At 39.0% G+C, this 127,281-nt stretch overlaps 1 protein-coding gene and 1 pseudogene across 5 annotated transcripts; one reads left to right on the top strand and one right to left on the bottom strand.

The window, feature by feature from the left end:
- Positions 1-44,255: 44,255 nt before the first annotated feature.
- Positions 44,256-109,587, bottom strand: ZNF235 (zinc finger protein 235). Of its 5 annotated transcripts, XM_037819377.1 has the most exons (7): positions 109,541-109,561; positions 84,248-84,311; positions 84,095-84,162; positions 65,851-65,913; positions 63,359-63,485; positions 62,527-62,622; positions 44,256-47,857 (listed from the first exon to the last, which is right to left on the bottom strand). In XM_037819377.1, the coding sequence occupies exons 4-7, from the start codon at positions 65,878-65,880 to the stop codon at positions 45,885-45,887; spliced, it is 2,226 nt and encodes a 741-aa protein (XP_037675305.1). In that variant the 5' UTR covers positions 65,881-65,913; positions 84,095-84,162; positions 84,248-84,311; positions 109,541-109,561; the 3' UTR covers positions 44,256-45,884. The 5 variants fall into 5 exon arrangements, with proteins under 5 accessions (XP_037675305.1, XP_037675306.1, XP_037675302.1 ...); XM_037819378.1 differs by lacking the exons at positions 84,095-84,162; positions 84,248-84,311 and having other exon boundaries at positions 109,541-109,587; XM_037819374.1 differs by lacking the exons at positions 84,095-84,162; positions 84,248-84,311; positions 109,541-109,561 and adding an exon at positions 67,322-67,367.
- Positions 53,825-55,414, top strand: LOC119521280 (annotated as a pseudogene).
- Positions 109,588-127,281: the final 17,694 nt, after the last annotated feature.

Genomic DNA, 127,281 nt, shown 5'->3' with positions numbered 1-127,281 from the left:
ATTTACAGCAGTAACACTGCTCAGTCATTCAAAGTCTACACATGACAAAAACTGCATGTGGTTGTAGCAATGGCTATAGTCAAAAGAGTTCAAATTGCTGTCATACCATCCATACAGGAAGGAAATTGTCACTGTGGTGAGTGTGGTAAGGACTTTGGTCACAGCCAAAGTCTTCAGATTTATTAAAGATACGGAACCTCGAGTATAGTCAGGTCAGACAAGTTGTCAGAGTGCATTCTTGTGACTGAGTTCTGACCAATGAATGAGGACAGAAGTTCTGTGTACCACCTTATAGCGTTGCCTTTAAAAATATCCCCCGTGATTCTCCACCCTCTCCAGCTGCTCCACAGTGACCTCTAACTAGGTGTATTAGTCAAGGTTCTCCGAGAAACAACCAACAGGATATATGTATGTATGTGTGACTGTGGGTGTGGGTGTTTGTATGTGTGTGTGTGATTATTATAAGGATTTGGCTCATGGAAACATGGGAGCTGGCACATCTGAACTTCATGGGCAGGCCATACCTGGGAAGCCTGGGTAAAGGTGATGCTGAAATCCTTAGTCTGCATTCTCCAGAGGAAGCTGGTTGACTGGAAATTCCAGCAAGAGCCAATGTTGATGTTGAGATAGAAGTTATTCTTCTGACCTCTGAAACATTCAGTTCTCACTTTTAATCTCTCCAACTGATTAGATGAGGAGATTACCAATATTGCTGAGAGCAATCTCTTTTGTTGATGGTTAATGCAATCAACTTCTCAGATGCAAATCCCACTTATGAAATACCTTCAGAGTAACAAGTCAGTGTTTAACCAGCAACTGGACACCATAATCTAGCCAAGCTGAAATATGAATCATCATGCCACTAGTTCCGTGTGATGTAGCTATAATGTGAATGACCACTATTGGAATTCACTTGAGCAAGAAATAAATTTTATTGCATTAAGCCACTGAGATTTCAGGGTTTGTGGTATAATCCTATTCTGATCAATACAAAGATCTTAGTAGCAGCTGGTTTTATAATTACCCAAAAAGGTAATTCCTATAGCTAGCTAGCACTCTCTGTTATTTTGAAAAAATATTGTCAAACTTACATCAAAGTTACAAGTACATTTACACAGAACTTTCTTTTCTGAAGTATTTGAGAATAAGATGCCATGATGCCCCATCATCCCTGGATCCTTTATGTGTAAAACCTACAAATAAGGTTATTCTTCTGCTAAACCATAACACAATAGTCAAAATCAGGATGGCACATCACTACCATCTAATGCACAGATTCCATTCATGTTTCACCAATAATCCCAATAATGTCCTCTATAGCAAAATGATCCAATCCAGGATCCCGTAATGCATTTAGTTGACATGTCTCATTGGTTTTATTCAGTATGAAATGATTCCTCAGACTTTCTTGACCCTGACACATTTGAGAATTCTATGCTAGTTATTTTGTATGTAGAAATATTCTCAGTTTGGGCTTGTCCAGTATTTCCTTACAATTAAACTCAGGTTATACCTCTTTGCCTGGAATATCACATAAGCGATGATACCTGTATGGATGGTATGACAGCAATTTGAACTCTTGACTATGGCCATTGCTACAACCACATTTAGTTTTTGTCATGTGTAGACTCTGAATGCCTGAGCAGTGTTACTGCTGTAAATTTAAAAATCACAGGGGATATTTTTAAAGGCAACTCCATGAGGTGGTACACATAACTTCTGTCCTCATTCATTGGTCAGAAGCGATGATATCACACACATTTTTTTTTTATCCTGTTCATGGTGATGTTAACTTTGATTACTGGACCAATGTGGTGTTTCCCAGGTCTCCCCAAAGTAAAGTTAGTCTTCTCCCCTTTATAATTAAGTAGTTTGTTGATATTGTGTAAATATCTGGTCTTCATCAAACCTTCATTTTATTTATTGGTTAATATCTAAATAGGCTCCTTGATTTTTATTTTATTCAGTGTGCTATGATCAGTTACTGTAATTATGTATTTGATTGTAGCCTCTTCAAGCTGGATTCTGTGTCCAATGACATATTCCCATCATTCTTTAAGCATTTCCTTACTTTGTGGCACAACAGAAAGAGAAAGCTTCACCTTGTGCTTTCCCTATGCCAGCCCTAGGATCGGTCATTTTTATAAGGAGTCCTTCCGTTTAGTGGAGGATGGTGATTAGAAGCCAAGCTCTGGACACTAGGTGTGCTTACTACTTCAGAGAGTCATTGCTCCCAGGTCTTATCCCAGAACTGGCTGGGGATAGAAGTATGTTTCTCTATAGGCACACACACATAAATATTTATTTCTCTCTATATTTTGAAAACAATAAGCTGATACCAAATTTCCAATTCTAATCCAGACCACAGGCACGTTCTAGTTTTCTCTCTTTCCATGTATTTAACCCTCATCTCTGTCAGTGAGAACCTTTGCTTTCATCTCAAAAATATGTATTCACTTATGTGATTGAACCCCTTGTATGTAACTAATCTCCCAATACCACCACCAGCCCCCTACACAGATGGTCTTTTAGTCCACTTCAGCTTTAACCCTATGCCAGTCTGCCCTGTCACATGGACATCCTCCTCACCTTGCTTTTTCTCTGACACTTCAAACCACCATCTTCTTCCACTCTGGCTGTGACATTCTGGTCTGGGATGCCGTCACACCCAGAGGCTCTCTCTATCATGCTCAGGCGCCAACACTTTTCACCAGGCCTCCCTTCTGCATGCACACCCTTTTTAGTTACCTTGGACTGTGACATCTTATGCCAGATGCCCCACTTGTGTGGAGACCTTTCTCACTCTGCCTGGGATTTGAATCTCCAACCTGAACAACCCCTCATTACTGCATGCATGGCTCTCTCACACTACTTTGGAAAAGCCATAGTTCTTCATGTCTCACTCCCTTCTTTCTTTTGACAGTGTTTCCTGAGATGGTGGCTATTTCTCCAAGTTCCCAACCCTGCAGGCAGCAGCTGCCTTTGAAACAACAGTTTTTACTCCTATTTTTTGGTAACAATTATAGGTTTGTTTCCCTAACTCTACTTGTGTTAGCTGCTTCCTGCAGTTATAATTTCTGGATTATGCTGCTTCACCAACCAAATTGGGAAGAGTGAGCATCTTCATAATATTTTTCTTCCCTTTCAGTAACAATGTCTTCACTAATTCAGAATTCTTAAGTGTCCCAGTCACAGAAGTATGGACCATCCCGTAATTCTGAAATGGAGTAGGGTTTTCAGGTAAAATTCAGGAAACCTAGTTAAATTTGAATTTCAGATAAACAACAATTAAAATCTTAGTGTCAGCATGTCCTAAATATTTCATGGAACATACTTATACTAAACATTATTTGTAATTTTATAATTGTATGGTGGCCTATTCGGCTGAATAGGTTCTCTGGCTGGTGTAGGAAAGCAACCACACTAGAGGATAACATGCATCATATGTGATTACTTACTCTCAATTGGACAATGTGAGTAAGGCAAAAGGATAAGCCAGTGATAAAATTTAGAAAAAAAAATACACTATCCCAGGAGTATTTTGGGATCCATAATTGGTGTAACATTTCCTAGTATACTAGACCAGTTGGGCCATAGTGGAGGTTTCATAGCAATGCAAGATACTGTTCCTGTTTGGCCAGCAGAAACTCTTGGAGCACTCATTTAGCTCATTAAATCTGAACAAAATCTCTTTAGTCACCTTGCGAAAATCCTTGCCCTCGTCATGTTGCAGAACAAAATGGAGGAGACTTCTGATCAGTCAAGAGTGTGGTGTAAGATGCTTCAGCATTCCATTCCCTGACAGAATCTTTGAAAAACTAGCAAGAATTGCAGAGCCATCTTCCTAAGAGCACAAGAAAACAATTAGAAGGTTGTAGTAACTGGGCAAGTACTGAATCAAGAAAATACAACTTAAAAGTATAGGAGAGACTTGTGATGCCTTTACCAATCTCTACCCAACCCCTCGCATGTGTGGTGTGGAGCCAGCCCACGTTCTGTTTGTGGGCCCCTGACCATGTGCTGAAGAGAGCAGAGAACCCCTATGTGCATATTGGGGTGCCTGTATGTCAGGGCCAATCTATTGGGTAGCAACCTGAAGGACTAAACTTGAACACTCACCTTTGGCTCAGCTCCCCAAATTTGCCTATCAGGCAGAAGCAGCTTATGGACATCTGTAAGACAATTAAATTTCATGTATTTAAATCATTAGTTAGTCGATAGATTCTATGGCTGATTACATCTACAATCAACAAATGAGATTGCTTTCAGCAGTGAGAAAAGTTGCCTCCAGTCAGTTGAAAGCCTTAAGGGGATAACTGATGACTTCAGTTAGAAATTGAAGACTTTCTAAGTCTTCCTCAGCCAGCCAACTTCTCCTGGGAAGAAACCTTCATTGGAATTCCCAACTTGTGGCCTGCCCTATGGAATTCAGACTTACCAATCCCATGGTCAAATGAGCCAATTACTATACTATAATAAATATATATCTCCTGTTGGTTCTGTTTCTCTGCAGAATTCTGACTAATACAAATGGTTTTAACATTTTTAAACAGTTGTACAAAAAAAAAAATGCAACTGAAATCATATGTGGCCTGCAAAGCTTCAAATATTTACTATCTGATCCTTCACTGAAAAGTTTTCAAACCACTGATCTAGAATAAATTTACTTTGAAACAAACCTGGGCTAATATGTGACTCCTGTATTAATATCTGGTAATAATAACAGAGATTATAAATAACTAAGTAACATTTATTGAATGCTTATTATAGGCCAAACAGACTTTCTAGTGCTTCTCACGTATTAGCTAACAATTTATTCCTCATAATAATTCTATTTTCCCTGAGAAAACAGAGGCCCAGAGAGGTTTATTGATTTGTAAATGTTTCCACTACTTAGCAAACCCAGTATTCTACTTCTACAGTCTGTTTCTATAGCCTAGGCTCTTGCCAAAACTCTGCTTTAGTTAGTCCGGTAGAGTAGGTTTTAGGAGTTCATAAAGGTGAAGCAAAAACCATTTGGAAGGCCTGTCACAACAAACCCTCCTCACTACAGGCCACGCTCCCGATTCCCACGCTCCCGATTCCCACGCTCAGCCAGCCACCCTCACAGCCAAGCTGGAGACTTCTGTGCTCTCGCAGGAAGGGCCTGCAACCAACTGACAGCTCGAAACAGCTACAGGAGACGGACCATTGGCCCCAATTCCCTTAGGATTAAGGGAAGCCACAACTCTCTGAGGGGGAAGTTGAGGCAGGGTTAGAATTAGGGCAGTGGCCGGCTGATTAGTAAAGGGCTGATTCCAAGAAGTGCTCAGGTCCCAGTGAGAAAGATGACTCTGAGGAGAAGAGCAGTAAACAGCACCTGAGGGCCAGCCAACCCCACCTGAGTAATCTACAATCATCCACCAACAAAGAAGGAAAAAGGGGAGGGTGGTAAAATAGATAATAAAAATTACAAAAGGAACAGAAATCTGTAAAAGCAGATTGTCCCACAGTGCTTGGGCCTCTCGCCTCTCACCTCTTTTTTCTTGTGAGAGTGCCCACATGCTCCCCTTTGCAGGTGTATTTTATAAACTTTCTGCTGTCTTACTCAGGAAAAAGAAAATTGGAAGGAATCCTGGATTAGGGGACATACGAGCTGGGGGTTAAAACCTAAGAAGGTCAGGCAAAAAGGAAAGGAGGACAGAAGGAATAGCACCTAACAAAGGTTTGGAGGATTTAGTTTGATTTATATGACTGGGAATTAGGAAAGGAAAGAGGATTTAGGGAAGAAATGAACAAGTAAGTATAGAAAGTCTTGATTTTTGGTCCTTCTAAAATGTCAATGGTATCCGGAGGCCATGGGCATGTTTTAAGCAGGAAAGGAACAGAATTTTTTGTCTTGGATGTATTTCTCTGGTGGACAAGGATTGCTGATCATATGGGTGATTCAAGATACTTGGTGGCATGGTTAAGACTCCGATTTTGGATCTATATGTCTAGATTTGACACCTGCTTCTAGCTTTGAATAGCTCGGTAAATTAAGACAGGTTATTTAACATCACTGTGCATTAGTTCCTAATTTGTAATATTGGGATATTATCTGTTCACACTTCATAGGGTTGTTAAGAAGATTGAAATAGAGAATATGTGTACAGAGCTTGGAATAGTGTTTGGCACAGAATCGTTACTTATATGTAACAGAATGAGTGTATATACAGCCCTGGAAATCTGAGACCAGTTGTTGTGGATGTATAAATGTTTTAAAGTGTTCCTGCCTATTCGTCTTCCCTTTTTCTTTGAAACCTCAACTCTGTCATACAACTGAACAAATATAAATAATCTATAAGATGTTCATTGCTTAAGTGCATAATTTAATATAAATTAATCTGTCTTTTAAAGTCACAAAGACCTTGGGATGATTAGAACCACCCCCTTTGCTTTGTGCAGAGGATCAGGAAGCCCAAAAGGGGAACCTTTTCACCTTGAGAATACACCTGCAAAGGCACACACTGTTCATTCTGGGATCTTTCGTCTTCAAGAAAACCACGGGGACATCTTATCATGGAGACAAGTGGGGACCTGGGACCTCGGAGGCTTGGGCGTCAGGCCAACTCTGCTCTAAGTGTCCTTAGGAAATTTTGTCCTTAGGAAATTTTGATTCCTTGAGAGGCCAAATAGGACAGTGGTTAATTGCAGGGTCTCAGGTGGCAAACTGCCTTGGTTTATCTCTTGGCATGGCAGTTCTCAACCCTGATTGTACAGTGCTTTCACAAAAGATAGACATCGAGGAGCCCTGTCTACAGATTCTGATTTAATTAGTTTGGGGTGGGGTCTGGGCATTGATTTTTTTTTTTTCATTTTTATTGAGATTGTTCAGATACCATACAATTATCCAAAGATCCAAAGTGTACAATTGCTTGCCCCTGGGTACCCTCATACAGCTGTGCATCCATCACCACACTTAATTTTTGTTCAATTTTTGGAAACTTTTCATTACTCCAGACAAGAAATAAAGTGAAAGATGAAAAAAGAAAAAAAGAAAAAAAGAAAAGGAAACTCGAATCCTCCCCTATCCCTAACCAACCCCCCTCAATTGTTGACTCCTAGTATTGATATAGTACATTTGTTACTGTTTATGAAAAAATGTTGAAATACTACTAACTGTAGTATATAGTTTGTAATATGTATATATTTCTTCCCTATATGCCCCTCTATTGTTAACTTCTAATTGTATTGTCATACATTTGTTCAGGTTCATGGAAGCGATTTCTAGTATTTGTACAGTTGATCATGGACATTGCCCACCATAGGATTCAGTTTTATACATTCCCATCTTTTGACCTCCAACTTTCCTTCTGGTGACATATATGACTCTGAGCTTCCCCTTTCCACCTCATTCACACACCATTCGGTGCTGTTAGTTATTCTCACATCTTGCTACCAACACCCCTGTTCATTTCCAAACATTTAAGTTCATCCTAATTGAACATTCTGCTCATACTAAGCAACCACTCCCCATTCTTAAGCCTCGTCCTATATCTTGGTACCTTATATTTCATGTCTATGAGTTTACATATTGTAATTAGTTCCTATCAGTGAGACCCTGCAATAATTGTCCTAATGTGTCTGGCTTATTTCACTTAGTATATTGCCCTCGAGGTTTTGTCATCAACCCATTTTTTAAATATGGTTTTGTTCACTCACCATACATTCCATCCCAAGTAAATAATCAATGGTTTTCTGCATGGTCATACATTTATGTGTTCACCACCTTCACCATTATCTATATAAGAGCAACTACATTTCTTCCACAAGGCAGGAGGGAGAGTCAAAGAAGGTAGAGAGGCAAAAGAAAGAGGAAAAAAAAAAAGACAGCTAGGAAGCAGCAAAAGGAAAGATAACCTTAAATCAAAGTAGAATAAAGAATCAGACAATACCACCAATGTCAAGTGTCTAACATGCCTCCCCTATCCCCCCCCTCTTATCTGCATTCACCTTGGTATATCACCTTTGTTACATTAAAGGAAGCATAATACAATGATTCTATTAGTTACAGTCTCTAGTTTATGCTGATTGCATCCCTCCCCCAATGCCTCCCCATTTTTAACACCTTGCAAGGTAGACATTTGCTTGTTCTCCCTCGTAAAAGAACATATTTGTACATTTTATCACAATTGTTGAATACTCGAGATTTCACCAAGTTACACAGTCCCAGTCGTTATCTTTCCTCCTTTCTTGTGGTGTCTCACATGCTCCCCACCTTCCTTTCTCAACCATATTCATAGTTACCTTTGTTCAGTGTACTTACATTGCTGTGCTACCATCTCCCAAAATTGTGTTCCAAACCACACACTCCTGTCTTCTATCACCCTGTAGTGCTCCCTTTAGTATTTCCTGTAGGGCAGGTGTCTTGTTCACAAAGTCTCTCATTGTCTGTCTGTCAGAAAATATTTTGAGCTCTCCCTCATATTTGAAGGACAGCTTTGCTGGATACAGGATTCTTGGTTGGTGGTTTTTCTCTTTCAGTATCTTAAATATATCACACCACTTCCTTCTTGCCTCCATGGTTCCTGCTGAGAGATCCGCACATAGTCTTAGTAAGCTTCCTTTGTATGTAATGGATCGCTTTTCTCTTGCTGCTTTCAGGATTCTCTCTTTGTCTTTGACATTTGATAATCTGATTATTAAGTGTCTTGGCGTAGGCCTATTCAGATCTCTTCTGTTTGGAGTACGCTGCGCTTCTTGGATCTGTAATTTTATGTCTTTCATAAGAGATGGGAAATTTTCATTAATTATTTCCTCTATTATTGCTTCTGCCCCCTTTCCCTTCTCTTCTCCTTCTGGGACACCAATGATACGTACATTATTGTACTTTGTTTCATCCTTGAGTTCCCGGAGACGTTGCTCATATTTTTTCATTCTTTTCTCCATCTGCTCCTTTGCGTGTAGGCTTTCAGGTGTTTTGTTCTCCAGTTCCTGAGTGTTTTCTTCTGCCTCTTGAGATCTGCCATTGTATGTTTCCATTGTGTCTTTCATCTCTTGTGTTGTGCCTTTCATTTCCGTAGATTCTACTAGTTGTTTTTTTGAACTTTTGATTTCTGCCGTATACATGTCCAGTGCTTCCTTTACAGCCTCTATCTCTTTTGCAATATCTTCTCTAAACTTTTTGAACTGATTTAGCATTAGTTGTTTAAATTCCTGTGTCTCAGTTGAAGTGTACGTTTGTTCCTTTGACTGGGCCATAACTTTGTTTTTCTTAGTGTAGGTTGTAATTTTCTGTTGTCTCGGCATGGTTTCCTTGGTTATCCAAATCAGGTTTTCCCAGACCAGAACAGGCTCAGGTCCCAGAGGGAAGAAATATTCAGTATCTGGCTTCCCTGCGGGTGTGTCTTAGAAAATTGCTCCACCCTTTGATGCCTCGAGTCACTGTGCTTTTCTGCCCAGCAGGTGACACCTGTTAGCCTATAATTCTTGACTGGTGTGAGGAGGTAGGGCCGTGTTCCCCCAGGCTCTGGGGTCTGGTTCTGAATGGAAAGGGCCCCACCCCTTTCCTCGTAGAAAAGACAGAGTCCTCAAATGGAGGTCATTAGCATTTCAGTGGTCTCGCTCTCTGCTTGTGCTGTCTCCACCCTTCCCAGAGTCACAGCCCTGGAAACTGAAAATGACTGGGGCTTTCTCCACTGAGCCAAAAAAGAAACAGATAGTCCCCTTCAGACCCAGTCCAAGGCGACCCTCCAGCTCTCCCAGGTCAGTCGTCACCCAAAGCCTCTGTCTGTTTTTTGGGGCTGCGTACCTGTAGTGAGCAGTTCACACTCGCTACTTAAAACCCCAGTTGGAGCTCAGCTGAGCTGTATTCACTTGCTGGGAGAGAGCTTCTCTCTGGCACCACGAGGCTTTGCAGCTCGGGCTATGGGGGAGGGGGTCTCACGACTTGGTTCTGCAGGTTTTACTTGCAGATTTTATGCTGTGTTCTCAGGCATTCCTCCCAATTCAGGTTGGTGTATGATAAATGGATGGTCTCGTTTGTCCCCCCGCAGTTATTCTGGATTATTTACTAGTTGTTTCTGGTTTTTTGTAGTTGTTCCAGGGGGACTACTTAGCTTCCACTCCTCTGTATGCCACCATCTTGCCCGAGTCCTCTGGGCACTGATTTTTTTAAAGCCCCTCCAACTCTCTCCCCATTCCAGAAATAGGGACCCATTTCTTGCACTCCCAGAAGGCCCTGTGCACAATTCTGTGTTGATTCTTATCTGTGTGTACCATAAATGCCAATTTCCTAATTGTTCTCCCATGCTAAGCTATGAGCAATTTGAGATGGAGGGATTTTATCTCTTTTAGTATTTTTTTCCATCAATGTTCTTGGAAATAATGAATGACAGCCTTCTCTACCATTGGCAATTTCATTACTCACCCCTTTCACTGACAATTACATAGCTAGTAACTTTGTGCATACAAAGGTCTGTAGATTCTACAGCAGGGTCTGCTCTGGGGAGAGACTCATGGGGCAGCTGCTGGAGAAGCAAAAGACTATTTTCTTCAGGTGGTGTTAAAAGGCTCTGCCTGATCCATGGCCCATGGTTAGCCCAATTCTGAGTTCTTCCCCTCTCGCAGGTTTTCTTAAATTTGCTTAAGAATAGTAGATAAAGTAAGAGACCCACAAATTGTTGTTTTCCAAATCTTTCCACCCAGAAACCTCAACTACCAACTAGTCCAATCCTTCCCTGTCTAATTGTGACATTCATTCTTCCATTCTTTGTGCATTGAGCCCTTCCTATGTGTGAGGGGCTGGGGGTATGAAGCTGAATAAGAGTTAATCACCTGTTGGGCAAGACAGGAGGTTAATTAATAACAAAATAGCCCTGGAGGGTGATGGAAGGCTTCTCAGAGGCAACATCTGAATAGGGCTTGAAGGTTCTCCAGGAAAGAAAGGCTCCTCTCCTTAAGCGGATCCTCAAAATAAGGAGACTAGGCTGAGTAAGGGCATGTGAGGACTTGAGGGGCTGAGGAAAGACCAAATCTGAAAAGTTAGATTTCAGAAAATGACCCTGCTGGATGTCATGAGCAACTCTGAGTCGGCATACCAGATCCTTATTTGGTCAACTGATATTTACCTACTAAATATCTGGAATATTCAAGTCTCTTTGAAAATCCCAGTTGATGAACAGAAGGCAGCCTGATTCTGGAGCCAAAAACAGAGAATTAGAAGTTGTGAGGGGAGTACTGCTCTAAGTAGGAAGAGCAACTAATAATAATAGGTAATATGTATGAAAAGCTCATTTCATGCCTGGCTCTGTTCTATGTGCATTATATATATTTATTGCTTGAAGCCTCACAACAATCTGTAAGGAAGCTCCTATTATTATCCCTATTATATAGATGAAGCAATGGAAGCACAGAGAGGTAGGTTGAATAATAACCCCCCAAAGATGTCCAGCTCCTAATGCCCAGACTCTGTGATTATACTGCAAAAGGGGTTTGCAGGTGTGATTAAGTTAAGGCTCTTGAGATGGGGAAATGGATTACCTAGGTGGACCCAATAAACCCATAACATCCTTAAAACAGGAAGGCGGTATCTCTAAACTTTGAAATTCTGATCCCTTAGTGTATAACCTGATTGGTCTCTGGAACAATATGTATCTCTGAGACACCTGAAACTCAGAGCTAGAGCTCAGCAGATATGAATGTCAGTATTAGTGCATACAGCACCTGTTAAAAAAAAAGCTGAAAACGAGCCCAGACTTCAATTAGTGATATGAATGAAGCAGATCTGGTTAAGACTAGAGCAAACCAGGCCAAAGGGTAAAGGTCGAAACTGACTGTGTTTTAAAACTTCAACTTCCATGTGAGACCAAGGGAAGAGATGTCTATTTGGTGCAGGATCTATATTTTCTAAACAGTATAACTCTACAGTCAGTTTGTTCAAACACCACAATTACATGGAACTTTGAATAGGAAGTGAGATACGGTAGGTTAGTATAGGTTAGAGTGAAATAGTGACACATCCCAAAGTAATTTGGGCAGAGAATAAAAAATATATTTACAGCCTCCCCCACCCCCTCACCCCAAGGAGCTGGGGGAAGGTGCAGAAGTGTTGGACTTCCTTACCTGGACTGGTGTTGATGTTGTCACAAACATTGGGACTGGCAGTTTGATGTGCTGAGCCCTCAATCATGGGACTTGCCCTTATGAAGCTTGTTACTGCAAAGGAGAGGCTAAACTTGCATATAATTGTGCCTAAGAGTCTCCCCCTGAGTACCTCTTTGTTGCTCAGATGTGGCCCTCTCTCTCTCTAACTGAGCCACTTGCCCCCTACATGGGACCCGACTCCCAGGAGTGTAAATCTCCCTGGAATTGCAGGATATGACTCCCGGGGATGAATCTGGACCTGGCATCGTGGGATTGAGAATATCTTCTTGACCAAAAGGGGGATGCAAAATGAGATGAAATAATTTCAGTGGCTGAGAGATTCCAAATGGAGTCGAGAGGTCACTCTGGTGGACATTCTTACGCACTATATACATAACACCTCTTAGGTTTTAATGTATTGGAATAGCTAGAAGTAAATACCTGAAACTACCAAACTCTACCCAGTAGTCTGGACTCCTGAAGATGATTATATAATAATGTAGATTACAAGGGGTGACAGTGTGATTGTGAAAACGTTGTGGATCACATTCCCTTTATCTAGTGTATGGATGGATGAGTAGAAAAATGGGGATAAAAACTAAATGACAAATAGGGTGGGATGGGGGGATGGTTTGGGTGTTCTTTTTTTACTTTTATTTTTTATTCTTATTCTGATTCTTTCTGATGTAAGGAAAATTGCAGAAATAGATTGTGGTGATGAATGCATAACTATATGATCGTACTGTGAACAGGTGATTGTATACTATGGATGATTGTATGGTACGTGAATATATTTCAATAAAACTGAATTTAAGAAAAAAAAAAAGAGGAAGGCGGGGGTCAGAGAGGAGAGAAGTTGGTCTTCAGCTGGCTGGAAGATGGAGGAAGGGGATGCAAGCAGCCAGCAGCCTCCTGAGCTGTAAAAAGCAAGGAATCGATTCTCTGCTGCAACTTCCAGAAAGAACCACCCCTCTTAACACCTTGATTATAGCCAAGACTCATTTTGGACCTCTGTAACTCTGAGAGAATAAATTTTTGTTGTTTTAAGTGACTAATTTGTGGAAGTTTTCTAAAACAATGGGAATAGGAAACTAATACACTTCTCAACTCTTTTTACTGATTCTGTGAGAATCCCCCTCTTGTCTGTATCTGTCATTAGGAGCATCACGGGACAAACTTAAAACCAGGCTTGGGAGTCAGAGCTGGATTCAAGTGCAGCCCCTGCCTCTTGCCAGCTCTGTGAACTGGGTCCCTTAATCTCACTAATCCTAAACCCTACAAGTACAGGTCTCTTGCTACTACCAAAGTATTGTTAGACAAAACAGAGACTCTCAAAGTTTTTGTTTAACATGAGAAATAGAGAAAAGTCGGGTTTCATTAGTCCATGAATACGACACATGCTATTGAGCATTTTCTGGATCAGGAAGAAAATTTGCCACAATTATTCCATTTTAGAAAGCAAATATTCATGTCAATCCCCTCATGACTGGGCAACAAATAAGTAAAGCTGCCAATCGGAATTTCACACTTTTCAATAGGTTAAAGTGTCTGAAGTCCAGGCGTTTTACAAGCCACATTTTCAAGGGCTGTACGAGGCAGAATAGCGTCTGCTTCTCCATAGCTGCCAGGAAACAGGGGAACCATTATACCAGCTTCCCATCTACTCACACATTTAGCCCTCACAACAACAACCCCATGAACTAGTCACTGCTGTTATCCTCAATTTGTGTATGATGGAACTGACTCACAGAGAGGCTTATCAACTTAAGCCAAAGTTATTCAACCATTTAGTAGCAGGGCTAGGATTTGAACTCAGGCATTTTGGTCCCAGGGTCCCCCTGGTGACGAATACATTCTGCGGCTTCTCCCCACTTTCCAGGATCCTCGTGACTGGCTAGGAGCTCTGAGGGACACTTCTCTTAGCACTGCTGGGTACAGCTGTGCAGCTTGTTTTCCGCTTAAGAGCAATCAGCCAAGGGGGCTTAACGGTAACTGGAATCCAGCCACAATTTGCTAAGTGGCTTGTGGCTGCGTATGCTTGGAGATACCAGATACGTCTGGGCAATCATGACCTTTTTCTCATGCCTATTTTTTCTTTCTCCAGTTCTATCTTCTCAAGATTCTGCCTTTCCCCAGAAAAAGGAGGAGAAAATGGCAAAGTTCCAGGTGAGTTGGGTTTATATATCTCATTGTGCAATAAGTGAATACATCTTTTTTTCTCTTTCTTGGGAAGAGTAAAGGTTGACAGCAAATAGTGTCTACAGTGTGCCATGCATTTGCTTTTTAATTGTTTTTTAAATTTCATTTCGTTTTTAGTGTTTGGTATATCATTTGTTTCACAAACAATAGTGTAAAAATGAACAAAAATCTAAAAAATAAAAAAGTCCTAATTAGTATCCTGCTTTCAAATCAGCTGTTTATAATGCTCTTGATAAATATGCATTTATAACTATATTTGGAATAATGGACTACATAAAATTTTGAACCATGCTTTCTTAACCTATTATTTTTTATAACAGCTTTTTGATATATAATTCATATACCATACACTACACCCTTTTAAAGTAAGTAATTCAGTGGTTTTTAGTATATTCATATATGTGCAACCATCACAGTTGATTAGACTATCGCCTCTAAAAGCAACTCCATACTCTTCAGCTCTCCATCTCCCCCCACCCTCACTTCCTCAGCCCTAAGCATCCACTTACCTACTTTATGTCTCTATAGATTTGCCTATTCTGGACATTTTGCAAAAGTGGAATCATATAATATGTGGTTCTTTTACGACTGGCTTTCTTTCACTTTGCATAATACTTTCAAGATTCACCCCTATTGTAGCATGTATCAATGCTTCATTCTTTTTTATGACTGAATAGTATTCTATTGTATGGATGTATCACATTTTGTTTATACATTCATCAGCTGATGGACATTTTAGTAATTGCTACTGTTTGGCTTAAATAATGTTGCTGTAAGCATTCATGTACACGTTTTTGCATGGACGTATGTGTTTATTTTTCTTGGGTAGGAGTAGAATTTCTGGGTTATATGGAAACTCTGTTTAGCCATTTCAAGAACTGCCAGACTGTTTTCCAAAGTGGTCATACTCTTTTATATTCCCATCAGCAATGTATGATGGTTCCAATTTTTCTATATCTGCATCAAAAGTATTATCTGACTTTTGATCCTAGCTGTCCTAGTGGGTGTGAAGTGGTTTCTCATTGTGGTTTTGATTTGCATTTCCCTAATTACTAATTTTCCCATTTTTAAACTGGGTTATTTGTCTTTTTATTATTGATTTGTAAGAGCTATTTATATATTGCAGATACATGCAACATGGTAAGTCTGTTTTCAGATATATGGTTTGTAAGTATTTTCTCCCATTCTACAGGTTCCCTTATCACTTTGTGTCTTTTGCACACAAAAAATTTTAATTTTAATGATATCCAATTTATATTTTTTCTTTTGTTTGCTCATGTTTTTGGTGTCATATCTAAGAAATCCATTGCCAAATCCAAGCTTATGTAGAGTTTAATAACCTGTATGGGTTTAGTGCTTACATTTAGGTCTTTGATCAATTTTGAGTTAATTTTGTAAATGGTATAAGGTAAGGGTCCAATTTCATTCTTTTGCATGTGGCTACCCAGTTGTCCAGCACCATGTATTGAACAGACTATTCTTTTCCCCATTGAATCTTCTTAGCACTCTTGTTGAGAATCGGTTGAACATAGATACATGGGTTTACTTCTGGGCTTTCAATTCTGTTCCATTGCCCTATTTGTCTGTGCTCATGTCAGCACCACACTGTCTGGATTACCCTTGGTTGTAGTGAGTTTTTTTTTTTTTAAATGAACAGCATATATATTATACTATTGCATTTTTTTATTAGAGAAGTTGTAGGTTCATAGAAAAATTATGCAGACAATACAAAGCCCCCTCCCATTAGTAACACATTTGTTACAATTGATGAAACAATATTATTATAACTGTACTATTAATTATAGTCCATGGTTTACAATAGGGTTTGCTGTGTTATACAGTTCAATGGATTTTTTTAAAAAAATTTTATTCTAGTAACATATATACAGCCTAAAATTTCCCCTTTAAACCACATTCATATTTAATTCAGTGCTGTTAGTTACATTCACAATGTTGTTGGATTAAAATGAAAAGAAAAGCCTGTATTGTATTTTGAAATTCATTTGGTATTAAAAGAGAATTGGGTTAGAGGCGATTACCTGTCAGTTCTGTTTGGAGGTAAGTCTTGAAAATCTCTTAGAACCACAAAGTAGAAATTACCTGGCAGCCCTGCCTCACAATTAAGGTGACGATGAAGATGACAGTTGGAGAGCCTCTCTGGATGACCTGGGGAGTGTTGTGGGTCTTATTTATCCATGTTAAGAGGACACTAACAAATACCCTCCTTGAATAAAAGACAGGCCAGTGGACTGCAGTTCATACACTTCCCATTACCAAATGGAATCCTGAATTCCTGAACCCTTTGATTCTGAATTCTTTGGTTATTGCTACTATGAAAGAGTAATGGTAGAAATGTATTCTCTTTTGTGTGTAGGGCATTTCAGATTACAAATACAGCTTCTTTTCCCTTTTTCATTCCTTGTAGTGAGTTTTGAAACCTGGAAGTGTGAGTCCTCTGACTTTGTTCTTCAGTATCGTTTTGGTTATTCTGTATCCCTTGCAATTCCATATCAATTTTAGGATCAGCTTGTCAGTTTACACAAAGTAGCCGTCTGGGAATCTGAGAGGGATTGCATTGAATCTGTAGATCAATTTGGGGACTATTGCCATCTTAACAATATTGTCTTCCCGTCTGTGAACATGGGAGGTTTTTCTGTTTATTTAGGTCTTCTTTCATTTCTTTCAACAATGTTGTGTAGTTTTCAGAGAATAGGATTTGTCATTTTGTTAAATTTATTCCTAAATATTTTATTCTTTTTGATGCTATTTTAAATGGAATTGTCTTAATTTTCTTTTCAGACTGTTCATAACATGTATATAGAAACCATTTGACTTTTGTATATTGATCTAATTCTTACAAACTTGCTGAACTTATTTATTATTTCTAACAAAATTATTGTGGATTTTCTATATACGAGATCATGTCATCTTTGAATACAGAACTTTTTTTTTTTTTTCAGGTAACCAAATGACTTTACTTTGTAATTGTTTTCTTGACTATATTATATGGTACATATGTGAGTATGCTTAATTTTAAATACATGAAATCATACATTGTACCTTGTTTTTCATTGTGATATTCTTTCATTTAGCCCTGTTGTAATGATTATAAACCAATACAAACAAAACTATTTCATGAGTTCCACAAACTGTAAAGCATTTCTTACAGCAGGCTTTTAGTACTTCAATATTAATATCAGCATTTTATCATATTTGAAACTGAAGCTCAGAGAAATAAAGTAACAAATCAGTTTAGAATCAATTTAAAGTATTTCTGAAACATGTGGCCATACGTACACGCATGCAGGACAAGTTTGGAATATATCTAGGCTTATCTCACTGTAAAGTATAGTTTGTCACATAAAATTTTCTTGGAGGTGCTTCTACTTCTTCCTTTCCAATCTGGATAGCTTTTTATTGCTTTCTCTTACCTAATTACTCTGGCTTAAACCTGTAGTACAATATTGAACAGAAGTTGTGTGAGTGGACACCTTGTCTTGTTCCTGATCTTAGGCTGAAGGTATCCGAACTTTAACCATTAAGTATTTTGTGGGTTTTTATCATGTTGAGGAGTTACCTTCTATTCCTAAATTCTGAGTGTTTTTATCATGAAGGGGTGTTGGATTTTGCCAAATACTATTTCTATGTCTTTTGAGATTGTCCTGTGGCTTTAAAAATATCTATTGATATGATGTATTACATAATTGGCTTACACTAGATGTTAAACCAACCTTATTTCCCTGGGATAAATCTCACTGGTTATGTGTATAATTCTTGCATATTGCTGGATTTGATTTGCTAGTATTTTGCTTAGGGTTTTTGCATTTATACTAATAAGGAATATTAGTATGTGGTATATTTTATTGTGATGATTTGTCTGTTTTTGGAATCAGGCTAATAGTGACCTCAAAGAATGAATTAGGATGTATTCTCCCCTCTTATGTGTTTTGGAAGAATTTGTGAAGAATTGGTGTTTATTTTTTCTTTAACATTTGGTAGAATTCACCAGTGAACTCAGCTGGGCCTGGGCTTTTCTTTGTAGCTGTTTTTTTGTTTGTTTGTTTGTTTGTTTGTTTGTTTCTTTTTCTTATGAAAACAGTTTTTTACATTTAAGTGTATGTTTAGTTTTTTCACTTACATGCATAGACTGTACTATGTTTTTTTTTTATTAGAGAAGTTGTAGGTTTACAGAAAAATAATGCAGAAAATTCAGAGTTCCCATATACCTCCCTCACCATAATTAACACCTTGCATTCATGTGGTACATTTGTTACAATTGATGAAAGAATATTATTATAATTGTACAATTAACTGTAGTCCATGGTTTGTATTAGGGTTCCCTGTTTGAGTTGTACAGTCCTATGCTTTTTAAAATTTTTTCATCTAGTAACATACATACAACTTAAAATTTCCCCTTTGAATCACTTTCAAATATATAATTCAATGCTATAATTTTTGTTCACAATGTTGTGCTACTGTCACCACCATCCATTACAAAACTTTTCCATCACCACAAACTGAAACCTTGTACAATTTTAGCATTAACTCCCCATTTCCTATCCCCACCTCGGTCTGGGGTAACCTATACTCTAGTTTCTGACTCTGCAAGTTTGCGTATTCCAATTACTGCCTATCAGTGACCTCATACAATATTTGTCCTTTCATGTCTGCCTTGTTTCACTCAACACTATATCTTCAAGGTTCATCTATGTTGTCATATGTATCAGGTCTTCATTTCTTTTTATGGCTGAATAATATTCCATTGTATGTTTATACCACATTTTGCTTATCCACTCATTGGTTGATAGACACTTGGGTTGCTTCTGTCTCTTGGCAATTGTGAATAGTGCTGCAGTGAACATCAGTGTGCAACTACCTGTTCAGGCTTGCCATTCAACTGTGGGGGGTATATACCTAGAAGTAGGATTATCATGTCATACGGTAATTCTCTACTTAACTTTCTGAGGGTCTGCCAAACTGTCTTCCACAGTGGCTGCACTATTTTGCATTCCCACAATGAATGAATATTCCTATTTCTCCACATCCTCTCCGACACTTGTAATTGTTGTTTCTTTAATAGTAGCCATTCTAGTAGGTATGAAATGTTATCTCATAATGGTTTTGATTTGAATTTCACTAATGGCTAATGATGAGCATCTTTTCATGTGCTTCTTTTCCATCTGTAAATCTTTTTTTAGTGAAGCATTGGTTCACATCTTTTGCTTACTGTTTTATTGAATTATTTTTATAGTTGAGTTTTTAAAGTTCTTTATATATTTTAGATACAAGTACTTTGCCTAATAGGTAGTTTGGAAGTGTATTCTCCCAGTCTGTGGTTTCTCTTTTTATACTTCTAACAGTATCCTTTGGAAAGCAAAAGATTTAAAGTTTGAAGTTATTTTTCCTTTATGGACCATGCTTTCAGAGTCATATTTAGAACTCTGCCTAACCTAAAGTCACAAAGGTATTCTCCTAAATATGATTCTAAGAGCTTTATAGTTTTAAGTTTTAAAATTAGGTATATGATCCATTATGAAATTTTTATGAGGTGTGAGGTTTAAGTCAATGTTCATTTTCTTGCACATGGTTCATCATCAGTTGTTGAAAAGACTTTCATTTCTTCACTGAAGTACCATTTCACACTTATCAAAAATTTGTCCATATTTGTGTAGGTCTATTTCTGGATTTTATTCTCTGGTTCATTGGTCCATGTGCATTTATCCTTTCACCAATACCACACATTCTTGAATGCTGTAGCTTTGTATTTTAAAATTGGGTAATCTGAGTCCCCCAACTTTCTTTTTTTTTGTAAAATTGTTTTGGGTACTCTAATGCCTTTGTCTTTCAAAAAAAATTATATTTAGCTTGTCTATATATACAAAGAATCTTCCTGAGATTTTCACAAGGATTCTAATAAATCTATAGATAAAATTTTAACTATATTGGCTCTTCTAATCCACAAACACAGAGTATATCTCAATTTATATAGATCTTCTTTGATCTATTTCATCAGTGTTTGTAGTTTTCCACATTCAGATCCCGAAAATATTTAGATTTCCTCCTAATCATTTCAAGTTTTTTAGCTATTATAAAAGATACTGTTGAGAGACTCCACACAGCAGAGAGAAGCAAACACATTTCCACACTTGGGGCCTCCATTCATACCTGGATTTCTGCAACACTGTAAGTGCCAGCCCTGCCTGCCCTGGATTAGGCCCTATGGCTGCAGAGAAAAGAGTCTCAGGAGAAAACTCAGGGATAAAAATGGGGGAGGTTCTGCTTCAGCCTGAAATTACTAGAAATGCCCGGGATGTAAAGGAGGAAGAAGACAATCAAGAACCAGAGAAGCCTCAGGTCAGCTAAATACTCCTTGGAGTGATGAGGAAATCAGGAGTTTCCTTCAGGAATGGGAATCCCTTGAACGTGTGATGGATCCCAGACAGAAGAAAAAGAATCACGTGCTGTCAAAATCAGCTGCCCAGGGGCTCAGGAAGAGGGGCATGAAGAAGAGCTTCATGCCCCTCTTCAACATGTTGATAAGTTTGATGGACTTATATTGGACTATACATGAGGCCAACCAGAAGCCGAGGACTGAACCCCTGCCTTGTCCTTACAGAGAGCCCTACACAGGACAATGGAGCAGAACTGGGAGGACAGCGTCTCCCCAGGTTATCCCCATGCAGACATGGCCAACCTTCTATGTCCTGAGTTCCAGCTCCAGGCCTGCACCATCCTTGTCCCCCTTGAAGAGCTGATGTGGACGTCCCCACATGTGATCTACATGGAGAACCCTCAGGTACCAGGATGGGCACCCTGGACCCCAAGCCCTCCATGGTCACCTCCATACCTGTATCCTGCCATTCTCCCAGAAGACCCCAGACCCCAGCAGCAGTGGTTGACCACCTCTGACTCTGATGCAGATTCTGGTCTTTATGACAAGTTGAACCTAGATCCCAGTTCTGTTTGAGAGATAACAGAATATCACAGATCCATGCACTCATTCCATCTTAATGATGTTTTTCTTCCAATCTATTAATATTTCTTCTAATATTCTATCATTTATTTAGGTCTTCATGAATTCTTTTAGCAATGTTTTCTTATTTTCTGTGTACAAGTCCTGTACATCTTGGTTAGGTTTATTCCTAGATACTTGATTATTTTAGTTGCTATTATGAATGAAATTTTTCCTTGATTACTTCTGATTATTCAGTGGTTTTGTATGGAAACAGTTGAGATTTTTAGCTGTTGGTCTTGTACCCTACCACTTTGCTGAATTCATTTATTAGGTCAAGTAGCATTTTTGTATTTTCTTTGTGCCTTTCTATATATAGGGTCATGTCATCTGCAAATAGTGAATGTTTTGCTTTTTCTTTTCCAATTTGCAGGCTTTTTATTTCTTTTTCTTGTCTAGCTTCTCTGACTAGAACTTCTAGAATAATGTTGAACAACAGTGGTGACAGTGGACATCCTTGTCTTGTTCCAGATTTTAGAGGGAAAGCTTCATTCTTTGACTACTCACTATGATGTTTGCTTGGGTTTGTCATTTATGCCCTTTATCAGTTGGGGGAGTGTCCTTCTATTCTCACTAAGTATTTTTATCAAGAAAAAATACTGCATTTTTTCAGAAGCATTTTCTGCATCCATTGAGAGGATCGCATTGTCTTTTCCCTTCTGTTTGATAATGTTGTGTTTTATATTCTTTGATTTTCTAATGTTGAATCATTTTGCATGCCTAGGATAAAATCCACTTGATCTTTTATTTTTTCATGCCCTGTTGGATTCAATTTGAAAGTATGTTGTTTAGGATTTTTGTACCTATATTCATAAGAGTAATTTGTGTTTAATTTTATTTTCTTGTAGTATCTTTATGTGGCTTTGGCAGTAGGGTAATGTTGTCCTTATACAACAAATTAGGTAGTGTTCCCTTTTCTTCCATTTTTTGGAATGGTTTGAACATGATTGGTATTAATTCTTCTTGGAATGAATGGTAGAATTCACCTGTGAAAACATCTGATCCTGAGCTATTTTTAGTTGGGAGATTTTTGACCACTGATTCAATCTCTTTGCCTGGAATTGATCTGTTGAGATCTTCTATTTGTTGTGTAGTCAGCATAGGTTATTTGTGTGCTACTAGTAATTTGTCCATTTCATCTAGTTTGTCTAATTTATTGGCATATCAATTTTCATAGAATCTCTTATGATCCTTTTTATTTCTGTGGTATCAGTAATATGCATAGAGGTATGACATGTTCAAGGATTATGATGTATGCAACTTACTATCAAATTTTTGAAAATAGGTATATATATAATTAGATATATAGATAGGTGAAGGATGGATAGATAGACACAGATGTAGATAGAATTATACAAAAAAGTGGCAAAATTTTAAAAGTAGACAAATAGGGTATGGGGGTATGGGAGTTCTTTGTATTACAGTATGTATTTTGTAACTGTATGTAACTTTAAAATTATTCAAAGTAAAAGTTATAAAAATGAAAAAAAAGCTAGTGTTTATTTAATTTCAGTTTCCAGTTGTTAATTGCTAGTGTAAAGTTATATGATTGATTTTTGCAAATTGATCTTGTATCCTGTGAATTGGTGAATTCATTTATTCTAGGAGCTCTCTGGTAGATTCCTTGGGATTTTCTATGTAGACAATCATGCCATCTGTGAATAGGAAGGGTTTTATTTCTTCCTTCCCAAAATGAATGCCTTCCATTTCTTTTTACATCCTTATTGCATTCCAGTCTGGTTTTGAATATCAGTAGCATGCATATAGTGCTGCTGCAAATGTGGCAAATGTTCCTAGAATATTCTGTTAGAATGTTACAGACTTTCTCTAAGAAGTGTGGCAAAGAGTGATGTTATCAACATGGTGATTTAAATAGCTACTGAAAACTTCTCTCCAGGGAGTCAATGAAAAAAGGATGATTCTGGATTGTTTGAAACTCTGGAGGAGGATATAGACTGGAGAAGGACCCTGCAAATGCTGAATTGAAGAAAGAGGGGAAATATCAGGTAGGAATCTTCCTCCTGGACCAGCTGCTCCTCTCCCCTCTCCCTCATTCAGTCTCAGTGTGGGAAAGGCACAGAATCAGCAGACAGGACCTCTCCTACAAACAAGGGACACACACCAGGTGTGTTCCTGGTGATCTTTTGCTGACAGAAATGGAGGTTTACTGCAATTCAGTTGTTGTTATCTGATGTGATTTGAATTGTACCTGGTGAAACAGTTTTCTAGCCTTCTAATACCTGCTCTATGTCTGCTAGTTGATAGGAGAGAACGAGCGTAGGTCAAATAAATTTTTTTCTTGAGCCACTCCAGGGACTGAGAAGTTCAAAAGGTCTTTGGACACAAACTTTGTTTCAGGCCACTATTTCAAAATCTTACAAGGACTTCTTTCTCAAACTTTTCTTTGTGTCTCTGAGAACTGCTTGGTTTCATTTTATCTGCCCTGGTTGGTAATTAAGGCAGATAAAATGAAACTTTGTATCTCCAGAGCTTTGACTAAGTTACACAAGCACCATCCTTAGGACTGCTAAGTTCTCCTGGGATCTTTTCAGTATAAAGCCATGCATCTTCTAGGCTATCCACATGCTTCCTTTATGTTTTCTCATTGTAATGCTACCTTGTAAACTTGCATAACTTGCATAATTTCACCAGGGATGAGTTAGAATTACAGTGGCCACTTTGGTGATCTTTTTGACATAAACAAGATTGTTCATTTGAGAAACACCTTAGAACAAAAAGAAAGGCAAAGACCTATTTGTGATGTTTTTTGTTTAAACGAAAGCTTTTTGTTTAATGTGGGAGATATCACCTCCTTCATTTCTGTACTTCAGGAATTAATAAATGCTGGCTTTTTAGTTGCATGAATTGATGAAATTATCACGGGCCCAGGTTTCCTCAAAATGGGTGATTTGTCACTATTTTTTGTTGGTTTATGTATTTATTTCTCTTTCCACATCTAAACTTTCTTGCCTCTCTTTGCAAAGGGAACATAATTAGGCTTTCAGAGGCTAATTTGTCTGAAGCTGGCTCCCTGTCATTTTTTTACTGTTCTACTTCCTCACTTTTCCCTCTTATAAAACTTTCAAAGCTGACTATTTAAAAATTCAGTTATATGCACACTCTAGGAATATCTAGTCCAGATAAATAGTCATACTATCTAAATGAAAAATTAAACTGCAAATTGTAATATGAATAATATACCAAAGATATCCAGTTAGAACTTGGGTCTTTCTCACATGAAATGACTAAGTTAATTCATGCCCAAATTAATACAAGTTCCTTTTTGTCACCAAATTATTCTGTTAAAACTCAGTTAATAGTCAACAATATTTTACAGTTCTTGGGTATAATATTTTGTATATCAATTAGATCAAGGAGATTGATAGTGTTCAGCTCTGATTTTACTGATTTGGTCTAGTTGTAAAAATTTCTGAGAGGATAAAATCTCTACCTCTGATTGTGGATTTTCCTATTTCTCCCTTTAATTTTGTACATTTTGCTTCATGTATTTTAAAACTTTGTGACTTGGCATATAAACATTAATAATTATGATGTGTTATTATGATGTGTTTAAACCCTTTTATCTTAGTGAAATGTCCCTATTTATCTCTGATAATAGTCTTTGAAGGAGTCTACTTTACATAATAATGTAACTGTTCCAGCTTTCTCATGTTTACTGTTCATATGGTCTTTTGTATCTACTTACTTTCTATTTATTTATGTCTTTATATTTAAGATAAATCTCTACATGGTTTTACTTAGGGCTACCATTTCTGCTTTCTGTCTTTTCTTCCTGTGTTTTGTTCCTGTGTTCCTCCTTTTCTGCTTTCTTTTGGATTACAGGATATCTTAAAGCATTTGATTTTAATAATCTGTTGATTTTTTGGCTGTACCTCTTTGCATAATTTAACTAATTGTTGTTTTAGTGATTATAATGTCATCCCTTAAACTTCCTTGAATTAATATTGGATCCTTTCATGTAAAATGAAAAATTAATAATTGAATATGTATTTATGAAATGTATTGCATATAAACTCATTGTATGTTATTTTTGCTTTTATTAGTCATATGTATCTTTTTTATTTTATTTTATTGAGATTGTTTGCATACCATACAATCATCCAACATGTACAATCAATTGCCCATGGTACCATCATACAGCTGTGCATCCATTATTTCAGAAAAGAAATAAAAACAAAAGACAGAACTCAAATCCTCCCATATTCCTAACTACCTCCCCCTCCATTATTGACTCATAGTGTTGGTACAGTACTTTTGTTACTGTTGATGAAAGAATGTTGAAATATTACTAACTGTAGTATATAGTTTGCAATAGGTATACTTTTTCCCTATATGCCCCCTATTATTAGCTTCTAGTTACAATGTCATACATTTGTTCTGGTTCATGAAAGAGATTTCTAATATATGTACAGTTAATCATGGACATTGCCCACCACTAGGTTCGCTGTTTTTTACATTCCCATCTTTTAAACTCCAATTTTCCTTCTGGTGACGTATGTGACCCTGAGCTTCCCCTTTCTACCCCATTCATGTACCATTCAGCACTGTTAGTTATTCTCACAATGTGCTACCGTCATCTCTGTTCATTTCCAAACACTTAAGTTCAACCCAGTTGAACTTTCTGCTCATAATAAGCAACCACTCCCCATTCTTTAGCCTTGTTCTATATCCTGGTAACTTATATTTCATATCTATGAGTTTACATATTATAACTAGTTTGTATCAGTGAGACCATGCAATATTTTTCCTTTTGTGTCTTATTTCACTCAATATAGTGCCTTCCAGGTTTCTTCATCAACCTGTTTTTAGTTGTGTGTGTGTGTGTGTTAAGATGGTTTTGTTCACCCACCATACATTTCGTCCTAAGTAAACAGTCAGTGGTTCCCTGTATAATCATGTATTTATGCATTCACCACCATTACCAGTATCTATATAAGGACATCTTCATTTCTTCTAGAGAAGGAGGAAAAGTCAAAGAAGGTAGAGAGACAAAAGAAAAAGAAAAAGAAAGGAAAAAATATGACAGGTAAAAAGCAACAAAAGGAAAGATAGAGTTAAGCTAAAGTACAATAAGAGAGTCAGAAAACATCACCAATGCCAAGAGTCCCCCTCTTATAGCCATTTAGTTTTGGTATACTGCTTTTGTTATGTTAAAGGAAGCATAATACAACGTTTCTGTTAACTATAGTCTCTAGCTTGCATTGACTATATTTTTTCCCCAATACCACCCCAATTTTAACACCTTCCAAGGTTGAAATTCATTTGTTCTCCCTCATGTAAAAACTTATTTGTAAATTTTATCACAATTGTTGAGCACTCTAGGTTTCACTGAGTTATACAGTCCCAGTCTTCATCTTTCCTCTTTCCTTCTGGTGTCCCACATGCTCCTAACCTTCCTCTTTCAACCATACTCAGTCATCTTTGTTCATTGTACTTACATTGTTGTGCTGCCATCACCCAAAATTGTGTTCCAAACCTTTCACTCCTGTCTTTTCCTGTCCTGTAGTGCTCCCTTTAGTATTCACTGTAGAGCAGGTATCTTGTTCACAAACTGTCATTGTCTGCTTGTCAGAGAATATTTTAAACTCTCCCTCATATTTGAAGGACAGTTTTGCCAGATATAGGATTCTTGGTTGGTGGTTTTTCTCTTTCAGTATCTTAAATATATCACACCACTTCCTTCTTGCCTCCATGGTTTCTACTGAGAAATCCACACATAGTCTTATCAAGATTCATTTGTATGTGATGGATCACTATTTTCTTGCTTTCAGGATTCTCTTTTTGTCTTTTGACATTTGATAATCTGATTATTAAGTGTCTTGGCATAGGTCTCTTCAGATCTATTCTGTTTGAGGTGTGCTGTGCTTCTTGGATCTGTAATTTTATGTCTTTCATAAAAGACGGGAAAATTTCATTGACTATTTCCTTTATTATTGCTTCTGCCTCTTTTCCCTTCTCTTCTCCTTCTGGGACATCCATGACACATACATTCATGCTCTTCATGTTGTCATTCAGTTTCCTGTGACGTTGCTCATATTTTTCCATTCTTTTTCCCATCTGTTCTTTTGTGTGTAGAATTTCACGTGTCTTGTTCTCCAGTCCCTGAGTGTTTTTTTCTGCCTCTTGAACTCCGCTGTTGTATGTATCCATTGTCTTTCATCTCTTGTGTCGTGCCTTTCCTTTCCATAGATTCTGCCAGATTTTCCAAACTTTCTATTTCTACCTTATGTTCACCAAGTGTTTTCTTTATATCCTTCATCTCTTTTGCCATATCTTCCCTGAACTCGTTGACTTGGTTGTTGATATGATTTAGGATATTTCTTTGAAAATCTTTTATTGATTGCTTCATTAAAGTGAAACAGTATCTCAACTCTATCTTAATTGAGGTGGAAGTTTGTTCCTTTGACTGGGCCATATCTTCATTTTTCCTAACGTAATTTGTAGTTTTCTGTTGTCTAGGCATCTGGTTTCCTTGATTACCCCAATCAGATTTTCCAAGATATGACCGGGTTCAGGTCTCAGAATGGGGCTATATTCAGTGTGAGGTTTCCCTCAGGGTGTATCATAGAAGATTGACAGACTTTCCTGTGAGGTCTCTAGCCACTGTGCTTTTTCTAACCTGCCCAGCATGTGACACCTGTCAGCCTGTCACTCCTGACTGGTGTAAGGATGTGTGGCCCCTTAATTCTTAGCTTAGTTTGTTTCCATTTTGATTGTTTTCCCCCAGGCCCTGGGGTCTGAGTTCTAAAGGGTGGGCTGGCCCTAGTGCTGGGCCCCACCTCCTTCCTTTTAGGGAAGATTCACCCCCTAGGATGTTGTCTTCTGCATTTGAATAGCTCCTTTGTTTCTCTGACTCTGTTCACTCCACCTCTGTCTGGACAGAGCTCTCAGACTGAAAATGGCTGAGGCTCTCTCCACTAAGCCACTCAGGTTGAGAGAGAGAAAAAAGGAAAGAAAGCCCCCTTTCAGAGTCAGTTCACAGACTCCCAGTTTTGCCCTTCTCTCAGATAGAGCTCCCGGTTTTCTGGGCTCCCTTTCCAGGGGTACAGGTGTTTTCTGGCTCTCTAAGGTCAGTCTCTAAAAGTCTCTGTATTTTTCTTTCTTTTTTTTAATTAATTTTTTTTTCTGTCCGCCTCACCTCCTCTCCACTGGCTGTGACCTCAGGGTACATTGCTAAGTTTGTAGCTTGTATTCTGCAGTCCACATTTGTTAAATAAAACTCCAGTTGGAGCTGGGCTGAGTTATATTCACTTGCTCCAAGAACACTGCTTTCTCCCACAGTGAAGTCCTGCAGCTCAGCCTGTCATGGGGGAAGAGGACTCCCAGCACGGTTCTGCAGTTTTTACTTACAGATTTTATGCTGCAATCTCAGCCATTCCACTCAATCTTGGTTGGTGTATGATGTGTGGACAGTCCCAGTTGTCCCCCAGCAGTTGTTTCAGATTATTTACTAATTGTTCCTGGTTGTTTATTAGTTGCTCTAGGGGACGAACTAAATTCCACACTTCTCCATGCCACCATCTTGCCCCTTCTCTTAGTCATATATATTTCAAGCAAATGTGATGTTAAGCTCATTGATCAACTTGGATAAGTTATGGTGTCCAGTTGTTTGGTCAAACGAGCCCTGTCCTGATTACTACTGTGAGGATATTTTGTGGATTTAAAAAATCAGTAAGTCAATTGCAGCTATGGCTGATTACATCTACAAACAGCTAAGAAGATTGCCTTCAACAATGAGAAAAGACTCATCCAATCAGTTGAAAACCCTTAAGGAGAACTGATGATTTCAGCAATTAGAGGGAAGAATTTTCATCTCTTCTTAAGCCAGCCATCTTCTCCTGGGGAATTCATTAAAAGCCTTCAACAGAGACCCCAGCTTGTAGCCTGCTGTATTAGTCAGGGTTCTCTAGGGAAACAGAACCAACAGAGATATCTGTAAATAACAGATTTTATAAAAGTGTCTCATGCATCTGTGGGGATACATGAGTCAAATTCTGTAGGGCAGCATGCATGAGTCCAAATTCCATAGGGTATGCTGCGAGCCAGCAACTCTGATGAAGGTCTTTGATGAACTCTCCAGGAGAGGTTGGCTGGATGGCTGAAGAATAAAAGAAAATTTTCTCTTCTCCCTTAAAATTATTCAACTGATTGGATTCTCTCATTGTGGAAGATATTCCCTTAGTTTATCGTAGATGTAATCAGCCACAGATGAAATCAATTGATGATTTAATAAACCAGTCTTCTGGTTTATTAACCAGCAATGAAATGTCCTTGCAGTAACAGGCTAGTGCTTCCTTGACCAGACAACTGGCCACCATCACCTGGTCCAGTGGACACATGAAACTAACCATCACAGTCCATCCCTTGTCAACTTGGTATCTTTACATATCAACTTAAACCGTACTGAATCTCTAAATAGAACACAATAACAGACATGTTTCACATAAAAATACTCAGCTGTCCTGTGTGAAACTGGAAACAACTAAATCTCTCCAGAATAAGGTGCAAGTCCTTGGGTAGAATTCAATCTTTTTTAAGACATATTTTTATTGTGAAATTTAATATATATATGTGTGTGTGTGTATATGTATATATATGTATACATATAGCAGTGATAACTTTCAAAGTATGATCTAACAAGTAGAGAGCAACTTTCAAAGAGTATTATGGGTTACAGTTCCACAATTTCAGTCCTTAGTGTGAAATATAAGATATATACAAAAAGTTTATATCCTTTGAAGTACAATTTAATGAGTAGCTATAGAGTAAATTTGAAAGAATGTTATGGGTTACAGTTACATCATATCAGTTATTCTCTTCTAGCTAATCTAATACCATAGCATTGAAAACTATTTATATAAAGACTCAGTATTTGTAATCCTTTGTTAAATCCTGTCTTGTCTATTGCTACCCCTTCCTCTCATTTAATCACTTTCTTGATCTTCAGGGGTGCCTAGGTAGTGACCACCCTAACTTGTTCGTATTGAAAAGGGGTGTTGACATTATGGGGAAGAGGGCTGCATCTTGTTCTTGTTCCTAACAGGTTGCTGCCTCTGGGTTTTAGGACTTGTCTGGCATAGGAACACTCTGGTGGATTTAGGTTTCTGAGAGATAACCTTAGTGAGTGAAACGTTTATAGAATCTCAGATAGGGACCTAGGTATTTGGGGACTACTGTTGGTTAGAGCTTGGCATACTGTGGCCATTTTGGATATCTAGCTGGAGAGTGCTAAGAGTAACCTCCAGGATAGCCTCTTAAGTCTATTTGAAATCTCTTAGCCACTGTAACCCAAATTTGTTACTGTTCTTTTCCCCCTTTTGGTCAAGAAGGCATTCTCAATCACTTGATGCCAGGGCCAGGCTCATTCCTGGGTGTCATGTTCCATGTTGTCAGGGAAATTCGCTTCCCTGGGAATCATGTCCCATGTAGGGAGGAGGTTAATGAATTTATTTGCTGAGTTGGGTTTAGAGAGAGCAAGGCCACATCTAAGCAACAAAAGAGGTTCTTTAGAGGTGCCTCTTAGGCATAATTACAGGAAGGCTTAGCCTCCCCTTTACAGCCCTAAGTTTCACAAGAGCAAGCTTCAAGATCAAGGGCTTGACTTATTAAGTAGGGGGTTCCTAATTTCACATAGCATATATTCTGTCCAAGATAGACAATCAGTGTCAAACATTATTTTTACTTAGTTGTACAATCATCACTCTCAATTTTAAACAATTAACATAACATAAAACATTCCAGAGCTCTTGTCAGCTGCTAAGTATTCATCCCTAGTATTAGTGTAGTGCTGTTAAGGTACTCCTATTAAATATGGTCTATAATAGGTAATGGGTAGATTTTCCATATACCACTGTGTTGTTAACTCTTTGTACAAGTGTCATACCTTAGAAGTATATCATGCTAACAATTATTTATATTTGTAGTGCTGCTCTGTGGGTTACATGCCTTTAAACAACCACTTTTGATCATGTTTGCCTTCAATGTTGTACTGATACTTATAATCCCATTAATGAACCATCATCCACTGTCAATTCCCGTACCTTTAAGTTCACCTCATTATCATGTCTGTACATATTAGGTTATCATTCCCCATTCACAAACTTCTGTCTATCCCTTGGTCCACTATATTTTAGGGGAACAAGGGATAGACATTTTACATTGTTCAGGGAATTCACATTAGTGGTAACAAACAATATCTCTCCTTTTCTGTGTGGCTTATTTCACTCAGTATTGTGTCTTCAAGGCTCATCCATGTTGTCATATGTTACACGACCTCATTCCTTCTTACTGCTGCATAGTATTCTATCATATGTATATACCACATTTTGTTTGTCCACTCATATGTTAAAGGACACTTGGGTTGTTTCCATCTTTTGGCAATTATGAACAATGCTGCTATGAACATTGGTGTGCAAATGTCTGTTCATGTTATTGCTTTCAGAACTTTCAGGTATATACCAAGAAGTGAATTTGCCAGATCATAGGGTAAGTTGATATCTAGTTTTCTGAGTAACCACCAAACTGTCTTCTATAATGGCTGTACCATTGTACAATCCCACCAGAAATAAATCAGAATTCCAATTTCTCCACATCCCCTCCAGCATTTGTAGTTTCCTGTTTGTTTAATGGCAGCCACTCTTATTGGTGTGAGATGATATCTCATTATGGTTTGACTTGCATTTCCCTAATAGCTAGTGAAGATGAACATTTTTTTTCATGTGTTTTTTTAGCCATTTGTATTTTCTCTTCAAAAAATCTTTTCATATATTTTGCCCATTTTATAATTGGACTGTTTATACTATTGTTTAGTCATGGAATTATTTATATATGCAGGATAACAGTCTCTTATCAGATATATGGTTCCCAAATATTTTCTCCCATTGCATTGGCTGCCTTTTTTTGCAAACTCCTTTGAGGTATAGAAGCTTTTGGTTTTGAGGAGTTCCCATTTATCTATTTTTTCTTTCATTGCTTGTGCTTTGCGTATAAGGTCTAAGAAGCTCCTCCTAATACTAGGTCTTGATGATGTTTCCCTACATTATCTTTCAGGAGTTTTATGGTACTGTCTTTCATATTGAGATATTTGATCCACTTTGAATTAATTTTTGTATAGGGTGTGAGATAGGGGTCCTCTTGTTCTTTTGGATATGGATATCCAGTTCTGCCAGCCCCATTTGTTGAAGAGGCTGTTCTGTCCCAGTTCACTGGATTTGGGGGCCTTATGAAAAAAGCAGTCAACCATAGATCTGAGGGTCCTTTACTGAACTCTCAATTCAATTCCATTTATCAGTAGGTCTGTCTTTACACCAGTACCATGTTGTTTTGACTACTATAGTAGGCTTCAAAGTCAGGAAGTGTAACTCTTGCCACTTTGTTGTTCTTTTCAATGGCAATTTGAGGCCCCTTTCTGTTCCAAACAAATTTGATAGCTAGTTTTTCCAAGTCTTCAAAGTAGGTTGTTGGAATTTGGATGGGAATTGCATTGAATCTGTAGATCAGTTTGAGTAGAATAGACATCTTAACCATGTTTAGCCTTCCTATCCATGAACATGGGATATCTTTACAACTATTTAGGTCCCCTTTGATTTCTTTTAGTAAAGTTATGTAATTTTCTGTGTAGAAGTCTTTTACATCTTTGAGTAAGTTTATTCTGAGGTACTTGATTTATTTGGTTGGTATTGTGAATGGAATTTTTTTCTTGAGTGTCTCTTCAGTTAGGTCATTTCTAGTGTACAGGAACATTACTAACTTTTGCACATTAATCTTGTATCCCACTGCTTTGCTGAATTTATTAACTCAAGTATCTGTGTCATTGATTTCTCAGGATTTTCCAAATATATGATCATATCATCTGCAAATAATGACAGTTTTACTTCTTCCTTTCCAATTTGGATGTCTTTTATTTCATTGTCTTGCCAGATTGCTGTGGCTAGAGCTTCTAGCCCAATATTGAATAACAGTGATAGTAGGCATCCTTGTCTTCTTCCCAATCTGAGGGGCAAGGCTTTCAGGCTCTCACCATTGAATAGTATGCTGGCTGTGGGTTTTTTCATATATGCCCTTTAACATATTGAGGAAGTTTCCTTCAATTCCTACTTTTGAAGTGATTTTATTTAAAAAAAAAAAAGGCTAAATTTTGTCGAATGCTTTTCCTGCATCTATTGAGATGATCATTTGAGTTTTCCCTTTTGATTTGTCAATATGTTGCATTACATTGATTGATTTTCTTATGTTTAATCACCCTTGCAAGTTTGAAGTGAACCCAACTTGTTGAGGATTTGATTTGCAAGTATTTTATTGAGGATTTTTTCACCTATATTGGCCCATAGTTTTCCTTTGTTGTAGCATTATTGTCTGGCTTTGATTTTAGAGTGATGTTAGCTTTATAAAATGCATTAGGTAGTGCTCCTTTTTCTTCAGATTTTTGAAAGGGTTTGGGCAGGAATGGTGTCAGTTCTTTTTGGAAAGTTTGGTAAAATTCCCCTGTAAAGTCTGGCCCTGGGCTTTTATTTGTAGGAAGCTTTTTGATGACTGATTGGCTCTCTTTCTTGTGACTGGTTCGTTGAGGTCTTCTATTTCTTCTTGGGTCATTCTAGGCTCTCCATGAGTGTTCTAGTTTGCTAATGCTGCTGTTATGCAAAATGCCAGAAATGGATTGGTTTTTACAAAGGGGGCTTGTTTGGTAACACAGTTACAGTCTTAAGGCCATAAAGTATCCAAGGTGTTGCATCAATAATCGGGTACCTTCACTGGAGGATGGCGATGGTGTCCAGAAAACTCTATTAGCTGGGAAGGTATGTGACCAGTGTCTGCTTGCTCCCAGGTTATGTTTCTCTCTAGGCTGCAGCTCCTGAAAAAATGTCACTCTTAGTTGCTCTTGGGGCATTTGTCCTCTCTTAGCTTCTCAGGAGCAAAAGACTGCTTTCAACGGCCATCTCCAAAATGTCTCTGTAAGCTTCAGCTTCTCTTTCAGCTCTGGTGTGTTCTTCAAATTGTCCCTCTTAGTTGTAACAAGCTCACTTCTTCTGTCTGAGCTTATATAGTGCTCTAGTAAAGTAATCAAGGCCCAAGCTGAATGGGTGGGGCCACAACTCCATGGAAATTATCTAATCAGAGTTATCACCTACAATTGAGTGGGTCACATCTCCATGGAAACACTCAAAGAATTACAATCTAATCAACACTAATACACCTGCCCAAACAAGAGTGCATCAAAGATAATGGCATTTTGGGGAACATAATACATGCAAACTGGCACAATGTGTTTCCAGAAAATTATCCCTTTTCTTTAAATTGTCTAGTCTGTTTGGCATAGTGTTGTTCATAGTATCCTCTTAAGATTTTTTAAATTTCTTTGGGATCCATTGTAATGTCACCCCTCTCATTTTGTTTATTTGGGTCTTCTCTCTTTTTGACTTTGTCATTTTAGTTAAGGGTTTGTCAATATTTTTGATCTCAGAGAACCAACTTTTGGTTTTATTTATTTTCTCAATTGTTTTTTTGTTCTCCAAATAATTTAATTCTGCTTTAATTCTTGTTATTTCTTTTCTTCTACTTGCTTTAGGGTTAGTTTGTTGATCATTCTCTAGCTTCATCAATTGTTCCATTAGTTCTTTGGTTTTAGCTCTTTCTTCCTTCTTAATGTATACATTCAGAGCTATAAATTTTCCCTCAGCTCCACCTTCACTACATCCCATAGGTTTTGATATATTGTGTTCTCATTTTCATTCATCTCTAGGTATTTACCTATTTCTCTTGCAATGTCTTCTTTGACCCACTGATTGTTTAGGTGTATGTTGTTTAACTTCCACATATTTGTGAATGTTCTGGTTTTTTGATGGTTTATTTTGATTTATTCTATTTGGAGTTCATTGGGCATCTTTGATTTGCATATTTATGTCATTTAGAAGGGTTGGGAAGTTTTCCCCAGCTATGTCTTCAAATACCCTTCCTAGCCCCTTATTCTTCTCTTCACCTTCTGAGACACAAATGGTTCTTATATTTGTGCACTTCATGTTGTCCATCATTTCCCTGAGCTTCATTTCAAATTTTTTTATTTTTTTCACCATTTGTTCTTTTTTGCATTTGCATTCAATTGGTCTGTCCTCTATTCACTTATTCTTTCCTCTGCCTCTTTAATTCTGCTGTTGTGTATCTCTAGTATATTTTACATTTTATCAACAATGTCTTTTATTTCCACAAGATCTGCTAATTTCAATTAGTTTCAAATTCTTTATTCTTTTCTTGAGTCTTCTTGCTGTCCTTTATGTCCTTAGCCAACTCATTGAAGTTGTTTTGGAGATTTGGGTGTACTTCTTTGATAACTGCTCCAAGTTCTCTGTCTCCTCTGGCTTTTTAATTTGGTTATTTGGGTTCTCCATGTCTTCTATGATTTTCTGTTTTTGGCCTTGTGGCATTTGCTTATCTTGATAAGGTTATTTTAGGATATACAGGATTATTTGAACATTTATATATAATTTGGCAGTGCTACAACTTGTTGGAGTGCACATTCCCTGTCCTACAAGCACATGGCACTCCTGAACCACCTCTTACTCTCAGGCCAGCTCTCCTCCCAACTTTGCTTGTGCACTAAGCACAGTCCAACCTGTGTGGAAATGAAATCAGTGCACCAGTTTTATGTGGGAGGGGCTTGGGCACTGTGCAGTTTGGCAGGGAGTTCACTCCAGAGCACAGTGGTCCCAGCAGTTCCCAGGGTTGCAAGTGGAACACTCTGGCACTGTGGAGCTGCATGTCTTACCCTCCAGCTCAAATGTACTGCAATTCTGTCCACCATTCACTGTGAGTCCCTGGGGTTGGAGAGGGGCTCCTGGTGCTTCTGTGCAGAGCCCTTGCTTCTTGGCTGTGCTCACCATGGGCTTCTGTGGAGGAAGAGTACCACAAGCCTGCCAAATCCTGAGTTCCCTCAAAGGAGGTCTCAGCCACAGGGCTGTGAAGGGTTTCCTCCCCAGCCAACTGCTGAGATAGGTGCATGCAGTGTGGAAAGCTGCTCCCTTCCATACTTGTCTGCCAGCTCCAGCTACCAGTCCCTGGCATAGGAGCTTTCAGCTGTGGAGCTGTGAGGGGTTATCTCCCCAGCCAACTGCTGAGATCAGTGCATGGGGTGTGAAAAGCTGCTCCCTGCTCCCTTCTGCACACATCAGCTGGCTCCAGCCATTCATCTCCAGTGGTGGTCTGGGTTGAACACAAGTCATCCTGTCTGTTCAAGCACAGTCTCTCTGTCTCTCCAGCTAATTCCCCAATATATGGTGTAGAAGACCCTGCCTGGCTGGTGGCACCTTGGAATTGATGTTCTGGAGGTGCTTTCTTCCCTTTATGTAGTCTTTTTCACAGAGGAGAATTTTGCTCTGCTTCTCCTAATCCACCATCTTCTCAGGGGTCCAGCATTCACTCTTAAACTTGATATCCTATTACTTAAATACTATGAAATGAACAATACAACTTATGTCATATGATAAGGGGATAAGATAGAGGAGAAAACAAAGATTTTTGCTTTATTTACAAAGACAACATACTCAAAACAAGGAGACAATATTTATACTATCACAGTACTCATTTCTGTAACTGGTCACATGGTTGTAGTTCAAATTTATCACTACCTTCTTCCACTACTCATTCCATGTTCCCTTTACCCTCAACAAGCACTTCATCTGGCCGTGGTTCTTTGCCTGGTGGGGTGAACCAAACCTTCATTCCTGAAGTCCTGCCTGGATTGGGTGGTTGCAGTTTTCCATTGACTTTAATCACAGGGCATGGTAGTACTAAGAGATGCCCTAGGGGATCTCCTGTATTCCAGGAAAACTCTTCTTTACCTCCATTGTGTAGTAGCAGTCCTATTTCACTTTAATAGTCAAGATCAATCACCCCAGCTAGCACAGCAATCCTCTTCCTTACCTGTTAGTTCAGAGGCATGAGAATTCCAAAATGGCCCAGTGGCAGTTCTAACTTCCAGTTCAATAGAAACATTATTGTGTCTCCTGGTGGGAGCACTCCTCCTTTAGGAACTACTATCTGTAGACCAGAGGAGCTTAAGGTTGCAGGGATAGGAAGCAAAAATTTTCCTAGTGTATCTCTAGGGGTGATAGTGAGTGGATCCACTCCTATTTATACCTGTGAAACCTGGCTATGGGGCAAACAGCTACTGGACCTTAGTAGAGAATAAATGCTGATTTGGAGCATATACAGCCTCCTGGAAAATGTTGCCTCAGTCCTGCAAGGTATTGCCACCTTGTTGATGCTGTAATTGAGTCTTTAAAAGGCCATTCCACAATTCTATCAACCTAGCTGCCTCTGGATGATGGGAAACATGGTAAGACCAGAGAATTCAATGAGCATGTGCCCATTTCCACACTTTACTGTGAAGTGGGTTCCTTAATCAGAAGCAATGCTGTGTGGAATGCCATATGGTGGATAAGGCATTCTGAGAGTCCACAGATGGTAGTTTTGATGGAAGCATTGCATACAGGGAAGGCAAACCCATATCCAGAGTATATGTTTATCCCAGTCAGAATAAATCACTACCCTTTCCATGATGGAAGTGGTCCAATGTAATCAACCTGCCATCCAGTGGCTGATAACCTCAGGGAATGGTACCATATTAGGGACTCAGTGTGGGTCTCTGCTGCTGTTCTATTGGGCACTCAGCAGTGGCTATAGCCAGGTTGACCTTGGTGAATAAAGTCCACATTGCTGAGCCTATGCATAAACTCCATCCCTACCACAATGGCAATTTTGTTCATGAGCCCATTGGGCCATGGCAGGCATGGATGGGGAAAGAGGTTGACTGATATCCACAGAATGATTCATCTTATCCACTTGATTATTAAAATCTTCCTCTGCTGAAGTCACCCTTTGTTTTTGCCCACTCAGAAAGGTCTCTCCACATACCTCTTCCTCAGACCTCTTGTTGCCAATTTTCCAATCATGCTTCTTCCAGGTCCCTAACCATCCAGCCAAACCATTAGCAACAGCCCATGAATCAGTATACAAATGTACCCATGACCAGTTCTTCCAAGCAAACTGAACAACCAGGTGCACTGCTCAAAGTTAGGCCCACCAGGTAGGATTTCCCTCACCACTCTCCTTCATGGACATCTGAGAAAGGGGCTTCAGTGCTGCAGCTGTCCACTTTCAGGTGGTACCTGCATATCATGCTTAACTGTCTGTAAACCAGGCCTGAGTTTTCTCTTCCCCAAATGATCATAAGGAACTCCCAAAGAAGCCTTAGCTCTGGGCTAGGAAAGAGAAGGTAATGAGGCAGGCATGCGGGCTGTGGGCATTTGACCCACTTCCTCATGTAACTTACTTGTGCCTTTAGGACCCTCTCAAGCTCTGTCTCCTATATACCATTTCCATTTTATGATGGAGTGCTGCTGTTCATGCCCAACTTTATGGCTTGGCAGGTCAGAAAACACCCAGCTTGTGATAGGCAACTCAGGTCTCATGGCAACTTGGTGGCACATGTTTAAGCATTTATTCTCTACTAAGGTCCAGTAGCAGGTCACAAGCTGTTTCTCAAAAGGAGAGTAGTTATCTGCAGGGAATGGTAAGGCTTTACTAAAAAATTCTAAGAGCCTGTGTTATGATTTTCCTATAAAACCTGCCAAAGGCTCCAAACAGCATGTCTATTTGCCACTGACTCTTCTAGAACCATTGGGTCTGCTGGATCATATGGTCCAAGTAGCAGAGAAGCTTGCACAGCAGACTGGCCCTGTCACAAAGCCTCCTCTTTTTCTGGTCCCCACTCAAAACTAGAACCTTTTCTGGTCACTCAGTAAATGGGCCAGAGTAGCATATCCAAATGAGGAATATGTTTTCTCCCAAATCCAAAGAGGCCAACTAGGTGTTGTCTCTCTTATTTTGGTTGTGGGAGGGCCAAATGCAACAGCTTATCCTTCACCTTAGAAGAGATATCTCAACATGCCCCACAAAACTGGACACCTAGAAATTTTACTGAGGTTGAAGTTCCCTGTATTTTTGTTGGATTTATCTCCCATCCTCTGACCCACAAATGTCTTATCAATAAGTCTAGAGTAATTGTTACTTGCTCACTAGGTCCAATCAACATGATATCCTCAATATAAGGGACCAGTGTGATGTCTTGTGGGAGGGAGAAATGATCAAGTTCCCTGAAGACAAAATTATGACATAGGGGTGGAGAGTTGATATACCCCTGAGGTAGCACAGTGAATATATACTGCTGGCTTTGCCAGCTGAAAGCAAACTGTATCTAGTGGTCCTTACTAAAAGCTATTGAGAAAAAAGCATTTGATAGATCAATAGCTGCATACCAGGTACCAGCGGAAGTGTTGATTTTTTCAAGAAATGATACCACATCTGGAACAGCAGCTGCAATTGGAGTCACCACCTGGTTAAGTTTTTGATAATCCACTATCATCCTCCATGATGCATCTGTTTTCTGCACAGGCCAAATAGGGGAATTGATTGGGGATGTGGTGGGAATCACCAGCCCTACATCCTTCAAGTCCTTGAGAGTGGCATTAATTTCTGCAGTCTCTTCAGGAATCTGGTATTGCTTCTGGTTTACTATTTTGCTAGGCAGGGGCAGTTCTAGTGGCTTCCACTTGGCCTTTCCTACCAAAATAGCCCTCATTTCAGGAGTCAGGGAACCAATGTGGGGATTCTGCCAGTTGTTGAGTATGTCTATTCCGATTATGCATTCCAGAACTGGGGAAATAACAACAGAATTGGTTCAGGGACACACTGGACCTACTTGAGATGGATCTTAGCTAAAATTCCATCTATCACCTGACCTCCATAAGCCCCTACTCTGACTGGTAGACCAGAGTATTGTTATGGGTCTCCTGGAATTAATGTCACTTCTGAGCCAGTGTCTAATAATCCCCCAAATATCTGATCATTTCCTTTTCCCAATGCACAGTTACCCTGGTAAAAGGCCATAACACCTTGCAGGGTTGACATTCATTTGTGATCCCTCATGTAAAAACGTATTTGTACATTTTATCACAATTGTTGAGCACTCTAGTTTCATTGAGTTATACAGTCCCACTCTTTATCTTTCTTCTTTCCTTCTGGTGTCCCACATGCTCCCAACCTTCCTCTTTCAACCATCACAGTCATCTTTGTTCAATGTACTTACATTGCTGTGCTACCATCACCCAAAACTGTGTTCCAAACCTTTCACTCCTGTCTTCCTATCTGTCTGTAGTGATCCCTTTAGTATTTCCTGTAGAGCAGGTATCTTGCTCACAAACTCTTGCCATTTCTGTTTGTCAGAGAATATTTTAAACTCTCCCTCATATTTGAAGGACAGTTGTGCTGGATATAGGTTTCTTGGTTGGTGGTTTTTCTCTTTCAGTATCTTATATCACACCACTTCCTTCTTGATAAATTCAACACATAGCCTTATCAAGCTTCCTTTGTATGTGATGGATCACTTTTCTCTTGCTGCTTTCAGGATTCTCCTGGTTTTTGACATTCGATAATCTTATTATTAAGTGTCTCAGAGTAGCCCTATTCAGAAGTATTTTGTTTGGGGTACACTATACTTCTTGGATCTGTAATTTCATGTCTTTCATAAGAGATGGGAAATTTTCATTGATTATTTCCTCTATTATTGCTTCTGCCCATTTTTCCTTCTCTTCTTCTGGAACACCCATGACACATGTATTCATACATTTCATTTTGTCATTCAATTCTCTGAGACTTTGCTCATATTTTCCCATTCTTTTCCTATCTGTTCTTTTGTGTGTAGCTTTCAGGTGTCTTGTTCTCAGTTCCTGAGTATTTTTTTCTGCCTCTTGAGATCTGCTGTTTTATGTCTCCATTGTATCTTTCATCTTTTTTGTTGTGCCTTTCATTTCCATAGATTCTGCCAGTTTTTTCAAACTTTCAATTTCTACCTTATGTTCGCCCATTGTTTTCATTATACTTTTCATCTCTTTTGCCATATCTTCCCTAAACTTGTTGAATTGATTTAACATTAATTGTTTCAATTACTGTATCTCAGTTGAAATATAAGTTTGTTCCTTTGACTGGGCCATATCTTCATTTTTCCTAGCATAGATTGTGTTTTTCTGTTGTCTAAGCATCTTGTTTCCTTGGTTACTCCAATCAGGTTTCCCCAGACCAGAATGGGCTCAGGTCTCAGAAGGGGGCAATATTCAGTATCAGGTTTCCTTGAGGGTGTGTCTTAGAAGATTGACACATCCTGTGACACCTTTAGTCGCTGTGCTTTTCCTAACCTGCCCAGCAGGTGGCACCTGTCAGCCTGTCCCAACTGGTGTTTTGGCTGTTTTCCCCCAGGCTCTGGGGTCTGGTTCTAAGTGAAAGGCTGGTAGTAGAGCTGGGCACCACCTCCTTCCTCTTAGGGAAGATATACCCCCCAGGGAGTTATCATCAGCATTTAAATAGTTTCTTTGTCTCTCTGACTCTGCTAGCTCCACCCTTATCTGGGTCACAGCACTGCAAACTGAAAATGGCTGAGGTTTTCTCCACTGATTGAGAGAGAAAGGGACAGAAAGCCCACTTTCACAGCCAGCCCATGGGCCCCCAGTTTCACCCATCGGCCAAAGGCAACACCTGGTTTTCTGGACTTCTGCTCCTGGGACAGATGGGTCTACTGGTTCTTTAAGGTCAGTTGTCACCAAAAGCCTCTATCTGCTTTTGGGGGATTTGTAGCTTGTTTTCAGCAGTCCACATTTGTTAATCAAGACCCCAGTTGGAGCTGGACTGAGGTATATTCGCTTGTTCAGACAGTGCTGGTTTCTACCACAGCAAAGTTTTGCTGTTTGGCCTGCTGTGGTGGGGAAGGGGCTCCTGGCACATTTCTGCAGGTTTTACTTACAGATTGTATGCTGCAATCTCAGGCATTCCTCCCAATCCAGGTTGGTGTATGATGTGTGGACAGTCATGGTTGTCCCCCAGTAGTTATTCCATATTATTTACTAGTTGTTCCTGGTTGTTAGTTGTTCCAGGGGGACTAACTTCCACTTCTCTCTATGCCACCATCTTGCTGCCTCCCTGACAATGTCATCACTCACTTATTTTTGAAGTTTTTCCAGATATAGAATTCTTGGTTAGCAATTTTTCCTTTCAGTACATTAAATATATCATTCCACTGCTTTCTTGCCTCCATAGATTCTGATGAGAAATCAGAAATTAATCTTTAGGTCCCCTCATACATGACACATTCCTTCTCTTGCTGCTTTCAGAAAGTATCTTTGGCCTTTGGCAGTTTTATTGTAACATGGCACAGTGTGGATCTATCCTGTTTGGATGAGCTTCTTCATTGTGTGTATCACATCTTTCATTAAATCTGGGAAGTTTTCAACCATTATTTCCTTGAATATTCTGTCCCTTTCTTTCTTTTTCTTCTGGGACTTCCTGTATGTGTATATTGGTATGCATGATGGTGTCCTGCAGGTTCCTCTGGCTCTATTCACTTTTATTTTCTGCTTCTCAAATGGAATAATTTCAATCCTCTCTTCATGTTCTCTGCTTCTTCCTTCAATGAGCTTGAATCTACTGAATCCCTCTAGGCAATTTTCTGTTACTGTTGGGTTCAGCTTTTTTGGTTCTTTTTCATTTCTATTGATATTCTTTGTGTTCTTCTGTTGTTTTCCTGATCTTTAGGTTTTTGCCCATCTTTTCCTTTAGCTCTTTGTGCATATTTAGGATCTAGTTTTTAGAAGTCTTTGTCTGGTATACCCAAGATCTGATCTTCCTCATCAGTGGTTTCTAAAGGTTTATCCTGCTCCTTTGCATGGGCCATTATTTCCTGCTTATTCATATCCTTTGTAATCTCGTTATGCCCTGGATATAATGATGTTTTCACGTGTTACCCTTACAACTTAGACCTAAGGCATCTGTTCCTTAAGTTTGTTTCCAGCTAGTGTTATGACATAATTCTTTGAATGCCAGGAGCAACTAGAAAATTAAAAACACGTTTCCTAGTCTTTGAAGACTGGCCTATTCAAGTGCTCTCCTTCAGAGCTCAGGCATCCTGAGTTTAGAGAACAGTCCAAGGTGAAAACATGGTTCTCCCTGGTATTTTCTGAACCTGCATCTTCCTGGGCATGCATGCAGAGCCCTAGGAATTTCCATTTGCACAGATCTAACTATTCCCTTTTCCCTAGGAAACTGTTTTCTCATGATTTGGGGCCATATACTGTATGTCCAACAGCCAGCCATCCTTTGCCCCAGTCCTGCAATAAGTGTACTGGTTCAGTCCTTCACTGTGCTACCAGATTGGCACAGACAAGCATATACACTAGTATATGCTCCCACCAGAACCTCAACCAGGAATTTGCAGTGGAAGCACAGGCCAACTCTGTGCCAAGTCGTTAAGAAAATGGGGAGGGAGGCAGAAATTGTATCATGAGATTTTGTTTTTAAGCTGCCTTTTCCTTGATTCAGTACTCACCCTGTTACTGAACTCTTTTGCTTCTTTCATAGAGCTCTGTAAAAGATGGTTCTAACAGTTCTTGCTTGTTGCTTAAAGCTCCCGTGGCCACCCCTGGAACAGCTCACTATGCCATCTTGGCGACATCACTCTCAATCAAAAGTTCTTGAAATCTTTTAAAAAGATTTACATGTCATCTAACTCTTTTAGAGGCAACTAGACCTTTCCTTCCCCAAGAAATATATTGTACATATATATATTAAATAAGCTCATACTAAAGCCTAAGTTCCTCCCTGCTTTTCTAAATATATAAATGGGGATTCTACCAACGTTAAGAACTTACCTTCTCTCATTTAATTCTGCATGGCATTTCACTGAGTGGGTAAGCCATGTTGTCAATCCAAGTGATGCAGTTTGCTATTACAAAACAATGCAAAAAATCTAACATCCTTTTTAATGCACATCCATAACACAGATTTATATGCCATATGAAGCTAAAATTTAACTATAAGGGTTTTCATTTATTGAGTCATTTTATTGTTTCATGGTTTTACTGTTATGGTAAAAATGATAATGGTTACTGGAAATAATTCAAGAAATTAAAGAATTCATCCAACACCTTCCCTGCCAGAAAAAAAAGTCTTAGTTTATAATTACTATCCTTTCATACATTATTTGTATGCATATGATCACATCTTTAGGTTTATACCAGAAGTTTTCTCAGGAATAATGAGAGTTCTTTTCCTCTCACTCTAGGTCTATATTTTCATTTTAAAGACTGTACAATATTGAAACATATAAAAATTTATTCAACTTTCACCAGTAGATATTTATTTCCCTATTTTTCAAATTCAGGATAAACATCCTTCCGTACGCTCTTTCTCCTAAGCAAAACTTCCCATGCTAGGATTACCAGATCAAACATGACCAACTCATCTCCCAAAGCTTGTGATCATGCCTATCAACAAAAAGTGTTGATTCAATGTTGTGTAAATGGAAACCCATCTAAATAATTAATAATAGAATGAAATTTTAATCAAACTTCAAGAGGTCCCCCCCGCCATGGTGGGGGGAAGAATGGCAATGGGTTAAGGAATTTTACAAAAACAATGTCCTTAAAATCTGCCAAAGCCTCTGCCTTAGGAGGTCTGGTGGAGGAATAACTACAGCACAGAGAAGGCAATTTGACCTAAGTCTGAATAAAAATGATGAAAGGAAACCAATTATTATCAACTCAAGTTTACTAATAAACTTCTGTCACTAGTATTACTTTTAATACTTTCAGAGTCATAGTAAAACCCCACCTTAATGAATTAGTCCAAAAAATTCATTTATGTAAATTGCAGTCACATTTTTATAAGATTAAAAAAGGTTTTTTTTTTAGTCTACAAAGTACAAACTAATGATACTAAAAATTACACTGTACATAATTAATGGCACACTGTACAAAGAATTGAGGCTGGATGTAAGGGAACAATTCACAAGTCTTTTGCCCAAATTTGTATTGTTGTGGATGGCAGTATTATATGCTTTTCTATATTTCAATTAATGTTTGTTTCCTGGAATTAATGTTAGTAAGGCTATTTGCAGGATTCCTTTTGTGTCTAATTCAATATGAATTTAGGGCAGGGAAGTGACTAAAATTTTCAAATATTTGTCTTGATTATAGGGTTTTTCTCCACTTCATTCAGTAATGTCTGGGCACCTCTTAGAAGCCAGATACTGTTCTACATGTAGAATGGTAAAAAAAAAATCTCTTCCCCATATAAGGGAATTATCCTAGTGGGTGACTGTCTGTCATTAACTTTTGTTCAAGTCTTTCCATACTCCAATTTTGAAACCTCTCTCCTGGGTAGACTCTGATGAATGTTAAGGTTCTTTTGCTGTGTTGTATTCCTGAGAATTGGGACCATTTTGAACTCTGCTATAAACACCAACCGTATTTATAAAACAAATAGGTTTTCTGTGATATATGATGTTAGTAAAAAGTTCTACCAAGTCCTTAAAACACAACATTTTATAGAGCTTCCCTCCTGTGAAGATTCTTTGATGATGCTTCCAAGCTTTGAAGGAATCACTTTACAGTGGCCAATGTGGTCTCTTAAATGGAGATGAAGATGTGAACTCTAAAGAATATACCACACCTCACATTTTTAGATTCCCTCCAGTGTGGACTCTCTGATGGTACACAAGATGTGATCTCTGACTGAAGCCCTTACAACAGACATCACATATGTATGGCTTCTCTCCAGTGTGGACTCTCTGATGGGTGTGAAAATGTGAGGCCTGACTGAAGCCCTTACCACACTGTTGACATGTATAGGGTTTCTCTCCTGTGTGGATCCTCTGATGAGCACTGAGACCAGCACTCCAACTGAATTCCTTCCCACATTCCTCACATTTAAATGGTTTCTCTCCAGTGTGAATTATCTGATGGACTTGAAGATTTGATCTCTGGCTGAAGGCTTTACCACATGTCTCACATTTATATGGTTTCTCTCCTGTGTGAACTCTCTGATGGGCTTGAAGATGTGAGGCTTGACTGAATCGCTTCTGACAGGCATTACATTTGAATGGTTTTTCCCCAGTATGGACACTCTGATGAGCTTGAAGATTTGAGGCTTGACTGAAACCTTTACCACACGCCTCACATTTATAGGGTTTCTCTCCCGTGTGGACTCTTTGATGATTGTGAAGATTCAAGCTCCAGTTAAAGCGCTTCCCACACACTTCACACTTGTATGGTTTTTCTCCAGTATGGACTCGCTGATGGGCCTGAAAATACGAACTCTGACTGAAGCCCTTACCACATACATTGCATCGAAATGGTTTCTCTCCTGTGTGGACCCTCTGATGACTCTGAAAACTTGAGGCTGAACTAAAACCCTTACCACATTCTTCACATTTATAGGGTTTCTCTCCTGTGTGGACCCGCTGATGACTATGAAGATTAAAACTCAAACTAAAGCACTTACCACAGTCATCACATTTATATGGTTTTTCCTCAGTGTGGACTCTCTGATGGGTATGAAGATTTGAACTACAACTAAAACGTTTACCACAATCCTCACATTTATATGGTTTCTCTCCAGTGTGGATTCTTTGATGGGCTTGCAGGTGTGATCTCTGAGTGAAGCCCTTCCCACATACCTCACATTTATAAGGTTTCTCTCCAGTGTGGACTCGGCAATGAATGTTGAGATCTGTGCTACGACTGAAGCCTTTCCCACAACTTTCACATCTATAGGGCTTCTCTCCTGTGTGAATAGGCAGATGAGCATAAAGATGTGAGCTCTGATTAAAGCTCTTACCACATTCATGGCATGTATAGGGTTTCTCCCCTGTGTGGACCCTCTGATGGGTTTGCAGATTTGAGCTCTGACTAAAACCCTTACCACACTCATGACACCAATACCGTTTTTTCCCTGTGTGAACACTGTGTTGACTGGGAATACCCGAGCTATAACTGATGTTCTTCCCATGTGTACCACATGTAGTGGACTTCTTTCCCAAGAGTATCTGTTGATGAAGTTCAAGACTAGATCTATCAATGAAAGCTTTTTCAGATTCATGACACTGGTAGGTTTTCTGTCCTGTGTGAATTATACTATGCTGGTTAAAACGTGGTACCTTTAAGATGTCTTTACCACAATCATCACTGCTGTAAGCATCTCTCTCATGCACTATGTTGTTATGATGATGTGAAATACAACTGAAAATACCAATACATGGAGCAAATATAAAGAATTTGTTTTTCATCTGCTTACAGATTCTTTGATGATTCTGTCTTTCATTCAGATAAATTTTACTCCAAGAATTCTGAGCTCTCCCAGTTGGATAGTCTTGATTTTTGACAATAGTGGAACCAGCCCCTATAAGATTCGCTATATAGTTGTCATCTTCAGAAACCTGAAAAGATACTCCTGCTCCGACTTGGCAGGGAGAGTCACATTGTCTGGAGAACTGGTAACTCTTTCCTGGAATGTTTATCATGTTGTTTTGACTTCTGGCTAAGCTGTTCACATGTCCCCTGATTTGCCAGCATGATAGTTCTCCCAGTGAAAGGCACTTTAATCCTGCTTCCTGTAGAGTTTCCATCTCATTTTGATTCCAGCCTCCTGAAAGGATAAAGAGAATGAAAAATGGAAAATAAGTAAATGTTTTATTCAGATATTACAAAACTTTACACATAGGCCTAGTAGTAGGCTTTATATCATGAATGGAAACTTCAGTTCATCTTTACCATCACGTTGGATGTTTTTGGTTTTAAATGCCAGAAGAAACAAAGAGCTGGTTGCTGGGCTCCTAGCCATGAAGACTGAATGAGATCTATTTAGAAGTACACGTCTGAAAATGGGCTAGGAATTAGAAGTCAGAAAGCTGCAGAGCAATATAAAGAAATCCCAGAAAGTACTTAGAAAGGAAAAATTAACACCCTTGCCTATAAGAATAATAAAATTAAAAAACTCTTCTTTTTCTGCAGTAGCCGATCCCAGGTAGCATCCACATAAATCAGGCTAAATATATGCTTTAATTATAAGGTCTCATTATACAACCTGCACATCTGGGAACAGTGCTCAAAATGACTGACAGAACGTAAAGAGAAATAGCCAAATCTACATTTATAGTTGAAGATTTCACTACCTTCTCAATAATTGGTAGAATAAGTAGAATATAAGTAGAGGTATAGGAGGCTTTGAACAACACTATAAACCAACTTGACAACTTGGCCATTGTAGGACACTCTATTCAACAATGGAAAACATCCCTTTCAAGTACACATGGAACATTCACCAAGACAGATTAATACTTAGGGCCATAAAACAAGTCTCAATAAATATAAAAGGATTCAAATCATACAAAGTATGTTCTCTGACCTGAATTAAATCAGATAATAAGAGAAAGTTCTTGGAAAAATCTCCAAATATTCAGAAAATGAACAAATATGCACTTCTAATAAACCATGGACCAAACCAGCCAAAAGAATTATTAGGAGGTATTTTTGGAATGAATGAAAATGAAAATATAACCCATCAAAAGTAGTATTTAAAGGTCTCAAAGGAGCTAGAAAAATAAGAAGCAAAGTAATGAAATACCAGAGCAGAAATCAACGAACTGTAAAAGCTGGTTCTTTGAAGAGAAAACAAAATTGATAAACCTCTAGGAAGTATAACAAGAAAAAAAGACAAATTACCATCAAAAATGAGAGGTGAGAGCACTAGATTCTGCAGATATTAAACAGATAAGAGAATATTAAAAACTTTATACTAATAAATTCAGCAACTCAGATGAACAGATTCCTTCAAAAACACAAACTACCAAAGTTTAGCCAAGATACAGATAATGTGAACAGCCCTGTTAAAGAAATAAAATTTATAGTTAAAATTTTTTCCACAAAGAAAACACCAGGCCTACATAGTTTCATCCATGAATTCCATCAAACATTGAGGGAAGAAATAATACTAATGCTAGACAAACACTTCCAGAAAAGTGAAGAGTGACTACTTCCCAACCTGTTTTATAGGGCCACACATTACAAGAAAAGGCAACTGCAGTATAATATCCTGCATGAACACAGACATAAAAATTCTTAAAATTTCAGCAAATCAAATCCAATAATGTATATAAGAACTAACAAATCATAACGGTGTGGTGTTTATTTCAGGAATGCAAGGTTGATTTAACATTCTAAAATCGGCTTAAATGCTGTCCCCAAAAAGATCCGGAATGAGGTGACGATGCTCATCTCACACTTCTATTTAATATTATATTGGAAGTTCTAGCCCTTGCAATAAGGCAAGAAAAAATATTAAAAAGGATATGGACTGGAAAGGAAGAAATAAAGCAGTCTTTATTCACAGATGACATGCCCCTTTTATGTGGAAAACTATTTAAAATGTTCAAAAAAGCTATTAGAACCAATAGTGAGTTTAGGAAGGTTGCAGGATACAAGGTCAATATAGGAAGGTTAATTTTATTTTTATATACTACTAGGGAATAATCAGATGAATTGAAGAAACAATACCATATCATTTATAATTATCACCAAGAACCTGTGAGGCTATGAATCAGAGAAGCCATGAACTCCTAGATAAGGTAAAAACCTCTCTGTAGGTGCATCTGTACCATACTAGTCCTGCTACACATCAGTAACTTCAAAAAGACATGTTTATGATCTTGTAAATCCTAACTTGGCTCTGTGCCTTCCTTTGTTCTTACCCCATATAACCTCTAGCAATCGCCTGGTGGCGTCGAGCACTACTCTGAACATCCTGTGGCTGCACAGAACCAGCTCTTTGTTTGTAAGTTCCCTTTACTATTTTGAGATATGGAGTGGCCTGCTCCGTTTTTTGGTCTTAAATGCCCATCAAACTTTGGCAGAACCTATTCTGTAAGTTCACGTCAAGACTACTGGGAAGCCAACTGGGAGTCTGAAAATGAAACATGCAGAGGTAAGGGGAATCTGTGGGAGAAATCCCAGGGTGGGCAACTGTCAGTATGTTGGTGTGTGTGGGGGCAGCCTGGTTTTTAGAACAGTTTAGCCCAGTATGTGCGTGTGGGGATGCGCTGAAAATTCCACCTGGAACGTTATTTGTCCTAAAGGGAACCTGGGGGGTAAATGGAAATTGCAAGGAAAAGGAGCAATTGCAGCCACTGTGTGCCCGTTGTTATGGGCAGTTATGCTACTGAAACCCAATCAAAAGCAAAAGCTGAAATGAAGAGAAGAAGTTTTAGCTCTGGAACATGCTAACCTAATATATCCTTTTCTAACAAAGCTAATGTATTAGCAAAAAAGGCAAAACCTAAGAGGGACAATTAGAAGTAATGGCACGTAAAGTTTCAAAAATATATGGCAAGTTCCAGCAGTTATCCAGAGGGAAGGCTGAGACCCGAAGATGTGGGATCCCTGGGAGAGTGCAGAAGAAGTAAGTGAAATTGAAGAAAAGCCTAAGCAAGCCGTTAATAAGTACAAAAATGAAAGCAACCAGGGATCCTGATAACCCTCAGGTAGCGATCCCTGCTCAGAATCAAACAGTAATGAGGAAGTCTACCCCCACAGAATTAGTAGAATTAACAGAAAAGTTTAAACAGAAGAGCTGAGAGAGCATAGCTGCTTGGTTACTAAGATTATGGGATGTAGGGGGATATGGTATTATGCTTTCAGGAATGGAAATGGCAAAAATGACGAGCATAACTACACACCCCTCTCTTTGTCAGCATCTTTACCACGCATGGCAAAGAGCAGACAGGATTCAAAATTTATTAGGGTGGTGCCCTTTAACTGCAAAATTGGCCTGGTCTAATGAGAATATGCCATCCACAATAGACAGATGGTCAACTATGGAAGAATTAAAAAAAACATAGTCAGAGAATTTGGAATGAAACATACAGCATATGCTGAACAGTTTCATGGACCTGCTGATGAGGGAAAAAACTGCACCTCCAGCCTGGTATGGGACATTTGTAGCTATTCTCAGACCCCCCGTTGGTCAGGCTGTTCACTGGGTGGCACAGGCAATAGCAGACTTGGGTGAGATGGAAAGAATATGGTCAAAAGGGGTAAGGAAAGTGACTGAGGAGACCTCGCAAGGGAAGGGGCAGAGGGGGCCCTGTACATGTGACCCATAAACAATTATGGGCTGACTTAATTGCCACAGACAGCAATAGAAAAAATAAACAACCTACAGCTATATTAGTAGGACTCTGACAAAAATGGCCTAAGTAAAAAAGGTATCAGCCTCTGACTACTTCTAAATCCATGCAACTTGTCATTCCCACAGCATCCCCCAAGGAAAATAAGTTGGGGATAGGGGTTGGATACTTCCGATCCCTGAAAGCTAGGGGTAAGGTCACAGTTGCCTGAAAATACAGGTGACAGCAGGTGATTGGAGGCCTCACCTAAAGCTAGTTTATCGACAGTTTGCATGTTGTAGCCCTGATATTGGAGTAGAGTATACACTCATCTGTGGGAATCCCTGGAAATTTAATGTGCCCCTAAAGATGTAAGAAGGGTATGGGGGAAGCCATACAAGTGCTGCAAACTACCCTAACACTGCAAATCCATCGCCTCACTCCCCAAAAGTATACTGTATGTATTTCCCCCATTCCCGAATATATATTAGAGATAGAGGTGTTGGAAGATCTAGACCTTACCACCACTGGTGAATTTTGCCTTTGCATCTGCATGGTAAAATCAATTATACGGGGTGCAGCTTGTGGGTCCCCAGTGCACCTGCCCCCTCCCCCCCTGGAGGGTCACCCATGCCAAATGATATTACCTTTTGGGTGGACATACTAAAACCAGTGAAATGTTGAAAGAATTAGCCAGAGTAGGGATCACACGATCAGCACAGAGACCATTTAATGGTCTCATATGGCTGATGAAAAAAACACGATGGTAGTTGGAAAATGATAGCTGATTACTAAGAAATATATAAGTTGGTTCTTCCTATTCACACAGCAGTGCCTAATACTGCAATGCTTCTCCATAATTTAGGGCCCAGTCAGGAGAGTTCGTTAGGTCTTAGACATAGCTAACGTCTTTTTCGGGATCCTGCTAGCCAAGGTCAATATACATTTACGTGGGGAGGGTGGCAGTGAACTTGCCAGGTTTTGCCATGAGAGTTTTCTACATAGCCCCTCCATCTATCATGGGATGGTGGCAGTTGATCTAGTAAGATGGGAAAAGCCACCAAATATTGTTAAGTTTCACTATATTGATGATATTATGCTTACTTCTGATTGCACTGCATCTCTAGAAATGGCGACCCTACCACAGCACCTTTTAACAAGCTGAAGATGAGCCATCAGTGATGCCAAGATCCAGGGGCCCGGACAGCCTGTAAAATTCCTAGGGGAGGTTTGGTTGAGTAAGGCCAAGGTCTTTCCGTCAGCGGTTGTAGATACAGTACAAATGTGTCTGACTCCCCTCACTATAAAGGAGCTGCAAGCCTTTATAGGCTTATTAAATTACTGGAGACCCTTTATATCCCACATAGCTCAAATACTTTCACCATTATATAGGTTGATAAAAAAGGGAGATCAGTTGTATTTGGGCACTTACCACAGTCCTCACATTTATATGGTTTCTCTCCAGTGTGGATTCTTTGATGGGCTTGAAGGTGTGATCTCTGAGTGAAGCCCTTCCCACACACCTCACATTTATAAGGTTTCTCTCCAATGTGGACTTGGCAATGAATGTTGATATCTGTGTTATGACTGAAGACTTTCCTACAACTTTCACATCTATAGGGCTTCTCTCCTGTGTGACTAGGCAGATGAACAACCCTGGATTGTTCTTCCTTAATACTACAGGCCACCATCAATGCAGCTTATAAATGTGCTGACAAAATATACCTCATCTAGATAAATTACCCTCTGAGAAGCAACCAGAGGTTCAATAAAAGTACCCCCGATCATCCAAATACCCTACCAGAGTATTAGTCCAGCAGCTGCAGGGTTGACTGCAGACAAATCCTGCAGATAATCCTTCACTCAAGAGTTTGCTTCTAACCAAGACCCTCTGGTCCTCACTTTTCATGGTGAATAGCCCGATGGGAAGGTGCTGCCCCCACAATGAGCTGGCTGCCACAGATGACTTCATTCTGGCCCTAGAGACGATAATGACCCTCACAAGAGAGCCAACAACAGAGACTGCATCCCCCAGGGACCTGCTTTTACCAGATCCTCCTTGCTTAACTGGCGCTACCTCAGTTCCTACCCCAGTTCCTGCCCTGATCCAGGTATCCAACAACAGCTTCAGAAATGTCTTTTCTGATATACCCTCCAACACCCCCCTCCCCAAGTTTCACTTCCCTGAGATTGCCATGTGCTTTCCAGGAAACCCCCAGCACTGAGACCATACTACCAAAATGTAAGTGATAAACCCCATGATTGTGACACCACCCTAAGATGCACACACACTATGGGAGGCCAAACAGTGCTTACAAAACCACACCATGGAGAGACCTGCTGCAGAGCCGCCTCCGAGACCCAGAGCGCTGCTGCTCCCTTATCTGCCAACAAGATCAAGGCAGACCCAGAGACCCGACTTTCCAGAGCTCCTGTTGCAGCACAAGTTTGCCATGAACAGCGACTGTCTGCTACCCTATTACACGGCACAGAGCGGCTCTGCCATGGGCATGTTCAACACCACCATGGGGAAACTGCAGAGCCAGCTGCACAAGGGGGAATACGATATATTCAAGTATGCCCCAATCTCTGAGAGTGACTTTATCCAGATCACCAAAGGGGAGAGGTAATCGATGTGCACAACCATGTCCGAATGGTGATTGTGGGCACTGCATGCACCAGCCCCATGCACCCCCTCCCCGACATCATGTTACTGGCCCAAGAAACCACCAGCTGTGAGGAGCACACCACCCGGGGCACCAAGGGGAAAGGCTGCAAGGTTAGCAAGGCTTTAGAGTTCACTAGGCTCTTGCCCTTGAAGTTTGTAAGATCTCTGTCCACGATAGGGAGAAACATCAGCTGCCCCTGAAGTTTGCCACTGGTCATTTTTGCGACCTGCAGCTGTGTCCCCCTCTAAGTGTCTGGGAAGACCTCTTTACCTATTGGGAAAAGCTAATTCATCTCCTGCGACCACCAGTGGATAGTAACTGCTCAAATGAATGTTAGCAATGCCATTCCCACTGGGGACATGGTACGCATGCCTGTGTTTGAGGAAGAGGACAGGGTGAGCACAGCAACTGCACATTCCATGGAAAGGGGGATCAGGACCAAGGCAGATCAGGAGCCTCCACACGCTGTCTGAGGTGTCTGGGGCCTCCTCTGCTGCTTTCACTGGGGGGAAGGTGATCATATATGCCTCCCAGAAACCCAATAGCATGCTTGACATGTCCACCCCCAAAACCTGCACAGCCTGCCAAAGGGGCAGCGTCTGGGGCAACAGCTGGGGCGACACAAAAGGGCACCTCAGCAGGTGCCATGAGTGTGACAGCAACTAAGTCTGCAGATTCTGGACACATGAATGCAGCAATCCAGGAGCAGTTGCCAAGGGCCCAGAAGGAAGCAGAAGCAGCGTGGCCATCGCAGGTGTTGCCAACGTGCCCTCAAAGGGCGTTAAAGTGGCCATGGCAGGTGTTGCAGTGTACTTCTAGTACAGCGGTTTCCACCACTCCCTCTCCAGAGAGCAGCCTGAGTGTGGCGACTGAAGGAGCAACATCTGCCAGGAAAACTGTGGCAGAAACAGCTCAAGACTCAGCAGTGGGACCTCCTGCCTCCACTTTGGTGAGTGAAGTCCATAAGACTGGACAGGAGGCAAGCCAGCGAGTCTCCCAGACCAGCGCTGAAGCCTGGAAGGAAAGAATGGAAAGGAGGGAATGAAGGGAAAAGGACAGATCCGTCAGGAGAAGAGTTCCCGCCACACCAGGAAAAGTGAAAGTCCTTGCATGTAAAAGGCACCCGAGATGGGGCCAAAAATCATCGGGCAGGTCCTTGGCCAGGCACAGACACACTAGACAGGATAGAAAGGAAAAAAAGTCTTGGCAGCTTAGGGGGCAGCAGGCAAACTTCCACTCACAAAAGCAGCCGCCTTACACCCACCACAAAGGAGTCTAGGACATCTTGCAAAGCAGAAGGAGCTTCTCTACAGCTAGTCTGGGCTCTATGAACAAGAGAGTCGGCAGGATCAGCTCTTTCTTGAGAAATGTCAAAGACAGCCTTACTACAAAATCAGCAGCCTCTCCCTGCAGTGGAGAAGTGGACATTGTGTCTAAGATGGTGGAGAGAAGCAGCATGGAGGACATTCTGGAGACAACAGAGTGTGACCAAGCGGTGACTATCGGTGCTGTGACATCTGAGACGGTGGAGTCAGTGACCTCTGAAGCCTGTTAAATAGCCAGAGCCAGAAGCTGCAAAGAGGACCAGGGCTCAGGGGAGTATCCCCAGAGAGCCTGTTCTAGCTTTCCTTAATGCAATTTAAATAAAGAACCATATAATCTCAGAACGGCAGGCTGTGTTCTGTTTGCATTTCCATGTCTTGCTGCAGCCTAGTAGCGACCTCACAGTGGACTGGGATGTCAGCTGTGCTGCAGCAAGTCTAGGCGAGGGGGACCCCACCTCACCCATGCCTGGCAGAGCTGCTCGGAGCACTCGGGAGGATTCCATCTTGCCAACCCCTTTCAGGTTGTGGCTCAAGGTTGTGGGTGAAAGACTGTGGGCTGGAAAGCTCGGCCACCATCTTATCTCCCTCTCTCTTTTTTTTAACTTTATTCATAAAAAAAAAAAAAAAAAAAAAAAAAAATTAGAAAAACATTTCAAACTAAACAAAACAAAGGAATAAGGAAAACAATTAACCTAAAATAACTACATTGCTTCCAACATGTTCCTACCCTACCCCAAGAAAATTAACAAACCATAACCAAAGGCATAAGAAAAACAAATAACTTTAAAAAAAAAAAAATCACGCCATGCAGGGGATTAACATCACACAATGCCTCCCTCACCCTCTGCTAGAGGATTTGCCCTCTTATGTATTCTCCTAAATCCACAGTGGCTCCTACTGGCCATCAGGCCAGCAAACACCCTTTCCCTTTAACATCTCCACAAATAGCCAATATAATCCACTCCTAAGATCCCTGATGCTGAGACATCACAGGGTTGAGTGTAGCAATTAAAATTAGGTAGGGGCTTTTCATACCATCATAATGTCTCAGCATCTTAGACCCTGTTGTTAATTTTCTCAGTGACCACCGTGATACCTGCTTATACAAGATAAACAGCTTCTCCCTCTCTACTTCCCACCTGGGTTCATGTCCACACAAAAGCCAAATGCCAAGTTCCCCAGGTCCACTGTCCCTCCTGAAGTGTTACCCCAAGTGACCCTGTGAGGCTCCTCTCTGTCCCAGGACAGGACCTGTGAGTGCTCATAAACCTTTCTTTTCATACATCTCTGAAGTCGCTCATCCTCGCTGCTCCTCTCTCTCTAAAGTTCCTTACTTCTTACAATATGTTCCAACAAACTATGAAGGAACAACTGGAAATCTATATGCAAAACATGAAACAAACCCTGAAACATGTATAAAAACTAAAAGTGGATCACAAATCTAAATGTAAAACCTAAAACCATAACATCTCTAGACGAAAATCACAGTCACCTAAGTTGGTCTTCATCAAAATGTAAAACTTCTGCTCTTTGAAATACGTTAGAACAAAAAGAGAAGCCACAGACTGGGAGAAAATATTTGCAAATCATATATCTGATAGAGGACTTGTGTCCAAAATATGTAAATATCAAGACTCATTAAGAAAACAACCCAACTTTTTTTTACAAAAGGAAAATATTTGAACAGATACCTCACTTAGGAAGAAATATGGATATTAAGTAAGCACTTCAAAAGATGCACAATATTATTAGTCATTAAGGAAATGCACATTAAAACAGCTATGAGATACCACTACACACCTATTAAAATATCTAACTCTCCGAAAGACTGACCATAGAAAGGGCTGAAGACACGGAGCAGCCAGAACGCAGATAAACTGCTAATAGGAATGTAAAGTGATACAACCACTTTGGAAAACTGATAGTTGCTTTAAAAGTTAAATATGCCTCAATCATGTGATCCAACCATTCCACTCCTATACTTACCCAACGGAAATGAAAGCCTATGACCAAAAAAATACTTGTATATGAATGTTCAAAGTAGCTTCATTTGTAATGGCTGAAAACTGAAAATAAATGTCCATCAACAGGTGAAGAATAAACAAATTGTGGCATATCAACACAACAGAATACTAAACAGCAAAAAAGGAATGAACTATTGAGAGATGCAACATCATGGAGAAACTCAAATTATGTTAAATGAAATAAGACAGACAAAAATTAATATATTCTATATGATTTTGTTTGTATAAAATTCTAAAAATTGCAAACTAATCTATAGTGATAGGAAGCAATCAGTGGTTGCCTGGGAGAGGGACTGGGAACAAGAGAGGGTGGTATTAAAAAGGGGTATATGAATTCTGTAGGGGTTTTAAGGATTTTTTTTTTTTTGCCTAGGAATACAACTCAAATCTCATCCTTCATTCCTCCCACTCCCACAAGATTTGGCAGCAAAAAAGCTATATAGCATTACACGATCAAGATGATAAAAGGCCGAGTTCAGGGATACAGAACAGCTAGAAATTTAGGGCAGAAAATCCAGAAGCAAGAGAGCTGCAGAAGGAATGAACAATCTGAGCGTAAATTCTGTTCAAATCTCTGACTGACCACTAACTGCACAGGGTGAGATTTGTGAGTTTGATGTTCTTTTGATTGATGGTATTACTTAACCCATACACAGTTTGAAGTGTCAGAGGTCAGAACTCAAGGATGAAGGAATCATTGGATATTTAGGGGAGAAGTTCCGAGGCAAGGGAACCACAGAAGGTCAGTTCCTAACTCTGACCATTAAGTCAGACCAAATATCCTTTCCTGATCTCTCAACTACGCAGATACAGGGGAGCCCCTCAAAGACCTCCTGATTGTAAAACACAGCTGCTAGAAGCTAAGAGAGAAATTAAAATGAAATACTAAAAAAATTTACCCAAAAGAATGCAAAAAAGAAGAAAGAAATGAACAAAAAAGAGACAGACAGATGTATCATGCAAACAGATCATGCAAAGCCTAAGAAGGCTTGAATGGCTATAAAAAGAGTATTTTTACTTGAGACAAAGAGGGACATTTTATAAAGACAAAAGGGCCAATACATTAAGAAGATATGACAGACACCAATGTATATGTGCCTAATAAAGGCTCTAAAATACATGAAGTAAAAATGGAGAGAACTAAGGGGAGAAGTGGACAAATCTACAGTCAGAGTTAGAAATTTTAAAACACTTCTCTCAGCTGTTGACACAACAATTAGACCATAAAAAAACAGTAAAGCCATATGAAGTCTGAATCACAGTATCAACTACTTTAACCAAAATGAAATTTATACAACACTGCATCCAATGGAAAAACACAATGTTTCCAAATGTACATTTGTCCATCAGGATTAACTATATCCTGGGCTACAAAACAAATCTCAAAAGCTTTCAAAAGACTACCACATTCAAGAATATGTTATCCGTCTACAGTGGAATTAAATTTAAAAATAACAATAAAATGTCAAAAATTCCTAATTAAGGGAAAATTAAACACAGTCTAAGAAATGTATCAAATAAGAAATCACATGGGAAATAAAATACTTTGAATTAAATAATGAAAATACATCATATCAAAATTCTGGGTATGCAGATAAACAGTATTCAGAGAAATTTACATCTTTAAATGTTCATATTAGAAAAGATTAATGCACGTAAGTCAGTAATGTTCCTATACACTTGAAATGATGTAACTGAACAGACACTCAAGAAAAAGATACCATTCTCAGTAGCAACTAAAAAAATCAAGTACCTAGGAATAAACTTAACCAAGGATTTAAAAGACCTGTACATAGAAAACTACATAACTTTACTAAAAGAAATAGAAGGGGACCTAAAAAGATGGAAAAAATATTCTTTGTTCCTGGATAGGAAGGCTAAATATCATTAAGATGTCAGTTCTACTCAAACTTACCTACAGATTCATGTAATCCCTATCAAAATTCCAACAACCTACTTTGCAGACTTGGAAAAGCTAGTTATCAAATTTATTTGGAAGGGGAAGATGTCTCGAGTTGCTAAAAACATTCTAAGAAAGAAAAATGAAGCGGGAGGACTTACACTCCCTGACTTTGGAACTTATTATAAAGCCACAGTAATCAAAACAGCATGGTACTGGCACAAAGACAGACATATTGATCAATGGGGTCAAACTGAAAATTCAGAAATAGACTGCCAGATCTACGGTCAACTGATCTTTGATAAGGCCCCAAACCTACTGACCTAGGACCTAACAGTCTCCTCAACAAACGGGGCTGGGAGAGCTGGATATCCATATCCAAAAGAACAAAAGAGGACCCTGACCTCACACCCTACACAAAAATTAATTCAAAGTGGATCAAAGACCTCAATATAAGAGACAGTACCATAAAACTCCTAGAAGATAATGTAGGGAAACATCTTCAAGACCTTGTATTAGGAGGAGCTTCTTAGACCTTACACCCAAAGAACAAGCAATGAAAGAAAAAATAGATAAATGGGAGCTCCTCAAAATTAAAAGCTTCTGTACCTCAAAGGAATTTGCCAAAAAGGTGAAGAGGCAGCCAAGCCAATGGGAAAAAATATTTGGAAGCCATGTATCTGATAAAAGACTGATATCTTGCAAACATAAAGAAATCCTACAACTCAACGACAATAGTACAGACAGCCCAATTATAAAATGGGCAAAAGATATGAAAAGATATTTCTCTGATGAGGAGATACAAATTTTATCTCAATAAAGTTGGTTAAAAGCCAATTTGACTAGGGCCAAGATCTTGGTTTCTAATACCAATCTCCAATAAAAGGAGTCGGGGGTCCTTGGACAAATGGCTGATTCTAGAATTATGACCAGAAAAACACAAAATGAAGGTAGAGCATCTTGTAGTGCCAGAAAGCAAAGTGCTGAAGGAAACCTAAGGATGGGGGCATGTCAAAGGGATACTGGGGCCAACCTGATAGTCAAAGCAGGAACAATGCGAGCAACAAAATAAATAACACAGTATTGGATTAAACCTGAACTACAAAATAGATAAACAGGAGTCCATACCAATCACAGGCTAGGTATTCAAGGATAGTATGGAACTATTGCTGTAGACAGATACTGATATACTTCTGGGTGATATTACAAAATCCAGCAAAAATAAAAACAGGAAGAGCAGAAAGGTGAAGACCGTTGGAGTAGTTGTGTGTGTGTGTGTGTGTGTGTGTGCGTGTGCATGGTTTGCTGTACTGTTTTTGCTACTTGATGTGTATTTTAGTATTTCCATAATAAAAAGTCTAAAGTCATAGAAAGGAATAAAAACAGATCATCTACAAGGTGGGGAGGGGAAGGGAAAGCAGAGTTAACTTTTTAAATTGGCAACTCAATTTTCAATAACAGAAAAAAGATTGGGGAATGAATGTTAAAACTGAACTAAACTGTGGGATTACAAATGGTATTTCATAAAATCATTTTTTCAATCGCACATGTCCTTCAGTTTTGTGGGAGATTATATGATTAATATAACAACATATCTGAGGGCATACACATTTCAGAATTAATTAATTTTCTGTTTTGTAAGTTTTTAAAAACTCTTCCGCTTTGGTAGTAGACGTTACTTTCCAGAGAATGCCAAGTTCAGCATGTTCAGGTGTTCATGAAAATATTAACAGGCATTAAAACAAGGGCTCTATAAAAGTCCTTGGGCTTCAAATGGACTTCAAATCCTGACACCCACTTACAAGCTATATGACTTTTCTTCTAAGGCATACATTTCATCTTATTAAGAAAAAAAAACAACAAACAATTACAGCACCCAGGTGCCAGGACTGTTGTGATTTTAAATACACATCACCTGTGATAAATGTAGTTTACTGCTATTGGCATGCAAATTACACTGGAATGTGCTCAAAATTGCTAAAGTTTCGACATTCTCTAATTTTTTCTCTTTTCCTAGCTGGGACTTGCCTTATCCACACAGTTGTGTCAGTGATTTTTGAGATCAGATCCTTGGGGCCTCAATAATATTACAAAATATCAAGAATTTAATAAAGGTGTTATTTTACACTGTTACAAGAGAACTTTACTTAAGTCATACGATTGCTTAAGTATTAGGGGAGAGGGCTAGAGGGGAGAGCACAGGTGGATGTGTGACTGATCAGCTGGGAAGGTGGATGAAGCAGCCCTCAGCAATTAGGCTGTGGCCTAACTTGAAACTGCCAGCATGAGAAGTGTTCAACAATAATGCCAGGCACGGTGCCTGTGATCCTTAGTTTTGGTATTTAATTAGGTTCATCCTCTCATATCTTGATTGGCTGGCTACTTTATATTTTGGGGTTAACAGATAAACATATTCAAATGCTCCTAAGATTGGAATTAGGCTAGGCATTTATCGGAAGCTAAAAAATGTGCTGGAATAACCCTCAACAATACTGCTGGTACTCTGCCAGGAATAATGGAGACTGAGGCATTACCTCATTCATTCACTCCATCACTTAATATATTAAATATTTGCTGAATACTACCATGTACCTGACTTTTTCTAGTAACCAAGGATCACCAGCAAACAAAACAGATAAAAACCCTGCTTTCATGGAGATTACATTCCAGTGAGAAGAGGTGATATACAAGTAAGCAAAAATACATGTTAATATACCTGCCGGTGTCAGTGCTTAGATATAAAAGTTTAGTTAAGGACATGGAGAGGGAAGAGAAGATGTTATAGGACCATCTATATGGTCAGAGAGGGCCTCTGATGAATTAACCTCTGATTAGAGATGTGAATGAAATAAGAAAGGGGGTTAGGTCATTGAGGGACAACAGCATTCCAACCAAAAAGAAAAAGGAGGTAAAAGGCCCCGATGCAAAAGCATAATTAGCATATTTGAGAAACAAGTGAGGCTGGACAGACTAAGGGAGGGGAAAATGATGAGAAAAATGTAGAACGATAAAGCTAGGTGAGTGAATAAACATTATAGTGCCTTACAAGCCCTTTAAATACTTTAGATTTTACTTTGACTGAAATGGGAAGCCAGTGGAAGGTCTGAGGCAGAGGACTGACATGATGTGAGTGATGTTTTCCAAGGGTCTCTCTGGTGGTTGTGTGAAGAGTCGATCCAAAATAAAGGCAGATAAATTGAGCCTTACCCATGAGGACCCCAGATGCACACTTCTCACCTGAATGCCTACCCCTTAGGGTTTGAATCTCCTTCGTCCAAAGTATTTCCTCTTGTTCCAGTTGGGATATTATATCTGGTTTGAAGGACTGAAACCCTGTGAAAACACAAGGAGGTTTGTTTAAGAGAAAACATTAAAGGCAAAGATAATGGAAATATTTTGGTTCCAATTCCATAATCTAAGCCCCACCACCCTTGCCCCAAGCAGTGTTTTCAAACATCTTTTACCATGACCCACTGTAAGAAACACGTTTAATATCATAAGCCAGTATACATATATTATAAATAAATATAAATTATTGAAATAAAAGATTAATGACCTGTTTCTAACCACTGTTTTGTTTTTTACCACATCCTTACCAGAGCCTCACATCCCTGACTACAAGCAGCTACAGTTATTGCTACATTGTCACTCTAGTCTATTTTATTACAAAAATGCTGATGCACCTTACTAAATTAACTTCACAGCCTACCAATGGATCATGACTCACAATTGTAAAAGAATGTACGAACTATGGAGACAGGCGCAGCCACGCACAGCTGCTCATTTACAATTTATTTAACAAAAGACAATCTTTGCCTTGGAACAAAGACCAGAAAAGTCTTTTTTCTAGGCTTCAAAGGGATCAGAAAACTTGGGTCCCTGAGTGTTCCAAAGCCTTAAACTAGTGAGTAGAGGCCAGGGATGCTGCTAAACATCCTACACAGCACAGGACAGCACCCCCCCCCCCCCCCCCACGAAGAATTAGCTGGCCCCAAATATCAATAGTGCCAAATCTGAGAAATCCTGCACCCGGGGATGATGCTCAATTATAGAGGGCGCTGGTCCTCACCCACTGAGACCAGGTTCCTGAAGTTCTCCAGCATCACGTCTCGGTACAGCTTCCTCTGGGCAGAGTCCAGCAGCTCCAGCTCCTCTTCACTGAAGGCCACAGCCACGTCCTTGAATGTCACCGCCTCCTACAACACCAAACACAGGTAACCTCAACCTTATAGACAACGTCCACCGAAGAAGGGCAGTGCTGCGAAGGTGGAGAGGATGCGTGGGAACCTGAGCTAACTTTTCGTAGAGCTGCTCCTCTTCTCCATTCTCAATCACACCAAAAATGCTGAAAATAAAAAAAGATAAAGAAAAATACCTTCTACATTTAATATGGCGCCCTTTGTATAACTAAGTCCCTAGAACTGTAATTGTTAAATCAGGGCATACACATTTTACAACTTGACTGATAGAGCCAAATTTCACAAGAAATTTTGTGTTAATTTAGTCCCAACAGGGTTTGGTAGTGCCTATCTCTTTCCCCCATGGGTAGTAACACTATTTTGTTAATGCTTGCCAATCTCACAGGCCTCCAGGAACCTTCTGGGGCAGGTATGCGGTTCTCTCTGTGCACTCAAGGAACACGCCATATCTGTGAATTGCAGCAGCCTTCCCGGTGTCAAGGTTAAGGGCACAGGCTCTGCAGACTGCTTCAGTTCATCCCACAGGGCTCTGACCATCACTAACTGGCTTTGGGACACTGGCCAAGTTACTTCAGTTCCCAATACCTCAATGTCTTCATGTGTATGACAGTGCCTCTATCAGAAGGCCCTTACAGGGATTAAATGAGTGAATATATGTAAAGGACTTAGGACAGTGCCTGACATACAGCAAGTGCTCAATAAATATTAGCCTTTACTATTGTCAACATAGTCATCATTTCTTGCCATTCATGGCTGCATGGTAGCCCTTTATACTGATGAGCTACGATCTATTTAACCATTCCAAATAAGGCACAATTCAATAACTATACAATTTCAATTTATAAACAATGCTGCACAAAGCAAATTTTTACATAAATCTCAGCTAACTTGTGTGGTTATTTCCAAGAAGTGGTAATTGCATTGTCAAAAAATGCATACTTTTACAATTTGACTAGGATAACAGTCATTTCCCCAATCAACTCTTCCTGCAAGAGATTATAAATGTCCCCGATTCTCTGTATTCTGGCCCAAGTTGAACATTATACGATTTTAAAAATCTTGGGTAATTTGATAAGGGATAAAAACAGCTCTTTTAAAACTTTTCCACTTATTTAATTTTTAAGGAAGACCATCTTTTGAGATATATATATATATTTCCATATACTGTTTGTTTCCTTTGCTCACAATTCTGGTGGGGTATCTTACGTGCCATTAAAATTCCTATGGAGACTATCAGGCTGTTTTCTAGCATATTTACATTCTCACTCCCATTTCCTATTTGTCTAGTATCTTTGTGTATGGTGTTTTTTGAATGGAAATTTAGGTTTTTTATCTAAAGACTCTACTCCTCTCTGCACTTGTTTTGGCTGGAGCCCTGAGCATGGTTGTACCAAACAACCAGTTGACATGGCTGCCAAAGAAGAGGTGGGCACTAAGAAAGGGAACCAGGAGTAGGGCGATGTTATTTTCAGAGTTCTCCATCTACCAGGTCACACAAGGCACCCACAGGAGGGAGAACTCTCTTTTCTCTGGGTCTTTCACCTGAATGGAACACATGAAACTCCTGGCTTAGGCAATTAAAACTTTAGTGTCAGCTGGGCACCGAGTGGACTTGAGTAAGTATCTGAAAGTTCACAAACATGTTTATGTTTAAAATACAGATAAGACCAACTATGCCCTCATTTAGCTACTCCGGGGAGTCAATGCCTAGCAAGTTGCCTAGCGCTATTAGACTTTTAAAACTGAGCACACGCTTCATTAAAATATACTAACCTGTTAATGAATAAAATAGTTAACTATAATATATACCTGACTGAACTTTAAATTAAAGAATCTAGCCATTCTTGTTTGAAAACAATTAAAATTATTTTGAGTTCACCATCAGTTGGACCCTCCTGTTCCAAGCCATACTTTGGACCTTCTTTCCAGAAAATGTGATACATCATATACAAGAAAATACTTGAATTCCTAGAACTTCAAGGACAAAAAAAATGTCAGAATTATCAGAAATCCTGTTTAGGAAGAAAGATGGTAAGTAGGGAAACTGTCATTTCAAAGTTCTTTAAAACAGTGAAATTCCTAAACCACCTATCTATTAATGGGGAAAAATAAAATCTTTCTATAATTTTTTACACTATTATTTAGAATATCTAAACATCTAAATTAACACAGGGGGTTATAACCACTCAATACTGAACACTTAAGGCCTCACTACGTGACAGGCACTCTGCAAAGCCTGGCATTTAACAATCTCTCAGGTTCCTTTGGTTCTCCTTTACCCTTCCCAAGCAGGAGAAAAATGTGCCCAATCTTTGTGAAATGAGGTGTCTTTTTAAAAAACAATAAAACAAACCCAACCTACCTGGTACTTGGTCATTTTTCTCCTTCTCATTCTGGGGAAAGGCAGAGTTCTCAGACAGTGGAACTGGGGAAGGGAAAACATCATGAGAGAAATCCTAGGGATGCTGCTAGCCCATATGGCACCTTTGTGCCTAGAAAGAGGTGCCCCTTACTCTAGGCAGACACATTTGCACACAGCTTAGTGAGAACGGGCTGGAGTATAGCTACCACTGGAACCCCTCGGCCAGATGCCTTTGTTTACAAACAATCTGCATAACCGCCCCAACCCAACTGCTTCTTGTAGCTCCCAGAGGACTCCCTCTGAACCTGGGTATCAGAGAAAATAATTTCTAATTCTATTCGCTAGCAGTGCCAACCTTGATAAGTTATAAATGCCCTGTACTCCATTTCAGTCACCTGTAAATGGGGATAATACTAGTGCTCATATTCCTTATTTCCTTACAGCTTCAGATAAACAAACCATTAGGCTTCACAGAAATTTCCCTGCGAATATGCCTTCCAGAAAATGAATCTTTTAAGAAACCAATTCAGAGATGAATGCTCTGTCCTGAGCCAGATTCTACCCTGGGAAAAATTTGTTAATTCTGACTGGTTGTCTCACATGTAATTTGTTCCTCTAGTAATAGTCGACAAATGGCTGTGGACATTTTTTTTTCCTAGCAGACGTGATTACTTGCAAACTTTATCAAGCGGCAAGAGCTTCAACTTTCAAAACCTCTTCTCTAATATGCATGAAGGTAAATGACTAATAAAAACCCAAGACGCTCCAAGAAAGCATGGTACATCTAAATTAACACAGGGGGTTATAACCACACAACAGTACTAAACACTTAAGGCCTCACTACGTGACAGGCACTCTGCAAAGCCTCGGTCGTGATTGTGTCTCTGACCGGGATAGACCAGAGGGCATTCCCCAGCATCCGGATGGAATCTAGGAACACCCCTGCTTCGGGCTTCAGAGAAGGAAGGGCCTCTGGCGCTGCAGCTGGAGTTCCAATCCCACCCGAGGCTTTACAACAGCTTCCCAACAACAAGGCGCCCGTCTGAGTATTATAAATAATAATAACGTGCAACATTTTGCCATATACTAGCCATGATTTTAAACTCTTAACATATATATCTCATTTAATTCTCATAAGAACACTCACTATTAGGAAGGCAGTGGCCATAAGGGAGCTGAAGCAAGGAGAGGTTAAGCAACTCGCCCGATATTTTACCACGAATTAGAGGCAGGGCTGGCTGGTAGGTCGAGGAGGAAGGTTGCGGCGGCAAAGAGCGCGGGAGACCCTCAAACGCGATGCAACACCCGAGCCCGCCCACAACGCGGGAGGCAACGCCGAGGGGTCGCAAACCACCGCTGCTGCTTCCCATGCCCGGACCCTGCCCTTGGCCATGGCTTCTGTTGCCCGAGGCCGAGGACCCGGTCACCGCTGGCCTCACGCCCAGGCCAGAAAGGTGCGCGGCCGCCTCACCTCCCTGCGAGCAATCACAGTCCGGACCTCGCCTCCCTGGAGCGGAAATGCCTCCGATTACAAGTAGCCCCTGGACTACATTTCCCAGAATCCCTAAGCGGAAGCGCCTTGGATTTCGTGGTCCTCTTGGACTACACTTCCCAGAGTCCTCGGAGGACCGCGCTTCCCACCAGCCGCCCTCTCGGTTTCGCCAAAGCGAGTTTTGTTCGAGTCGCTTCTTTGGACCAATTACTATAAGATTCCGTTTCGTTTTATTCATTTCTTATGCCGAGTAAGAAAATAATTGCTATTTTTAAAAATTTGCGACCTTATAGAAGAGAAAAGCGAAGCTTGCACTATGGAAATATATTAAAAACCAGTTTTCTTAGAGGAAGCGAAGTGTAAACAATAGGGAACCTAAAAGTGAAGGACAAGGAACCTGAGGGTGGTCTTGGGCAGCCAGAGGCAAAGAAACCTCTTGCTGTAACCCATATAGTGCAGCCTCTTGGGGCACTAAATAGTGAAGGAGGGTAGAAAGGATTTGGAGAAGCAAACAGAAGTTTCCCAGCTCAATCAGAACAGACAGAAAACAAAACTCACCTTTCCAATCCCCTTCTTGACTCATGCTGCTTTCTGCGCTACTTTATTCTAGAGGCACAAAATTTTACCCTCCAAACCATGATTATCCTTTCCTCTCTGGAGAAGGTTCTCAAATCTGAGTCTCCCCGACTACAATATTTCCTCTCTGACTGGAATGCCCTTCATACTCATCCTTCAGATATCAGCCTATTTGTCACTTATTCTGAGTCACTTCCCTGACTCCCCTAACTTTGTGGATTCCCTCACTATAGGTGTGTATAATACCATATTCCTCCAAAGTCATGGATAGGGTTGAATTATATATTTGCGATCAGGAGCCTTTTATCTAACTTTCCCTCCAGGGATCAGATCTACTCTTACAATTAGATCCCCAACTTCAAGCAGAGTCTTGTACCAAGTAGGAACTCGGTAAGTACGTGCTGAATACATGAAGATTACTGAATATATGAAGGAATTAATGAATTATCAAAGTTAGAATCCAAGCCTTCTTCTATGGTGTTTTAGTTTTCTTGGCTGCCAAAGCAAATACTATGCAAAGGGGTGGCTTAAATAATGGAACTTAATGGCTCACAGTTTGAGGCCAGGAATCCGAATCAAGGCACCATCAAGGTGATACTTTCTCCTAGAAGACTATAGTGTTCTGGGGCTGGCTGCTGGTGATCCTTGGTCCTTGGCTCCTCTGTCACATGGCAATGCTGCCTCTCCTGGCCTCTCAGTTTTCTTCTGGGTTTTGTTAATTTCAGCTTCTGGCTGCTCAGTCTGTGGCTTTCTCTCTGTGTGTCTGAATTTCATTGTGTTCGTGAAGGACTCCAGTAATAGGATTAAGACCCATCCTGATTGAGGTGGACCACATCTTAAGTGAAGTAACCTCATCAAAAAGTCCTACTTACAATGGGTTCACACCTACAGTAATGGATCTAGTTTAAGAACATGTTTTCCTGGGATACATACAGCTCCAAACCGCCACACATTGTCCAGCCCAACCACTCATCTTAATAACTACTCTTACTGTAATTCTGACCTCAGCACCCATCTCCGTCTTGCATGGTTTGACTTTACATTTGCTTCCTCCAGACTTGTCCTCATTACACATTCTCAGTCACAAGGTTGTGACTCTCCTGGCTGGGAGGTGAATAAATGGGCTGGAGACAGAGGAAGCAAGAGGAAGTTTCTTTTATGTATTCACTCAACAAATATTTATTGAGTTTCTATTATGTTTCAGAATGGTGCAAGACTCATATGAGTCCTGAAATTATAAAAATCAGCATATAGTGCCGAGGGCTGGCCTAACCCTCAGCAATGGTCAGGGTCCTGATGGGGGGCTGGAGTCGGCGAAAAAACGAGACAGACACCTTGTTGTGTCCGGGTACGAAGATGAAATCTCCGACCAAGCAGAGCATCATAGCTTTATTTTTATAATTTTCTATAACATACACACTAGCATTTAGGCATACAATACTAGAATAGTTTGGCTAAATTTCAGACATTATTTATTCTTACACAGTGATCAATGGGCCAGCAGGGACAGACTCCCTGGAGCGTAGCAAGGCACAGTGTTTGGGCACAGGCATAAGAGTTCCTATTATTTAGTACCAAGCAACCTATAACTATTTTTTTGTGTTCATGTTTTAGAGTCTGTTAATCATTACCTTTTTATTTCTTCTAGCTAACTCTTTCAAAGCTTGGGAAGGGGGATTCTGAGCAGAAAGGGTGACCTATTGTCTTCTAAGAAAGGAGCAGGCATTTTCACTACGCTGACGCTAATGCAGGGTAAGCTGTGGCTCATTAATGTAGCTAGGTGTGGGAGCATGTCACCATCACAGAGCCCAGAAGACGCCAAATGAGAAAAAGAAGCAGTATGAATATAAGAAACATATAAGAAACAGCATAAGAAACAAATTCCTTTTAGGCAGGAGTCATAGGTGCCACTCGACGCTCCGCCTTGCGGAACGGTCACCGTGACATGTACTGAAGGCCCAGGGACCGTGCCACTAGGCCGACTGCCGGGTGCTGAGTTGGCTGCCCACAATATAGCCTGTACAGAATAGAAAAAAGTCATGAAGGAGGGAAAAGGCTACAGTCTGGGTCAGAGTAAGTGCAGGAGTTTGGGTCAAGGAGGGGATGGGGCAGGATTTGGGTCTAGGGCTAGAGTAGGTGTGACTTTACAAAACATAGTAACTCTTTGAAGTTCAGTTTCCCGATCTGTAAATTAGAGAAAGTAATTAGCCCTTCCTAGTGTTTTCTGAGTATTGACAATGCCCTTCTGTCAAAGGCTACCAGAGAGAACTTTAGTCACACAAAGGGTGACAGTGCAACACGGGGAACTGTGGAGCATCTCAGGGGGCTTTATGAGGGGCCTGCTATAGAATTTAGGCTCATTTTAGGTGATTTATGAGGAGGGTTCAAGAAAATGTGATTGGCTCTGGACTGGGTGCTGACAGGAAGCAGGGAAAATCCTATAACTATCTCATGTAAGAGGTGGGAGAAACAAATAGAGCTAGAGATATAATTGGCAAACAGCAGCAGTTGCTTATGTAAGCTATGAGAGGAGTTTTAGCCATTTCTATAGTATATTCAGTGATCTTGTGTCAGCGTTCAGACAAGTGCTCTAGTGTTTTTCTTGCTTTTTCACAGTCTTCTGTGATGTTCTATGAAATTATTTGTATTCTATGAGAGAGCTGAAAGCTGTCAGTACATTTCTTAATATTAAATGCAGAGCATTTTGCTGTAAGAACAGAAGGTGCTCAGTGAATTGTTCCTCCTGGTGATTCATCCTGTCCCTCTCCTAAAATGGCTCACTCCCTCACCAGTGTTGGCTCTCAACCATCTCTCAGTACCAGAGAACATACTGGGAAGCATTTGGTCCTTGTGCTTGCTAAGGAGGATTTGATTATGTGAGAAATGAAGCTGGTCCCCAGTCTATCCAAGCATCTTCTCTCCCTCCTCAATATTCCACTCCACTCCACTCCACTCCAGATGAACCAGTTCCAAACAGACATAAACCAACATTCCTGATGGCAGACAGAGTATAAGGGTAACGGAAGATGAGTTGTGACGGTCAAAAAAGATATCCAGTTGGTACCACATCTCCTCTAGGTTTCTGGCAACTTTTAATCACAAGTGAATTACCAATGCCCAGACCCCACAACTCAGCTACCTGGTGAATGTTCTACATTCAAAGAAAGGTCCAGTCCAGTAGAGGATACTGCCCTTCAAACTAAGGGGTAGGTAAGGGACCCAAGTTAAACTTAAATGTAGTCCATTTCTTTGGTCTCTAACCCAGGAGGGAAACTAATCAGAAGTCCTCCTCTAGGGTTTTTTTGCTGTTCCCAAATTGTGTACCAAAGCACACTGGAACACCACAGTGAAGAAACAAAGGTGTTGCACAATATTTTAAATTTTTGAGGTAGTTCAGAGTTTCAACATTAAATCATGTTACAGTCCTTTCAATAATGTCATATTCTTTGTAAAGCTGGGTGTTCTGTGGTTGCTGTGATAAAAAGCAATTACAGCATAAAAATTAGTGTGAAATAGGAAATGAGGATGGCAGTGTCCAATCTAATTTCAAGGTTTAAGAAGTTTTGCAGTGCCCAACAGGTACACACATCCCATTAGTACATAATTATGGCTATTTAAGAATGAAATTTTAAAAATTTCTTAGAAGGGAGAGAGGAAGGGAAGGAGGGAGGGAGAAAGAAAAATGAAGAAGTCTGGTAAAAATTATAAACTTGGGACATTAGGGTACTCTAATTATTTTTTCATTCTCACTTTCATTCAACAAATATTTTCAAGTATCTTTGGAATGACCTTAGCTGAAGAGAAACACTTCTCTCAAGCCATACCTCCTTCCTTGGGTGGCCCACATCCAATGACTAATTGAAGTGAGGATATAAAGATTTAGCCCTTTGCCCTAACTTGGGACAACTCTGAAGGGCCATATCAGCTTCATAGCTCCCTAAGGGGTCTGGTGAGGACTTCATGAGATGCACTGCAGCCCAATGTCTCCCCCAGCCCAATCCTGCTTTTTTGCATCCCCTTTCTCAGGTGGTGAACCCAAGAGCACTAACCAATGAACCACCTGCATGCTAATGTACATTTCAGAACAGGGAACCCAGCCTACAACAATGGCTCTTGATGGGCAAAGAGGCTGCTTTCTTTCAAAGGATGCCAAACTTTGGCATATCACCCTGTACATACTTCTCTCAGTAGCATGCTTCACTAAACTTGAAGAAATATTTCTTCCATTCACTCAACCTTGAGAATTTGCAGTTCTTACTTCTATATTATCACTGGGCATTTGTTAATTCAATTTGCATTATTATCAGTAGTGATACTATTAGTTTTATTACTAATTTTTAATTATAAAAGTAATGATCAATCATTTTTCTTATTAGAGATAAAGCTAAAATCCACTTTGACCACCACAGCTGCCCAGTACTCTCTCCTACTCCTGTTATACCCCGGGAGCACCCAAATATTTGGAAATTACACACACATTTCTAAATAGTCCATAAGTCAAAAAAGGAAATTATGGAAATTAGGAAATATTTTGAAATGATTAATAACAATACAACATATCAAAACTTGTGGGATGTTGCTAAAGTAGGGCTTGGAGGAAAATGTATAGATTCAAATGCTTACATTACAAAGAAGAAAGATGAAAAATCACTAATCTAAGTTCCCACCTTATTAAACTAAAACAAAGAGTAAATCAAATAAAAGAAAGGAAATAACAAAGAAAAGAGCAGAAGCCAACAAGATAGAAAATGTAGAAAAAATAGAGTAAACCCATGGGGGAAAATGGATCTTTAAACACATCAACAAAATTGATAAAACTCTAGCTAGACCAAATGAGAAGAGAGAGAGAGGAATACTAACATCAGATAAAAGGAGTGAACATCAATACAGATCCTAAAGCCATTAAATGTATAAATGGAATATTATGAACAACAGAAATCAATTGGACAACTTAGATGGAAGGGTCACAAATTATCAAAATTGGCCCAAGGAAATAGAGAGAACTTGAATATCCTTATATCAATTAAAGAAATTGAATTTCAAATTAAAACCTTCCCACAAAGGAAACTCCAAACCCAGATAATTTCACTGGAAAAATCTATCAAACTTTCATAGAAGAAATACTCCCAATCCTACCCAACTGTTTTCAGAGAAGAGAACACTTCCCAACATATTTTATGAGGCTATTAATACTCCCATACGACAAAGACATTACAAGAAAACTATGGCCAAAGTCCTCTTAAACAGAAAAATTATTAAGATATTATGAGTTCAAATCTAGCACAATTTAAAAAAATAACCAGGATCAAGTGTGATTTATCTGAAGGATGCATGTTAACCAACTAAAAGATAAATATCATTTGATCATCTCAATAGATGTAGAAAAGCATTTTACAAAAAAATAAACTCAAAATGACACAAACTCTCACAGAATTAGCAATAGAAGGGAATAGCCACAACCCATTTAAAGGCATCTGCAACATCAACTTACAGCTAACAATATACTCAGTGGTGCCAGTCTAAGTGTTTTCTATCTAAGATCAGGAAGAAGGTAAGGTTGTCCACCCTCTCACCAATCTTTTTAACACTGTACTACAGGTGTGAGTCAATGGAATAAAACAAGAAAAGGGAATAAAAGGCATACAGTTTCAAAGGAAAAAATAAAATTGTCATTAGATGACATGATTGTGAACCTACAAAATCCTTAGACATCTACCAAAAAAAGCCACTTGGGACTAATAAGTGAATTTAGTAAGGGCACAGGAAACAAAGTCAAAATACAAAAACCAATTGTATTTCTGTATACTAGCAGAAAAAAAGCTGAAAAACGAAATTAAAAAAGCAACTCCATTTATAGTAGCATCAAATTTAAAGAATGATGTATAAGACCTGTACAATGAAAACTACAAAATATTATTAAAGAAGACCTAAATAAATGGAAAAATATACCATGTAAATTGTGTTGTAAGACTCAATATTGATTTGATGGCAATTCATCCAAGTTGATCTACAGATTTTTTGCAATTCCAACCCATATCCTAGCAAGACGTTTGGAAGAAATTGACAAACTGATTTTAAAATTTATGTGGAAAGTCAAAGTTCTTGGAATAGCCCAAACAATTTATAAAAATAGGAACAAGGATGGAGGACTTACACTACCTGATTTCAGGGCTTACTATGAAAGTACTGTAATTAACATAGTATGGTATTGTAATGCTGAGTAACAGAACAGAATAGAGAATCCAGAAGAATACCCAAAATTGATTTTCAAAAATGTGCTAAGGCAATTTAATGCTGAAAGCAGGGTCTTTTAAACAAATGACACTGAAACAACTGGATATCCATACTGAAAAGAATAAATCACAGGCCTTAACTCATATCATATACAAAATATAACTTGAAATAGATCATAGACTTGAATATAAGGCTAAATTATAAAATGTTTTGAAGAAAACATGGGAAAATCTTTGACATTGGGTTAGGCAAAGATTTCTTAAAAGGACAACAAAACATGAAAACTTTTACTTTTCAAAACACAATAAAAAAATCAAAAGGCAAGCCATAAACTGAGAGAAATATGTTCAAAAGACATATCTATCAAAGGGTTTGTACAAAAAACACTTACAACTCAATCATAAAGATAAATGACACTTTTTTAAATGGGCAGGAGATTTGTATAGACAAATAAGCATATGTAAAGATATCATCACTAGCCATCAGAGAAATATAAATTTTTAAAGGCACTAGACACCCACTAAAATGGCAAAAAAAAAAAAAAAAAAAATTACAATACCAAGCATTGGTGAGGGAATGGAACCACTGGAACTCTCAAAGTTTCCTGTAAAATTATACAGCTACTCTGGAAAACAGTTTCGCAGTATCTCATCAAGTAAAAACAAGCAATCCCACTGCTAGGTATTCAACTAAGGAAAACAAAAATATATGTCCACAAAAACTTTTATGTAAATATTCATGGCAGCATTATTCATAATAGCCAAAAACTGGATACAACCCAAAGTTGATAAACTGATAAGTGGGCAAAACAAATTGTGGTACTATTATACTGTGGAATACTATACTATGGTGATAAAAGAAAAACATTCCATGCAATTTGTTATCTCACAGCTTTATAGAATGATTATCAAGCAGCATCCCATTCAGAAAGAAGAAGGATACGCTACCAAGGGAGTGGAAAGGGGATGCTCATATAGGGTGAACACAGAAGAAAGAGTAGAAATGTTCTGACTGGCTGACATTGTTTCCATTTTACATAGAGGGATGATACAAAGTGGGGAGCAAATATTCATTGATTAGTATGGTATGCTTGTACAATCTGATAAAATATCCCTAACTGACCGAAACTAGTTTTATCACTAGGTGTTGCCTATCAGCAACCCTGTAGGGTGTGTTCCATTTTCTCAGACAACTCCTGCAGGTCAACCGTTTTTGTCTTCTGGAAAAGCCCTTCTCAGAAAGGGGGTCCCCTACCGGCAACACCCAATGTAGGTGGACATTTTTTTTACTTAATAATGGAATATTATTCAGAAAAAAGAGAAGGAGCTACAGATATACTCAATAACATGGATGACTAAAACTTTATGCTAAATCTAAGAAGACAGATACAAAATACTACATACTTTATTATTTCATTTATGATATTCTAGAAAAGACAAAATAATAATGAGAGAAAGCAGTTCAGTGGTACAAAAAAAAAAAGAAAAATACTTAATTCTTTAAAAAGTGTTCTATAACAAAAATCAAAAAAAGAATAAGGTCAATATAGTGCATGATATTATTCTGATAAAACACAGAATATTTGCCTTCTGGGCAGATTACTCAGATGGTTAAGAAAAACCTTTTACAAACTTTTACTAAAAGCAGACCAATAATCCAAGAAAACTTTGTCATTTTAACACAGAGAAAACCAAATTCTGGTTTTGCATGAAGACACTGTCTGATAAGAAAACACTTAAAGCTCTTATGAAACTACCAAATTCTAGCCAACCTAGACCACAAGTAAAATTCCTTTTCTGCAAAACTACAACTTTATATATCCATTCAGGTTTTGTTATACACATTCCTGTTTCTCATTCTGCAACAACCAGTCATTATACTTTAGTAAAAAATTATTCTCCTTTTCCTTAACAAAAACACATACTGCATAACTTACATATTTACATTACTGAAAAGATATTAGAAACTGTCTTAAAGCAGACATCTCACGAAACACATTAAGTTAAAGTTTGTCAGAATAACTCAATTTGGTTAAACAAAAATTTCATTTTTCATCAACTTAAAGATCTAGTAGAGCTTGGCTTTCCAGGAAGATGGCAGAATAAAAGAGGCAGAACAAATTTCTCCTCCAATGAAAGAGACTAGAGGAAGGGTAGAAGGTGCCCAGAACAGTGGTTCAAGAGTGTGACTGGCTGGAGAGGGAACTCAACAACACGTAGTGGGGACTTGGATGAAGAAGCAGAAAGACTGCATCTGAAAGGATGGGGTGAGTGTGTTTGACCAGGACCACCACTGGGGACTGGCACCTGAAGCCAGAAGCCAAGCATGGAAGGAAGCAGCTTTCCACACCCCATGCACCCATTTCAGCAGTAGGCTGGGGAGATAACCATTCAAATCCCCAAAACAGGAGCTCCTATGAGGGAACTCGGGATTCAGTGGATCTGTGGTGATTGCATTTACTCCTCCTCCACAGAAGCCTACAGTATGCATGGGTGAGGGGCAGGGAAAGGCGAGGAAAAGGCATGGAAGCACCAGGAGCCCTTCCCCAACCCGAAAGGTTTGTGTGTGCACAGCGGACAAATTCCGGGGTGCAACTGAGCTAGGGAGTGAGAAGCATGGCCCTGCAACTCAAGAGTGGCCCACTCAGATGCCCAGGAATTACCAGACTCACCGCATCCTTAAGCAGATGCCCTGCTGAGCTGCACATGACCTACCACCCACCCCGAGGGCTGGAGTCCCCATGCACACGGAGAACTGGTACACTGCTTGGATTTCCACCAGGTCTGGATCCTGCATAGTGCACAGGCAAAGCTGGGGGTAAAAAATGGCTTGAGAATAAGAGGTGGATCAAGAGCGCCATCTGCTGGGAAGACAGGGAAATGCAATCCAGGAAGCTGTAGCTCTGCTAAATTATATATAAATGCTCAAATAATCCTGCATATCTCAAAATAACCTTGTCAAGATAAGAAAATGCCCAGAAGCCAACAGAAAATCACAAAACATATGAAGACCCAAGGAGACATGGACAAGCCAAATGACCAAATTAAAAGCCAGAGGAGACACAGAATCTGGAGCAATTAATCAAAGAAGTACATACAAATCTCCAAAACAACTTCAATAGGGTTGGATAAAGACATAAAGGACATAAAGAAGATTCTAGAAAAGCATAAAGACTTTGAAAGAGTAAAGAAAAAAATATCGGATCTTATGGAAATAAAGGGTACTGTAGATCAATTAAAAATATACTAGAGGTGCACAACAGCAGATTTGAAGAGGCAGAAGAATAAGTGAATTAGAGGACACAACAATTGAATGTGAACATACAAAAGAACTAATGGTGAAAAAACCTGAAAAATTTGAAATGAATTTCAGGGAAATGGAAGACAACATGAAGTGTGCAAATATATGAGTCACTGGTGTTCCAGAAGGAGAAGAAAGGAGACGAGAAGAGTAAAGGGCTAGGAAGAGTATTTTAGGACATAGTTCAGGAAAACTTTCCAACTCTTCTAAATAACAGAAATATGCAAATCAAAGAAGCCCAATGAACTATGAAAAGAATAAATCCAAATAAACCGAAATGGTGTTGAAAGATCATCTTGGAAGTTATTCTTATGCATTATATAGATATCCCTTTCTAGTTTTTAGTGTATCAGAACAGCTAAAAGGAAATACCTGAAACTGTGGAACTGCGATCTGGTAGCCTTGATTCTTGAGGCCAATTGTAGACTTATACAGTTTATATGGTGCAAGTGTGTGATTGCAAAAGCCTTGTGGCTCACACTCCCTTTATCCAGTGTATGGACAGATGAGTAGAAAAATGGGGACAAAAATGTAAATGAATATTAGGGGGGAATGGGGGAATGCGATGTTTTAGGTGCTCTCTTTTATTTTTATTTTTATTCTTATTTTCATTATTATTGTTTTTGGAGTAATGAAATTGTTCAAAAATTGATTCTGGTGATGAATGTACAACTATATGATGATACCATGAACAAATGATTGTACAGTTTGGACTGTATATGGTATGTGACAATATCTCAATAAAATTGCAAGGAAAAAAACTAAAAAAAAAAACCAAAACAAACTAATAAAAAAGGAAGAAAGATATAAAACCAAAGACCAAACTGAAAATAACTGAAAAACTGAAGAGGCTAGAGAATGATAGGCAAGCTAACCCTAAAGCAAGTAGAAGAAAAGAAATAAAGATTAAAGCAGAAATAAATGAGCTGGAGAACAAAAAAAAAAAAAAATAAATAAATACAACCAAAAGTTGGTTCTTTGAGATCAAAAAGATTGACAGATCCTTAGACTGACAAAGTCAGAAAGGGAGAAGACCAAAATAAACAATATCAGAAATGAGAGCTGGGTCATTACTATGGATCCCAAAGAAATTTAAAAAGTCATAAGAGGAGCGGGTCATGGGGATGCAGCCAGATGGAGCCTGTTCAGGGCATACCGCGTGTAAAGCGTGGACCACATGTAGGACAATGTCATGCTGGGGCCACATCTCCTGTTCTGATGACTGTCTGTGGCTGTGGAGAGAAGGCCTCGGTCCTGGAGGACCCAGCCAAAGTGTCGGGATGAAGAGGAGCAGCACCTGATGACCTGGTAATGGTGGCAACAGTCCCGCCCAGTGTGCATGTGTGGAGAGCTCTGCCAAATGTGGCAAGATGTTAACAATTGGTGAAGCTTGGTCAATTGTGTGTGAAAATTCATTTTATAGTGTTGGAAATTTTTGTAACTTCGAAATTTTAAAATAATAAAAAAATTATTTTTAGTAAGGAAAAAATCATTAGAGGATACTATGAACAACTGTATGGCAACAAACCAGACAAACTAGAGGAAATGGATAATTTCCTAGAAACACAGGAACAACATAGACTGATTCAAGAAGAAATAGAAGACCTCAACAAATCAATCAAAAGCAAGGAGTTCCAATCAGTCATCAAAAATCTACCTACAAATAAAAGCCCAGGGCCAGGTGGCTTTACATTTTACCAAACTTTCCAAAAAGAATTGACACCCTTCCTGCTCAAGCTCTTTAAAAAAGTTGAAGAAAAAGGAACACTACCTAACTCATTTTATGAAGCTACTATCACTCTATACCAAAACCAGATAAAGGTACTACAAGAAATGAAAACTACAGGCCAATCTCTCTAATGAATATAGATGTAAAAATTCTCAACAAAATACTTGCAAATTGAATCCAAAGTCACACTAAAGAATTATACACCACTACCTGGCACGCAAAGGTGGTTCAACATAAGAAAATAAATCAGTGTAATACAACACATTAAAAAATTGAAACGGAAAAACCAAATGATCACCTCGATAGATGCTGAAAAAAACACTTGACAAAATTCAGCAAACTTTTTTGACAAAAACACTTCAAAAGGTAGAAATTGAAGGAAACTTCCTCAGTATAATAAAGGGCATATATGAAAAACTCACAGCCAGCAAAGTACTCAATGGTGACAGAATGAAAGCCTTCTCCCTAAGATCGGGAATGAGACAAGGATGCTCACTGTCACGACTATTATTCAACATTGTGTTAGAAGTTCTAGCCAGAGCAATTTGCCAAGACAAATAAAAGGTATCCAAATTGGAAAGAAAGAAGTAAAACTGTCACTACTTGCAGACAATATGAACTTTTATTTGGAAAATCCTGAGAAATCAATGACAAAGTGACTTGAGCAAACAAAATCAGCAGATTGGTGGGACACAAAATTAATGCTCACAAGTCAGTAATGTTCCTATACACTAATAATGACCTAACCAAAGTGACAATCAAGAAAAAATTTCATTCAAAGAGCAACTAAAAAAAATCAAGCACCTAGGAATACATTTAACCAAGGATGTAAAAGACCTCTACACAGAAAATTAAAAATGTTACTAAAAGGAATGAAAGGGAACCTAATTAGGTGGAAAGATATTCTGTGTTCATGGGTAGGAAGACTAAACGTTGTTAAGACATCAATTCTACCCAAACTGATCTACAGATTTCAGATTTTTTTAATGCAATTTCAATCAAAATCCCAACAACTCACTTTAAAGACTTGGAAAAGCTAGTTAACAAATTTATATGGAAGGGAAAGGGACCCTGAATTGCCAAAAACATCCTAAAAAAGGAAAATGAAGTAGGACGATGTACACTTCCTGACTCAAGCTTACTATAAAGCCACAGTAGTCAAAACAGCATGGTACTGGCACAAAGTTACACATATTGATCAATGGAATTGAATCAACAGTTCAGAAACAGACCCCCAGATCTACGGTCAACTGATTTTTGATAAGGCCTCCAAATCCACTGAACTGGGACAGAACAGTCTCTTCAACAACTGGCACTGGGAGAACTGGATATCCATATCCAAAAGACTGAAAGAGGATCCCCATCTTACACCCTACACAAAAATTAAAGTGGATGAAAGACCTCAAAATAAGAGACAGTACTATAAAATTCTTAGAAGACAATACAGGGAAAGACCTGTATTATCAAGACCTGTATCTTTAAAACCAAGTAATAGGAGGTGACCTGTTAGACCTTACACCCAAAGCACAAACAATGAAAGAGAAAGTAAATGGAACTCCTCAAAATCAAAAGCTTCTGTACCTCAAAGGAATTTTTCAAAAAGGTGAATATGCAGCCAACTCAGTAGGAGAAAATATTTGGAAACAATAAAACTGATGAGACTGATATCCTGCATATATAAAGAAATCCTACAACTTAACAACAGTACAAAAGTCCAATTATAAAATGGGCAAAAGATATGAAAAGACATTTTTCCAAAGAGGAAATACAAATGGCTAAATAAACACATAAAAAAAGTTCATCTTCACTAGCTATTAAGGAAATGCCAATCAAAAACCCCAATGATACATCATCTCACTTGAATAAGAATGGTTGCCTTTAAACAAACAGGAAACAATAAATACTGGAGAGGATGTGGAGAAATTGGAACTCATTCATTGCTGGTGGGAAAGTACAATGGTACAACCACTATGGAAGACAGTTTGGTGATTCCTCCAAAACCTAGATATCGAGTTACCCTACAATCTTGCAATTCCATTTCTTGATATATAACGAGAAGATTTCAACACAGTGACATGAACAGACATTTGCACATTGATGTTCATAGCAGCATTGTTCACAATTGCCAAGAGATGGAAACAATCCACGTGTCCTTCAGCAGAGTGGAACAAAATGTGGTATATACAGACAATGGAATACTATGCAGCAGTAAGAAGGAACAGGTCTTGAAACATATGGCAACATGGATGATTCTTGAAGATATATTGCTGAGTGAAATAAGTCAAACACAAAAGGAGAGATACTGTATGTTACTACTAGTATGAACTCCTTGAACAGTGTAAAGTCAGTGTCTTATAATGTAGAATATAGGAGACCTAGAGATAGACAGAAGCTATTGAAGGGGGAATGATAACCTAATATGTTCAGGTATGTTAATGAGGGTGAATTTAAAGGTATGGGAGTGGATAGGGGTGATGACTATTCACCAATGGGAGTATAAGTATCAGAGCTGCATTGAAGGCCAACATGATTGAAAAGGGTTGTTTTAAGGCATGTGTCCAGTTTGCTAATGCTGCCATTATGCAAAATACCAGAAACGGATTGGCTTTCATAAAGGGGGTTTATTTGGTTACAAATTTACAGGTCTACAGCCATAAAAGTGTCCAAACCAAGGCATAAACGTGAGTGTGCCTTCATTGGAGAAAGGCCTTTGGCATCCAGAAAAACATTAGCTTGGAAGACACATGGCTGGTGTCTGCTTGCTCCCAGGTTGCATTTCAAAATGGCATTCTTCAAAATGTTTCTAGGCTTAGATTCTCAGGGCAAACTCTGGGCTAGTATCTCCAAAGCATCAGCAAAAGTCTGCTTTCAACAGCCATCTCCACAGTGTCTCTCTCAGCTGCAGCACTGAGCTCCTTCTGTCTGTGCTCTTATATGGCTCCAGTAAACTAATCAAGACCCTTGCTGAATGGGTGGGGCCACACCTCCATGGAAATAATCTAATCACAGTTATCACCTATGGTTGGGTGGGTCACATCTCCATGGAAACAATCTAATCCAAAGGTTCCAACCTAATCAAGACTAAAAGCATCTGCCCCAAGATTGCATTAAAGAACATGGCTTCTTCTGGGAGACACAATATATCCAAACTGGCACAGCATGTATCCCACAGATTAGTACTACAAATATAAATATGTGCTTGCAAGGTATTCTTCTAACATGTGACTCTGGTACAGAGTTAACAACAAAGTGGGTAAATGGAAAAAATCTACCTATTGCATACTAGGGACTATAATTAATAGGAATACCTTACTACTACCACACAAATAGTAATAAATAATTAAGGGCTGATAAGAGTTTTAGGGTGTTTTGGGTCATGAGAATTGTTTAAAATGGAGAGTGAAGATAATGTGAGACACTGATTATTTATCTTGGACAGAATAAATGCTATGTGAAATTACAATCCCCCTACTTAATAAGTCAAGCCTTTGATCTAGAGACTTGCTCTTGTGAAACTTAGAGCTGTAAAGGGGAGGCTAAGTCCACCTATAATTATGCCTAGGAGGCACCTCCAGAGAAAATATTTTGTTGCTCAGATGTGGCCTTTCTCTAAGATCAACTCTGCAAATAAATTCAGCATCCTCCCCCTGACATTGGACTGTACTCCCAGGTGAATGAGTCTCCATGGGCACATGAAACATGGACCCCTGGAATGAGTCTGACCCTGGCATTGAGGGATTGAGAATGCCTTTTTTAACAAAACGTGGGGGGGGAAGAAAGGCAATGAAATAAGGTTTCAGTGGCTAAGAGATTTCAGATAGAGTTGAGAGGCTGCCACAGTATGATAAGCCCAAATCAATAATAGTCCTGAAAATCCTGAAGAATACCCTGGTCCCTATCTAAGACTCTATAAAATTTCACTAAGTTTATTTTTCAGAAACTTAAATCCTCCAGAGGGTTCCTATGCCAGACAAGTCCCAAAACACAGAGGCAACAGCCTCAAGAACATCAACCAGATGTGTCCCCTTTTCCCATAATGTTGACACCACTGTTCAACATGAACAAGTTAGAGGGGTCACTTCCTAGACATCCCTGAAGACTGGGAAAGTGATTAAACTAGAGGAAGGGGTAGCAACAGACAAGATGGGATTTAACAAAGGATTAGGAATACTGAATCTCTATATAATTTTATTCTTCTTGGTAGCGAGGATAATAGAATAATTAGAAGGAAAGAATTGAAATGGTGGAACTGTAACCCATAGCATCCTTTGAAATTTGTTCTATAGCTACTAGTTAAATTGTAACTTGAAAGTTACCATCTTCTTGTATATATGATATATTTCATAATAAGGAAAAAACTGAAACTATGGTACTATAACTCATAACATTTTTGGAAATTTCCTATATAACTACTTGCCAAATCATACTTTGAAAGATATTACCTTTTTGTATATATGTTATTTTTCACAATAAGGAAATAACTGAAACTGTGGAATTGTAATCCATAACATTCTTTGAAATTTGCTAACTACTTGTTAAATTACACTTGGAAAGTTATCACTTCTATGTATATATGTTATATTCTATCAAAAAAAAATACATGGTTTCCAAAATATTTTATATCTATTCTACATGGGTAGGCTCTCCAACTTTTTACAATATCTGCCCCAAATGTGTGCAAAGATAACCCTGATGTCCCTGATCCATAAAAGTTTACCTGAACTACCTGTGTCTGCCATTTTTCATAAATTGAGTTCAAAAAGTCCAGTGACTTGATTGCTATTTTCAGAAAAAAATACATAATTGCTTAATTTCTTACAGCACAAAAACAGGAAAACCCCAATTCTAACTAAGACACCGTTTCCCCTAGTGGGCCTGGAACTTTCCCCCAAATATAATTCATAAATTCTTACATTCTGAACTGGAGAAGTATATCTTCTTCCTAGAAGGAGCCAGTTTTCATCTCAGTCTTTGAACATTCCTATTTCAATAGGATAAATAAAATACAACATGATCTAGGAACTTTATATTACCAATGTGAAAACTAAAAATTTGTCTTTTCTCACCTTAAGAGAAAACATATGGTGGGGTATAACTACAGCGAAATGGTAAACATCAAATTCTGGGGTACTGTGGGTAGAAAGAGGTATTTAAGAACCTTCTATTATAATAGTAATAGATTTATTTTTCAAGCTTGGTAGCAATTCACAGGTATTTGCTGTATTATTCATAACATTTTTGCCTACCTTAAATATACATAATATATCTTTAAAAAAATCCACCAAAAATAAATAAACTAAAATAAGACTGAAATTCAGCTACCATCCTATAATGAGAATGGGGCTTACATCTCCTCTCTCGTACATCAGACCTCTCCAGGGAGGGAGACAATGTACAAACGGTATTGTAAACAAAGCATTAAAACTTCCCTCCCCTAATCACCGTTGATAAGAAATCTCCACACCCCCATGTCACAAGACCTTGCCGAAATTCTGTTCTCACACGACATGGAATGTCTTTGTCCTAACCCTTAAAACCAGCCCCCATGACATCCCCTGCTCTTTGAGGAGCACTAACTTCCATTTTCCCCAGCTGGCTGCCATGGGACGATCTCATTTCTAAGCCCTAATTAAACCCATTTCTAACTCTCTGCCTGGAGTGCTCTTTGGTCTTCAGGCTGCGCTGGGTTGGAACACTATCTAATCTGTTAAACCCATTCATTGAATTCTTAATGTCATTCATTGTGTCTTAGGTGTGAGGATTTCTATTTGTTTTTATAAAATCTTTTGTTAAAAGAGAATCTTTTCTATTATCCTTACCATGAACTTAAAAAAAGACTAAAGCCCAGAAATTACCTTCACTTTTTCATTCATTAAAAAAATAAATCAGTCATTTTAAAATCTGAGTCTGTTAACTCCAATATCTAGATCACCTGTGAGTGAGTCTGTTTCTATTCTCTTCTTCTCTTCTGTTTTTTTAGGGGGGAGGGGGGATATTTGGTCCATTTTCTGGCCAGTCCAGTTAATTCTTGTTAAATATCTGGCACTGTGTATTAAAAACATAGTGGAGCCTCTAGATGATATAATCTTCCTACAGAGAGAGAAATGTTTCTTGGCAGATAGAGGACAGTCACATAACAAACATTACCCATGTGATATTGGAGAACCATGGTTCATTAGTGTGGGGAATATGGAGGTTCTCATGTGTTGTTTTTTTTTGGGGGGGGGAGGGAGCAATTAAGCAGTATAGATAAAATTTAAAACATATATATTCTTTGATCTACCAACTCTACTTCTAAAGGTTCTTTCTATGGAGATAAATAAAAAAATGAATTTTATTTTTATATAGATTTCATTGCATTGTGGTTTAGAAGAGTGAAAAGTCAAAAGCAGACCTTTATGAGTAGGAAATTAGTTAAGTTAAAATAACACATTGATACAGCATAATACTGTACAAGCATTTAAACATGAGGTTGTTTGGCATGGAAAATATCTTTAATAATTTCTTCAATAAGAGAAAAAATTAACTTAGAACACCATATGCATAGTATGTTCCTAGTTTTACAACAACTGTTAATCTACATGCATCAACACTAAAACACACCAAAATATTTCTGGTGGGAAGTTTCACCCAGTGACTTCTACTTCTTCTTTGGAATTTTCTTTATTATTTTGTTCATTTTCAATGTTAAAGTTTTAGTTTTGTAAGAAGGAAAAAAAATGAAGGTATTTTTACTTTTAGTGTAACACACACACACATAAAACTGCTTAGTAAGTTCTTTTACGGTTATAGTGACAAAACATAGTCACAAAAATTTTTCAGATTATTTGTCTTTGAAAATGGCAAACATAATAAAGTGTCAAATCTCTAAACGATTAAGGGTAGACGGAGGTTCAGAGAACTGTTTTCAAGCTCACAGAATGTAAAATAAATGCATTATTGGAGTATCAACTCTTTACATGGATTTCCAGTCATCATAATTAGACTTAACTAATGTGGAAGATTCTCTCCTTTTTGAACAAGAAATGCTAAAACCCTGTAACTCAAAGAAATGAATATGTAACTAGAGAAATGAATAAGGAACTCGAGTTGTATATATCTCAAAGAGATGAACAAAGAACTCAAGTCCATGAGTACTAAAATTGAATGGTAGCCCCCCGTACCTCCCCCCAGAAAAAAAAATTGAATGGTACACAAAGGCAAAGGAAATTAGATATATAGCTATGGATTTAATCTCAAGTGAGGATGGCAGTCCAGTCAGAGGCCTCATGCACTTTGGGAAACAGTACTAATGAGACAGAAGCTCTTTCTGTTGCTACTGTGATCTTGTGACCAACCTGAAGACCAAGGTCACCCTGAAGGTAGAGGTAAATCAAACGGAAATCAATTTAGGAGTTCTGACTGAACCAAGCGCAAGTCCTACCTGAAGTGGTTCTTTCAGTTATGGGCAAGATGTAACTTTTTGGTTTAACCTACTAAGCTGGATGACCTCTCCTAGTATCTGATGACAGAAAAGGATCAAATGCCCTGGATTTCTGATGATAACATGCAACTTGAAGTATCATGGGCCTGAAACACCTATTGTCCCATTGTTCTAGTTTGCTAATGCCGCTGGAATGCAAAACACCAGAAATGGATTGGCTTTTATAAAAGGGGGTTTATTTCATTACACAGTTACAGTCTTAAGGCCATAAAGTGTCCAAAGTAATGCATCAGCAATCCAGTACCTTCAATGAAGGATGGCCAATAGTGTCCGGAAAACCTCTGTTAGCTGGGAAGGCACATGGCTGACATCTGCTCCAGAGTTCTGGTTTCAAAATGGCTTTCTCCCAGGATGTTCCTCTCTAGGCTTCAGCTTCTCTCCAAAATGTCACTCTCAGTTGCTTTTGGGGCGTTTGTCCTCTTAGCTTCTCCAGAGCAAAAGTCTGCTTTCAAAGGCCATCTCCAAAATGTCTCTGTAAACTGCAGTTTCTCAGCTCCTGTGCCTTCTTCAAAGTGTCCCTCTTGGCTGTAGCAAGCTTGCTCCTTCTCTCTGAGCTTATATAGTGCTCCAGTAAACTAATCAATACCCACATGAATGAGCAGGGACACATGTCCATGGAAATTATCCAATCAGAGTTTTCACCTACAGTTGGGTGGGTCGCATCTCCATGGAAATGCTCAATCAAAGAATTAAAATCTAATCAACACTAAATACCTCTGCCCACACAAGATTACATCAAAGATAATGGCATTTTGGGGGACATAATACATTCAAACTGGCACAGTGATGTTCTCACAAACACTGAGGACTGGTGGTTTGGCATACTGAGCCCTCTATCTTGGGGCTTGCCCTTATGGAGCTCATTACAGCAAAGGAGAGGCTAAACCTGCTTCAAATTGTGCCTAAGAGTCTGCCCCCGAGTACCTCTTTGTTGCTCAGATGTGGCCCTCTCTCTCCAGCTAACCCAACTAGGCAGGTGGACTCACTTCCCTCCCCTCTATGTAGGACCTGACTCCCAAGGGTGTAAATCTCCCTGGCAATGTGGAATATGACTCTCGGTGATGCAGCTGGACCCTACATTGTGGGATTGAGAACATCTTGACCAAAAGGAGGATGTGAAATGAAACAAAATAAAGTTTCAGTGGCTGAGAGATTTCAAATGGATTGAGAGTTCACTGGGGTGGACACTCTTATGCACGAATTAGATAACGCTTTTTAGGTTTTAATGTACTGGAATAGCTAGAAGTAAATACCTGAAACTATCTAACTGCAATCCTGTTGCCTTGACTCTTGAAGATGATTGTATAACAATGCAGCTTACAATGGGTGACAGTGTGATTGTAAAAATCCAGTATTTCGCCCTCTTTTATCCAGTGTATGGATGGATGAGTAGAAAAATGGGGACAGAAACTAAATGGAAAATAGGGTGGGAAGGGGGATGATTTGGGTGTTTGTTTGTTTTTTTTTACTTTTATTTTTTATTTTTATTTTTACTTTTTCTGGTATAAGGAAAATGTTCAAAAAATAGATTGGGGTGATGAATGCACAACTATGTGATGGTACTGTGAATAGCTGATTGTACACCACAGATGATTGTATGATATGTGAACACATCTCAATAAAACTAAATTTTAGAAAAAGGAAGAGAGCTAAAGTCAGAGTACTAATGGCACAACTGTAGAAACTAGAAAATGAACAGCAAACTAATCCTAAACCAAGTAGAAGAAAAGCAATAACAAGGATTGAAACAGAAATAAATGATATGGAAAACAAACAATAGAATAAATAAAACCAAAAGTTGGTTCTTTGAGAAGATCAACAAGATTGACAAGCCCTTAGCTAGACTGACAAAGTCAAAAAGAGAGAAGACCCAAATAAACAAAATAATAAATGAGAGAGGGGACATTACTGTGTACTTGAAGAAATTTAAAAAATCATGAAAGGATACTATGAACAACTGTATGCCATCAAGCTAGATAATGTAGAGGAAACAGAAACACAGGAACAACCTAGACTGGCCAGAGAAGAAATAGAAGGACCTCAGCACACCAATTATAAGCAAAGCAATCCAATTAGTCATGAAAAAGCTTCCTACAAATAAAAAGCCCAGGGCCAGACAGCTTCACAGGGGAAGTCTACCAAACTTTCCAGAAAGAACTGACACCAATCCTATGTAAGGTCTTTCAAAAAATTGAGGGAAAAAAGAAACACTTTCTAACTCATTTTATGAAGCTAACATCACTCAAATATTAAAAGAAGATAAAGATGCTTTCTTTGTATGAAAGGAAAACTACAAGCCGATCTCCCCATAATGAATATAGATACAAAAATTCTCAAAAAATACTGGCAAATCTAATTCAAAGACAGATGTAAAAAATCATACACCATGACCAAGTGGGGTTCATTTCTGGCAAGCAAGGATGGTTCAACGTAAGAAATCAAAGTAATACAACACATTAACAAACCAAAAGGGAAAAATCAAATGATCTCAATAGATGCTGAAAAAGCATTCAACAAAATTCAGCATTCTTTTTGATAAAAGCACTTCAAAAGGTAGGAATTGAAGGAAACTTCCTAATATGATAAAGGGCATATGTGAAAAACCCACAGCGAGCATAGTACTCAATGGCAAGAGACTGAAAGCCTTCCCGCTAAGAGGCAAGGATGCCTGCTTTCACTACTACTATTCAACATCGTGCTAGACATTCTAGCAAGAGCAATCCAGCAAGATGAAGAAATAAAAGGCATCTAAATTGGAAAGGAAGAAATAAAACTGTCATTATTTGCAAATGATGTGATCATACATTTGGAAAATCCTGAGAAACTGATGACACAGTTACTTGAGCTAATAAGCAAATTTAGCAAAGTGGTGGGATACAAGATTAATGCACAAAAGTCAATTATGTTCCTATACACTAGAAATGACTTAACGGAAGAGTCATTCAACAAAAAGATTCCATTCTCAATAGCAAATAAAAAAATCAAGTACCTAGGAATAAACTTTAGCAAGGATGTAAATGATGTCTACAATGAAAATTATTCAACTTTACCAAAAGATATAGAAGGGAACCTAAAGAGATGGAAAAATACACTGTGTTTCTGGATAGGAAGGCTTAACTTTGTTAAGATGTCAATCCTACCCAAGCTGATCTACAGATTCAATGCAATGACAATTGTTCTAGTTTGCTAATGCTGCTGGAATGCAAAACACCAGGAATGGATTGGCTTTTATAAAAAGGGGGTTTATTTGGCTACACAGTTACAGTCTTAAGGCCATAAAGTGTCCAAGGTAACACATTAGTAATCAGGTACCTTCACTGAAGGATGACCAATGGTGTCCGGAAAACCTCTGTTAGCTGGGAAGGCCGGTGGCTAGTGTCTGCTCCAAAGTTCTGGTTTCCGGAAAACCTCTGTTAGCTGGGAAGGCACGTGGCTGGCGTCTGCTCCAAAGTTCTGGTTTCAAAATGGCTTTCTCTCAGGACGTTCCTCTCTAGCAAGCTTGCTCCTCTTCAAGAGGTCACTCACAGCTGCACTGAGTTCCTTTTTTTTGAGTCAGCTCATTTATATGGCTCCACTGATCAAGGCCCACCCTGAATGGGTAGGGGCCATGCCTCCATGGAAATATCCCATCAGTTATCATCTACAGTTGGGTGGGGCGCATCTCCATGCAAACAACCTAATCCAAATGTTCCAACTTAATCCCCACTATTATGTCTGCCCCACAAGATTGCATCAAAGAATATGGCTTTTTCTGGGGGACATAATACATTCAAACCGGCACAACAATCAAAATTCTAACAACCTACTTTGCAGAACTGGAAAAGCTGGTTATCAAATTTATTTGGAAGGTGTGCCAGTTGGAATGTATTATGTTCCCCAAAACACCATTATCTTTGATGCAATCTTGTGTGGGCAGATGTATTAGTACTGATTAGATTGTAATTCTTTGAGTGTTTCCATGGAGATGCGACCCACCCAACTATAGGTGATAACTGATTGGATGATTTCCATGAAGGTGTGGTCCCGCCCATTTGGCATGGGCCTTGATTAGTTTACCAGAGCCCTATAAAAGCTCAGACAGAAGTAGCAAGCTTGCTACAGCCAAGAGGGACACTTTGAAGAGAGGAGCTGCAGATGAGAGACAGTTTGAAGACGGCTGTTGAAAGCAGACTTTTACTCCAGAGAAGCTAAGAGAGGAAAAATGCCCTGAGAGCAACTAAGAGTGACATTTTTGAGGAACTGCAGCCTAGAGAGGAATGTCCTGGGAGAAAGCCATTTTGAAACCAGAACTCTGGGGCAGATGCCAGCCATGTGCCTTCCCAGCTAACAGAGGTTTTCCTAATGCCACTGGCCATCCTCCAGTGAAGGTACCCGATTGTTGATGTATTACCTTGGACACTTTGTGGCCTTAAGATTGTAACTGTGTAACCAAATAAACACCCTTTATAAAAGCCAATCCACTTCTGGTATTTTGCATTAGCAAACAGAAGGGAAAGATGCCTTAAATTGCTAAAAACATTCTAAAGAAGAAAAAGAAAGTGGGACGACTTACACTTCCGGACTTTGAAGCTTACTATAAAGCCACAGTAGTCAAAACAGCATGGTATTGCTACAAAGACAGCATATTGATCAATGGAATCAAATTGAGAATTCAGAAATAGACCCCCAGATCTATGGTTGACTGATTTTTGGTAAGGCCCCTGTGATGGTTAGGTTCATGTGTCAACTTGGCCAGGTGATAGTACCCAGCTGTCTGGACAAGCAAACACTGGCCTAACAATTGCTGTAAGGGTGTTTGAGGCTGGTTAATAAACCAACAGGCTGGTTTATTAAATCATCAGTCAACTGACTGCAGCTGTGACTGATGACTCACCAAAGGGCGTGCCTTCCATAATGAGAGAATGCAATTGGCTGGATTTAATCCAATTAATCAGTTGAAGACTTAGAAGCAAGACAGATAGAGGACCTTCACTTCTTCTTCGGCTGCCCAGTGAAGCATTTCCTGAGGAGTTTGTCGAAGTTGCCGGTTAATTTCCTGAGGAGTTCATTGGACATCTTCCTTGGAGTTGACAGTATGTTGACGGCTCTACAGAATTTGGACTCGTGCATACCCACAGTTGTGAGTCACTTTTACAATTTGATAGTCAGAGACACCTCTCATTGATTCTGTTTCCCTAGAGAACCCTAACTAATACAGTCCCCAAATCCACTGAACTGGGACCTAACAGTCTCTTCAACAAATGGGACTGGGAGAACTGGATATCCAAATCCAAAAGTATGAAAGAGGACCCCTACCTCACACCCTACACAAAAATTAACTCAAAGTGAATCAAAGACCTCAATATAACAGACAATACCAAAAACCCCCCAGAAGATAATGTAGGGAAACATCTTCAAGACCTTGTATTGGGAGGTTGCTTCTTAGATCTTACACCCAAAGCACAAGCAACAAAAGAAAAAACAGATAAATGGGAACTACTCAAACTTAAAAGCTTCTGTTCCTCAAAGGAATTTGTCAAAAAGATAAAGAGGCTGGCAACTCAATGGGAAAAAAAGTATTTGAAAACCATGTATCTGATAAGAGTCTGATATCTTGCATATATAAAGAAATCCTACAAATCACCAACAATAGTACAAACACCCCAATTATAAAATGGGCAAAAGATATGAAAAGACAGTTCTGTGAAGAGGAAACACAAATGGCTAAAAAACACAGGAAAAAAATGTTCCTCTTCACTAGCTCTTAGGGAGATACAAATCAAGACCACAATGAGATATCATCTCACACCAGTTAGAATGGCTGCCATCAAACAAACAGGAAACAACAAGTGCTGGAGAGGATGTGGAGAAATTGGAACTCTTATTCATTGCTGGTGGGACAGTATAATGGTACAGCCACTCTGGAGGACAATTTGGCAGTTCCTCCCAGAACTAGATATCGAGTTACCCTATGATCCAGCCATTTCAGTTCTTGGTATATACCTAGAAGATCTGAAAGCAGTTACACGAAACAGATAGTTGCACACTGATGGTCATAGCAGCATTATTCACAATTTCCAAGAAACGGAAACAATCCAAACGTCCTTCAACAGATGAGTGAATAAACAAAATGTGGTATATACAGACACACGATGGAATACTATGCGGCAGTAAGAAGGAACAAGGTCATGAAACATATGGCAACATGGATGAACCTTGAAGACATAGTGCTGGGTGAAATAAGCCAGACACAAAAGAACAAAAGGAGAGATACTGAATGTTACCACTAATGTGAGCTCTGTGAAAAATGTAAAATAAGTGTCTTAAAAAGTAGACTATAGGGGACCTAGAGATAATCAGAACCTAGTGAAGGAAGAACAATAATCAAATATGTACAGATGTGATAATGAGGGTGATCTCAATGGTCAGGAGTGACTATGGTACATTAATGGGATTCATCCTTTGGGATTTGCTCTATAGTTGCTCACTGAATTGTGCCTTGAAGGTCTTCATATTTCTATACTTTGTATTGCATAAAAAGGAAAGAATTGAAATTGTGGAACTATAATCAATAACAATTTTTGAAATTACCTATATGACTGTTTGTTGAGCTGTACATCAAGAGATGACACCTTTCTGTATGTGTGTTATATTTTATAATAATGGAAATGGCTGAAGTTGTGGAACTGTGACCCATGACATTCTTTGAGTTTTGCTCTCTACTTATGCAACCATACATTGAATGTTATCATATACATATATGTTAAAGTTCACAATAAAAAAAATTAAAAAAAAAAACCCAGGAGGGTAGTGGTACAAGGACAAATATACAAAACAATGGAGTAGAATTGAGAGCTTAAAAATCAACCCTCACATTTATGGTGAGCTGATGTTTTTATGCAATTTTATTGAGATATAGTCACATAACATACAATCATTCAAGGTGTACAATCAGTTGTTCACAGTATCATCAGACAGTTGTGTATTCATTGCCACAATCAATCTTTGAACATTTTCATTACTCCAAAAATAAAATAAAAATTAAAATAAAAAGAATATCCAAAACATCCCCTTCCCCTCCTCCCCACATTGTTTACTGACTTTAATACCATTTTATTGAGATATAGTCACACACCCTACAGTCATCTACAATGTACGACTGATTATTCACAGTACCATCATACACTTGTGTGTTCATCACCAGAATCAATTTTTGAACTTTTCCCTTACTCCAAAATAAAAAATGAAAGCAAAAAAGAATACCTAGATCTTTCCATCACCTCCATCCTACCCTATTCTTCATACAACTTTTGTCCCCATTTTCCCACTCATCTGTTCATACACTGGATAAAGGGAGTGCAAGCCACGAGGTTTTCACACTCACACAGCCACACTGTGCAAGCTACAAAGTTATATAATCATCTTCACGAATCAAGATCACTGGGTTGTAGTTTGACAGCTTCAGGCATTTCCTTCTAGCCATTCCAACACTCTAAAAACTAAAAGGTGATATCTATATAGCACATATGAATATCCTCCAGAATGATCTCTCAACTCCATTTGAAATCTCCCAGCCACTGGAACCTTATCTTGTTTCATCTATCTTCCCCTTTTTGGTCCAGAAGATCCTCTCAATCCCACTGTGCTGGGTCCAGACTCTCCCCAGTAGTCATTCCCCATGTTGCCAGGGAGATTTACACCCTGGGTGTCATGTCCCATGTAGGGGGGACGGTAGTGGCTTCACCTGACAAGTGGGCTTAGAGAGAGATGGGGCCACATCTGAGCAACACAGAGGCTCTCTGGGGGTGTCTCTTAAGCATAACTGTAAGTAGGCTTAGCATCTCCCTTGCAGAAACCAGCCTCACAATGGAGAGCCCTCAGATCAAGGGCTCAGCCCACTAAATCGGCAGTCCTCAATGTTTGTGGTAAAATCAGCAATAGCCCAGTTGGGGAAGTCCAACATTTCCACATTTCTCCCCAGTTCCTCAAGGTGCCCCACAAATACACTTTGATACTCTGCCCATATCACTCTGGAATGTATCGGGATTTCATCCCAGCCTGTAAAAACTCATCAAGTCCCACTTCCCTTTCACAGCTCCATGCATGTATGGTGTTCAAACAAACTGATCATAGAGGTTAAATTATCTAGTGTGCTACAGAAAATATAGATCCTGCACCAAATAAACATCTCCTCCCTTGGTCTTGTACAAACGTTGTAGTTTTAAAACCCAGTCAGTATCGTCCTTTACCTGTAGGCCCGATTTAGCCCTAGTCCTGACCATATCCACTTCGTTTGTATCTCTAATTGAAGTCTGAATGCTTTTTCAGCTACTTCAACAGTTGCCTTATGGGGTAATACCAACATTCATAGCTGCCAAGCTCCAGGTCCAAGTCTCGTATGTCACACAGATACCCAAAGTTCCAGATATCGACCAGGTTATACACAAGGAGCTCAGCACCTCAGGATTTAGAGATAACCATTACAACTCAGGATGTGGCTTCTGTAAGAGCTTACAATCTAGAGTCCATTATAATAAGCATCCCCCTGATAAGCTGTGCCCTAAGATTAAGGTCTCACAGTTTACACGTTATCATTAGTTCATATTAGTGAGGCATTATAATGTTTGTCCTCTTGTTTATGGCATGCTTCAATCAAAATGCTGTACTCAAGATCCATTCACCTATTTGTGTGTCTCACAGCTTCATTCCCTCTTGTAGCCACTAAATATTCTATTGTATGCATATACCACAGACCACCATTCTGTTCATCAGTCAACGTACCCTTAGGTGACCTCCGTCCATTGCAAATCGTGAGTACTTCTGCCATAAACATCAGTGTGCAAATGTCCATTCATGTTCCTGCTCTCAGATCTTCCAAGTATATACCCCATAGTGGGGTTGCAGGATCTTCTGACACTCACATACCTAGCTTCTTGTGGAACCACCACACTGTCCTCCAGACAGGCTAACACCTTTCTACTTCCCAACCACAGTGATTACATACATCTCCATCTCCAAGTTCTCTCCAGTACTTGTGTCCCTCTGCTTATTTTTTTCCCTGCAATTTTATAGGGATATATTCAAATACCATACAATCATCCACAGGTACAACTGTTTACAGTATCATCATATAGTTATGCATTCATCACCACAATTAGCACTTACATATATTCATTCCTCAGAGAAAGAGTTGAAACAAAAGAATGAAAAAGATAAAAGGAAAAGTAAAAATAAGATAAAATACAGCCACAAAGAAAGAGAGGCAAAAAAAGTAAAAAGACAAAAGAAATAGAAAGAAAAAAATGGCAACTAAAAGCCACAAAAGGTAAAAATAAAATAAAATACCATTAAAAAGTCAGATGACAACACTAATGCCAAGAATCCCATACCCCCCACTTAAGCCCCCTCTTATAGGCATTTAGTTTTGGTATATTGCCTTTGTTACAATGAAGAAAGCATATTGCAATGTTATTGTTAACTATAGACTCTAGTTTGCATTCCTTTTAACACCTACAAGGTTGACATGCATTTGTTCTCCTTCATGTAAAACATATTTGTACATGTTATCACAATCATTGACTGCTCTAAGTTTCATTAAGCCATACAGCCCCAGTCTTTATCTTCTATCCTTCCTTCTGGTGTCCTACATGCCCCTAACCTTTCTCTTTCAACCATTCTCAGAGTCATCTTTTTTCAGTGTACTTACATTATTGTGCTACCATAACCAAAACTGTGCTCCAAACCTCTCTCTCCTGTCTCTTCATATCTGTCTGTAGTGCTCCCTTTGGTATTTCCTGTAGAGTAGGTATCAGGTTCACAAACTCTCTCATTGTCTGTTTGTCTGAGAATATGTTAAACTCTCCCTCATATTTGAAGGACAGTTTTGTTTGGCCAGCTGATTTTTGACAAAGGTACCAAGTTCACTCAATTGAGAAAGAATAGTTTCTTCAACGAATGGTGCTGGGAAACAAGATGTCCATATGCAAAAGAATAAAGGTAGATCCCTACCTCATAACATATACAAAACTCAACCCAAAATGGATCAAAGACCTAAATACAAGAACTAGAAACACAAACTCCCAAAAGAAAACACAGGGAAGCATCTTCAGGACCCTGTGTTATACAATGAGTTCTTAGACTTTACACCCAAAGCACAAGCAAAAAAAGAAAAAAATAAGACTTCATCAACATTAAACATTTTTGTGCCTCAAAGGACTTTATCATGAAAGTAAAAAGACAACCTGCTCAATGGTAGAAAATATTTGTAAACCACAAATCTGACAAGGGTTTAATATCTAACATATATAAAGAAATCCTACAACTCAGCAACAAAAAGACAACCCAATTAAAAATAAGCAAAAATGCTGTAACAGCAAGAGAAGCCCTTTCTCCTGCTATGCCTTGCCATGTCCCTCTCTCACCCTCTACTGACACAATCTTACGTTGTGCTGGCAAAGGGAAAGTGTTTACGGGGTCTAGCTCTAGTAGCCCAAAACAGCAAAGAAGGGTAGATTTGCAGTTGAGAGAAAATAAATTGACAACTCTCACCAAAAAAAGGGCAAAAGACTTAAATACACATTTCTCCAAAAAAGATCTATAAATGGCCAAAAAGCACACAAAAGATGCTCATCATCATTAGACATTATGGAAATTCAAATCAAAATCACAAGATACCACTTCCCAACCACTAAAATGGCTACTATTTAAAATATTTTCTACCATTGAGCAGGTTGTCTTTTTACTTTCATGATAAAGTCCTTTGAGGCACAAAAGTTTTTAATGTTGATGAAGTGTTGGAGGATGTGGAGAAATATGGACACTTGTTCATTGTTGGTGGGAATGTAAAATGGTACAGTTGTGGAAAAAATGGTGGTTCCTCAGAAAGATAAATATAGAATTACCATATGACCTGGCAATCCCACTACTAGGTATGTCCCCAAAAGAAATAAAACCAGGGGCTTGAACATATATTTGCACACCAGTGTTCATAGCTGTGTTATTCATAATTGCCAAAAGATGGAAGTAACCCAAGTGTCCATCAACAAATGAAAGGAGAAGCACAATGCAATATATACAAGCAATGGAATGCAGCCATGAAAAGGAATGAAGTGCTAAAGAAATGAAACCAGGGGCTTGAACATATATTTGCACACCAGTGTTCACAGTTGTGTTATTCATAATTGCCAAAAGATGGAAGTAACCCAAGTGTCCTTCAACAAATGAAAGGATAAGCACAATGCAATATATACAAGCAATGGAATGCAGCCATGAAAAGGAATGAAGCGTTGATATATGCAACAACATGGATGAACCGTGAAGGTATCATGCGGAGTGAATAGGCTATAAACAAAAGGACAAATATTGTATGATCTCACTACTATGAAATATAAGGATAAGCAAATTTATACAGTCAGAAACCAGAATACAGATTACCAGGGACTGAGGTGGAGGTAGGGATGGGAAGCTAAAGCTTAATTGGTACAAAATTTCTGTTTGGGGTGATGGAAAAGTTTTCCTAATGGTAGCACAACACTGTGAATGTAATTAACAGCCTTGAATTATTTATTTGAATGTGGTTAACAGAAATTATAGGTTGTATATATGTTACCAAAATAAAAACTCAAAAAAATTGCAAGGGAACTTAAAAAGTTCCCAGTCCCCTTCTGTACTAGTTCGAATCTATTATGTCCCCACAAAAGCCAAGTTCTTTAATGCAGTCTTGTGGGGGCAGACTTATTAATCTTCTGATTAGGGTGGAAACTTTTGATTGACTGTCCCCATGGAGATGTGACTCACCCAACTGTGGGTGAGACCTTTGATTAAATTATTTCCCTGGAGGTGTGGACCCCGCCAATTCAGAGTGGGTCTTAATTAGTTCACTGGAGTCCTTAAAAGAAGTTAAGAGCTGACACAGACTCTGGCACTGGGAGATGCTTGGAGATGCAGAGCAAAAGATGTTTGGAGATGATAAGCTAAGAGATGAAGCCCAGAGTTTGCCCCGGAGAATATAAGAGAGGATCCCAAGATGCTTAGAGAGAAAGGCCCTGCAAGAAAGAAGAAAGGACACTCAGGAGCTGAGAGAGAGGAGCAAAGACAGAAGCCCAGAGACATTTTGGAGAAAGCCATTTTGAAACACAACATGGGAGCCAAGGACCAGCAGACACCAGCCACATGCCTTCCCAGCAGAGGTGTTCCGAATGCCATTGGGCTTTCTTCAGTGAAGGTATCCTCTTGTTGATGCCTTAGTTTGGACACCTTTATGGCCTTAGAACTGCAAATCTGTAACCTAATAAACCTCCTTTATAAAAGCCACTCCATTTCTGGTATTTTGCATAACAGAAGCTTTAGCAAACTGGAACATCTTTCAAAGTAAGTCAGAATCCGTTAAGGTAGGAAGCAGGCCTCTGTACATTTTGGAAAGCCTCCTAGGGGATTTCAGGATGCAGTCAGGGCTGAGAGTTACCACCCTAGGTATGAGCCCAGGTGATCTGTGGACTGAATTCATGTTCATAACCCCTACACCACATTGGCTGACTAGGAGGAAGGGAATTGACCAGGGGGTTTCAGGAATCCAGAAGAAGACCTGGGCATTACACTTAAGCTTCCTGAGTCACCGCTCCTCACTTCTCTCTATTAGAAGGTACCCCCTGGAACTCTAAGAGAAAAGAGAAGTATCATGATTTGTAAATGCCCCTGGAAGCAAATTCTCAAAGCAAAAAGGCAGCCTTCATTTTAGACCTATCAGATCAATTTTTTTTAAAAAATAGGGGCTATTCTGGTTTGCTCAAGCTGCCATTATGCAAGATACCAGAAATAGATTGGTTTTTATTAAGACGGTTTATTAGGTTACAAATTTACAGTTCTAAGGCCATACAAGTGGCCAAACAAGGGCATCAACATGAGGATACCCTCACTGAGGAAAGGCTGATGGCATCCAGAACATCTCTATCAGCTAGGAAGGCACATGGCAGGCATCTGCTGATGCTTGGCTCCTGGGTTCTGGTTTCAAAACGGCTTTCTCCTAAATGTCTCGGGGCTCTGTCTCACTTAGCTTATCTCAGCCTCTGTGCATCCTTGCTTGTTCTCCCAGGACATTTCTAAGCATCCGGGGGTCTTCTCTTAGCTTCTCTGGTGCAAACTTGGGCTACATCTCTTAGTTTAGCATCTCCAAACATCCTTTTGTCTGCATCTCCTAGTATCTCCAAGCATCTGTGTCAGCTCTTGGCTTCTCTCCAAAATTCTCTTTCAGCTTCTCTGAGCTCCTTCTCTTGGTGAGCTCTCTTAAAGGACTCCAGTGATCAAATGAAGACCTACCCTGAATGGACAGAGTCACATCTCCATGAAAATAATCTAATCAAAAGATCTCACCCCACAAAATTGGATTAAAAGATCATGACTCTTCTGGGGTCCTTAACAGATTCAAACTGACACAGGGGCCAATTTTAAAAGGGTTCATAAGGTCAAAACTAATATAATAATACTACAGTGTTGTCTTTTTCACCTTTTACATTTATACTAATGGTGAAAAAGAATGGTGTTTAAACACAGGCATACCTTGAAGATATGGCAGGTTTGATTTCAGACCACCACAATAAAGTGAATATAGCAATAAATCTAGTCACACAAAGTTTCTGGTTTCCTAGCACATATAAAAGTTATGTTTATACGATACCATAGTCTATTAAATGTGTAACAGTGTTATGTCTAAAAAACAATCTATATACCTTAATGAAAAAAATGTCATTTCTAAAAAATGCTAACCATCATCTGGGCCTTCAATAAGTTGTAAAATTTTTGCTATACAAAGGTCTTGCTTTGACATCAATGGCTGCAGACTGATTAGGATGTTGTTTGTTGAAGGATGGAATGGCTATGGCAGTTTCTTAAAATAAGACAACAGTGAAGTTTGCTGCACAAATTGACTTTTCCTTTCATGAAAGATTTCTCTGTAGCATGAGATGCTGTTTGATATCATTTTATCCACAATAGAACCTTCAAATTTGAAGTCAATCCTCTCAAATCCTGCTGCTGTTTTATCAACTAAGTTGATGTAATATTGGAAATCATTTGTCATTTCAACAATGTTCATAGCATCTTCACCAGGAGTAAATTCTATCTCAGGAAACCATTTTCTTTGCTTATCCATAAGAAGCAACTATTCATCTGTTAAAGTTTTATCATTAGATTGCACCAATTCAGTCACATCTTCAGGCTCCGTTTCTAATTTTAGTTCTCTTCCTATTTCCACCACATCTGCAGTTACTTTTTCCACTGAAATCTTGAACCCTTCAAAGTCATCTGTGAGGGTTGGAATCAACTTCTCCCAAACTCCTGTTACTGTTGATACTTTGACTACCTACTACAAATCACAAATGTTCTTAATGGCATCTAGAATAGTGAATCATTTTCAGAAGATTTTCAATTTACTTTGCCCAGATTCACCAGAGGAATCATTATGTATGGCACTACAGCCTTATGAAATGTACTTCTTAAATAATAAGACTTGAAAGTCAAAATGACTCCTTGATTCATGGGCTACAGAATGGATGTTATATTAGCATGCATGTAAACAACATTCATCTCATTGTATGTCTCCATCAAAGCTCTTGGGTAACTAGTTGCTTTGTCAATGTGCACTAATATTTTGAAAAGAATTTTTTTCTGAGTAGTAGGTCTCAACAATGGACTTAAAATATTCAGTTAACCATGTTGTAAACACATGTGCTATCATCCAGGCTTTGTTGTTCCATTTATAGAGTCCAGGCAGAGTAGATCTAACATAATTCTTAAGGGCCCTAGATATTTGGAATGGTAAATGAGCAGTGGCTTCAACTTAAAGTCACAAGCTGCAATAGCCCCTAACAGGAGAGTTAGCCTATCCTTTGAAGCTTTGAAGTCAGGCATTGACTTCTCTCTAGCTCTGAAAGTTCTAGATGGTGTCTTCTTCCAAAAGAATGCTGTTTTAATCTACACTGAAAATCTGTTGTTTACTATAACCACTTTCATCAATTATTTTAGCAAGATCTTCTGAATAACTTGCTTCAATTTCTACATCAGCACTTGCTGCTTCACCTGCACTTTTATGTTATGGAGATGGCTTCTTTCCTTCAACCTTATGAACCAGCCTCTGCTAGCTTCCAATTTTTCTTTTGCAGCTTCCTCATCTCTCCTAGCCTTCATAGAATTGAAGAGAGTTACAGCCTTGCTCTGTGTTAGTTTTTGGATTAAGGGAATGTTATAGCTGGTTTGATCTTTTTTCCAGACCACTACAACTTTCTCCATATCAACAATAAGGTTGTTTCACTTTTTTATCATTCATATAGAGTAGCACTTTAAATTTCCTTCAAGAACTGTTCCTTTGCATTCACAACTTGGCTAACTTTGGTGCAAGGGGCCTAGCTTTCAATCCATCTTTGCTTTCAACATGTCTTCCTCACTAAGCTTAATCATTTCTAGCTTTTGATTTAGAGAGATGTGCAACTCTTCCTTTCAGGTGAACACTTAAGAGGCCATTGTCGGGTATTAATTGGCCTAATTTTGATATTGTTTAATCTCAGTGTTCTGTTTGCTACAGCTGGAAATGGAATGGGTTTTATAAAGGGGGTTTATCTGGCTACAAATTTACAGTTCTATGACCATAAAAGTGTCCAAATTAAGGCATCAACAAGAGGATACCTTGACTGAAGAATGGCCAATGGCATCCGGAAAATCTCTGTCAGCTGGGAAGGCATGTGGCTGGTATCTGCTGGTCCCAGGTTGTGTTCCAGCTCCTCTTTCAGCTCCTGAGCATCCTTCTGTCTGCAACTCCATCTGAGCATCTCTGTCAGTTCCGAAGCTTCTCTCCAAAAGTCTCTCTCAGCTGTTCTTGGGGCATTTTGTCCTCTCTTAGCTTCTCCTGAGCAAACCCTGGGCTAGCATCTCAAAGCTTCAGCCAGCGACTGGGTCTGCTCCTTTTAAAGGACTCCAGTAAACTTATCAAGACCCCACCCTTAATAGGTGGGGCCAATGGAAACATTCAATCAAGAGGTCACATCCTAATCAAAAAGATTAATCAATCTATCCCCAAAAGACTTCATTAAAGAATATGGCTTTTTCTGGGGGACATAATATATACAAACTGGCACACTCAGGCAACAGGGAAGCCTGAGGAGAGAGAGAGACAGGGGAATGGCCAGTAAGTGGAGCAGTTGGAGCACACATGACATTTATCAATTAAGTTCACCGTCTTATATGGGCAAAGAGAGTGGGGCCCAAAGACAGCTGGAATAGTAACTTTAAGGATCACTGATCCCAGATCACTGTAACAGATATACTAATACTGAAAATATTTGAAATACTATGAGAATTACCAAAATATGACACAGAGACATGAAGTGACCACATGCCATTCAAAAATGGTGCTGAAACTTTCTTGACACAGGGTTGCCACAAACCTTCAATTTGTAAAAATGCAGTATCTGTGAAGCACAATAAAGAAAAGTGCAATAAAACAAGGTATGCCTGTAGCTGGCACCTTGGCATGAATCAAGGCAGTGGAACCAAAATGTACAAGTAGTCACTGTACTCTTTAATGCCATGTCCTCACAGTAAAAACAAAAAAAAATAAAATGCCAATTTCACTTAAGATAATTGATGAAACAATAAAAGTTAATAATTTTATTACATCTCAACCCTTGAATGTATGTCCTTGTAACACTTTGTCATAAAATTTATGCTGACTTACATGTCAAGTAAGCTTTATAAGCCCTTCTACTGCATACAAAGTCATCTCAAGGAAAAGCACTTAAGGCATTTGTTGAGTTTTAATGTGAACCAGGCATTTCTTTTTCATAAAATACCATTTCCTTGAAAGAACAGCTGACAGACTACTGTTACTCAGAACTGGTATTTGGCAGAACTTTTGGAAATGAACAAAATAAGCCTGTCACTTCAAGGAAAATTACTGACAGCATTTATTGTCAAAGATAAAATTCACACATTGCAGTACACAACATTACTTCAGAAAAGTTGTATGAGTTTGATAGGTTCCCAAAGCACAAGACAAAACAAAGGATTTTAATGTAAGAGTATAAAAAGTACACTGATATAGTCTCATAATCTATATTGCAACAACTCTTAAGAAACTACCTGATCCGGTTTGCTAATGCTGCCGGTATGCAAAATACCAGAAATAGATTGGCTTATTTATAAAGGGGGATTTACAGTCTGAAGGCCATGAAAATGTCCAAGTTAAGACATCAACACAAGTACACCCACACCGAGGGAAGGCCAATGGCATCCAGAAAACCTCTGTTAGCTGGGAAGGCACGTGGCTGGCATCTGCTGATCCCGGGTTGTGTTCCACTCCTCTCTCAGCTCCTGTGCTTTCTTCAAAATGTTGCTTTTGGGGCATTTTGTCCTCTCTTAGATTCTCTGGAGCAAACACTGGGCTAGCATCTCCAAAGTGTCAGCAAAAGCGTGCTTTCAGCAGCCATCTCCAAAATGTCACTCTCAGCTGCTACGAGCTCCTTCTGTTTGTGAGCTCTTTTATAGGACTCCAGTGATTAAATCAAGACCCACCCTGAATGGGCGGTGTTCATATCTCCATGGAAATAATTTAATCAAATGTTTCGCCCACAAATGATTGAGTCACATCTCCATGGAAACAATCAAAGATTCCAACCTAATCAACAATAATACATCTAGCCCCACAAGATTGCATTGAAGAATATGGCTTTTTCTGAGGGATATAATATATCCAAGCTGGCACACTACCACTTGTAGAATTTTGGTGTAGCATCAAAGGAGAACATACAAAATAATCTGTTAAGGCTATTAAAGTAATTCTTTCTTTTCCAACTATGTAATTGTTGGAGGCTGGATTTCCTTCATTACTCCAACCAAAACAATGTATCACAACAGATAGAACACAGCAGCAGATACAAAAATCCAGTTGTCTTCTTAAAAGTCAGAAGTTAAAGAGATTTGCAAAAATGTAAAACAATGCCACTCTTCTCACTAAATTTGTTTTTGGAAATATAGTTTTCTCATAAATGCTGTTATTTCTATTATCTGTTATAGATTTAGCATTTCTTAAAAATAAATGAATATTTTCTTAATTGTTAATTTCTAACAGCAAATATTGACAGATAAAAACAAAATAAATCAAAAGCTCTTGGGAATCCTCAAACATTTAAGAGTGTAAAGGGATTTTAATATACAAAAGTTTGAGAACCACTGAGATAAAAAGCAAGAATAATTTTATAGATCATTTTAATTTTGTTTTGTTTTATGATACCAATTTCAGGAATTCTAAGCTGCAGCCTCCTTCTTCTACCTGTCTGGTGGACAGCTACCTTGCCCACAATCACTGAATAATTTCCCACTTCCAATGCTTGTTCCCTGCAACAGGAAGACCTTCTGCCAACAAGCAGAGTGGAGAGAAACCAGAAATAACAAGAGTAGCAAGTCAGACTCCAAATGAAGGAACAAACTGTATCATCTTCCTTCCTCAAACCAGAACTCTTCTGTGCCCCTCTTCTCAGTTGCCAAGAATGAAAAGCTTGAAGTTGCTTTAACATTTCCTCTTCCCTAGTCTCTGTATATTGCTGACAGGGTGACGCAAGAATGAGACACGGACACAAAGCTAAGAATTAAGGGAGCAGGGGGCCCACTTGCATCTCGTGCTAAGTGGACGACAATGCAGCCTTGCTCCAGCTATTTATTTCAGAAGATCAGGTGTATATGCTAAAGGTTCTTAGGTGTATATCAGAAGGGATAATTTACATTAGGTGTATACAATCTAGGTTTAAGACAATGGTAGTCACAAGACACACATCTTTACAGGGCGGGCCTGCATGGCATTCTATGCAGGCCTGCGGCTCAGCATTCTAAGCCACCACCCCAGATATGCCTCAGGCAACATGGAAGACTCAGTTCCCCACATCTGTACATAGTTTATAATAATAATTAATTTCTAACCTACTTTCTTGATGCCTGGAATTTGCTTAAAATATTCAAGCCAAAAAAAAAGTAGGCACAAAAGGAATAAGTTTACCAAAAATGACAAATGTTGATAAGAGAGGTGTTAGTTACATGGCACTTCATCAGTCTATTTTTTCTTGTGGGCATTTTGAAATTTCACAGTAAAAAGAAAATAAAAAAGTAAGATATCAACTTTGTGGAACATTTATAAGTAAATAAATATGCACAAAGAACCACTACACAGAAATGCATTATGTCAACAGTTGTTATCTGTACATCCTGGAGTTAGGGGTAATATTTTCTTTTTTTTCTTTGCATAATTCTGGGTCTTCTGAATTCTCCATAATGATTATGTATTACTTCTATATAAATACTAAACATTTTAAAATAAAATTTAAAACTCAACCCTTATTATTTGCTGATTCTGTATTTGTGAATGTGCCTACTATTAAAATTTATTTGTAATACCCAAATCAACATTTACAGCACTTTTGTGGTCATTCACAGACATGAAGAATGGTGAAAAATCTGTCACCTTTCATACATATTCCCAACTGTGGTCGAATAATGCAACTTCCTGCCTTCTTGTTTCAGCTGTCATACTGTAAACAAGTGTCCTTTTGTGATCTATTTAGTGTCACGATGTTCATATTTTTTAGCTTTCTGTTGTTGATTTCACTGTTTGAAGTGGCCCCCAAGCATAGTGCTGAAGTGCTGTCCAGTGTTTCTAAGCACAAAAAGGCTGCCATGCAGACAATAAAAAATATATTTACAGCCTCCCCCTCCCCAGCCCCGAGGATCTGGGGGAAGGTGCGGATGTGTTGGACATCCTCACCTGGACTGGTGTTGATGTTGTCACAAACATTGGGACTGGCGGTTTGATGTGCTGTGCCCTCGAGCATGGGACTTGCCCTTATGAAGCTCATTACCACAAAGGAGAGTCTAAACTTATATGTAATGGTGCCTAAGAGTCTCCCCCTGAGTACCTCTTTGTTGCTCAGATGTGGCCCTCTCTCTCTCTAACTGAGCCATCTCGACAGGTGAACTCGCTGCCCTCCCCCGACATGGGACCCGACCCCTAGGGGTGTAAATCTCCCTGGCAACGCAGAGTATGACTCCCGGGGATGAATGTGGACCCAGCATCGTAGGACTGAGAGTATCTTCTTGACCAAAAGGGGGATGCAAAATGAGACAAAATAGTTTCAGGGGCTGAGAGATTCCAAATGGAGTTGAGAGGTCACTCTGGTGGACATTCTTATGCACTATACAGATAACACCTCTTAGGCTTTAATGTATTGGAATAGCTAGAAGTAAATACCTGAAGCTACCGAACTCCAACCCAGCAGTCTGGACTCCTGAAGACAATTATATAATAATGTAGATTACAAGGGGTGACAGTGTGATTGTGAAGACCTTGTGGATCACACCCCCTTTATCTAGTGTATTGGATGAGTGGAGGAATGGGGATAAAAACTAAAGGACAAATGGCGTGGGATGGGGGGATGATTTGGGTGTTCTTTTTTCACTTTTATTTTTTATTCTTGTTCTGGTTCTTTCTGATGTAAGGAAAATGTTCAGAGATAGATTGTGGTGATGAACGCATAACTATGTTATCATACTGTGGACAGTGGATTGTATATCATGGATGATTGTATGGTGTGTGAATGTATTTCAATAAAACTGAATTTAACAAAAAAAAAAAAAAAGGCTGCCATGTGTCTAATGGAGAAAACACATGTGAGACAAGATTCCTTCAAGCCTGACATAGCACTGCTGGTCCTGAGTTCAACATTAATGAATCAATACCTTATTTAATGAGCTCCAATTACCTGCCCTCCAATGCAATTTAAGATTCAACTTGCTTAAATTTAAGTTGAGAGGTTTTGTTTAAATGTACTGAAGGCTGTGATATTGTTTCTAGATGGTATTAAATAGGGGGCAATCTCTAAAAGGCTGGTGAAACAAAGAACTTCCTAGGGAATCACTGTATACAAATTTAAGAAGTAAGCCAAAGATACAAGATGTCTTTAAACAAAAACACAACTAAAACGAGATTATGTATAGGTTGATGAAATGTTGTGACCAGAGGCTCACAGGAACCTAACCCTGGATTTCCCCTAAGGGGAGTGGATCGGTATTCATTAATTGTTAGAGGTGTGTAGCGTAACAAAAACTCGCCTGATCTCTCCGTACCCAGTTCCTCAGAAAATAACCTCTAAATCTTTGGAATTTCTTGTGATAGGGGTGTCTTCTGTTAGTCACCCAGACCACACTTGACAGTTCATATTCTAAGGAGATTACAGAGTGGGGTCAGCCACACCCATAATCTTACTGTAGGGGCTGGCCAACCATGTGATTGGGAGTTGGGGCTTGCAGTCAGGGAAAGAGACTGGAGACTGAGTTCAACAACATTGGCATTGATTGGTTCCATCAATTGTGCCTATGTAACACAACCCCATATAAACTCTGGGCACTCAAAATTTGAGTGAGCTTCCAAAATTGGTAAGATACATGGCTGTGCCTGGAGGGTGACATATTCTGACTCCATGTGCAGAGGACAAGCATCACTTTCAGTAAATTCTGAGTTGTTCCAGCAAATTACCCAACCTGAGGGGGGTCGTGGGAATCCCCGAGTATTATGAACTTGGGACTGGTGCCTCAAGGGTAATTTGTAGTCTGGTGTAACTCCAGGTAGTTAAGAGTCAGAATTGAACTGAATTGTATTAAAGCTGGCGACTGGAGTTACTGCAATATTTGCAGTTACTGTTAGAAGTTGCAGGCGCCTACACACGACTTCATAACACATAACTACCACAAATAACAAGAATCAACTGCGGTTGAGAATGTTTCTAAACACTCACAGAAAAGTCCTGACACATTAGCCTTACACTCAAGGTCCCCCCAAACCAAGTTACAAACTACCTCCCTGATATTGGATTTCAAGGAGAATATACCAAAGAGATTAAGAACTCAGACTTTAGACTCAGTGCCCAGGTTCCCACTCCAGCTCTGCTTCCTACTAGCTGGGTGACTACAGGCAGAATCTTAAGCTCCCTGAATTTCAGTCTCCTCTTCTTTAAAGCAGGGAAAATAGCAGTTAATACATCAGAGGACCAATGTAAATGTGTTAATTTGCTAACTTAGACTGGAACTTAACAATCAAGGTTTAATTATTGTCATTTCTCACAACCGAGTACACATTCTCAGATTTATTTGAACACATCTTTGTAAAACTCTCTTTTCCCCTCCGTGCAGTCCATTTTGAGAAGTCAGGGCTAAGGAAAGAAAGGCTGTAAATTATCAGATTGCGTCTTAGTTCCAGATAAACCAGTAGACCTCCAGAGGCACCAGGTGGAACCAATCCTCTCCTTCCTAAACAGGTCAAAATAAAAAGAGGGGAATCCAGCTTCCTGCCCGGATCAGAGAGAAAGGTCCGGAATCACCGCTCAGAGAAATGCGTGCTCCTCGGGGAATTGTAACAGTATTAAAAACAAGCTGCCATTTGTCACAAGTCAGGCATCGGCTTAAGACTTTCCTTTGCACGGTCTCTTTTAATTCTGACAACAACGCCATTAGGAAGGTACTACTATGTCGTATCTTACAGATGAGCAAACGGAGGCACAGATATTAAGTAACTCGCTCAATGTTAACACCAGAGAAAGCGGCTGCTGGCGAGGGAAGCGAATTGGGAGAGCAGAGGACCAAGGAGATCTGGCAATCCGCGATGCACAAGTGGAGCCAGCCCTAGTCCCGGGACGTGAGAATCTCCCCCAAAGCCAGAAGACAGCCCAAGTTAACTAAAACTGTAGCCCCCACCTCTCAAAACCCCGCTCTCCGCTCAGCTTGTTTTCCCTCAAACCGTGTTTACGATTACTGTTGCCCCAGAGCAAGTCGAAGAGGAGCTAAAGGGACATGCGATGCGAAACTGACTCACCCTCCTGGGCCGGAAGTGCCTGGGACTACAAGGACCCCGGATCCTTTCCCAGACAGCCCTTTGGAGCGGAAGTGACTGCTACTACAGGGAGACTTGATCAACCTTTCCCAGAATTCCCCAGCATAGCCCTTTTGGAGCGGAAGTGCTTGCGATTATACGGAATTCCTAGACTGTACTTCCCAGAATGCCGGAGGAGAACACCACCCATAACCCGCCCTCCTGAAGGCAGAAAGTGCCTGCGGCTACAGGATCTTCTGGACTACATTCCCCACAATGCCCATGAGCCACAACGACAGCAACCCGGACTTTTTGGACGGAAATGTGGATTATTACACTGGGAACTTGGGTTAAATGTCCCTATAACCTACATAGACATGTCTTCCCAGAACCGAAATGCCTTAAAAAAAAAAAAAAAAAAAAAAAAAAGGAGAGCTCTTGCGGACCGAACGCTGCTGACACGCTTGCCGGAACAGAAATTTCTCCTGCTATATGGATCTTATTGATTACACTTTCCAGAATGCGCTGCATGGCATGTCTTTTGAATAATCAGATTCAGTTTGAATGAATTTTGTGCCGCTAGTCAAGCCTAGCCTTTTTTTTTTTTTCCCCTCACTTTTTTTTTCCCTTCACACGTAATTCTACTTCTAAATGAGATGTCAAGAAAACATCTCGTATGGGAGAGGAAAGAGAAGTTCGAAACATGGAAAGAAATTTTGAAACAACAACGACGACGATGACGACCACAACATTGAATGAAGGAAGATGTGTGGGCTGAAAATGGAGATCATGAAAGGGAATTGGGCTGAGCTGCGCTGGGCAACAAATTTAAGGAACACAGGATCTCAACCATTCGAGGAAGCAATCCAGTCAAGAAACCGTACCTTGACCATGTCTGCCTTGATTCATCTAGAACTCCCACAGTATTAGCTGACAAAAGCTGTTAATTTTCATGTTCCAAGAAATCACGAAAAAGCACGTGTTGAACAGGCCATAATGTAAAAGCAGCAAAAGCTTATTTCCTTGTCTTTAATTGCTCATTTTAAAGAAATGTGGTTTCTTAAGTGAAGTAAAGTTGCAATAGCAAGGAATTGGAAGAAACGTTGCAATCTTAACAAGGGTAAATCCCACATAAAATCTTGAAAATGTTTCTTCTTTGAGTTCCTCTTCAGACATCACATCATATACTTCCACCCTGTCTTGATATCATAAATCCAATAAATCAGTAATGTCCTTTATTAATCAAAACCTATGAGACCATGATTTATTCTGTGAGATATAAGCTAAAGCCCACAAATTTGTAGGAGAAAAGAGTGAAATGATGCATAAAGTCATCTTCTAGATTCAACAATTAGCATTTTGCCTCACTTGCTTAATCTATGACTTTTTCTCCCTTTCAAAAAAAAATTACTGAGGTAGTTTATATGCAATTCCAAAACTTCTTGTCATTTTCCCCCAAAACAATTTTATATATTTCTCAACATGAGGACATTTACTTACATAACCACAACAGCATAACACACTGAAAAAAAAAGAACAATACTTCCTTAATATTAATTTACCCTATTCTCATTTAAAGTTCCAATCCTCTCAAAAATCTTTTATTTTGCTTGTAGCAATATCAAAACATGTGCATTCATTGCATGTAATTGTTAAACCTCAAGACTGTTGTTATCTAGAACCGACCTCCCTCACTCCTCCCCTTTCTCATGCCCTTGACCTGCTGAGGAAATTGTAGCACTTGTCATGTGGGATTCCCATATACTAGATTTGTCCAACTGTTTCCTGGATGTCATCTAGCTTTTTCCTCAATCTTTCATATTTCCTGTAAACTGAAAATTAGGCTTAAAGACAAGATTAGATTCAGGATCTTCATTTTTAGCAAGAATTTTTTAAAGATGGTGCTGGGAATAGTCAAACAGGTACCCGTAAAATGTCCAACTGAAATTAACTGAAAATGCTAGGTAAATACCTGTTTCCAATTAAAAAAAAATGAAAAGTGAGAGGATGAAAAGAAAAGGAACGATTCTGAGGAATCAGACTATATGATCATCATCCCATAAAATTTTTTTGATAACACTTATTTTGCAGGTCATATATTAAACAAGATACCATTGACAATGGAAAAGATTTTTTGGAGATAAAATGACTAAAAAATTTCTTTAAATACAGTGGAGATCATAAAGAATGTATTGACCCTTAACTTCTAGTAACAGTAAAACAAGTAATTCCAAGCATTCTTCCTGCTGAGAACAACTAAAGCATCTTTTAGAAGCAACAGAAAGACAATGAAGAAATGAAAAATTAATGGAGCAACATGAAACTCCAGTGAACTGAGCCAGGCATTTGGGGCTACTTCTCCCCTGGGGACAATTTTCTAGTAAATAAATTGAAAGGCCTAGAAACTAGGCAGCACTTTTAACTCTGTTATGGAGCTAAGGAAGCAAATGTTGGAACTGAGGATTGCCAAGTGGGAAGAGTACTCTGGTAAAATCACCTTTATATATAAACAACTCCAAAGAGATGCATGCTGTGAGTAAGGGTTAAAAGGGAAGTAGATCTTCCCCTGGCAGGGACTGCTGCCCAGCTTCAGTTCATCTCTATCCCCAAGATTGTATTAAGGTGAACCTGGATTGCTGGTGCCCCCTCCTCCACCAAGTATGTAATTAGCAGAAGCAACTGAATTTTTTCAGAGAAAAGACATTATCATCCTATACCATAAACTATCACTGCATTTAAAAATACCATATAAATAATGGGCAAAGTAAACTTTAAGGCAAAAAAAATTATGCTAGAAATAGTAAAGGAGCCATCATAATGATGAAAAGATTAAATTCCCCAATAATGTAACACAAATATATATTTGTATGCATGTAATAAATATTGAAAATATAAATCAAAGACCAGAAGAAATAATTATGCTAAGGATCTAACAGGACAAACAGAGAGAGGTGGGGGGAGAGAAACAGTAAACAACAGTTAAGTATATGGAAGATTTGACAACACTATCAGGAAAACTGATCTAATAATTATATGAAGAATATAGCACCCAATAACCATGGAATACACATTTATTCAAGTACACATAGAACATTTACAAAATATGACCATATACCATAAAGTAATAAAGCAATCACAGCAAATTTCAAAATACTTTAATAATATAAAGTATGTTGTCTGGTTGAAATGCAATAGAGCTACAAATCAGGGACAAAACTAACTGGACAATTCTAGTATGTCTGCAAATTAAGAAAATCAATCTTAACCATAGATTCTTGATCCATGAGAGGTCAGTGGATGAGCTCAGTGGAATCTGGAATATATTTAAAACTGAATGGTAATAGAAATTACACCTTTGTATAAGAAGCAACCAAAGCCATACTTCAAGGAAAATGTAAAGCTTTAAATGTATGTGTTAGAAAAGAAAAAAATGACAAAAATCAGTAAGAGACAGACCCATCTCAAGAATTTAAAGAGGGGAGCAGTGGACTTCCAATTCTGAACAAGATGAATAAACACATTCTACCCTATTCTTCCTGCATTTTACATCTAAAACCTCTAGACAAAAAGCATAAGGAAACTATCAGAAGATTCTGTAGATAGATAAAAGACAGCAGATTGGCTAGGGACCCCAGGTCTTGAGAAACAGTCTCAAGTGAGTTCCCTGTTGCGTGTGTGTGCAGATGCATGTGCACTTGCTCCCCATATATACAAGCCTGGGCACTATAAGCCCACAATCCAGAAACACCAATAGGCACAGAGAAAAAAAAAAAGCCTCAAGAAAAGCTTGCTCTGTCTAGCTAAAGACCAGGAAAAAGCCTTGCAGGAAGAATCCTTTTGACTAAACCCACCCTATTTCAGGGGAATAACACCCAAAAAATCTGCCCTCTTCCCCATCCCCACAGTGCCCTGCTGTCATGGAGACTGTGGGTGAAGCTTTGTCATCCATTCCTGCTCTGCACTGAGTGAACATCAGCAAAGAGGCAGGTCCCCTTCCCATCCCAACGAGAGAGTGGGGGAAGGATTTCAGAGAGGAAGGAGCTGGAGAGAGCGTTTCTTTAAATCTGTGTATGAAGTTTTGGGAAGAATCTGGAGGATTCCAAGCATGAAACTATGTGAATCAACATAGCAAAAGGTTTGAGAACTGAATTGGGATGGGAAGTAATACCCAGGTTTCAGACTGACCTCTGGAAAGCCATCAAGTAGAGTGATGAACCAGAATAGCACCTTAAAGGCTTTGAAGACTATTAGTTTCATTGTGATACATAATACAGCAACCTAAAACAATAAACATTTAAAGTTTCAGTTTCTGTAGCTCAGAATTCCTGGTGTGGCTTAACTGTGTTCTCTGCTCAGGGTCTCACCTGACTGCAGTCAAGGTGTTGGCCAGGAATGCAGTCTCATTGGAGGCTCAGGGTCTTCAAGCTCATGTGGTTGTCGGCAGAATTAAATTCTAGTATGTTTCCAGTTGGGGTGGGCTAGAAGCCTTTTTTTTTCATACACACACCTTCTCTCAGTTATTCAATCAACCACTAATCTAGGCACTGCTATGAAGAGATTTTGCAGATGAATGAAAGTCCCTAACCAATTGACTTTAATCAAAATGGAGATTATACTGAGTGGGACTGAGTCAATCAGTTGGAAGCTCTTTTAAAAAGGGCTTTGGCCCGGCTTGAATCTATATACTCTGAGCTTTGGCTCATGCTTGTGAGGTTCCAGATTCCTTGTGATCTTACCTTCCTGACTACCTGTCTTGACATCAGGCTTACTTAGCCAACACCACAAGCATGTAAGCCAATTCCTTGTAGGAATAGGAATAACTTATATAGTCATAACATGTTTTCTGAGTCTAAACAAGTTGACTACTAAATTAGAAGACTGAAATAGGCTTTGTGTGTGGTTCCAGGTGAGTCCCAACTATCAGATAAATGAACCTTCCACAGATCCTTCCTGCGTAACTGTATAATTTCCAATCCTGACTGCCTCTGTGATGTATGACTGGATCCATGTTCAGCCACACCCTCTTTAGCAAAGGATTGTTGAGTTAAACCCTCATATGGAGGCATATTCTGTGGGGATTCGCTTCCTAGAAGCTCAGGGAGATCCCTGATAGAGCTGCTTCTGGTCCTAGTCTGAAAGCATACTATCTGGATAGGCTGAGAATTTTCAAAACCATCAGTTTCTGGGGTTTGTGTGTGTGTGTGCTTAAGAGTTCAGTTCTCAGCTTTTCTCTTTCCTCTTGCATTTTACTATAAGCTGCAAGGAAAACTAGGCTGTACCTTCTGCACTTAATGTGAAGATTTGAAGCTGTATGCACCGCAGAAAGACATGTTCTTCAAGTTAACCTTTTCCTGTAGGTGTGGACCCATTGTAAGTAGGACCTTTTGACAAGGCTATTTCAGTTAAGGTGTGACCCACCTCATTCAGAATGGGCCTTAATAGTATTACTTGAGTCCTTTTAAATGGAATGAATATATAGAAAGTAAAAAGCCACAGAAGTGAGAAGCTGAAATCAATGAAACCCAAAAGAAAAGGGAGAGACTGGCAGATACGGCCATGTGCCTTGCCATGTGGCAGAGGAGCCAAGGATCAGTCGCAGCCAGTCTTCAGGAAGAAAGCATCACCTTGATGATGCCTGGATTTGGATTTTCCTGGGCTGTAACCATAAGCAAGTAAATTCTCAGTGTTTAAGCTGCACCTATTTCATGATATTGCTTTGAACACCCTAGGAAACTAAAACACCTAGCTTGGAAATATCCCCTCAGCAACATAACCAAGTTCATTGCTTTCAAATTCTGCCTTCCACCTAACATCAGAACACACAGTTTTGCCGAGTTTTCTGCCACTTTATAACAAGGATTGTCTTTCCTCCAGTTTCCAATAACACATTCATCATTACCTTCTTTTTTTTTTAATCTTCATTTTATTGAGATATATTCATCATTACCTTCAAAGCCTCATCAGAAGTATCTTTAACATCCATTTTTCTACCAAAATCTCTTCAAAGCAATCTAGGCCTTCTCTACCAAGCACCTCACAATTCTTCCAGCCTCTACCCATTATACAATTCCAAAGTTGTTGCCATATTTTTAGGTATTTGCAATAGCAACACCCCACTTTCTGGTACCAAAACTATATTAGTTTCCTGGTAGCTAAAAGAAATACCATACAATGGATTGGCTTAAACAATGGCAATTTATCAGCCTATGATTCTGAGGCTAGGAGAAGTCCAAAATTGAGGTATAAGCAAAGTAACGCTTTCACCCTGAGGACTGCGGTGTTCCGGGGCAGCTGCTGGAGATTCTTGGTCTTTGCCTTTTCTGTCATGTGGCAATCACATGGTCATATTGTTTCCTTTCCCCCTCAGGTTCTGCTGACTTCCAGCTTCTCCTTCTTGTGACTTTCTCTATATCTGAACTTTTCTCTACTTATAAAGACTTCAATAATTCAGACTAAAATCCAAACCAATTCCATTGGTCACACCTTAAGTAAAAGCAAAACATGAATGGATTAAGATTAAGAACATGTTTTTCTGGGGTACATGATTCAATTTCCAACGTGAGATATGATAGGAATTTGGATTTCAGTCTGAGTGAGATGGGAACCATGACAAGATTTTTTTTTTTTATTCTATCCTAGCCTGCTCTTGATTAATAGATGCCCTGTCCCTTTTTATTTCTTTGAGAATGAATTTTATCCCTTTTCTAAAATATTCTTGCAGCAAATATATTTCAGGGTTATGTTTATTTCTGAGCTCCCACAGTTGTGTTCTACTTTAGTGTTATAAAGCTTTCTCAATGATCCCAGATTCCTTTTTTCTGTTTACTCACACTACCTTGAATTTAATCTGTGGGGCTTTGTGTTTTTGCTGAAAAATGGTCTTTGTGCCAGATATTTCATAGCTAGTCTATTGTTTTTTCTTTCCTTAGGCAGGAACTGAGATACAGCTATCTATAATTTTTGCTTGTTTGCCTGTTTACTTATTTTTTTCTTCTGCAAAGTTATTGTGATATATTCACATACCATACAAATATCCAAACTGTACAAACAGCTGTTCACAGTATCATCATACAGTTGTGAATTCATCACAATTTTTGATCATTTTCATTGCTCCAAAAATAAATAAAAATATGAATAAAAATCAAAATAAAATAAAAAGAACACACAAAACATCTCATCCCCTCCATCTCCCTCCATTATTCATTTACTTTCTGTCCCCATTTTTCTACTCATCTGAATGACAAGGTATTAAGCAGAGCTCTTGAGATATTCTAACTCATGTGATAAAAGGATCCCTTTCAGAGGGGCAAGACGGCAGCATAGAGAGGTGTGGAGTTTAGTTAGTCCCCAGGAGCAACAAATACATAACCAGGAACAACTAGCAAATAATCTGGAACAACTGCTGGGGGACAACCATGACTGTCTACACATCGTACACCAGTGTGGATTGGGTGGAATGGCTGAGATCGCAGCATAGAATCTATAAGTAAAAGCTGAGGAACCATGCTGGGAGCCCCCTCCCCCCACAGCAGGCTGAGTTGCAAGTCCTCACTGTAGGAGAAAGCAGCATTCCCGGAGCAAGCGAAAATAGCTCAGCCTAGCTCCAACTAGGGTTTTAATTAACAAATATGGACTGCTGAATACAAGCTACAAACATAGACAAACCCCTGACAAGCAGCAAAGTACCCTGAGGTCACACCCAGTGGAGAGGAGGTGGGGCTGATGGAGAGAAAAAAATTAATTAAAAAAAAGAAAAGAAATACAGAGACTTTTAGAGACTGACCTTAGATAGCCAGAAAGTGCCTGTGCCCCAGGAAAGGGAGACCAGAAGAACTGATGCTCTCTCTGGCCAATGGGTGGAACTGGGGGGGAGTCATGGACTGGCTCTGAAAGGTGGCTCTCTTTCCCTTTTTCTCTCTCTCAAGCTGAGTGGCTCAGTGCAGACAGCCTCAGCCATTTTCAGTTTGCAGTGCTCTGGCCCAGACAGGGGTGGAGCTGGCAGAGTCAGAGAGACAAGGGAGTAATTCAAATGCAGAGGACAACTCCCTGGGGGGTGTATCTTCCCTGAGAAGAGGGAGGTGAGGCCCAGCCCAAGTGCCCTCCTTCCCTTCAAAACTCAGACCCCAGGGCCTGGGGGAACACAATCAATCCAGAAACAACTTTACTTGAAAATTAAAGGGGTCACACCTCTTTATACCAGTTGGGAGTGACAGGCTGATAGGTGCCATCTGCTGGGCAGGTTAGGAAAAGCACAGCAGCTACAGGCCTCACAGGAAAGTCTGGCAATCTTCTAAGAACCACCCTCAGAGAAACTTGACATTCAATATAACCCCATTCTGAGACCTGAGCCCGTTCTGGTCTAGGAAAATCTGATAGGGTTAATCAACGAAATCAGATGCCTAGACAACAGAAAACCACAAATCACACTAAGAAAAACAAAGATATGGCCCAGTCAAAGGAACAAACACTTCAATTGAGATACAGGAATTGAAACAACTAATGCTAGATTAATTCAACAAGTTTAGGGAAGATATGGCAAAAGAGATGAAAGACATAAAGAAAACACTGGGCAAACATAAGGTAGAAATCGAAAGTTTGAAAAAACAACTGGCAGAATCCATGGAAATGAAAGGCACAACACAAGAGATGAAAGACACAATGGAGACATACAACAGCAGATCTCAAGAGGCAGAAGAAAACACTCAGGAAGCAGAGAACAAGACACCCGAAATCCTACACACACAAAAAAAACAGGGAAAAGAATGGAAAAATATGAGCAACGTCTCAGGGAATTGAACAACAACGTGAAATGCATGAATGTATGTATCATGTGTGTCCCAGAAGGAGAAGAGAAGGAAAAAGGGGCAGAAGCAATAACAGAAGAAATAATCAATGAAAATTTCCCATCTCTTATGAAAGACATAAAATTACAGATCCAAGAAGCACAGCATACCCCAAACATAATAGATCTGAATAGGCCTACACCAAGACACTTAATCAGATTATCAGACATCAAAGACAAAGAGAGAATCCTGAAAGCAGCAAGAGAAAAGCAATCTATCACATACAAAGCTGCTTGATAAGACTATGTGTGTATTTCTCAATAGAGGCAAGAAGGGAGTGGTGTGATATATTTAAGATACTGAAGGAGAAAAATCAACCAAGAACTGTCCTTCAAATATGAGGGAGAGTTTAAAATAATCTCAGACAAATAGAAAATGAGAGAGTTTGTGAATAAGTTACCTGCTCTACTGGAAATACTAAAGGGACCACTACAGACAAATAGGAAAAGACAGGAATGAGAGGTTTGGAACACAATTTTGGGTGATGGTAACACAACAATATAAATACACTGAACAAAGATGACTTTGAGTATGGTTGAAAGAGGAAGATTAAGGGCATGTGGGACACCAGAAGGAAAGAAGGAAACTAAAGACTGGGACTGTATAACTCAGTGAAACCTAGAGGGCTCAACAATTGTGATAAAATGTACAAATATGTTTTTACATGAGGGAGAACAAATGAATGTCAACCCTGCAAGGTATTAAAAATGGGGTGGTATTGGGAAGAAAAAATACAATAGATGCAAACTAGAGACTATAGTTAACAGAAACATTGTATTATGCCTACTTTAATGTAACAAAGGCAATATACCAAAGCTAAATGCCTATAAGAGGGGGATATAAGGGAGGGATATGGGACTCTTGGCATTGGTGATGTTGTCTGACTCTTTTATTGTGCTTTATTTTAATTCTGTCTTTCCTTTTGTTGCTTTTTAGCTGTCATTTTTTCTTTCTTTTTCTTTTTCTTTTGTCTCTCTACCTTCTTTGATTCTTCCTGTTTCTTTGTGGAAGAAATGGAGACATCCTTATATAGGTAGTGGTGATGATGAATGCATAAATACGTGATTATATAGGGAACCATTGATTGTTTACTTCGGATGGAATGTATGGTGTGTGAACAAAACTGTCTTAAAAAAAACCGGTTGATGAAGAAACCTTGAGGGCACACATTGAGTGAAATAAGTCAGACATAAAAGGACAAATATTGTATGGTCTCACTGATATGAACTAATTATAAAATGTAAATTCATAGAAATGAAATATGTTATCAGGATATAGAATGAGGCTAAAGAGTGGGGAGCGGGTTCTTATTATGAGCAGAATGTTTAACTAGGTTGAACTTGAGTGTTTGGAAATGGACAGAGGTGAAGGTAGCATGTTATTGTGAGAATTGGGAAAAATATACCAATTGCAAACTATGTACTACAGTTAGTATTTTAACATTCTTTCATCAATAGTAACAAATATACTATAGCAATACTATGAGTCAATAATGGAAGGGGGTTTGAGGTATGGGAGGATTTGAGTTTTGATGAGGTTCAATTTTTCAAACTTTCTTATATGGATCATGCTAAGAAATCTTTGCTTATCATGTGTCAAAAGACTGTCTTCCACGTTTTCTACTAGAAGTTTTATTGTTTAGGATTTTGGTTAGTCTAAGATCCATCGTGAGTTAATTTTTATATAGTGTGATGTAGATGTGGCAATTAATTCTTTTGAATATGGATATTTAATTATCTCCACACAATATGTTGAGAGACTATTCTTTCTCCATTGAATCGCATTGGCAGCTTTGTCAAAAATTAGTTGACCACATGTATCTGGGTCTACACAGGGACTCTCTATAATGTTCCATTGTTCTATGTGTCACATCCTTTCACAAATACCACACTGTGTTGATTATAAAAGCTTTATAATAAGTCTTCAAATCAGCGTGAGTCCTCAAACGTTCCTCATTTTTTAAATATTTTTAGGCTATTCTAGTTCCTTTGCTTTCTGCACAGATTTTAGAAACAGCTTGTCAATTTCTTCATAAACTACTGCTGGGATACTGGGTGTGATTCTATTGCGTTTATAGATCAACTCAGGATAAATGGATTTCTTAACACTATTGAGTCTTTGAGACCATGAACATGTGATAGCTCTCCGTTTAGGTGTTTTTTCAATTATTTCATCAGTTTTTTTGCAGTTTTCAGCATAGAGATCTTGTGTGTGTGTGTGTGTGTGTGTGTGTGTGTGTGTGTGTGTGTGTATGTCTTTGATACTCTTTATGTCTTTGATACTCTTAAAATGGTACGTTTTATAAATTTCAATTTCCTGAAAGACTAGTATACTGATTTCGCATATTGACCTTGTACCTTTTGACTTTGCTAAATTCACTTGTTAGTTCTACCTTTTTTGTTGATTCTTGTGGGTTTTCTATATAGAGCACCTTGTCTTACACAATTAGAGACAGTTTTATATCTTTCTTTCCTATCTGTATACCTTTTTCTTTCTCACCATTTTGCATTGGCTAGTATGACGTTGAAATAAGGTGCTGAGAGAAGAAATCCTTGCCTTTTTTCACCTCAAAAAATGATGTTATCGGTAGGTATTTTGTCGATGCCCTTTATCAACTTTAGGAAGTTCCCTTTAATATCCAGTTTTTTAAAACCTTGAATTAATGTTCAATTTTGTCAAATGTTTTTTCTGCATCAATTTCTTCTCCTGTTGAGATGGTGAAATAGTTTGGTTTTGGCATGTTGAAGCAACTTGTGTTCCTAGAATCTACCCCACTTGGTCATAATGTACTATCCTTTTATAAATTGACAAGTACAGTTTGATAAATATTTTCTAGAGGATTTTTGTGTCTATATTCATAAAGGATATTAGTCAATTATTTTCTGTTATAATGTCATTATTGGAATCAGGGTAATGCTAGCTTCATAAAATGACCTAGAAAAGCTTCCTTCCTCTTCTATTTTCTTGAAGATTTTGTGTAGAATTGGAATAATTTCTTCCTTATGTATTTGGTTAAAATTTGCTAGAAAAGGCATGTTCTTGGAAGGCTTTTATTTATAAATGTAATTTCTTAAGGAGATATAGGACTATTCAGGTTGTCTATTTCTTCTTGCATAAGCTTTGGTAATTTGCATTTTTCAAGGAATTTGTCCATGTGTTTAAACTGTCAAATTTATGGGCATAAAGGTGTTCCTACTATTTATGGGTATTAAAAGGAACTATAGCTGTTTAATTCTTGGTATGGTAATTTGTGGCTCCTTTTTTCTTTATCAGTCTGTCTAGAATTTCCACCTTTTATTAAACTTTTCAAAGCATCAACTTTTGGTTTCATTTATTTTCTCCATTAAAAATCCTACTTTCAACTTCATGGATTTCCATTCTTTTTTGTATCATTTCTTTACTTTTGTTTACTTTGGGTTTAAATTGTTCTTCTTCTGGTTTCTAATGGTGGAAGATTATATGACAGATTTGGGAACTTTCATGATTTCTATTATAATCATTTAATGGTATCAAAATCTATGTTCTTCTGTTGGTGCATCCCACACATTTTTGATATGCTGTGTTTCCATTTTCATGTAATCAAATTATTTTCTAATTTCTTTTTATTTCCTCTTGGACACATGGATTATTTAGAAGTGGGTTGTTCAATTTTCAGATATCTGGGGGATTTTCCAGATACCTCATTTAATTCCACTGTGGTCAGACAACAAACATGTTTTGCAAGATTTTACATCTTTTAAACTTGGTATAGTCTATTTTACGGCCCAGAATATGATCTATCTTGGTGAATGTTCCAAACGTACCTCAAAGGAATCGTATTCGTCCTTTGTTGGATGAAGTGTTCTAAAAATGTCAAATAAGTTGAATGATAAGGCTGTTCATGCCTTCTGTATACTTACTTATTATCTGTCATCTTGTTTTTTAAATTACTAAGAGAGTAATATTGTGTTCTTCAATTCTGTGTATTTCTATTAGTTTTTCCTTCAAGTTATTCAATTTTTTCATTAGTTATTAATATTTAGGATTGCATATCTTCCTGGTGAATTGACTCTTTTAACCCTGATAATATTTCTTGTTCTGAATTCTTTGTTGATATTAGTATGGCTTGTCCAGCATCCTTAGCTTTTACGATATATGTCTTTATATTTAAAACGGGTTTCTGGTAGACAGCTTGTAACAAATAGTTGGGTCTTCCTTTTTTATCCAATCTGACAATCTGTGTTTTAAGTAATGTGTTTAGAACATTTAATGTAATTATTGATATAATTGGATTTGGCCTAATATCATGCTAATTTGCTTCCTATTTTCCTATTTTATCTGTCTGCTTTTGGGTCGGGTACTTTTTATGATTCCCATTTATCTCCACTACTGGCTTATTAGTTACACCACTTAAAATTTTTTTAAGCTGTTGCTCTAGGTTTACAATACACAGCTTTACATTTCCATACTTTACCTTCAAATAATATTATGCTAATTCCTGTAGTGTACGACAGTATACTTCTGCTCTTCTCAGATATGCTTCCCACACAGTGGGAAAGTCTACCCACCCAGCTAGTTCCCCTATCAGTTGAACCAGCTGCACTCCACCTGGTCCTCAACCTAATGGGTTTCAGTTCCCTGCCAGCCCAAGGAATTATTCAAGCAAACCAATCACATTCTCCTCTGGAAACTAGGGAGTGCTCGATCCTCTTGTTACTACAAAGCCTGCCTCCCCAACTCCCTGCTGGATCACTCTGCTCCTGGTGACAATACAGCATCTTAACCTGTCAAATGTCCTACTTGCTGGGAGTCAAGCTAGAGCTCTTGAGGATAAAGATTCCAGTGAACTGTGTCTATCCTGATGACTGGAGATTGATGGCTTAGGAAAAATCATCCAAGCCTTGTTTGGAAAGGTGTCCCTTCTTCCCCACAGACGGACCCAGAGTTGACTTCTAAGGACTTACAGAAAGACAGACTCCCAGGTAACCACGCTGAGAATTAAGAATGCCTCCCCAATTGCCTCATAAGAGTGGTGATTGTTCAGGCAAGGGTGGTGTCCTTGCATGTCTACTGTGCTGATACTTTCCTTGCTGCTGCCTCACACTCTCCTGACTCCCTAAGGTATTGGGGTCCACATGCATGGCAGCCTGTGGCCTCAGCACTAATGAGGGAAAAAAAGAGAGAAAGGAGCATATGGTAGTCAGTTGCTCTCCTCATGCAAAATCCTTAGCCAGTACTCCTGGGCTTTGTTCTGCATTGGTATTGCATAGCCAGTGCAACAAAGGGCTAACCTTGTGACCATGTGGCTTCATGGCTCCCACGGGGGTCCATAGACAAAATTACCTTATTGGATGTGGATCCCTATCTTGGAGAGATTGACTGGCATTTCCTGGAGTAAGAGGGCTGCCACCTACAAGGTAGGCAGGCCCCCTGGATCCCTCTTTCCCTGTAACAACTCAGAAAGTACACACTATATGAGTGATCAGATGGAGATAGAAATGGAAAACCATGGCTATGCAACTAGAAACTTAAGAGAAAAAAAGAGGAGCCAGCCAGCAGGAGGGGACAGAGCCATAGCAGAGGATGTCTGCTGCACCACTCTGCTGCTAACTCCTGATGTAACAAAGGGCCTAATCCTCAGGATTACAGGGAAACACATCCGGTGAGACAGAGTAGGGGTTAATTCATACCCAACTTAAGCCTGGGGCCCTTAAACCGTACAGCATTGCCAGGTGTGAAGTCCCTAACCATGAGGATACTAATTCGAGGCTCTCTGGGGGAAAGGAATGTATAAATATGAGCAGGGTAAAAAGTACTCCCAAATGTATCCAGTGACCAAAACAGAGAGAGAGAGAGAGAGAGAGGAATGATAAAAAGAAACCTGGGCACACGAGAAGGAAACAAAGTTAAATTGAAACAAAGGTACACAATTTGACCCCTTGGAAATCCAAAATTTACTAAAATAATTTATAAAACAAAAAGATAAAATAGTGCTGGATTAGCTTCTGCACCTCTACAATATAGGTTCTGAATTAATACAAAGTTAACTGAAATGCAACAGTTGGCAAACCTTCATGGACTTAATATTGGAGCTCAAATTACAGTTCAACTTGGGGATTCCACTACATTTAAACTTTGTACCCTCTATAATCTTAGCAGATACTAAATATAAAATAGTGGACAAGTAGGTAAGCCTTCCCTTAACCATCGCCTTTCCACAGTGGGCACAGACAGTCTGATCCAGTGAATGACAAATTAAAATTAAAATTAAAAATAAATTAAGTCTTTGGCACCTACAAATTGGCTTTAAAAACTTGGCCCCATGGATTCCCCTAGTTAAAATAGAGCAAAATGCAATATACCAGAAATGGGTTGGTTTTTACAATGGGGATTTATTAACTTGCAATTTACAGTTCTAAGGCTGTGAAAATGTCCCAATTAAGGCATCAACAGAATGTACCGTACCTTCTCTGAAGAAAGGCTGCTGGTGATCTTGAGTTCCTCCGTCAGATAGCAAGGCACATGGCGACATCTGCTGGTCCTTCTCTCCTGGGTTTCATTGCTTTCAGCTTCTGGCTTAAGTGGCTTCCTCTCTCAGCACCTCTGGGTGTTTTGCCCAGTTTTCTGTGTGTCCTTTATCCTCTTGTAAAGGACTCCAGTAAGAGGATTAAGACCTACCTTGAATGAGGTAGGTCACATCTCAGTTGAAATAACCTAATCAAAAGGTCCCTTCTACCACAGAAGGGAATAGATTAAAAGAACATGATCTTTTCTGGGGGTATGAACAGCTTCAAACTACCACATAGTTAATAAGGATCAGTGTAAACTAAAACAGGACCTTTAATGATTAAAACATTATATAAAATCTAATTAGCAAAGAAGCAATTATCCCCACAGCTTCTCCATTTAACAGCTCATTTGGCCTGTTTTTAAACTTGAAGAAATAAACAGTGCCTCACAGCAGATTACCACAACCTTAATGCTGTGATCCCATCCATTAAAGTCCCCATCCCTAATACCCAATATTATTCAAACTGCTGATTCCATACAGCCAGTGACTGGTAAATATTAAGGACATAAAAATACAAAGGAGCCACACCAAAAGGGAACGAGACATTGCCCCAAATATAGTGCCAAGAGGCAGAGTAATCAATAAAACCAGACTTCAAGATGAACCAGATTTTAAAACTCACAGGGAAATTTACGTAACTGTCATGTTAAAGGCCCTAGTGAAAAGGACAGACAGGCATGAACAGATGCCTCTTGGCAGAAGGTTGCTTGTTCTCTTTTATCTGTAATTTTTTTTATTGGATGCCAGAAAACATGTACATAGAACAGCAGAGTCTGAAGTGAATAGAAATTTTGCCTGGAAATGGGCAGACCTGTTCTATGAGGTTATTAGGGTGAAGTGTTTAATCAGTCTGGTTAGGGATTGAGCTGGATTTGGGTTTTGTTGTTGCAATAGTTATCTTCAGTGAACCAGTGGCTTCAAATTTCTCTAGTGTTATCTTGTGCTTAGGGTACGGAGTGGAGTGCTAGAGAATTTTTCGCAATATTCCTTCTCTGCCCTCAGCTTTTGGGCATCCTTGTGCACCTGTGCCACATAAGTATTCTTGGTCTACATTCACCCCTTTCCCCAGTGTGGCCTGCTGTTACTCATCACTAGGAGCCTGTTCTCAGGGACCAGGGGTGTCCTTTGTTGTCTTGGCTTAGTTTCAGCCTTGAGTGGGGATCAGAGAGGTCAGAGATCCTATGCAGGAGTGACCCAACACTAAAATTAGACAGCTCTCTCCCCTTGGCTGTGAACAAAAAAGCAGGTGATACTGCCATCTTGTGAGCAAACTGAAGACAAGAGTTCACACAAGAGAGAATTAAAGGAAACCTGACTGACCCAGACCCAAGTCTTGCCCTACCTGTATTAGTCTCATTTATGTAAACCAAGAAATCTTTTTGGTTTAAGCCACTTTGAGTTAGCTTTTCTGTTACTCACAACTAAAAACATCCTAGTTGATAAAACTACCTTGAGCTCTTTTGACCTTTCCTTCAGAATGATGATAGCAAAGAAATGCAGCAAAGGACCTAGATTTCTGAACATACTGTGCATCTTCAACTAGCACCTTAGAAGCCAAGGCTAAGCCAGTGCCTTGGTCACCTCATTCATCTAGAGGGGGAAAACCGACAGGAAAAACTATGATGCATCAATGTGTACTACTGAATTGCACCAGGACATCCTCGGCTGCATGGGCTTTGAGACCTAAAGAAACTTCCCAGAAAGATCAAAATTGCTGACACCTAATTTATCTAGATCCTCAGAAATCTAGAGAATTTTGAAAATTAACTTCAGGGATTTTGTTCTTTAATTTTGGTCATATATAACATAAAATGAAATACAGCAATCACGAGTTCCTAAGTATATGGGATCTGTATCACAGTACATTCTATTTTACAGATTTTGCTTTGGTAAAATTTTGGTAACTTTATGATCATGGTAAAAAAAATTTTTAATGAATTACAAAACAGAAAAAAAATAAGCCAAAATTTTGCTCATCAGAGAAAACCACTGTTTACATCATAGTGAATAATCTTTTACACATTATCTATAAGCAGATATTTGAACATATATGGATATAGATCTAAATTAGCTGGGTTATATTATTAAACAATATTAGCATTAAACAATATGCATGTTCCATTCCTGCCATTTTAGATCCTATGCCATACTTTCTGTAGCTCCATTTATAGGAAAATATCAAAATTTATTCAAACAATTATTTATGGGCATTTATTTCTACTTTAAAAATTATCATCATTGCACACATCCTTTTTCCCTGTGACAAACTGCTTAATCATAAATTGTTATTCTATGATTTCCAGATGAGTAGGCACATTTACATTTTGATACATCTTGTCCAACTCTTGTCC

This window comes from Choloepus didactylus, chromosome 27, assembly GCF_015220235.1.
Source record: "Choloepus didactylus isolate mChoDid1 chromosome 27, mChoDid1.pri, whole genome shotgun sequence".
Classification (NCBI taxonomy): Eukaryota; Metazoa; Chordata; class Mammalia; order Pilosa; family Megalonychidae; genus Choloepus; species Choloepus didactylus.
This window is presented reverse-complemented; position numbering and strand designations above follow the sequence as displayed.

Bases quoted from the DNA above. Each gene is read 5' to 3' on its own strand.
- ZNF235 (XM_037819373.1), bottom strand. From the start codon at position 67,018: ATGGCCACTGCCTTCCTAATA. The intron at 65,914-66,997 runs GTGAGTGTTCTT...TCCCTTCCCCAG, and splicing joins TGGCCACTGCCTTCCTAATA to TTCCACTGTCTGAGAACTCT. The intron at 62,623-63,358 runs GTGAGGACCAGC...GTGTTTTCACAG, and splicing joins CAGGAACCTGGTCTCAGTGG to GGTTTCAGTCCTTCAAACCA.